At 41.7% G+C, this 144,179-nt stretch overlaps 1 protein-coding gene across 1 annotated transcript; it reads right to left on the bottom strand.

Annotated features, from left to right (window-relative positions):
• Nucleotides 1-42,141: 42,141 nt before the first annotated feature.
• Nucleotides 42,142-103,604, bottom strand: LOC117370735 (protocadherin-11 X-linked-like). Its single transcript, XM_033966264.2, has 2 exons — nucleotides 103,403-103,604; nucleotides 42,142-42,781 (listed from the first exon to the last, which is right to left on the bottom strand). The coding sequence occupies exons 1-2, from the start codon at nucleotides 103,572-103,574 to the stop codon at nucleotides 42,324-42,326; spliced, it is 630 nt and encodes a 209-aa protein (XP_033822155.1). The 5' UTR covers nucleotides 103,575-103,604; the 3' UTR covers nucleotides 42,142-42,323.
• Between the last annotated feature and the right edge of the window lie 40,575 nt (nucleotides 103,605-144,179).

Genomic DNA, 144,179 nt, shown 5'->3' with positions numbered 1-144,179 from the left:
TCCCAAGTGTGTGAGAGTAAAAAAGGCCCCCTCATCCCGGTTTAAAGTCCTGTGGGTGTTGTTCTGTAGGTAATCCAGCAATGATGTTTGTTGTCCTCTGTAGCAATGATGTTTGCTCCGATCCGGCCCAAAATGTGGTTCTCTCTTTTATAAGGGTCAGAAATGGCTAATTTGGCCATAGATCAGAATAAGGGGGCTTTTTTACTCTCACACACCTGGGATACCGTCCTACATCTTGCAACAATCATACGTCTTTTATCAATCAGTTTTTTGTCATGTTTTATTGTATTTGTATGTTTTTATCAAATTTGTATCTTGTTCAGTGTCCTTGGGTGTTTTGAAAGGCGCTTATAAATAAAATGCATTATTATTATTATTATTATACTGTCCTGAAGAAGTCGGATTGCAGATAGTGCTGTCGTTCTGCCTCCACTGGTAAGAAGACAGTGCCAAACCCTGTTTAAATCAGATGAATGTTCGCATCACAGCAACATCGCGTGACTTTTCTGAGGCACTAGTGTGTAGTCCAGACTGTCAGGGATGAAAACAAATTAAACCTTGGTCTGGAAAAAGAATCTTTTAAAATAAGTTAACGAACAACCTCATGAACCTCACTGGACTATTAAAAACCTCTGAACCTTGGAATTGTGCATAAGTGGGCAAGTTAAATTAAAGGTGTATCATGGAACTTTCCTCTCGGGAGATCTGACACTTATCTCTATGCGAATTGTATTGCTTTGCTTGGAATGCTCCGCTGTAGGGCATTAAACTTTTCTTTGCTGCCCACATTGAAAAACACACATTCTTACTGAGCAAGGCCGCCTCTCCACAGATCTCACCTGTAATTTGGACCAGTTGCGTGTCCTGTTTGTATTGATGGAGATACAGCAGATATAGCTTGCTGTGGAATATTCGAGGCAAACCAAAAACATCTCCATAGAGACGAGGAAAACCTTCTATCATAAAAGTTGCTTAGTGGACCTTTAATTCAGCCTTGATTTCATAGAACGCAAAGCTAATATGCAGTATAAGAGCTGGGGTCGAACCGCCAACCTGTGGGCCAGCGGATCTGATCGCTTTACCAACGATGTTTACGTCAAGACCGAGATTCAAACCAACAAACTTCTGATCAAAGGACGAGCGCTTTAAAAACTTGAAGAGGAAATTTGAGGTGTAAAAGTTATATTTCTAACCATTATCTTTGCTTCTTGAACTACATTTGGATACTTTGGAATTATGTATATGTGGGTTAAATTAAAGGGGAATCTGACACTTTTCCGGCATACAATTCATGGGTTTTTATGGCTTAAAAATACCTGGGAAAACAAGCATCCTCAATGTGTCCAGACTCGCCTCTCCACAGATCTGTCCTGTAGCTTGGACTGGTTGCGTCTCATGCTTTTCTCGATGGAGATAGATGTTTAGCTTAGGCAAACAACACAATAAGACAATCTATCTCTCTCTTTTCAACAACCCCTTTTGGACTCCAGGTCACTTACCTATTCACACACACACACTTACACATGCACACACAAACACACACACGCACACCCACAAGGATACAATAACAATATTCATCTGTGTGAGATGGAAACCTGTGGGTCAGTGGACTCGAACCACCAACCTTTGGATCAGAGGACAGGAAAAGGAAGTCAATTGATATATTTACAAGTTATAAATTAAGGGTTCAATATTACACAACATGGATTCTTCTTCTTTGGCAGTATTATAATGCTGTTACCTCCTCAAAAACATGCCTAGCGTTGTGTTTGGAGTTGTGTAACAGTATCGTATTAATCTGTCTACATCTCCAAAGCTCAAAATGCTTTGTTCCACCTTGTGATGTCGTGAAAATTTACAAATGAACAGCTCTTTTTACCTTTTGTTCAGTAACGATTGGCAATTCCAAGGCTGAAATCATCCAAATAATTCTAGTGAAGGTGTATGTGAAGTGTTTTTAGTTTGAGAGGCAAACTCAGCCTAAATATGCAGGGTTTGTGTGTTAAACATGTGTGAATGAACCAAAACACAGCTTCAGGTCTGTTTGTGATGAGGAAACAACCATAAAACATAGATCAGAAAATGGAGTAATATGGGACCTTTAATACTGTTACGGTCTACATTTGTGACAATCTCCATATTTTTCCGAGTTATTTTTGCCTGCACTTCGCCTCCATTTACCCCCTGTAATCTTGTGTTTAATCTGCTCTCACTAACGCGCTTTATTCCCTTTTCAAATAAATCTTATGCACAATCACCGCTCTCCAAACATGCTAATGAGACATATTAATATTTCACAGAGAGCAGATGGAAGTGTGTCTCTAGCCTTTGTTTAAAATGCCTTTCTTTGCCAAACACTGGAATAATCTTGGGCTGTCTAAAGCGTCCCGCGAGGATTTTCACAATAAAACATTTGAGTTTACGTCTCAAGAGGGGGGCGATTAGAGGCGCGCCCTTAATTTGGAGAGAAAGAAAGACGGGATATTCACCGGAGAGCAGGAAGTGAGAGAAACACAGCCCAAAATGTGTTTGTTTGTGGTGCTTATGAAAGAGATCACACGAGCAATTAAGCGTTTATATGAGGACATCAAGAGGAGATGGTTTAAAGGAGATGTGTGAGGAACAGGCTGTTTGTTTTAAGTGTCTTCTGTATTCAATTTCATTCAGAATTTATAAGTTAAATATGTGTGGAAAAATCCTGTTTAACTATTTATCAAATGAATATATTAAGGTAAGGTTAAGGTACAAGATTTTGATCCTGTAGAGAAATTTGTCCTTTGCATTTGACCCATCCTTCGGTGTCTCTGGGTTAAACCATAGACTTTACAGGAAGTGATCATATTCTTCCAGCTCCATCAACACTGGCTCCAGTTCACAGTTGTCTCTTTGTAACTGCTGAGGTGAGTCGCGTCATTTTGGTTTTAAAATGTTCATATTAACCCGCTCTACATGATCCTATTTCACTATTGCGTCCGTAAATCCAGATATGAACATTAACAACAGACAAATCGGACGGCTTGCTTCCCCGCTAGCGTTAGCAACAGGTTTGATTGACAGGATTCCTAAGCGCCCGCTCCCTGCTAAACCAGCGGTGTGGGCAGGAAGGAGCGTTACCTTCAACAGCCTCGCTCTGGATTGGCTCTTTGGTTTCTATGATACTCGCGGTTAGAAATTCAAATATGGAACTCAGCTCTAAATTCGCCCATGTGACCGCTAGCCTCGACGAGCTTCATTTTGATTGGAGCCGTCACGTCACACTCACTTATTCACTTCTGTATACAGTCTCTGGGTCAAACCTGTCAGGAGCAGTGGGACCCATCTCCAGATCTTGAGCTCGTCTTGGTCAGGATTACCTTAACTGGAATATTTTACCTTTTGTGCAAGTTTTGGGTTGATGGGGCGGAAAAAAACCCAAACCCAACATGTTAATTCCACATAGAAGGCCTAGGGAATCAAACTTGGAACATTTTTGTTGTGAGGTGAATATAGGTGATATACTCATTTGACAGATTTTATATTTTCTTTTACTGTTAATCTTACTTGAGTATATTTGGCTACTCTACCCATCTCTGCCATGAATTTAACAGTATTCACCAGTGGGAGCTTCGACCACAAACATATGGATTTCGATACTGAGGAATGAACTCGATACTCAATACCGATTCTGATCTATTTCTTTAGACAATAGAATGTGATTTTCAACATTAAATGGTAGTACTTTGTTTTCTATTCCCATGTGGCCTTGTATCTGTATAATCCCTCAGTCGTCCAGTAGGTTCCATAGTGATCCATGGGCGTATACTAGTCTATGTGTCTTATACTTCATTCTAAAGTTCATTTCTGTCCTGTAAATGTGAGTTTTTAGCATCAATACCTGCACAAATGAGTCTAGTTTCCATACTCCTAGCAACCCCACTACGACTCCACCGGCTCTGGAGTCTGTGGACCCACCAGATTATCCGGCTTTATCTGCCGTCGACATTTTCACGAGATTTGCATATTTATTTTATATTTTTTATTTGTATTTTTTCTTTCTGATCAGCGGGGACAGATAGCCGGAGATAGTGGAGAGGATTTGACCGTAGTGCCGTGAGTGTTTTGTCAGATAGGCAAACAAACACACGGAGGTTCGGGAGGAGGATTACAGGATTACACTGAGGAGTGCAGTGGCGGGGGAGCGAGGGCCCAGTGGTGGACAGGGTTTGTAGAACTGCGCGAAGACACGGGGAAGAACAGGAGTCGTGGGAGGAGGATAATGGGTCAGATAAATAAAGGGATGAAAAAATGGTGTTGGATAATGTAATGCACTGTAAAAACATGGGGATCGTGTTAGCCTTGGTGTTATCGTGTAAAAACAACTAGGCTTGGTTGAAAGTGTTTTTTTTTTTCCCCATATATGAATGAATTTAAAGGTCCTGCCCATGTTTTTCCATAGTTTCAGGAAAAAAAAGAAAAAAAAAAGTCTTCCTACAGTACAGATATTGTATAGAAGCATTTCATTATCTGACAATTCGGAAGTGTACTGTTAGCACGCAAGATGTTAGCGGGAACAATACAAATATTGCCATAAGTGAAAAGTATTAAATCAAAATATAGCAATCTTACTTTTCTTTTTATTTCAAAAGTGAATAAAAATCTTCCTGTAGCCTTCCATTTCAAGGGTTGAATATTTGAACACAACTAGACAAATCCAGATGAAACAGTCCAGTGATAGTCTCTGGTTTGGTGTGTGAATCTGCTCCTCCTCTGACCTCCTCCTGTGACCTCCTCCTGTGACCTCCTCCTGTGACCTCCTCCTGTGACCTCCTCCTGTGACCTCCTCCTGTGACCTCCTCCTCTGACCTCCTCCTCTGACCTCCTCCTCTGACCTCCTTCTCTGACCTTCTCTGACCAGAGGCAAAGGTACTGCAGAAACTACATGCAAGTACAATACAAATGCACAAGGAAGCAGCAGTAGGAACAACGTCAGAGCTCTCTCAGAAGTCACTGCTGTACTAATACTACTACTGTCACTAGTGTCCAAATAAAGGGGTTTACAGTAGTTTGTGTGGGTCCTCTGCATTTGACCCATCTTTCAGTGTCTCTGGAGCCTGTCAGGGGCAGTGGGACCCATCTCCAGATCTTGAGCTCGTCTTGGTCAGGACGTCCTTAGCTGGAGGTTTTGGAGTTGATAGGGGAAACCCACCGAGACACAGACAGAACATGCAAACTCCACACAGAAAGGACCAGGCGATCTGGGGATTGAACCTAGAACTTTCTTGCTGTGCGGCAAAAGTTCTAGTCACTCAGTTATTTTATCTGAGATAAATCCACTGTATCTAGTTGCTTTACCTCAGGTATAATACTTTTTTGAAGTGTCCTGGAGTCTGGGCATAAAGCTGTTATATTTGTGGTTTAGACTTAGACTTTAATTTAATTCTGGTTCAATTCTGGTTTTGTGCAGCTTTAGGGCTGGTTTGGACTTAGTCTAGTCCTGGTCCAGGTCTGTTTTTTAGAGACAGTTATAGATGAAGCATAAGGCTGTTGTAGGCGTGCCAAAGTCCGATTCCTTTTGGTTCTTAGTATAAATGCAGTGATGTGAAGGATTTTCCCCAAAATTTCAGGATTACAAACTTTACAAAATATTTAAGAGAACGGTCAAATTTATGGAATGCAATATCAAAATCTTACACAAAGTTCCTATAAAAGTTTACACAATCTCATTCTGTCTTTACATGTTCTCATTCTGTCTTTCTCAGATCTATATTTTGACATTTTCTAAACAGCATGTGTATATATTCCTGTAACATTGTCCACAGTAGGCTCATGCGTTCTAAACTCAGACGTTTGGCTCACACACAATGTGCTTGTCTCACAGATGTTGCTGTAGTTTGCTGCAATCAAACTTTTCCGGATTTCTCCCCAGCCTCCACACATTTGGCATTCCGACCGGGAATCTGGCACACGCTTAAGATACTGCGGGAGATTATACGGCTTTAGAATCACAGAAAAACATGAAAACAACAACTGCTCGAACTGTGAAATTAAAACAACGACTCAACAAATAAACAGAAGATATTTGTGAGTTTTAACAAGAGCTGTGAGTTTGGTAAAGGTTCAAAAATACTTAAAGACATATTGTTTTTGTGTCTGCTCTGTAGTTACAATCCCTGACACGTGTGGGCAACAGTGGGCAACAGGGGGCGACAGTGGGTAGATCAGAGCAATGACGTCTTGAATACAGGAGAATAAAGGGGCTATCAAACCACCAATCTTATTTAACCCTTATTTTATTTTATTTTCTATTATTGCATAAATGAATAAATGAATACCATTATTTAAAGGTGCTGTAAGTGTTTTTTTTTCTTTTTCAGTTATTGCAGATAAATTCAGTACAGATGTATTTTAAAAGCTCTTAGGGTTGAAGTGAGACCACTGTTTGTTTCTCCATCTAATTACAAAGCATCTTATTGTAAACAAAACTGGAAGTGCATGGTTAGCATGCTAGTTGTTGTTAGCTTTACCGCTCTGCTCTCTCAAAGTTCTTCTACAGTCATTGCAGTGAATAATTAGGATGTTTAGAATGTATAAGGTAAGTGAGGAATGAACACTGCAAACTAGTTCTGTTTTTCACGTTTTAAGACGTTTTAAGAATAAAAGTCAAGTACAGCAACTTTAAAGAAACTCAGTGTAAGATTGAAATCAAATATAGCTTTTACTGATAACAATTGTAAAGCTTATTTATTCTTACTTACAAAAAATTAATAAAAATTGTTATAATTTGGTAAAGCAGAACGAGTCTCTCATTTGTGTTGCCAGTTTCAGCGGTGAAATCCAGTTGATTTAAACCTAAAATGCCTCTGTCTGATCTGAATGGTCACTGCCTAAACCCCAGCCCCTGCAGCTGATCATGAATCAGTGCTAGTGCAGCCTCTGCAGCTCAGTGAGTGAATTCTGGAGGTTCTGAGCTTTCACATGAGGCCTGTCCATATACTGAGAATGAGAAAAAACTTGTATGTGTCTCTATTTGCACCAGCTCCATTGATTCTGGCTCTAATTCACTTTACACTGAAAATTTGTAACCACTTTCCCTGTAACTGCTGGAGTGAGCTTCATCATATTGGCTTTAAAATGTTGGTATTAACCCGCTCTACATGATCGTAGTGTTTTTATATGACTATTGTGTCCATAACTCAAGATATAAACATTAATGACAGACAAATAAGGGGCCACTCCTGCTAGTGTTAGCAACAGGTTTGATAGACAGCGTTGCTGACCATCTACTCCCTACAGATGCAGGAGGAAAGGGACCGCCTCGCTCCAGATTCGCTCTTCGGTTACTATCATACTCATGGTCGGATTTCCAAAGATGAAACTGGGCACCAAATATCCCCTGATAACTGCTCTAGCCTGGAGGAGCTTCATTTGACTGGAGCTGGACACTATGGATGGCGTCACATTCCTTTAGTCCACTTCTTCATACAGTCTATGGATGTGGTTGCAGCTTTTAAAAACAGTAAAAGTGCAGAGTACGGGTTCGTTTAAATAAATAATTCAAATGCTTTTCTCTTACTCAGTCTGACTTTACGTAAACATCTATAGAATCGACGCCGTACTCCTGGTGCTTGTACGTGGAGCTGTTTATGAGGCCCGGGCCTCAGTCCTCACTGCAGTCCTCTTGTATGACTCCAATATTGTGTTCCAAATTTCCCCGCGCTGCTTCTGACACATTTATTTATATTTATTATTTGGGCTGGGTGTTTTCAGGCGCCCTCCCTCTGCGCCTTATCCAATAATCCACCAGAACAGAGGGAGGGAGAGGGGAAGGAGGAGAGGGAGAGGAAGTGAAGGAGGAAGAGAGAGGGGATGGGGTCTAAATGAGTTTCTGCTCTCAGAAAATGTGAAACAATATGAACTGAACATAGAGAGAGAGAGAGGGGAAGGGAGAGAGGGAGGGAGAGGGATAGAGAGAGAGAACAGGGGATGAGGGAGGGAAAGAGGAGAGAGAGAAAGGAGGAGAAGAAGAGAGGGAGTGGGGGTGAGGAAGGGAAAGAGGAGGGAGAAAGAGAGCGGTGGGTGAGGAAGGGAAAGAGGGAGATGTAAAGAGAGAGAGGAAACAGAGGAAGAAAGAGAGGAGGACAAGAGAGGAGAGTGCAGGGGTGAAGTAGGGAAAGGAGAGAGAGAGAGAGAGGAAAAGAAGAGAGAGAGTGGAGGTGAGGGAGAGCAAGAGGAGAGAGAACGAGAGTGGTGGTTGAGGAAGGGAAAGAGGGAGATGTGAAGAGAGAGGAAACAGGGGAAGAAAGAGAGAGGAGGAGAAGAGAGGAAGTGGGGGTGAGGGAGGAAAAGAACGGAGAAAGAGGAGAAAGCAGGGGTAAGGGAGGGAAAGAGGAGAGAGAGGAAAAGAAGAAAGTGAGTGGGGGTGAGGCAGGGAAAGAGGAAAGAGGAAGTGGGGGTGAGGGAGAGAGAGGAGGAGATGAAGATAGTGGGGGCAAGAGAGGGAAAGAGGAGGAGAGAGAGGAGACAAAAGAGAAGAGGCAGTGAGGGTGAGGAGAAGAGGAAGTGGGGGAGAGGGAGAGAAAGAGAGAGGATACAGTAGGGGTAAGGGAAGGAAAGAGGAGGAGAGAGAGGAGATAAAAAGAGAGGGAGTGGGAGTGAGACAGGGAGGAACAGAGCGAAATATGAAGAGAGAGAGGAAGAAAGAGAGAGGAGGGGTAGAGTGGAGAGAGAGGAGAAGAAGATAGAGAAGGGGGAGGGAGGGAAAAAGTAGAGAGTAAGGAGAAGCAGAGGTGGAGTGTGCGTGAGGAAGGGAAAGAGGGAGATGTGAAGAGAGGAAACAGAGGAAGAAAGGGAGAGGAGGAGAAGAGAGGAAGTGGGGGTGAGGGAGAGAGAGGAGATGAAGATAGTGGGGGCAAGAGAGGGAAAGAGGAGGAGACAAAAGAGAGAGGCAATGAGGGTGAGGAGAAGAGAAAGTGGGGTAGAGGGAGAGAGGAGAGAGAGAAAGAGAGAGGAGGCAGCAGGGGTAAGAGAAAGAAAGAGTAGGAGAGAGAGGAGATGAAAAAGAGGGAATGAGGGTGAGGAGAAGAAAGGGAGTAGGTTGAGGGAAATGTGAAGAGAGAGGGAGGGAGGGAGGGAGGGAGGGAGAAGAGAGTGAAATTGAGGGACAGGAGAATGAGTGATAAGAGCAATTGAGATAGAGGAAAGAAAAAATGAAGAGAGATGAGAAAGATGAAAGGAGAGAGAAGGCAGAGAGAGAGAGGGAGAAGGAAGGTGAGAGAGGAAAAGAGAAAAGTGCTAAAATTATGACAGAGGAGAGAGGGCAGAGAAAAATATTGACCAAAATGAGAAATAGAGAGAGAGAGAGAGAAAGGGAGGAAGAGAAGAGAGGCGTGAAAGAAGTGAGGGTCGAGGGAAATAAAGAGAGGATTGCAGTAGATGAGCTGAAGGATAGACGCTCACCTGGCTCTTGATCTGTGAATGCAAATGAAGTACTTTGCCCTTTCCCCCCAAAGGGACAAGAGGCTCAGCCCTGAAGGAAACTCCCACACACATCAAACTTTACAAGACTTTTGACTAAATGTACAGGAGGTTTAGAAATCAATTTTTATCCTCGACTGTACACAGAAGAGGACAAAGTGAGGGTGACGTCAGCCATAGTGTTCAGCTCCAGTCAAATGAAGTGAGGCTAGCCCAGTTATAGGGGTGAATTTGGAGCCGTTATAACTGTCATATTTTGATTTACAGACACAAAAGCGAAATAAAAACACCAGGATCATGCAGGGCGGGTCAATATGAACATTTTAAGGCCAAACTGACGAGCTTGACAGCAGCAGTTACAGAGAGAGGAGCGACGTTTTTTTCAATAGAAAGTGAATTGGAGCCAGAATCAATGGAGCTGAATTATGCCCATGAACAGGTCCTATTTGGAAAGTGGCGGCTAGAACAGTCAGCTCACTGGCAAGAACAAGACCCAGGCAATAAACAGCTACGCCCTACCAGTAATCAGATACCCAGCAGGAATCATAAACTGGCCAAAGGCGGAGATACAGACGTTTAGACCCGAAAGCTCCTGACCATGCATGGAGGGTTCCATCCCAAATCCAGCACCTTGAGACTGTAAGCAAGCCGTAAGGAAGAAGGCCGAGGACTAGTGAGTGTGAGAGCCACAGTCAAGGATGAAGCATTCATGATCCATAAGTACATCAAGGGCAAGGCCCCAACAGATGATGTGCTCAGTGAATGTCTCAGACAGTGGAGCGCAGAGGAAGAGGTGCTGGAGGAATCATAATGGAAGGACAAGCCCCTGCACGGGATGTACCACCGGAACATAACTGAAGTGGCTGATGTCAAGGAATCCTACCAATGGCTTGAGTAAGCTGGACTGAAGGACAGCACAGAGGCACTCATCCTGGCTGCACAGGATGAGTCCAGCACATAACTGCAGTGTGTAAGATGCTGCAGGGAAAGCAAAGATGGAGCGACATAACCAAGTGGCGGGAATAGTGTACAGAAACATCTATGCATGTGAGTATGGACTGGAGACCCCAAGATCAAGGAGGGAAACACCCCCAAAGGTAGAGGAGAATGATCAAGCCAAGATCCTGTGGAACTTCCAGATACAGACTGACAGAATGGTGATGGCGAACCAACCGGACATTGTGGTGATGGATGAACAACAGAGCAAAGCCGTTGTGGTGGACATCACAGTACCAAGTGATGGGAACATCAGGAAAAAGGAACATGAGAAACTACAGAAGTACCAGGGGCCCAAAGAAGAGCTGGAGAAGGCCTGGAAGGTGAAGACATAAGTGGTGCCCGTGGTCATCGGAGCACTAGGAACAGCAGAGATACTGCACAGAACCCTCAAGCTCCCAGGCCCGACCGCATATATACACACACGTACACACACGTCTATGGAGCCTCCCCGTCTGTTTTCCCTCCCTCCTTCATTCTCCCTCTCGTTTCCAATCTCTTGTCTCTCACTGTGCCCCTTTCCCCTCACTTGTCCCTCTCTCTTATCTTTTATTTTTTCCTCCTTTTTCACTCTCCTTCTCTCTCATTCTCTCTGTCCCTCTCAATCGTCACTGTTCTGCCCCTCTTCTCTCTCTCACTCACTCCTCTATTCCCCTACACTGTCTCTCTCTCCTTTCTCCATCATTCCTGTTTCGTTCTCTTCCTCCTCTTTTCTCTCTAATGAACTCTAGCTTGTCCTTATTTGCATAAATCTAATCACTCTGTGTTATTGATTAGCCCACACTCTATATCTGCTCTGAGAGTTTGAACCAGCGCTGCCAGAGTCCTGATTTTTTTTTTTTTTTTTCTGTTGTGTGAATAAATTTGTCTAATGTCACCAGCAAATACAGCTTTATTCAAGAGACTTCGAGGAGTTTTGTAAATTTTTTGGCTCTAAAAGTAGAAGTGACAGCCATCATTATTAGAGCTGCAATCAGGCTAAACGGGGATAAACAGACGTGTGTGAATGTCCACGCCTCAAACACTACCATTTCACAGACAAATATAGCCAGACACTTGGAGAGAGGTGGGTTAAGTGTCTTGCACAAGGACACAATGACATTCATCTGTGGGAGCTGGAATCGCACCGCCAACCTGTGGGTCAGTGGATCTAACCGCTCAACCAATGATGTTTATATCGAGAGCGGGATTCGAACTGCAAACCTTCAGATCAGTGGACACTTTACCAACTGAGCTCTTGTTGCCTACGTAAGCAATATTAATGTACTGTAATTGTCGTTTTTTGACAAATAAAAAGCTACATTTCAAGTAACACACCCCCCGCCTCTCAATAATGGTTCACTCCATTGTCCACACCAAAGATCTCGTTTGGTATGATTCAGATTGTTTCGTACATAGCAACGTTATAAATATTAGACATGAAATAATCCAAATGCATGAAATTACAGTCCCCCCTACGCAAATAACAAAGTTTATCACAAAATGTTACTTTAAAGCAGCAAACCGTTGGCCCACTAAATCCAATTCAAGCCAGAATTCTTCCAATAGCATGTGTTTAACCCCAGACTAAACCAGGCCTAAGTAAACACTGCTGGTCCGCCCTCCACATCTTGAGACCCTTCTTGTCTTCAGGCGTGTGTGAGACTGTTCCTTTGAAAACGCGCCCTCATGAAGTGTAGAAAGAGCGCTCCCTCAGGCTCACACATCCCTTCACTTCTACAATATTGTACCGTTTTTACCCATTTTTCTGCTCCATTAGTGTTTCTCACTCACCACACTATGACTGCAGAGTTCACACCTGAGTTCAGCATCGGTCTGATACCCAGAGAAAGGCCCCGGGACAGATTCAAACAGAACTCGTATAGCATCATTTGTGATATTTCTGCAGAGGACAGACTAACAATGATTCGTAAATGAACAGTAGACTGGGTTATACAGTTACAGTACATCTACAAGAGTGAGAGTACTACTGCCATGGGAGCATTATGCAAAACAGATTTTTTTTTTGCTTTCTACCATGGTATAACATTGTTTCCTCATCAAAAACATCCCCGAAGAGGTTTTAGATGTCATCCATGCATGTTTGAGCAATCTAGCGATCTCTCTCAGGCCCTGTTCAAGTTCTCCTTATAGTATGTGTGCATAAAATAAATTAACTTAAATATTTAGCTGAAATGCATTTATATATTTACACACATTTATTTAAAGAGAGGGTATTTTACTTCTATGGGCTGTTAACCGCTAGCATAAAACATATTTAGATCACCATGTTACACTTTATTGTTTTGAAAATGCTATTTGCCAAAAAACAATGTATTAACATGTTTTATAAGTAAGTCGCCCTTTCTTTCCTCTCTGCGCTAAGTGACTCCCCCTTCACAACACAATCAGCATGCATCTCACTAATGAAACTACTGCATATCGCATCAGGTGCATCAAGTTGTAGTGCACTGTTTTGTATCATGCTTTTGTATATTTATGGAACATGGGTGACGTAGGCTTGTGGGCGGGGCTTTTGTACAAGAATCATACAATTAACTGTATGGAGGGCTCAAATAAGATCACTAAATTACTCAAACATGGATGAAACATGGATGACACCTAAAACAACAACATGCATACATAGATAACTTTATTGCCAGCATTTCCATAAAATCATTGATGTTACTCCCCAATGCAAAAAAGTTACAAAGTGCACCTTTAAAGTCAATTCAGATATGCTAATGAACTCAACAGTACCTGCCCATTTATTTTATTTTTTTCCCTCTACATGACGTGACAAAGTGTAACCATGGCAACGATAAAGAACAAGACCCTCACTTCACCCATTTACATCAAACGACTACGTGTCTGCCCCGCCCACACCTCCGTCAGTCCTAGTCCTGGTTTAAGGAGGACTTGAGCAGGATTTGGTCTGGTTTCAGAGCATTGCATCAGTGAGAACCGAGTCCAGACCTGCCTCTTTCATCTCCAACGCCACAGCTGTAGTAACGAAGATACGCCATGGACATTTAGACGAGAAAAGACCTCATAAGGGTAGTAGTAGTGGCAGTGGTGATAGTAGTAGTAGTAATGGTGGTGGTGGTAGTAGTAGTAGTAACTCATCTCCTGTGCATACACGCCATGGAAATTTACGCAAGAGAAGACATCACAATAGTAGTAGTAATAGTAGTAGTAAGATGAGCAGTGGTAGCAGTACTAGTGGTGGTAGTGGTAGTAGTCGTAGCATCGTCTCCAATACCCGAAAGAAATTTACACAAGAAAAGACATCACAATAGTAGTAATAGTGGTAGGAGTTGTAGTAGTAGTAGGAGGAGTAGGAGGAGTAGGTGAAGGAGAAGTAGCGTTAGCAGTAGTACTGACCATGGTAGTAGTAGTAATAGAAGTAGTAGTAACTCAACCCCAATATCACTACTAATACTAATGATGCTTCACAAGATATTCCATGGACATTTGTCACAGTAGTAGTAGTAGTAGTAGTGGTAGTAGTAGCAGTTGCTGTTGTTGTGGCTGTTGTAGTAGTAGTATTAACACATCTCTCATACTACAGCTTCAGAAGATAGAGAAGAAAAGACAATAGTAGCATTAGGTTGTAGTAGTAATTGTAGTGTCAGTAGTAGTGGTAGTAGTAACTCACCATGTCCAAAACCACAGCTTTTCTAATGAATGTGTGCCCTGAATATTTAGAGAAGAAAGAATAAAATCACAATAGTAGTAGTAGTAGTGATTGTAGTAGTAGTAGCAGTAATAGTAGTAACTTAATCTAATTATTAAGATATTTGTTGACGGTTGACGTAATCTGCTCATATCACAGACCTTCAGTATATAAGTCTACATAAATCTCAAGGGCCAGTGGTGTCTGGAGCTGCATTCACAAACACACAGGTGAAGAGAAGTGTAATATGTAATGATAAAGTGATAAATATAAGTTCATTTCAGTTAAAGGTCCTGTGTTCTTCTAAATAAATTATTTTGAGTTTGTATCCAAGCCACATTGTTGTACTTTTTTCCCTTTTAAAATGCCTTGACAAGTCTTTGGTTTTGTCATACTCAAAATAATTAAGTTTTTCTTCATGCAGTCTGTAATGAAACAGAGCAAAGGATCATGGTCTATGTAGTTCCCTCTGTTTTTACCTAATATTAGACCATAGACTGTATATATAAATGGACATAGCTAACCTGCTAGTCGTCACATTCAACTGGAAACCCACTCTGCACGCTCCTAGTATTTTTATTTTGCTATTGCGTGCGTGTTGTGTCGTATGGCTGACTTCACACTCGTTTAGTCCACTTGTTTATACGTGTATGTGCTGCATTATTACAAGGAATTTAAACAAATTGACTTGTATTCTGATATGTTGTAATGGCCCATGATATCATTGAGACTTTTGACGATACATTACACGATATTTCTGTTATTGTTACATCTGTCGTCTGTGTCCTCCACTGGTCCCTCACCCTTACCCTCCTCTTTACCTCCTATCAACTTGCCTCCTCTCCCTCCTTTCCTCTCTCCTTGCCTCCTCTGTCCTTGCCGCCTCTTTGCTCATCTCCCCCGCCCTTGCTTCCTCTGTGCTTGCCTCCTCATCTCCTCTCTCCTCTGTCCTTGCCTCCTCTCTCTTCATGTCCTCTGTCCTTGCCTACTCTCTTACCTTTTCTCTCCTTCCCTCCTTGCTTTCTTGTTTCCTTGCTCTCCTCATCTCCTCTGTCCTTGCCTCCTATCTCCTCGTCTCCTCTTTCCTTGCCTCCTCTCTCCATCTCCTATCATCTCCTCTGTCCTTGCCTCCTCTCTTAGGTAATAAGGAGTGGCCTCCTCCTCTTCCGTGCCTCCTCTCCCCATCTTCTCATCTCCTCTCTCCTCTGTCCTTGCCTCCTCTCTTTTTACCTCATCTCTCCTTGTCTCCTTTGTCCTCGTCTCCTCTCTCATTACCTCCTCTCTCCTTACCTTCTCTCTCCTCGTCTCCTCTTTTCTTGCCTCCTCTTCCATCCCTCCTCATCTCCTCCATCATTACCTTTTCTCTCATTACTTCCTCTGCCCTCGCCTCCTCTGCCCTCGCCTCCTGTGCCCTCGCCTCCTGTGCCCTCGCCTCCTCTCCTCCTCACAAGTGTACAGTATAGCAGCAGGCCTGACAGTGGTAATGATGGTAGCAGCAGGAAGTCCCGCCTCCTCTTCACCCACTCCCACTGAGCGCGCTCCATCCATACATCATCCTACACACACACACACACACAAGTACACACTGTGATGACTTTATACTGCCCTCCGTGGCATTTATATAACAACAGTATATATAACAACAGTATAACAAGTACTACAGAATATATCAGAGTAAAACTAAACCATCTGAACTTCATTTTAGAATTGTGTAATGACTTTTATTATGGTAAGTGTCTTGCTCAAGGACAAACAAAAATCAGGCCATCAACTTTGAGCTATAAGATTAATACAGTGTCTTGTCCACACGCAAAAGAGTGACATTTATAGAACAACATCAGTGGTGGGTAGTACTCAGTTACATGTACTTGAGTAACTTTGGAAATAAATTGTACATTTCAGAGTACTTACTAAGTAATCCTTTATTATTAGTCTGTCTCCAAAGCTCAAAATATTCTGTTCCACCTTGTGATGTCATGGACTGATAGTTTTCAACTTACATAACAGCTCCTTTTACACTTAGGCCAATAAAGATGGCAATTCCAGAAGTGAAATTATCCAAATGATTCTAGTGAAGGTGTATGGAGTTTAAAAACACAGTGGAGCACTTCCTGTATCACCACGTGACATCACAAGGTGGAACAGAGTGTTTTCTGTTTGAGAGAAGAACTAAATATGCAGGGTCTGTGTGAGAAACATGTGTGAATGAAACAAAAAAAACAACTCCCGGTATGTTTGTGATGAGGAAACAACATTATAATATACATCAGAAAAAAGTTTAATATGGGCTCTTAAAATATTTTGATTCAAGTAAAAGATCTTAGACTCGAGTAATACATATTGCAAAGTGTAACAGTACTCGAGTAAAAGTTGTGGTTTCTCTTCTCACTGTGAGTAAGTCTAAAGTGACTTGAGCTTAATATGAAATGATTTGAACAACACACACACACACATACAGACATCACAACACACACACACACACACACACACATACATCACAAAACACACACGCACACATACATCACACTGTTTAACCGATATTTCATGCCTCTGGTTTTATTTTCTCCTCTAAAGTGATAGCGCTGCTGTGTGACATGTAAACAAACAGAGCCATGTGATGAGGTCAATGGGCCGTGGCTCGTTCTGTTGTGTATGTCAGAGTGTGGGCCATAGAACCTTACACAATCACGCTTGAGCACGGCACGGTTCGAAAGCCTTAGCGTGGTTTAGATGTAGTTTAGTCCTGGTTTAGATCTAGTATACTCCTAGGCTGGTCTAGTTCTGGTATAACCCTTAGTCTGGGTTTAGTCCTGGTTTGGATGTGGTCTAGACCTGGTCCCATCATAATCTGACACATGCTTTTGGTTTAGTTCAGAACTAATTTAACCGAGGCTTAAACTAGGGCTAAACAAGGAGTAAACCAGGTCTAAACCAGGACTAAACCAGAATCAAACCAGGACTAACCTAAGAGTAAACCACAACTTAACCAGAACTAAACCAACACTAAACCAGAACTAAATCAAGTCTAAACCAGTGACTAAACAAGACTAATCCATAATAAAACCAGGACTAAACCAAGATTAAACCAGGACTGAAACTAGGATTAAACGAGAACTAAACCAGGACTAAACCAGGTCTAAACCAGGACTAAACCAGGTCTAAACCAGGACTAAACTAGGACTAAACCAGGACTAAACCAGGTCTACACCAGGACTAAACCAGGACTGAACTAGGTCTAAACCAGGTCTAAACTCCATATTCATCGTGTCTCATTCTAATTCCATATCATGTCACTAGCTCCTCCTCGTGTTTTTAATTCCCTCTCGGATGCCTTCAGGGACTTCGGTAAATCTGGCTTCCATCCAACATGACACGAATTAGACAAGCAAAGGTCAAAGTCAGCGCGACCTTTAGGCTCACGTTATAAACACGCAATAACCCACGACCCCTGAAGGCACCGTCGTCTCCATTTTCATTGGTTCAAAGATAAAAACATTAAGACTGTTATCAAGATGGATGTTCATGTGATGTGAAATGATAATCTAATCCAGACAAATGGAAAGAGCCCAGTGACAAATGTATTTCAAATAGAATTATCTTGCCTGTTTTTGTCTCATTTTTCACTGCACAGCGCCCCCTGCAGTTTGAGTAAAAGCACAGATTACTTCTTCAATCGTTGTTTTTTTTTGTTTGTTTGTTTCAGGCCATGTTTAAACCGGGACTAAACTGGACCTTGAAGTAGACTGAAGTTCTACAGTATATGGCTAAATCCTCATTTAGTCCTGAATGAACCAAGTTGAAAAACATGTATAAAACCAGGTCTAAAACAGGACTAAACCAGGATTAAACCAGGTCTAAACCAGGACTACACCAGGAATAAACCAGGACTAAATAAGGATTTAAACAGCAATAAACCAGGCTTAAACCAGGACTAAACCAGGACGAAACAAGGACTAAAACAGCAATAAACCAGGACTAAACCAGGACTAAACCAGGACTAAACCAGGACTAAACCAGGACTAAACCAGGACTAAACCAGGACTAAACCAGGATTAAACCAGGGCCAGGACTAAACCAGGTTTAAACCAGGACTAAACCAGGACTAAACCAGGATTAAACCAGGGCCAGGACTAAACCAGGATTAAACCAGCACTAAACCATGACTAAACCAGGATTAAACCAGGTCTAAACCAGGACTACACCAGGAATAAACCAGGACTAAAACAGCAATAAACCAGGATTAAACCAGGACTAAACCAGGACTAAACCAGGACTAAACCAGGACTAAACCAGGATTAAACTAGGACTAAACCAGGATTAAACCAGGATTAAACCAGGGCCAGGACTAAACCAGGACTAAAACAGCACTAAACCAGGATTAAAGCAGGACTAAACCAGAACTAACAAAGGACTAAACCAGGACTAACCCAGGACTAACCCAGGACTAAACCAGGACTAAACCAGGACTAAACCAGGACTAAAACAGCAATAAACCAAGACTAAACCAGAATGAAAGCAGGTCTAAACCAGGACTAAAACAGGTATAGAGCTCTTGAGCAGGACTAAACCAACACAGATGACAAAAGTCTCTATGTACACAACCCGACCTTAATGAGTAAGTGTATTAATGATTCGTTTTGATAATTTCACACTCAAAGTTGTTGTACATGTGTAAAAAGGCTCCTTTGTGTCTCCATCTTGTTTTGATGTGCACAGAACATATCTCCAGGACACTGTTAATGGCACACGCTTCATTATAGTGGAACATGTGATCCTACAGGAGACGTTGTTGTTGTTTTCATGTCAGATTGCATCATGGGATTTTTTCTCATTAAAATCTTCCCTCCGCTTTGTTCATTCGTTCATTAGGTCTTTACTTTTTTCTGGGAGCAAATCTCTTCTTTTGTTCTTGTAATCTTCAAGTGTTGCAGCATAATCCTAGTCTGGCCCAAATGAAGAGGCTGTTAAATATATGATGGGCTGGGGGATTGTTCACTGTGTGTAATCTCTGACTCAAGAACCAGACCTGGAGCAGGACTAAACCAAGTCTAAAACAGGACTAAAACAGGACCTGGTTTAGTCCTGGTTTAGTCCAGGTCTAAACCAGGAATAAACCAGGTATAAACCCTTGTTCACTGTGTGTAATCTCTGACTCAAAAAACAGACCTGAAGCAGGACTAAACCAGGTCTAAATCAGGACCGGTTTAGTCCAGGTCTAAACCAGGACGAAACTAGGTATAAACCCAGTCTAGACCAGGACTAAGGCAAGTCTAAACCAGGTCTAAACCAGGATTAAGCCAGGTCTAGGCCAGGACTAAACCAAGTTTAAACCAGGTCTAAACCAAGTCTAAACCAGGTCTAAACCAGGTCTAAACCAGGTCTAAACCAGGTCTAAACCAGGTCTAAACCAGGTCTAAACCAAGTCTAAATCAGGTCTAAACCAAGTCTAAATCAGGTCGAAACAGGACTAAATTGGGACTAAACCAGTACTAAACCAGGACCTGGTTGAGTTATGGTTTAGTCCTAGTCTAAACCAGGACTAAATTGGGACTAAACCAGTACTAAACCAGGACCTGGTTGAGTTATGGTTTAGTCCTAGTCTAAACCAGGACTAAACCAAGTCTAAACCAGGGCTAAACCAGGTCTAAAAGGTCTAAACCAAGTCTAAACCAGGTCTAAACCAGGACTAAACCAGGTCTAAACCAGGACTAAACCAGGTCTAAATCAGGACTAAAAACCAGGACTAAACCAGGACTAAACCTGGACTAAACCTGGACTAAACCTGGACTAAACCCGTACTAAACCCGTACTAAACCAGGAGCTGGTTGAGTTATGGTTTAGTCCTTGTCGTAACGGTGGGGTGTAGCGGACCAAGGGATGCAGACTCGGGGCAGATTTACAGTATTTGTAACAATTGAACAAAGTACGAACAGCGGGTGATCCGGAGGTGAGCAGGTGAGCAGGAACACAGGAAACACAGGGACGGAGGACATGAAGGGACCACAGGACGACAGGAAGACAGGCAGACCAGACGGGCGTAGGGCAGAGCGGGCAGGAGACATCCAGGGCCGGAGCACGACAGGAACACAGAAACGCAGCACAGACAGGGTGAGTACAAACAGACGATCTCGCCCCGAGTGTCTTCCCCCATCTCCTCTTATCCACGGCAGGTGTGGTGATTAGCCAGATGGAGAGCAGGTGCGCGCGGGAGGAGCCGAGAGCTCCACCCAGCTCCAGGTACAAGCAGGTGAGGGAGGGGGAAGAGCACACAGGGAGGAAAACCAGGAGCGGACAGTGCGGATCATGACAAGTCCTGGTCTAAACCAGGACTAAACCAAGTCTAAATCAGGACCAAACCAGGTCTAAACTAGGACTAAACCAGGTTTAGAGCAGGTCTAAACCACGACTAAACCAAGACTAAGCCAGGTGTAAACCAGGACTAAACCACATCTAAACTATTGTTCACTGTGTGTAATCTCTGACTCAAGAACCAGACCTAAACCAGACCTAAACCAGGACTAAACCAGGACTAAACCAGGACTAAACCAGGACTAAACCAGGTCTAAGAGATGATGTAAAGCACTTCATATAAAAAATAAAAATAAAACTCTGTGTCAATGCAAAATAAATGAGCAGAAATGCAATCTAATCTGGATACAATAATATCCTACATTTGTCGTTTATGACTCTGTCCATTTCCTCTCCTCTTCTCTCTCCCTCCACCTTCCTCTTTTGCATCTTGATTGTTCCTGTAAGGCGACACTTTTAGAGGAAACTGATGATAAAATAAGAGAGAGGAGGCAGGGAGGAGGAGAGAGGGAGCAGAGATGAGTTGAGAGGAGGAGAGAGGGGTGGAACAGAGAGAGGGCGCAGAGAGGAGGAGAGAGAAACGGAGGAGGAGTGAAGGATCAGAGGGTGGAGAGAGTGAGGGAAAAGAGGAGAAAAAGGAAGGAGAGAAAGAGGGATCAGAGAGGAAAAGAAGCAGAGTAGGAGTGAACTATCAGAGAAATGGAAAGAGGAGGAGAGAGAGGAAGAAGAGAGAGAGATCAGAGAGGATGGGAAAGAGCAGAGTAGAAGTGAAGGATCAGAGGCTGAAGAGAGCGAGGGGAAAGATGAGAAAGAGCAAGGAGAGAAAGAGGGATCAGAGAGGAGGGGAGGGAGGAAGGAGAGAGAGGGATCAGAGAGGAAGAGAGAGAAACAGAGTAGGACTGAAGGATTAGAGAGCTGGAGAGAGGAGTGGTAGGAAGAAGAGAGAAACATCAGAAAGGAGGAGAAAGAAGCAGAGTAGGAGCGAAGAATTAGAGAGATGGAGAGAGTGAGGAGAGAGAGGAGGAGAGAAAAATAGAGTCGGCATGAATGGGGAGATGAGAAGAAAGAAGAAGGAGAGAAAGAGGGATCAGAGAGGGGGCAAAGAGAGGAATGGGAGCTAGGGATCAGAGAGATAAACAGAATAGGAGTGAAGGATCAGAAAGATGGAGAGAGGGAAGGGAGAGAGGAGGAGAGAGAGGATGGAGAGATGAAGGAGAGAAACAGGGATCAGAGAGGAGGAAAGAAAAACAGAAAAAACAGAGTAGGAGTGAAGGGTCAGAGAGATGGGGAGAGGAGAAGAAAGAGGAAGAAGAGAGAGAGAGCGGGGATCAGACAGGTGGAGAAAGAAGCAGAGTAGGAGTGAAGGATCAGAGATGGAGAGAGTAGGGGGAGAGAAGAAGAAGAGAGAGAGACATCAGAGAGGAGGAGAAAGAAGTAGAGTAGGAGAGAAGGATCGGAGATGGAGAGAGTGAGGAGAGAGAAAGAGGGCTCGGAGAGGAGGAATGAAATACAGAGTCAGAGTGAAGGATCAGATAAACGAAGAGAGTGAGGGGAGAGGAGGAAAAAGAGGTAGGAGAGAATGAGGGATCAGAGAGGAGGAGAGGAAGGAGAGAGAGATCAGAGAGGAGGAGAGAGGAACAGAGTAGGAGCGAATTATCAGAGATATGGCGAGAGGAGAAGAGAGAGGAGAGGGATTAGAAGGAGAGTAGGAGAGAGGAATCAGAGAAATGGAAAGAGAGAGAGATGGCAGAGTGGGAGAGGGGAGGAAATAGGGAGGAGGAGAGAGGGATCAGGTGTCCCACTATATTCTTATAATGAGTATGATTAGGTATTCTTCAATAGAATACAATGTAAAGCAGCACTTTGTGACAAAAATGTACATGAGCTAAACCAGGACTAAACCAGGTCTAAGATAGACCTAAACCAGGACTAATCCAGCTCTAAACCAGGTCTAAACAGATCTAAGATAGATCTAAACCAGGTCTAAACCAGGACTATGATAGACTTAACCAGCATTGAACCAGGACTACACCAGATCTAAACCAGTGCTAAAACAGTACTAAACCAGAAATAAACAGAACATGATACAAAACAATATACTATAACTTCACAAACCTGATGTGATGTGCAGTAGTTTCATTACCGGGATGCACGCTGATTGTGTTGTGATAGCGCTCTGAAGGGAGAGTGACTTAGCGTGGAGGGCAAAGGCAGGGGAGTCTCAGAAGGTCCTAAACAAAAGGTAACATGGTGATCAAAATGTATTACGTGTTAGCGGTTAACGCCCTAAAAAACATATGTCTTCTTCGTACCTTGAGCCCTATTTTGGCCCAGTCCACACTGTCAGATTGTGTTAGGTAAATACCCGAAGCAAAGTCAATTATGTAAAAACAGTACATTCAAAATCACTCCGAAATGAGACAAACCAAATCTCCAGGGCGTAATATTTCTATTTGATAAGCCCAGCCCATTCGCACTTGAGTGCGCTGATACTGCTCCAGGGGAATACTTCGCCCGCTGCACTATTGTCTTCACAAAATCAAATAAATTAAATCATTTTTCCGGCTCTTCCATTTTCGGGAGCGGCAGCGACGGCGGGCTGGAGGCGCTTATTGAAATGTGATTGGTCGGAGCGCAGCTTGGAGACGCCAGATGATCACGCGCAAAGTCTATTTCTCCCAAATGCAATTCAATAAAGACCAAGAAAAGGTAGTGTAAAAGACGGATCTGGTTTGGTCCTGGTTCAGATCTGGTTTGGCGCTGGTTTGGACTTGGACTGCTTTTTGATTTGAAGTCTCATTTTTGTTCTGGATCATATCTGGTTTGGTTGAGGGCTCATTTTGATCCTGGTTTAGCCCTATTTCGGCCCTAGTTCAGACCTGGTGCAGACCTGGTTTAGTCCTGGTTTGGCCTTGGCTGAGTGTTGGATAAGTCATACGTTAGAGTTGATGTAGTCCTGGTTCAGATCTGGTTTTGTGCTGGTTTGGACTTGGACTCCTTTTTGGTTTGAGGTATCATTTTTGTTTTGGTTCAGAACTGGTTTGGTCCTGGTTCAGATCTGGTTTTGTTCTGGTTTAGACTTGGACTGCTTTTTCGTTTGAGGTTTCATTTTTGTTCTGGTTCAGATTTGGTTTGGTTGATGCCTTATTTTGATCCTGGTTTAGACCTGGTTCAGACCTGGTTCAGCCTTGATTGAGTGTGGGATAAGTGGTAAATAAGACCTGGTGTAGTCCTGGTTCAGGTTTGGTTTGGTTTGGTCCTACTTTGGACTTGGATTCCTTTTTGGTTTGAGGCCTCATTTTTGTACCTCGTTAAGACCTGGTTCAGACCTGGTTTAGACATCGGTAGAGTGCTGGTTTTACCTCTATTTATGTTAGTTTGGATCTGTTTCAGTTTGAGGTATTTGTTGTAGGTATATATTTTAGTTGAGGATTCCTGTTAGTGTTGGCTTGGATCTGTAGTTTGCTTCTGTTAAAATGCTGGTTTATTTCTGGATCTGACCTGGTTTGTAGTCGGTTTGAACCTGATTAGGTTTTGAGAATTTGAAGTTCTCAAACCTAAAGCTCTCAAAGCTCTCTCTGCAGGGAACCTCATCATTTTGGTCTTAAAATGTTTGTATTAACCCGCTTGACATGATCCTGGTGGGTTTATTATGTTATTATATCTATTGTATCAAGGTATGATTATTAATAACAGACCAATCAGGCGCCTTATTTCCCTGAGGTCGCTCCCACTAGCATTAGCAACAGGTTTGATTGACAGAGTTGCTAAGCATCAGTTCCCGGCTAAACCAGCGGTGCGGGGGGAAGGGGTATTACCTTCAACTGCCTCCCTCCGGTGGCTATGATACTCACGGTCAGAACTCTGCTCCACAAATTCGCCCCTGTAACTGCTCTAGCCTCGATGAGCTTCATTTAACTGGAGCCGAACGCTATGGGTGACGTCACACTCCACTTCTTAATGCTGTCTATTGTTCAGACTTGTTTGGCCTGGTTTAATTATAATTGTATTAGATCCACTTAGTCATAATTGAACCTGGGTTTAGATCTTGGTTAGTCCTTACTTTAAAGCCAAAACACGTAACTTTTTAGCCAAAAAAAGTAAAATGAAAGCATGTTTTGTTTTTGTTTTTTTCCAATTTCCTTTGGTGTTTATCGGACTAAATGTCAACTGAACCAGGGCCGGCCCAGCCTATAAGGAGACTAAACAGCCACCAGAGGGCCCCCAAGAGCCCATACATTTATATTGAAAAGAATGATTGGAAAGTTTTTTTTATGAAAATTAAATGACACTTCAGTGTTTATACTAGTCTAAATATCTCTCTTGAACAATTAGATGTGTTTTATTTCCAGTAGCTAAATATGTGCTGCTACATTTTTTGAGTCCTGCAGTGGACAGCTACTTGTTTACACCGGTGTGAAGGACCCCTCCCCTCCAGGTGCACCCAGAGTGCATCTGGAGGGGAGGGGTCCTTCACACCGGTCCCTCAAGTCTTCTCTGAAAAAGGGATTTTTCAGAGAAGACTCGAAATATGTCTCACTTTACACCATGGGACCTGCAGATAAAACTTTGAAGCTGGAAGTGTATAATTCTGCAGACATGACACACCTCAGAGGGACACGAGGACAGATAGGACACACCTCAGAGCAGCAGAGGACACAAGGACAGCAGGTGAGTCTGTTTATTACACTGGCTGTTTTTGGTTGTGGCTTGTCCTTTTGTGATAATTTATATAGATACACATCTGGCTTTAATATTTACCCCTTCCTCTTTGCAGACTGCGCTCAATGCTAAGTGCTAGCATGCTAACTGGTAACATGCTAACTGCTAATGAGCCACTGTTAGGATAACAATGAGAGTTGTGTTACTTTTACCAGGGCCGCATTTTGGCCAAAATAGACATGCTATACCTCTTTTAAAAGCTCTGAACCCGCTCTATTCAGGCACAAGCACAAGCAAATAATCACCAGCGCCACTTAGCAAAGTTAGCATGCTACTATCTTAAACACAAGCTCTGTGCTGATATCCTCTGTGAACTATAAAAAGTCCTAAAGAGTCCTAAATATTTGTATATTTCATGTGACAGTCACATGTGATTACAACTGCACAGAGAATGTGCATGAGGCAGAACAGCTACAGTGGTATCGGCTCTTGGTATCTGCAGCCCACTGCCGAGTACGAGTTCTATCACCCGATACTCGTATTGGTATCTGTGCATCCTACTCGTTAATATGCATATTTAGATGAAATCACAGCATTCAAAGCCTGACAATAAACATACAAATAATGTGATCCTAAAATCCTCTTATTTAATGTTCAGTCCAAATGATCTGATGATTATAAATCTGATGTTATGTCCAGGCTGTTTCTCTTATGCAACTCTTAATTTGGATCACTACTTTATACTACTTGCATGGTATGATTTTGAAGCAAATGTGCCCTTGCCTAAGTACATTGTGTGGCAACTGTTAAATGTAAACCCACTTTAGTCAACTAGAGCACATTAAAATGCACCAGAAACCAAGAAAAACATGGCAGACCCCCCTTTCTCACATGTTTCTATACTGTTATACTTGTGGTTATTGCTGCTGTGAGCCTTTAGTATTCACAGTCTTTTTTATCAGTGGTTGTGATGAAGTGGCGAGGGACCCTGAGGGCAAATTCATCTCAGGCCCCCCTAAAGGCTGGGGCCGGCCCTGCTTATACCCGTACCTATTACATCACGCTCATCTACCCTAATTTGCATATTCCCCTTTCTACACATCACCCTGCTTTTGCAGAACCCTCTATCCTTCTCCCCCCCTCCCTCCTTTCTTTCTGTATCTCTTCTTTTCCTTCCCTCTCTCTCCGTCTTCATCACCCTCTCCTCCCTGTCAGTGCCTAAGTGTAAACCGTTCAGTCGTGGAGCGGCAGATAGAGCCATAATAATCGGGCATTAATTCAGTGCGTACGCCCTGAAAAAAAAAGAAAAAAAAAAAACATAAATATTTATCCCCACCGCCATTGGAAAGAGCCGGGGCCTGTCAGTGCGTGTGACAGCTGCTCTCCTGAGGCATCGTGGGTAATATTCACACGTGGAGGGGGCTTAGGGTTGCAGGGGGTCTCCGAGGTGGGGGGAGGGGTGGGGTGATGTGTTACGGGGAATGACGGTAAGCAGAAGGGGCCAAAAGCCTGAGGGTGTTGTGGTGGTTGTAGTGTTTACGTAATAGGGTTGTCAAAAGTATTGAAAATCAGATACTAATCAATACTAAAACTAATATCAAAACCCATTCACACAGACACATTCATACACCAGTGTACACAGACAGGGAGAGAGAAAGGGAGGGAGAGTCAGAGAGAGGGTGAGAGGCAGAGAGAGGGAGACATTTAGCGATAGTGTAGAGAGAGAAATAGGGAGATAGAGAGAGAAACAGGAAGACAGAGAGAGAGACAGGGATAGAGACATAGAGATACACAGAGAGATGGAGAGAGACACAGAGGCACACAGATAGATAGAGGGAGTCAGAGAGAGAGAGTGAGAGAGACAGACATAGATATATTTATATATAGAAATAGACAGACAGGAAGGCCGAGAGAGAAACAGGGAGACAGAGAGAAAGGGTGAGTCTGAGAGAGAATGAGAGCAAGACAGAGATGGAGAGAGGGAGACAGAGAGAGTGTAAGAGACATATAGAGATAGAGAGAGAGACAAAGGGAGTCAGAGAGAAACAGGGAGACAGAGAGAGATAGACATATAAAGATAAAAAGAGAGGGAGAGAGAGTGAGTCAGTGAGAGAGGGAGACAGAGAGTCAAAGAGAGACACAGGAAGACAGAGAGAACGAGTCAGACAGAAATAGAGAGAGACATAGAGAGAAAGAGAGTCAGACAGAGATAGAAACATATAGAGAGAAACAGAGAGTCAGAGACATGAATGTTTTCATTGTGCCCAAGAACACAACAACAGTATTTATCTGTGGGAGCTGAAATTGCACCGCCAACCTGTGGGTCAGTGGATCTGCCCGCTCAACCAATGATGTCATGTTGAGAGTGGGATTCGAACCGCCAACCTTCAGATTAGCGCGCAAACACCCTACTAACTAAGCTACTATCGCCCTAGCTACTGTCGTCATAGCTACTGTCGCCCTAACACTAATAGGTAATATTGTCTTGTAAAAATCAGGTACAGTTCCTTTAGTAATGTCTTTATTCGTAGACATTAATAATATCTAGAAATATGTTTTGTGGGGGTGATGTGAAACGGGAGTGACAGGAAGCAGAAGGGGCCAAAAGCCTGAGGGTGCTGCACTGGTACTGTGTATATACAGGTAATGTGGTATTATAGAGAGGAGATGTATTAAATATTGTGTATGTGATGTGCTGTAGTATAACGACACTCTCCATCACTGCACTTGTTAGTACTTTAGTCAGGGAAATTCACATTGTAAAAATTCTGTGTATATATGGAAGACTGGCCTACAAAAGTGAATGATCTAAATGTCAAAGCGCAGACACCAGGGGGAGCCAGGACTGGGTCTCTGCAAGTGCACTAAGGAGTGAAGCAGTATCATTTAAGTAGTGAAACCATCTGTTGGTGGTGAATGGGCTTTAAAAACACAGAGGAGCTCTCTCTCTCTCTCTCTCTCTCTCTCTCTCTCTCTCTCGCTCACTGTGTTTCTCTCTCAGCCTCTCTTTCCTTGTATCTCTCTATCTCTGTCTCTCAGTTTTTCTCTCTTTGTCTCACTCTGGCTATTTCTGTCTCAGTTTCTCTGTCCCTGTCCCTCGATCTCTCTCACTATCTCTTTCTCCCTGTCTCTCTCTCTCTCTCTCTCTTGCTCTCTCTCTCTCTCTCTCTTCTTAACTATGGTTTTAGATGTAATTTCATGTAGCTAGATTGATCATACAATAAATGCCTTGGAAAGTCTATCTCTCTCTGTCTCTCTCTGCCTGTTTCTCTTTCTCTGTTTCTTTCTCCGCCTTTCTATTTCTGTCTGTCTCTCTATCTCCTTCTTTATCTCTATGTGTCTCTCCTTCTGTCTCACTGTGTCTCTATTTCTGTCTCTCCAACTCTATCTCTCTCCTTCTGTATCTCTCTCTCTCTGTTTGTTTGTCTCCCTGTCTGTCTGTCTCTCTCCTTCTGTCTCTCTGTTTCACTGTGTCTCCATCTCTGTCTTCCTGTTTCTCTCTCTGACTGTCTCCCCCTCTCTCTTTCTCTCTGGCTCCCTGTTTCTCTCTCTGATTGTCTCCTCTTCTCACTGTATCTCTCTGTCTCTCTGTCTCCATGTCTATCTCTCTCTGTCTCACTCTCTCTCTCTCTCTCTCTCTGGCTCTCTCACTGTCTCACTCTCAGTTTTCTCTGTTTCTCTCTTACTCTCTCTCTGTCTCTCTATCTCTATATGTCTCTCACTCTCTCTGACTCCCTCTGTCTCACTGTCTCTGTGCATCCCTGTCTCTCTCTCCCTCTTATTCCATCTTTCTCTTTGTTTCTCTATCTCTATGTCTCTCTCTCACTCTCTCTGTCTCACTGTCTCTGTACATCCCCGTCTCTCTCGCCCTCTCATTCTATTGTTCTCTCTGTTTCTCTATCTCTGTCTCTCTGATTATCTCTGTCATCCCTGTCTCTTTCTCCCTCTCACTCTGTCTTTCTTTCTCTCTTTCAGGCACACACACTCACTAACACACAAGGCACACACACACGCACCCCCGCACACACACACACACACACACACACACACACACACACACACACACACACACACACACACAAGCTAAACCAAGAAGATGAAAAGTCCTTTATACAGTCTGAGGGTGTGTTCTGGTGCCAAACCCTGTTTTTCTCTCATCTCTAAATGACTCTAACAAAAGCCTTCGTCTGTCCCCTGCCCTCCCGCTCGCCCTCTGACCTTTGCCCCCCCCCCGGTGCCCTCCCTCCACCCTGAGTTTGACCTGTAAGGTGCACAGAGTGGCGTGGGTCACAATAAGGCTGTGTTCTGCTGCTCGGGGTTAATTGGAGTCAAAGAGCAGGGCCAAACTTATAGTAGTGTCCAGGACTATTTACTGAGCAAGCAAAACACCAGCCACGAAGACAGAGAGATGGAGGGGGGATGGAGGGGGGACGGGAGGGAGGGGGGGAAGAGAAGAGAGAGAAGATGGAGGGAGAGGGAAGGGGAAGTCAGGGAGAGAGAGTTGTGGAAGATCTGAGAGAAGGAGGAAAGGAGAAAGGGTAGGGGAGGAGAGTAGAGAGAGAGGGGAATGGAGAGAAAGAAAGAAAAATAAGAGCGAGAGAGTAGTGGAAGAGAGGGAAAAGGGGGGGAAGAGGGGGAAATGAGGGAGAGAGAGTAGTGGAAGAGAGGGGAGCAAGAGGGGAGAGGAAGAAAAAAATAGAGAGAGATTACTGAAAGTCTTGGTTAGTCTTTTAGTCAGTCTCTTGATCAGTTTCTTGGTTAGTCTTTTGGTTAGTGTTTTAGTGGGTGTTTTGATTAGTCTCTTGGTTAGTCTCTTCATCAGTCTCTTGGTTAGTCTCTTCATCAGTCTCTTGGTAAGTCTTTTGGTTAGTCTCTCGGTCAGTCTTTTGGTTAGTCTCTTGGTTAGTCTCTTCATCAGTCTCTTGGTTAGTCTCTTCATCAGTCTCTTGGTTAGTCTTTTGGTTAGTCTCTAGGTCAGTTTCTTGATTAGTCTTTTGGTTAGTGTTTTAGTGGGTGTTTTGATTAGTCTCTTGGTTAGTCTTTTGGTTAGTCTCTTGGTCAGTTTCTTGATTAGTCTTTTGGTTAGTGTTTTAGTAGGTGTTTTGGTTAGTTTTTTGGTAAGTCTTTGGGTCAGTGTTTTGGTCGGTCTTTTGGTTAGTTTCTTGGTTAGTCTCTTCATCAGTCTCTTGGTTAGTTTCTTCATCATTCTCTTTTGTTACTCTCTTCATCAGTCTCTTGGTTAGTTTCTTGGTTAGTCTCTTCATCAGTCTCTTGGTTAGTCTCTTCATCAGTCTCTTGGTTAGTCTCTTCATCAGTCTCTTGGTTAGTCTCTGCATCAGTCTCTTGGTTAGTCTCTTCATCAGTCTCTTGGTTAGTTTCTTCATCATTCTCTTTTGTTACTCTCTTCATCAGTCTCTTGGTTAGTTTCTTGGTTAGTCTCTTCATCAGTCTCTTGGTTAGTCTCTTCATCAGTCTCTTGGTTAGTCTCTTCATCAGTCTCTTAGTTAGTCTCTTCATCAGTCTATTGGTTAGTCTCTTCATCAGTCTCTTGGTTAGTCTCTTCATCAGTCTCTTGGTTAGTCTCTTCATCAGTCTCTTCGTTAGTCTCTTCATCAGTCTCTTGGTTAGTCTTTTGGTTAGTCTCTTGGTCAGTTTCTTGGTTAGTCTTTTCTTGAGTCTTTAGGTCAGTGTTTTGGTTGGTCTTTTGGTTAGTGTTTTAGTGGGTGTTTTTGTTAGTCTCATGGTTAGTCTCTTGGTCAGTTTCTTGGTTAGTCTTTTCTTAAGTCTTTAGGTCAGTGTTTTGGTTGGTCTTTTGGTTAGTGTTTTAGTGGGTGTTTTTGTTTGTCTCATGTTTAGTCTGTTGGTCAGTTTCTTGGTTAGTCTTTTGGTAAGTCTTTTGGTTAGTCTTTTGGTCGGTCTTTTGGTTAGTTTTTTGGTAAGTCTTTGGGTCAGTGTTTTGGTCGGTCTTTTGGTTAGTCTTTTGGTTAGTGTTTCCCTCGTCTCACATCCATCACCTCTGCTGCAAACAGTGTGATCACAGCGGCTGATTCTGCGCAGGCCTGGCTCAGCGAATCTGTCAGAAAGACGCCTGTCACGGAGCGCCTGTCGACAGGAGCGGCACCCGACCACACCAGAGGACAGGGAGAGAGGGAGAAGGGGGGAGGGGAGGTGGACAGAGAGGGGGGGGGGGGGGGAGGAAGAGAAAGAACGAGATGGGGAAAATAGGAAGGATAAAGTAGTAGAAGACAGGAGGGAGGGAGAGGGACAAAGAGAGATAGGGATAGAGACCGAAAGAGTGAAGGGGAGGGAGGAGAGATGGATGAAAAGTTGAGAAGGAAGAGAGGGAAGGAGAGAAAGAGGGAGAGAGACAGGAAGGGAGAAAGAGAGAAGAAGATGAGGAAAAGAGGAAGGAAAGAGGGGGTGAGAGAAAATAGGATACAGTAGTGGGCGAGAGGATTGAGGTAGAAAGAGAAAGAGAGATGGGTGAAAGAGGGGAAGGGATGACAAGGGGGAGTAAGAGAGAGGATGATGAGAGAAAGAGAGGGAGGGTTGGAGAAAGATAAAAGAGGGTGAGAAAACAGGATACACTAATGGAAGTGTGGAGGGAGGGATAAGGAGAAAGAGAGAGAGGGGGGAGTGAAAGAGGGGGAGATGAAAGAGAGTGGGCTAGAGAGAGAGAAGGTGAGAGGGAGGGAGGGAGACACGGAGGTGGAGCAAGAAAACAGAATAAAGTAGTGGAAGAGGAAAGGGAAAGAATAGAGAAGGAGGCAAAGAGGGGGAAAGAATGGAGAGGGAGGGAAAGAAGGAGAGAGAGAGAGGGAGAGGGATGGAGTAATCCATCAGCTGGGCGAGCGACGCGGGCGAAATTTCAGACAACGCAAGATGGATGGAATGCCAAGTAACCAGAGTATATGAGAGAGGAGAGGAAATACATCAACTGCACTCAGAGATCAGGAGTCTAACCCACAACCTCCTGGTGAGGGGGAGGAGTCAGGATAACCACTCTGCCATAGTAACACAGGGAGAACATGCACATTCCACTCACTCACTGAAATGTTCCACTGTATGGCATTATACAGATCTATCTTGCAAACATTAAATTGTAGGGGTGTTTACTGCTCAAAAATAACTTTGAAAAACATTTTTATTCTGAGCAGTGTTGCTTGGCTTTATGGGTTCAACTACTTGTCTCCACCAAGATAGATATGTTTATACTGTAGCATTCCAGGCAAAGCAATAACATCCCCATGAGCCGGTAGTACACTCCTCCAGGAAATATGTTACAAGTGCACCTTTAACCAGAGGTGGGTTGTATTCTTGTACATTTACTCAAGTATAGTAAATTACGCAAATTACATCAAGTTGCATTCAGACAGTTACTCTTACCGTTTGTGCTCTTACAGTTTCTTGGCCCACTACTTTGTACTTATACTTGAGTAATAATACTTAGAAGTAACATTCTTGCTTTAGTAAAATGTTTGGCTCCTCTACACACCTCTGCCTCTAATGCACTGGATTTATAAAGCGACTTTCAAGTTACCTGAAGAGCTTCACAGTGCATTATTCACTCACTCCACACTCGATGATGGTAAGATTCTAATGTAACCACAGCTGTCCTGGGGCAGACTGACAGAAGCGAAACTGCCAACCTGCCCCATCAGGCCCCTGCAACCACCACCAACACTCACACATTCACACTAGGCAATGAGGGTGAAGTGTCTGGTCTAAGGACACAATGTTTTTTCCACTGATGCCTCAGGGTGGCACCTTGTATTCCCAGGGGTGTCCTATCCAAGTACTAACCAGGCCCGGACTTGCTTAGCTTCTGAGATCTGATGAGATCAGACTTTATAAGCCGATATGGTCAAAGCCTTATACCCCTTTTATGTATGAAGGCATTGGAGTGTGTCCTCACCTCTTACATTGTAAACTGCAGTGGTATTTTGGAGAATCTGTAGTGACATTTACAAACTCAGTGAGCCCTAAGTTTGTTTAGTGAGTCCAGACGTGGTTTCACCGCACCGAGGCTCCTGCTGCAAGGTGAGACTGAAGCATGCAGGGCAGAAGGCAGGAGGCAGGAGGCAAGAGGCAGAAGGCAGGAGACAGGTTTATAGAAGCTGTTTGCATAAGGAATATCCATATGGGAAATCCACAAATGGTGTACCAGATCATTTATGTAAGTGAAATATTGGGGAGTGAAGAGCCACACTCCACTGCACACAGCCACAGCAAAAACACATCTACATAATGTTAAAGGTAAGTTATGTAGCCAGCACTTTTACTGGTGTAAAAAAGTACTAAAATGCAGGTGCTGGGGTTTGGGTAGCAACAATTCAGATGTGAGAGAGTCCTTTTGATTTCAGCATTGAAACTGGCAACCCATTCTGCTTTCTGATTAGAGGCCCCCACAGTCTCTGTATTTAAGACCAGGCTTAAAACCTTCCTCTTCGGTATAGCGTATGACCAGGTTACTTAGTGAGGGAGTTAGGGTTATTAAAACCCGGGATAAGATAAGCTGCAGTAGGAGTAACTAGCTGGGGGAAGTATGGCAACCTGAGCACTATCCTCTACTTTGCCCTATTTTCTCATCAGCAATGCTATTCACATGTTGTCCCCTGTCCCACTCCCCCTGTGGAGTGTATCTCTTTCAGATGCCCCGATGATAGTTGGACCTCCTCCTTGCCTGGCTCTCCTCCTCCTCGCCCGGCTCTCCTCCTCCTCGTCTGGTCTTCCTCCCCCTCGCCTGGCCGATTTCTTATGTTGTCTGATTTTTCCTGTTGTGTCTGATTTTCCTGTTGTGTCTGATTTTTCCTGTTGTGTCTGATTCTTCCTGTTGTTTTGTTTTTTGTGTCTTGGCGGCACGGTGACTGAGTGCCTTCACTCATGTCTCACAGCAAGAAGGTTGGTTCGATCCCCGGGTCACCAGGCCTTTCTGTGTGGAGTTTTTCATGTTTCTCCCCGTGTCTGGATGGGTTTCCTCCGGGTACTCCGGTTTCCCCCATCAACCAAAACATGAACGCCCTTCGAGACAACTGTTGTTGTGATTCTGGGCGTTACAAAAATAAATGAATTGAATTGAATTGAAATTGAATAGATAATCGTCTAGAACCAAACCATGCATGTTTGAGTAATCTAGCGATCTCTCCTGGGCTCTATTCAAACCCTCCACTGCAATTGTTCATAAATATACAAAAGCAATATACAAAACAATACACCACAACTTGACAAGCTGACAAAGCATGTGATGTGCAGCAGTTTCATTAGTGGGATACACGCTGATGGCGCTCTGAAGGGGGAGTGATTTAGTGTGAGGAGCAAGGGGAGGGGGTACTCAGCAAATATTTACCTTTTCGAAACAATAAAAGGTAACACAGTCTAAACAGTTAACAGTTAACACCCCATAGAAGTGCATTGCTCCTCTTTAACTGCCTCATTTGCATTCTGGTTGACCAAAAAAACGTTTTAAATTTTGCTCCATTCCCTAAATCCCTACTCTCACTCAAGTCCGTCCTTCCCTCCTCCTCTCCATATTTTCCTCGCACATATTTAGACCAGAGCAGTTATAATTAGGGACTTCCTAGGGTACGGTGGCTGTGAGTGGACACAAACCTTACAGGTGCTCCGTTTAATAAGCGCTGGACTAAACGCAGACATGCTAACGGTCGGAGCCCCACTGAGATGCTAACGAGGTGGAAGCTAGCTAACGAAGCCCTCCGCTGAACTCCAGACACAGCAGGAGTAGTGGAGGGTTTGAACAAGATGGAGGTTGATGTGGATCTAGAACCACTGGAGATGTGGACTATTATTATATTTCAGTGTGTGTTTGAACAGTGTTTTGGATTGTAGTTGATAAAAGCTCTTATTGTGGAAAAATATGATCAGATCAGATTTACTCCCCCAGTTTTGAGTTGATTTTCTTTTTTTCTAGTTCTGTAAAGAGTCAGCATCGACCAAAGAACTATCTCCTCTCTGGGGATCCCTAGTGAACAGGTCCCAAGCGTTTGTTTGCACTGCTTTTGGATCTATTACTAATATATATAGATATATATCTATATATATAGATATATATCTATAGGGTATTGCTATTGGTATTGAAGCCAATTCCCTCCTGCCCGGAAAGTGTTTTTCTCAGAGAGTGTAAACACAGACTGCTTGTGTTCGACTGACCAGGCACTTACAGCTTTCACAAGGTCGCATTTTGTAGCAATTTTGATCTTTTTTTACATCATAAACTTTTTCTCAGCTCAAAATCCATAGGGATGTCTTAAAAACTGCTTATTAATCTTTAGCTTCGATCCATTCTAGCTGCTCATCAGTTTACGCAAGCACGTAACCGGTGCAATCAACCTATAACCTGACGCCACCACAGCACGCCCCTTTTAAGCTGCATTGCGCACCACCCATGCGCGCCACATTAGCCAGGTACAACCATTTGTCACAGTAAAAGGAGCCATAAAGAAGCTATTTGGAGATGAAAGATGGGGTGTTACACTGACTGGGAAAAAAAAAGTCACCACCTGGATTTAACTAAGCAAATAGGTTTGGGTTGCTGCAGTTGGTCAGGTCTAGGTTCAGCAACAGTCTGTGCTCAAAGAATGAGTTCAGCTGACACCTGAATATACTGAATGACCAGATTTTTACATCAATGGATTTTTTCTTCCCTGATGACATGGGCATATGCCAAGATGACAATACCAGGATTCATCGGGCTCAAATTGTGAAAGAGTGATTCAGGAGCATGAGACATCATTTTCACACATGGATTGTCCACCACAGAGTCCAGACCTTAACCACATTGAGAATCCTTGGGTTGTACTGGAGAAGACTTTGTGCAGCGTCAGACTCAACCATCATCAATGCAACATCTTGGTGAAAAATTAATGCAACACAGGATCGAAACAATGACACAGCGAATGTGTGCCGGAATCAAAGCTAAAGACAGTCCAATGAAATATTAGCGTCTGACCTTTTTTTGTGGTGGCGACTTTTTTTTTTTTTTTTGCCAGACAGTGTGTTTTGTTTTGAAAGAAAGCTGCAGCTGGTTCATCATATTGATAGATTCATTCCCATTATGTCTGTTTTCAAGCACGTTTTTTACTAAAATAAATCTGCATTTATTGACATATTTTTACAGTGTATTTATTGATTGCGGGTGCGGGTCAAAGCGGGTTGTGTAAATAGATTCTGCTGTGCGGGGTGGGCCATACATAATCAGAAATGTGGGACCCGTGGGATGGAAAAAGGCCCGACCCACCCATCTCTACTGCACGCCACTGGACTACCATAGACTATATTGACCTAATTTGGCCCCGCCCACTTTTGCTCCTAAACTGCTCTTTCTTTGCAGTGGCACTTCCAGTTAAGTGGAAATCCCATTAATTTCAATGAATTTGGAAATAGCTTTTCCCACTAAAATCTGATATAAAGTAGTGTTCATGTGTGTAAAATGTTCAATGTTCATGTGACCAACAAGTCAACACTGCACTGATCCTCTGGAGGCTTTAAAACGGCTCTGTAGTCCATAAAGAACTTTTCACTGCCAAAATCAGCAGCTACATGCAAAATAATACAACCCGGCGCCCATGGCAACTTCCAGAATAAGGTAAAAAAGAAGTGGACTGAATGAGTGTAACAGTACCCATCACATTTAGGTCCAGCCAAATGAAGCTCTTCAAGGGGCAAATTTGATGCATTCTTGGATATTTGTGCAAGTTTGGACAATCTTTTTCTCCTCCATGCTTCTTTTTTACATTTAGGAAGATAAAATACCAAATAAGGGGTGTTTTTAAAAGCCTGAGTGCAACTATATATATAAAAAATGACTCTTGTAATTACTGAATATGCAGTTTATTTTGTATCAATCATAAATCAACTTTACAGCGATTGCAAAAGGGTACAGTGTTTGTACACAAAGAAGCACAACTCAATAAATAGTTTCCATCATTTTCTACATTTAAACCAGCTCCTGTTTATGCCGTGGACTGAGAACACAGCTCTACAGTGACACCTGCAGTTTGACAATGGTATGATTGACTCATTTTTGATTGACAGCTGTTTGGATCAATCAGAACTCAGCACTACCCCTCAAGTTTCAAGCCAAACTCTAAAGGGAATACGCGCGGTATGATTTGATTGACAGCTGTTTCGACCAATCAAAACACAGAATGACATTTCAGTCCATCTTCTAAACAGGAGGTGGTTTGAGTGAGTAAAAGGTCTAATTGAAACAAGTGAAAAAATTAAAACAAAAAGTGTACCACAACTTAGAGAAAGAATCCTCATTTTGGCTACTTGTATGTGGATATTATCTGCACCTGCTCCATGGTATTTTTTAAAAATCACACATTTTAAAAGTGGTAAAACCCTGGATCGATTCTGTATTTGAGACAAATGTGTCTTTCTCAAGTATGTATATATTATATAAACAGCTCTTAAGATCAAAATAAGTCTGCTGTGTACTGTCTGTATCTAATTATAGAGCGTTTTATCGTCAGAAAATCAGTAAGTGCATGTTAGCATGCCAGTTTCTGTCTGGAAGTTTTGGAAAGGTGCTTATAAACTCATCATGGTGAATAACTATGATGCTCAGAATGCATAGGCCTAAGGCAGGGCTGTCCAAACTAGGGCCCAGGGGCCAAATGCGGTTCTCAGACCAATTTTTTTTGGCCCTCATGCCTCCTCCTAAACTGGCCCAATTGATCAGGAAGGTTTTTTTTACTACAAATTGAAGAAATTCTACCTCTATAATCTGAATAACATCACAATGCATCGTGACACAGACCAGAGTCTTATTAAAGGTACAATGTCTCTGTCAAACCTGTGTTAATTTGAATCATTATATCGACACTGGTTTGTGGCCCTCCGCTTCAAATATGTTTCAGTATGTGGACCTTGTTGAAAAAAGTTTGGTCACCTCTGGCCTAATTAAGTGAAGAATAACTTTGGACCACTGTGAACCATTTAAAATGAACTAGTTCTGTTTTTCACATTTTTAAGTGAGTAAAAATCAGGTACAGCTCCTTTAAATGTACATATTAAAATATAAATACCATACAATTTAGTTTAAAAGGTAGGTTTCATGTGCTTACTTTGTACCCCGATGTTTTCTATTGACCATATGCAAAAATATATTGCCTAGCTCTATTTTGGTTCTTCCAACAAAACCAATAGAAGCAATACTATTTATTCTTAACACAAATCTCCATATACAAGTAGCCACATCCTGCAATTCCTTGAAAATTCACTCGATCTTGAGCACAACACTTGAGGAACTCCAAACGAGGATTCCAATCAAGGAGAAATAAAAGGTTTAAAATGGCGCTCTAACTGTGTGATATAGGACGTGTACATATATAAAGTCTACTACTGACACAAGGAGAACCGCTCTGTCTGCTCTACTTTGGCTCAACTCTGGGGGACGCTGGCTCTGCTGCCGGGATGGACCAGATGAAATTTTACACTCAAAAATCTGGATTGAATTGTTGTTTCATAAAGTGTCTAGTGGGGGGAGATAATGATGCGGAAATGAAGAATATACAAATTTGAATGTATTTTCAAAATGTCGGGTAACACAAAATGGTGAATAATCTCTACCAAATGGAGTTGGTAGAGATATTTCTTAACTGTTTCCATATCAATTAACATTTTTAAATGGGGGAAAGTCCTCAAAATGCCGTCTATAACTACGAATCTGAAACCTATAGAGTTGCTAAGTGATGATGTTCCTCCAACAAGAGACAGTTACCCTTCAAAAGTTGTGTATGTTTAACCACAAGTTTTATCAAATATGTAAATAATGCAGTAATATTCTGGCATAGTATTACCAGTGTATATATATCTCACTAACTGCAGGCAACCTCTAAAGCTAGTATAGCCTATCCTAGTTTTTTACCTCACCCTTCCCTCATACACTTTCTGTCACAGTTATAACCATAGATCCATAAATCCTGATTAGAACCTTGTTAGCTTTAAACGACTGTAGTGTCTTTTTAATGTGAGATGTATTGTTGTTAAAAAAAAAAAAAAAGAAGAAGAGGAAATTACCTGTTCATGTTGATTATCTTCAAGCGGCTGATGGACCCGTAAGTGACATCATACTTAACAACTCCATCAATATAATATGAATGTGTCCAAAACACCCTCTTTCATCCAATCTGGTCAAACTACCGGCTATGACACTGGCACAATAACAATATAAAAGTAGGCAAGGTCAGTGAAGTGTCTTGCTCAAGGACACAACTGAAAGTTCATTCATGGTACTGACTACCATTTGGTCAATGTGTGAATTTCTAAACTGAGTGACTGAGTCACTAAGATGTTTATACATTGCAACATGCACAGTAAGCTAGCACGCAGCAAGCCAGCTAGCATATTGACACCTTTCAAGTGATGTCCCTGGGGGTACGATGCTAATTGTAGGCACTGGTCTGTCTGAAGCTCTATTACTCAAGTTAGACTTTAATCTTTATTTTAACACAATCTGACCATAAGGAACTGACTTAGCTGGAACTACAACAGATGAGCCCTTTGGATTGTTAAACAAGTCCCTCTCAAATAGAATTGTCATAATCACATAGTCACAAGCTAGCTAGCATTAGCCAACAGTGTTTTAATTAGTTACTCTCACTCTTCGTTGAAAGTCAAATACCTAAACAGGACCGTGAATGCTTGTGTTGATCACAGGCTCCAGAAAATGTGTTGTTTAAATCAATTTTGTACTTTTTTTCATGATTTTTCAGACCATCTGCAATGTACCATTAGCAGCATTATCTTGGTACAGCTATTGACATGTTACAAAACTTTAGTTACTTACAGTTTTACTGTTTTACTGTTTAACTTTGAGTTAGGTCTCAGTATGAATGGTCTCAGAATGGTAAATGCGTTAAGGTGCTATATTCATTTGTATATAAAAATTATAATCTTAATCTGGTCCATCATCTTGGATTGTGGTAGATTAATTTTCCATCCCAGCATCAGAAACCAGCTTCCTTTATGTGTCTCTACTCACAACAAATCGACTGCCAAAAACTCTGATGCATCGAAACCCTAGATTTGACCGAAACAGTTCAACAATAAATAGTCTATAGGTAAAAGTTTGGGCAACGTCGGTGAGGCGCCATTTTTCCTGCAAGTTTGGACGGCATTTCAAACAAAAATTAACAAAAACAAAAAACACCAATAAAAAAACAACAACTTAAAATCCTCCTTCGATTGAACTGTACATGCGAAAAAATGGAGTCCGCCGAATCTCTCCAAAATGTTGCCGTCTTGAGTTGATAATAAGTTATATACAGCTTTGTACATTGCAAAAAAAAAAACAAAACAAAAAAAAAGCCAGAAAAACAACAAAAAATCTAGTCCATTTCCCAAAAATGAAAAAAAGAAAAGAAAAAAAAAATCCAGAGAATAGATATGACTACGTTAACTATTTTTTTTATTTTTTTTTTACAATATCTCCTTCAAATATTGGAGAAATAGTCCGTTTGGAAAAGTTTCAAAGTGACATTTTTTTACCTAAAGCAAAGCACATAAAATCTAAATAGTGCCACGGTAGTTTACATTCTTCCAGCAGGGGGAGTAGAGAGCAGTTATAGTCCGCTGCGTCAGTTTGTGGTGAATCTTCTTTTTTTTTTCTTTTTTTTTTTTCACATTTGATTGGTTTTCTAAAAGGATTGGAGAAGCATGGATCTATAAAATGTGGGCAGGATAATATAGGCACAGAGGGGCGGCAGTGAGGGAGGGGGAGACCGGAGACTGCAGAGTTAACTGGTTTAGTCCATCTCAAGTCTGGTTATAATCCTGGTTTAGTCATAAGGCCTGGGTTAATCCTGATTGAGTCCTGGTCTAGTCCTGCTTTCTATATAATCTTGGGATTTGCGTAGCTAGGTTAGGCTATATTCTTGTCTGAGCTTAGTCTATCCCAGTTTAAGATGTTTTTGTTCTGATTTAGTTGTGGATTTATTTACCGGTAGTCCAGATACGGTTTAGACCTGGTTTTGACTTAGTAGAGCCTTGGGGTTGTTGTTGTTGTTCTCATTTAGTAAACCTGATGTGTAATTAAGATTGTTGAAGTGCTATGAAACATAAGCGAGGGATTAGTAATTAAAACATATATTGAATAAATATTAATTAGCAGCTTGGCCTGATCCAAAGCAGGCCTTAGTCATCTGTCAAAAATTGAAAACAAGCTTAAAAAACGTTGCTAACTTATATAAAAATGCTTGAAAATGTCTCATGAACTAGTACGATATTCAGTGGATGAGTTTCTGTTTCTTGGACCAGTTGTTGGCTTTAGACTTGGTTTAGTTGTGTGTTAGTCCCAGTTTGGTCCAGATTTAGTCCTTAGTTAGGGCTTATTTTGAACCACGCCACAACGGGTATTATTTTTGTTTGTTTTTAAAATTTTGTGTGCGCATTGTGAGAAGTTAAACATTTTAATTGTTACTGCTTGCTTAATGTCCAACTGTTAGGACTGTTAAGTACAGCTATGACCAAACAGGGATGCAACACTGACGTGAAATTTTGGAGAGGCTAATCAAATTGTTCCATTTAAAATGCCTTGACAAACCTGCGTTGCGAAAGATTGCTGTCAAATTTCAAAGCACTAACATATAAAAGTGCTTTATAACAGTTATTTCTCATGTTTGCACTAAAATGGAGCAAAGGATCATGGTCTATGTAGTTCCCTCTCTTTTTATTACAACAAAACAGTGCCTTTTACGGTCCTATTCCTGATGTTTTGTTTTTTGTAAAAAAAAAAAATTCCATGTATTTGAGCAAAAATATGTCTTGCACAGTACAGATAAATTGTGTAAGCAGCTAAGATAAGTCCACTGTATACTGTCAAATTATATACTTTTTACAGTCCAAAAAGCATGCTAGATGTTGTTAGAATTACGGCAAAACTACGCTGTGGCCTCTGAAATTTGTAAAAAGCTCTTATAAACTCATCATGGTGAATAATTAGAATGTTCAGAATGCCTAAGATAAGTGAGGAATAACTTTGGATCACTGCAAACTGTTTAAAATGTTTTTAAGACAGTAAGCTGAGATATTTTGGCTGCAGATTCCAAGATTCAGTTCTGTTTTAGCCCAGTCAAAAGTGCTTCAAAACTCTGAGTATGGACTTAAAGTGACACCCAAATGTCCTTGTACACCTCCAGTTCACCCCGCAGTCCCCTGGTCTCTCTGTAGGGGGCGCACTAACACATGTACACTACACTTAGGGCTGATTTTGGCCTTTCTTTCACTACAGATAGATCTCCCTTTTGGCTGCTGTTTGTCCCGCTGCGGTGGAACTTGAGTGGTACTCCTGGCCCGATGGCACGTTGTCCAGTCCACACTCCTTGGCGTTGACCTCTGACCCCGCGCTGGTCGTGTAGGCACTGTTGTAGGGCGTCATAAACCTCATGTTGGCCATCTTCGTTCCCCTCTCGATGGTTGCCGCGGCGCTCCTCTCCTCTTTGGCGGGCTTGGGGCTCCCGTTGGCGACCAGCGTTCCTGCCGACTCAGCGTCCGAGTGGTAAGGCACGAACGTGGAGAGCTTGGGAGCCGTCTTGGGGTTGGGTAAGGTGTGGGAGTGCACCGGGGGTTTGCGGCCGGGCGAGGAGGGCTGACCGGGCATCCAGCACGAGTCCGAGTGGCCGAATTCAGTGCACTCGCGGGTGCAGTTACCGGTCATGGCCACGTCGGGGAGGGGGCGCAAGTCTGGAAAAGAGAAAAGAGAGAAGAGAGGTGAGTGACAGGTTAAAGTGGAGGTAGAAAATGGGATGAGATGGTTGTGCAGCTCGTCCTGCCTTCTTGATAAATAAAATAAAATTATTTACGCATCATGGCACAAAAATATACTATTAAATACATTATCAGCTTTTGTATTTGAACTTTCATTATCAGTGAAGTCTTGACGTCTTGTAATAGTTTAGTTTTAGCACATTTAGTGCTTCACATGAAAGTAAAAAAAAAAAAAAAAAAAAAAAAATCAGATAACATGATACAGAGGAAAGGAAAAAATAAGACACCAAGACATCCTGTCTCACTAGTATTAAATACCAGGGAGAAGAGGTGGGGGTTTTAGTCTAATCTTAAACTGCGTTAAAGACAGAGGATCTGACAGGCAGAGGGTGCTGTTCCATAGTCTGGGTGCTGCCACAGAAAAGTCTCTGTCCTGTTTTCACTCTTCCATCCCTCCATCTCTCCCTCTTTCCTTCTTTCTTTCTTCATCTCTGTCCCTCTCTCCTCTTTCTCTCCATGCACTGATGAAATATTCACAGATAACTTGGTGGTGTACCATAGATATGTTCGAAGTCACACTGCAACATCTCCATGAGGACAAACAAGCAAGACCATCCCCCCGAAAAGTTACATAATGCACCTTTAATTAAGATTTTAAAAAAAATAAGACCAAGAATTTGACTAAACAAAAACTCTGGTAAATGGTCACATTTTTATATGGCGCTTTTCCACCTTCAAGACAAGACACTCAAAGTACTTTACATCAAGGAGCCACTCACCCATTCACACACATTTACAGACATTGGGAACGAGGTGGGTTAAGTGTCTTGCCCAAGGACACAACAGCTGGAATCTCAGTGACAATCTGTGGATCAGTGATGTTTACGCCAAGAGAGGGATTCGAACCGCCAACCCTCAGATAACTGGACAAACACTCTAACAATTGTCCTACTGTCGCCCTAATCATTGTTTTTTGTCACTTCTGCTTACTGCTATCACTTTTCCTGCCTACTCAATACTTCTCCCTTTCTAAATCCCACCCATCCCATCTTCAAATCTCCTTTAGGCACGTGGCGTATTGCATTGTTTGAAATTGGTAGAGTCTAGAATCCAGAGGAGGACTTAATGTCACGCCTTGACCTTTCTCATGCTAAAACGATGCTTTTAAATGCACGCTCTGCTGCGACGTGCCGCCAATATGGCCGCCAAAGAGAGCAAAGTTATACACGTGATTAGCCACACTTCAAATACACTGCAAGAGATAGGTATTTTACATATGGTGGAAAACTATTGAAGAATTGCATTGTGGGAGTCATACATAATGCATTGGCTGGAGTTTGAAAAGAAAGGGATGATGCAAAGAGGAGTCTAACCTGCAACTTTTTTACTCAGGGGAGGAGACAGGATAACCACTCTGCCGCTGCGGTATTTTGAGTTTGACAGGCGGTATGTCCATTCGCTCTTGCCGTAGTCCCTTCGTTAGGGCAGGGCAGATTAGACCAGTTCTGTGTCAATCTTTATTCGGTTTTTAACATCTCATTACAGCGGCACGAATTCAATTAGGACGCAATTAATTAAAATACACAGGGCCAAGGAAACGAGGACGGAGGAGACACGGGAGGGAGCGAGGAGGGAGGGGACGTAGGGTACAGGGAAGGAGGGAGGAGACATGAGAGGGAGCGAGGAGAGAGGGGACGTAGGGTACGGGGAAGGAGGGAGGAGACATGAGAGGGAGCGAGGAGAGAGGGGACATAAGGTACAAGGAAAGAGGAAGGAGACATTGGGAATAAGGAAGGACAGGAGACAGACAAGAGAGCAAGGAAGAAGGAGATATAGGGAACAAGGAAGGAGGGAGGAGACAAGGAAGCGAGGGGGTAGGTCACGTGGGGGCCAAGGAAGGAGGGAGGAGATATGCAAGGGAGCAAGGAAGGAGACATGGGATACAAGGAAGGAGAGAGGAGACATGGGGAGCAATAAAGGAGGAGACAGAACAGGGAACTCTCCTCTCTCCTTGCTCCATTTTATATCTCTCCATTTCCCCCCTCTTCTCTCCCTTTATCCCTCCTATTTTGCTCTCTTAATGATCTCTCGCTCTCCCACCTCCCTCTCTTTTATTCTCATCTCCCCCTCTGCCTCTCCATCTCTACCTAGCTCCTCGCTCTCCTCACACTCCTCCTTTTTCTCTCTCATCCTCGCTCTCCCAACTTCCTTCTCCTCCTTTCTTCATTTCCTCTAGTCTCTACTCTTTCCCTTCCTTTACTTTCCCTCCTCCCTCTCTCTCCTCTTCCCTCATCCCTCCTCCCGAACTCCTCCCACTCCTTCTCCCCTCCACCTCCGCTCTCTTTTTCTTCTCCTCCTCGCCCTCTCTGTACCCCTCATCCATTTCTCCACCGAGCAAATATTCATAGAGCATTTCAGTGATTGTGGTGGATTCTCCTTCGCTCCTTCCATTCTTTGTCTCTCATCCTCCCTTCCTTCTCGCCTCCCCTTTCCTCTCATCCTCCTCATTTAGTCATCCCTCCTCTTCTCCCTCTTCCTCTCTTTCTCTCTCCCTCACTCATCCCTCTCTCCTCTAGTCAAATATTCATGGGGTATTTCAGTGATTGTGCTGGACCCTCCTCCTCTCCTCCCCCTTCCTGATCCCTCTCCGTCCTCTCCTCCTCCTCTCCCTTCCTCACTCTCCCTCTCCCTCTCTCCCTCCATCATCCCTCTCTCCTCTGGTCAAATATTCATAGAGCATTTCAGTGATTGTGGTGGATTCTCCTTCGCTCCTTCCATTCTTTGTCTCTCATCCTCCCTTCCTTCTCGCCTCCCCTTTCCTCTCATCCTCCTCATTTAGTCATCCCTCCTCTTCTCCCTCTTCCTCTCTTTCTCTCTCCCTCACTCATCCCTCTCTCCTCTAGTCAAATATTCATGGGGTATTTCAGTGATTGTGCTGGACCCTCCTCCTCTCCTCCCCCTTCCTGATCCCTCTCCGTCCTCTCCTCCTCCTCTCCCTTCCTCACTCTCCCTCTCCCTCTCTCCCTCCATCATCCCTCTCTCCTCTGGTCAAATATTCATGGGGTGTTTCAGTGATTGTGGTGGACTTGGCCCGGGGCGATCCTCACATTGACTTTTTCTCGTGGTCGAACCAAAACAAAACGTTACAAATGCGCTCTTTGGATGTGCGGAGAGAGAGAGGAGAGGAAGACAGGAGGAGAGGAGGAGTAGAAGGAATAAAAGATATAAAATAAAATAAAAAGTTAATTATGGATGAGGTTTGAAGGGGAGAAGAAGAATTTTGATTGGACGAAAAGGAGGAAGTGTGGAAGCCAAGTCAATGGAGAAATGGTGTAAATAATGCAAAAACAGGATTATACAAGGACGCTAGGACTAAACCAGGACTAAACCAGGACTAAGGAAGGACTAAACCAAGACTAAACTAGGACTAAACCAGAACTTAACTAGAACTAAACCAGGACTAAACTAGGACTAAACCAGGACTAAACTGTGACTAAACCAGGACTAAACTAGGACTAAATCAGGACTAAACCAGGACTAAGGGAGAACTAAACCAGGACTAAACCAGGAATTAACCAGTACTAAGCCAGAACTAAACTAGAACTAAACCAGGACTAAACTAGTACTAAACCAGGACTAAACTGGGACTAAACCAGAACTAAACTAGAACTAAGCAAGGACTAAACCAGGACTAAACCAGGATTAAACCAGGACTAAATCAGGACTAAATCAGGACTAAACCAGGACTAAACCAGAACTAAACCAGGACTAAGGCAGGGTTGAACCAGAACTAAACCAGAACCAGGACTAAGGCAGGTTTGAACCAGGACCAAGGCAGGACTAAACCAGAACTAAACCAGCACTAAACCTGGTCTAATCCAGTCCTACAGCTTGCGTTCTAATTGCACTTAAACATGGCATTTCTTTATCTAAACTGGCATATCTTCATTGAAAATTGTCTTTGCATCAAAACCACTGTATCTCAAAGAGTTGTCAGGAAGTAGCCCACCCCCTCCCAATGCCGTAAACAGAAATAACATCAGACATTAGACCGAGGCGAGGAGAAGAAAGGGTCCGACAACAGGAGCAAATTAATGTCACTCACTCAGATATTTATAGTCCAGAACCAAAGAACGTTACTGAAAGCACTTTAGAAAAAACAGTTTACTGACTCAAACCCAGGCCCAACCGTGAAAAAAATCAGGTCTAGACCATATAGAGGGCTGTTTGGACCGGTTCACTTTGGAGCAGATCGATGGTCCTAAAGTGTCTCCACTGTCTTAAGTGAACTGTTCCGGCCCGTTTCAACTCTGAGGGGTATTATAGGCTCAGAAGTAAAGGAACGAAGAAAGAAGAAGGAAACGAGATGATTCAAGACGGTGAGAAGACGACCCCTGAACTCACAACTCAGCTGGCAGCACAGGTTCAGATGCAATTGTAGTAACTTTTTAAAACAAGAGCACGAGGTACACGCAGGTTTAAATCAGTCCTACATCAGGATTGAAACCAGCTCTAAACCAAGTCTGAACTAGGTCTAAAGTAGGTTTCATTAGCCCCATTAATAATCCTGTCAGAGAGTCCTCACAGAGATGTCTAAACCCGCATGCTCACACACACACGCACAGACACACACACGCACACGTACACGCATGCACACATACGCACACACACGCACACACACGCAAGCACACACACACACGAGCCTCAGGAGGAGCGCAAAAGTGAAACGGAAAAATTCTATTAAGTGACAAAAGTGAATACATTTACTCCAGCGAGAGAGGGAGAGAGAGAGAGAGAGAAAGAGAGAGAGAAGGCTGCGCAGAGGAGAGGGAGGTGGGGGAGAGAGGGCCCGGGGCGAGAGACTTTCCCACGATGCATGAGGAGCGTGTGTGTGTGTGCGTGTGTGTGTGTGTGTGTGGTTATTAAATGAGGAGAGTGAGGGATGCTATTGGAGCAGATGGTAAAATGAATTTCTAAGGAGAGTACTCAAAAACTCCACTCAGAGAGATCAGGAGTCTAACCCACAACCTCCTCACTGAGATAAGGATAACCACTCTGCCACACTAACACAGTAACACAATACTATTACTACTACTCCTAATATTACCAACCCAAATGAGGATCGATTCCCGCTCGGGCCATGTTCTGTCGTGTGTGGTGTGTGAGTGGTTGTGGTTGGCAGCCTCAGTTCTGTCAGTTTTCCCCACGAGTCTGGCATTACTATAATAATAATAATAATAATGATGATAATTACAAATACTACAAATACTAGTACTTCTCCTCATGCTCCTGACTGACATGTGCAGTAATCCCTCCTGTCATGTAAAAGCGTTTCTTGCTGGGTTGGTTCTGTTGTGAGATGACAGACTTCTGTAAACAAACTTGTCATACAAGATTCCCACGAGACTCTCTCCTCTCTCTCCCTCCCTCTCTCCCCTCTCACGCTGTCCCTCTTGCCCCCTCTCTCCTCTCTACCCTCTTCCTCTCTCTCTTCTCCCTCTCTCTCCTTCGCTCTCCTCTCCCTCTCTCCTCTCTACCCTCTCACTCACTCTCTCTCCTCTCACTCTCTCCTCTGTACCCTCTCACTCACTCTCTCTCCTCTCCCGTCTCAACCCTCTATCCTCTCTGCCCTCTCCCTTTCTCTCTTCTCCCTCTCTCTCCCTCTCCCTCTCTTCTCCCTCCTCTTTCTCTCTTTCTTCTCCCTCTCTCCTCTCTACCTGCTCCCTCTCTCCTCTCTACTGTCTCTTCTCTCTACCCTCTCCCTCCCTCTTCTCCCTCTTCCTCTCACTCCTCCTCCTCTCTACCCTCTCTCTTCTGCCACTTTCTCTTCTCCCTCCCTTATCTCTCTCCTCTCCTTCTCTCCTCTCTACCCTTTCCATCTCTCTCTTCTCCCTCCTTCCTCTCGCTCCTCTCCTTGTTTCTCCTCTCCCTCTCTCCCCTCTCACCCTCTCTTCTCTTTCTCCTCTCCCTCTTCCTCTGCTCACCCTCTTTCTTCTCCACTTTTCCTCATCTTTCTCTTCTTTTTCCTCTATCACCCCCTCTTATCTCTCCTCATTCTCGTTTCCCTTCTCCCTCTGTTCTTTTTGTTCTCTGTATCCCTCTCTTTCTCTTCCCCCCTCCCCACTCTCTCCCTTCTCTCCCCTTGTTCTCCCCTCTCTCAGCCCCCACCTTTTCTCCCTCTCTCCCCACATTTTTCTCTTTTTTCTCATCCCCTCTCTCTCCTCTAACTTCCCTATTTCTCCTTTTCTCACCCCCTCTCTGTCTCCCCTATCTTATCCCCCTCTCCTTCCCTCACCTGTCTCCCCTCTGTTCTTTCTTTCATCTCCTGCTCACTTCATTATCAGTCTTCCTCCTCTCCATCCCTCGCTCCATCCCTCCCTCTCTCTTCATCCTCAGATTCATCACACAAAACTGACAAAATCCCCCAGATCCTGGTCCAAGTCCTGGCCCTGGGCTAAACCCGGTCTACACAACGCTCCCATGTAAACATACACAAAGGTGCACACAAAGAGGGGTCAAAGGTCACCAGGAGCCCGGAGCAACAGAGCGCCCTGACAGGAGGAGCTCGGGAGGGCAGTGGGAGTAATGACAGGAGGAGCAGCACAAGGCAGTGCAGTGACAGGAAGAGAAGTGAGGGGAGCAGGGGAGGGCATCTGGAGCACTTACAGCAGGGGCCTCAAACTTGTGGCCCAGGGGCGAATTGTGTCCCGCGAGAGGATATTTTATGGTCCGCAGGACAATATGAAAGTTTAATGTGGCATTACCATGTTGCGTCACGCTGTGTACTTCTGTTGCAAAAGATTCAACAAATAACGATGTGTATCTATAAAATTCCACAAGAATTGGCATATTTCCTCAAGTATGTTGAAAACAGCGATGACGTTTGAGAAGATTTTAGCAAAGCTTTTTTGGTGGAATACCTGATAAGCCCAGCCTCACCCAAACTCTGCCCCTGTAGCCCTCAGATAATTTGAGCTAAAGACCCCTGACTTAGAGGAAAGAGCAGGGGAGGGCATCTGGAGTAGTGAGAAGAGCAATGAGAGGAGGAGGGACTAAACCAGGGACTAAACCAGGAACTAAACCACGGACTAAACCGGGGACTAAACCAGGAACTAAACCAGGAACTAAACCACGGACTAAACCAGGGACTAAATCAGGGACTAAACCAGGGACTAAACCAGGGAATAAACCAGGGACTAAACCGGGGACTAAACCAGGAAATAAACCAGGGACAAAACCACGGACTAAACCGGGAACTAAACCGGGGACTAAACCAGGGACTAAACCAGGGAATAAACCAGGGACTAAACCAGGAACTGAACCAGGGACTAAACTAGGGACTAAACCAGGAACTAAACCGGGGACTAAACCAGGAAATAAACCAGGGACAAAACCACGGACTAAACCGGGAACTAAACCGGGGACTAAACCAGGGACTAAACCAGGGAATAAACCAGGGACTAAACCAGGAACTGAACCAGGGACTAAACTAGGGACTAAACCAGGAACTAAACCAGGGACTAAACCAGGAACTAAACCAAGGACTAAACCGGGGACTAAACCAGGGACTAAACCAGGGACTAAACCAGGAACTAAACCAGGAACTAAACCACGGACTAAACCACGGACTAAACCAGGGACTAAACCGGGGACTAAACCGGGGACTAAACCAGGAAATAAACAAGAAACTAAACCACGGACAAAACCACGGACTAAACCGGGAACTAAACCGGGGACTAAACCAGGGACTAAACCAGGGAATAAACCAGGGACTAAACCAGGAACTGAACCAGGGACTAAACTAGGGACTAAACCAGGAACTAAACCAGGGACTAAACCAGGAAATAAACCAGGGACAAAACCACGGACTAAACCGGGAACTAAACCGGGGACTAAACCAGGGACTAAACCAGGGAATAAACCAGGGACTAAACCAGGAACTGAACCAGGGACTAAACTAGGGACTAAACCAGGAACTAAACCAGGGACTAAACCAGGAACTAAACCAAGGACTAAACCGGGGACTAAACCAGGGACTAAACCAGGGACTAAACCAGGAACTAAACCAGGAACTAAACCACGGACTAAACCACGGACTAAACCAGGGACTAAACCGGGGACTAAACCGGGGACTAAACCAGGAAATAAACAAGAAACTAAACCACGGACAAAACCACGGACTAAACCGGGAACTAAACTGGGGACTAAACCAGGGACTAAACCAGGGAATAAACCAGGAACTAAACCGGGGACTAAACCAGGAACTAAACCAGGAACTAAACCAGGGACTAAACCAGGAACTGTAAAAGGGACTAAACTAGGGACTAAACCAAGGACTAAACCAGGAACTGAACCGGGGACTAAACCAGGGACTAAACCAGGAACTAAACCGGGAACTAAACCGGGGACTAAACCAGGAACTAAACCAGGGACTAAACCAAGGACTAAACCAGGAACTGAACCAGGAACTAAACCGGGGACTAAACCAGGAACTAAACCAGGGACTAAACCAGGGACTAAACCAAGGGCTAAACCAGGAACTGAACCAGGGACTAAACCAGGGACTAAACCAGGGACTAAACCAGGGACTAAACCAGGGACTAAACCATGGACTAAACCAGGGACTAAACCAGGGACTAAACCAGGGACTAAACCAGAGACTAAACCAGGAACTGAACCAGGAAGTAAACCAAGAACTAAACCAGGAACTAAACCAGGAACTAAATCAAGTTTAAACCAAGACTGAACCAGTGAGAAATCAAGACTAAACCAGGAACTAAACCAAGGACTAAACCAGGAACTGAACCAGGAACTAAACCGGGGACTAAACCAGGAACTAAACCAGGGACTAAACCAGGGACTAAACCAAGGGCTAAACCAGGAACTGAACCAGGGACTAAACCAGGGACTAAACCAGGGACTAAACCAGGGACTAAACCAGGGACTAAACCATGGACTAAACCAGGGACTAAACCAGGGACTAAACCAAGGACTAAACCAGGAACTGAACCAGGGACTAAACCAGGGACTAAACCAAGCACTAAATCACGGACTAAACCAGGGACTAAACCAGAGACTAAACCAGGAACTGAACCAGGAAGTAAACCAAGAACTAAACCAGGAACTAAACCAGGAACTAAATCAAGTTTAAACCAAGACTGAACCAGTGAGAAATCAAGACTAAACCAGGAACTAAACCAAGGACTAAACCAGGGACTAAACCAGGAATAAACCAAGGACTAAACCAGGGACTAAACCAGGAACGAAACCAGGAACGAAACCAGGAACGAAACCACGGACTAAACCACAGACTAAACCACGGACTAAACCAGGAGCTAAACCAAGGACTAAACCAGGGATTAAACCAGGGACTAAACCAGGGACTAAACTAGGGACTAAACCAGGAACTAAACCAAGGATTAAACCAGGGACTAATCCAGGGACTAAACCAGGGACTAAACCAGGGACTAAACCAGAGACTAAACCAGGAACTAAACCAGGGACTAAACCAGGAACTAAACCAGGGACTAAACCAGGAACTGAACCACGGACTAAACCATGGACTAAACCAGGGACTAAACCACGGACTAAACCAGGGACTAAACCAGGAACTAAACCAAGTACTAAACCAGGGACTAAACCAGGAACTAAACCACGGACTAAACCAGGACTAAACCAGAAATAAACCAAAGACTAAATCAGGACTAAACCTGGACTAAACCGGAAAAAAACCAAAGACTAAACCGAAGACTAAACCAGGACTAAAACAGCACTAAACCAGAAATAAACCTAGACTAAACCCGTACTAAACCTGGACTCTAGCAGGGCCTTAGATCACAGACATTACACAGTTTCTCAGTGTCTGCATGAGCTCTTTCTTTACAGATGGCTCCAGTAACTCATTAAGTCACATAAATGAAAGTGTCTGTAATTGTGCGGTGCGACTGATGAGTCTGCCTTTTCCATGGTTTTCTGAAGGTCATTGAACGCCTCCTTTCACACGCTGCCTTCACGGTAAATGTGTAAATGTGCATGTCCAAAGAGTGTGGAGGTGACTCTAATGGCTACGATTCATTTTAAGTCAGCCAATTACAGAGCAGAGCCAGAGGAGGACTAAAAGAGGACTAAAGTAGGACTTTAGTTTAGTCCTACTTTAGTCCTGTAAACCAGGGCTAAACCAGGACTAAAACAGAACTAAAACAATAGCAAAACGGGTCTAAACCAGGACTGAAAAAAAGATTTACCTAGGGCTAAACCAGGAAAAAAACAGGACTAAAACAAGACTAAATCAGGGCCAAACCAGGTACAAACTAGAACTAAACCAGGACTAAAACAGGACCAAATAGGATTTAAAAAGGACTTAATCAAGTCCAATCCAGGAATAAACCAGAACTGAACCAGGGCTGAACCAGGGCTAAACAAGGAGTAAACCATGAGTAAAACAGGAATAAACATGACTAAATCCGGATTAAACCAGGTCTAAACCAGGACTAAATAAGTAACAAATGGTACAGAGGCGGGGCAGTGGATATAGTAAATATATGGAAGACGCAGAGAAGAGGGGCAGAGGATGCAGAGGAGAGGTTCAAATGGACCAGAGGGTTGAAATTCTCCTTGTTTTCCGTATTTCCTTGCTAACCCTGAACTGTAGTATAGCTGTCTCCTGTTAGCCACGTTAGCGCCTGATCTGTGTCGACGCGTGGCTTGTACCTGCAGTTGGCGTGTCACTTCCTGTTTGGCACTGCACAGCTGGCCGTGTCACTTCCTTTTTGGCCTTATGTGGGCGCTAATAGAGCCCTCAGTATCTCTCACACACATATGCTGGGTTCCCAGGTCTAGTGGGGACATCACAGCAGACTTAGTTGTAAAAGTGAATGTGTTCATTACTTCATTTTCACAGAAGCAAAATCTCCATTAAAATGTATATAGGCTTAGATTATTAGTGTTTGTTTGTGAATAACTCAAAATATTTGCTCTGACTTTTGAGATATATTAAAATTATGTTAATTCTAATATTAAAGTCCAATTAATATAACTCTGTCTTTAAAATTCTAATTTTTAGTTTTATTATTTCATATTTCATTACAAATATTTATTTATTTATTTTTTATTTATTTATAAATATATGCACTTTAGTGATAGGTTGACCAGGTCCCCACTTCTCCCTGTAAATACTCACACACACACATTCTGGTTTCCCTTCATCATGGGGACCCTACATTGACTTACATTTATTCCTGGAGACTGATCCTAACCTTAACCATGGTCCCCACACGTCTATGCAAATGCCAACACAAACCTACAGCACAGGGGCAGATGTAGGCTCACACACACACACACACACACACACACTTCAGTCTGAGCGTTACCACACATCCCTGTAAACACACACACCTCTTCGGTTTGAGCGGTCCTCACACGTCCCTGTAAACGTGCACACACATACCTCTTCGGTCTGAGCAGTCCCCACACGTCCCTGTAAACACACACACACACCTCGAGCACTGGGCAGATGTTGGGCTCCTCAGATATGGAAATGGAAGTGTCCTGTTGTCGTCCTCGTGCATTTAAATAAGAGACTTCATTAAACACAGTGTAATGGACCGTCATGTTTAGTGTTCTTATGTGACGTCTGACGGTCTGCTCTAGACGGGACAGGGATTTATCCTGGTTTAGTTTATTTTCTATTCCCCCTTTAACAGGAATAATGGAGGGTCCTATCATTTTAACCTCATAGGTTCATTGTTGAACTTAAGGCCACACACTGCAGGTTAAATATAGAGACATCAACATGAACCTCCTCCTGTAGTTCACTCACATAAATGTAAGAAAAAAAAAATATTACAAGTCTTTCATCATGTGATGTTTTCATATAAAATTAAGGCATTTTATGTGTAAAAATGCCCAAAATTGACAATTTTTGGGACACAGGTTTCAACTTTATGCTTATTTTTGTTGTCATATAGATACTAAAATGAGGGGATTTTTCATATCTTATTCAGGATCTGAATAAGCTAAAAATTTTAACCTGAATAAGTCAGACTTTCATCAAAGTACCAGAAGTAAAGTTGTAAAGTTCAGCGTGTGTAGTGGTGATCCTTATGTCTCTATGGAGGGAAAATGCATTTGGAGAAAATGGCCTTTGAAGTTACAGTGTCCCATTTAACTCTATGCTAAAATTAAGTATTTGTCATCATTTCATTTCATTTATCAAGTTATTGCATTGCCTGGAATGTTCCACAGTAAGGCATTAAACTGAGTGTTCTTGTTGTTTTACCAAACTACTGGTAGCAGGCTCGATCTGACCCGTAACTTATTTGTTTGTCATGTTTTTATCTGTGTCAGTATGGAGAGCAGGATTACTGTTTGCACCATTCTGTGTTTTCTGTTGTGTTAGACATGTTTTCACTTTAGCCTAATTAGCACATACTTTGTTGCTAAGATGTAACAACAGAATAAGAAAGTACTACTAATACTACTATTACTTCTACTACTATTTCTACCACTTTACAAAGACTGCTAGTTTTGACCCACTTCTCCCCGTTCTTTCCGATTTGAAGATGTTGATTTTAAAATTGAACATAACCCAAATGTGACTCACACAAGCACGCCGCGCTGTGATTGGTGGAGTTCCCCTCTCTCACTGCCGACGCTCAGATGAATTTTACATCAGATGCCACGTATTCTTCTTAAAGCTGTGGCCCATGCATTTTACATCAGCTCCTCATTGGCTCTCATTAGCTTCATACAACAAACTACTATACATGACAATGTGTAGCATGACAAAGAAAGTTCTGCTTCAGTTCTGGGATAGTCCTGAAAATGGAAAATTAGGAATTGAGAAATTAGGCAGGTTCCAATCCAGCCCTAAACCAGGACTAAATCAGGATAATGGAAACACTAGACGAGACTAAACCAGGTCTAAACCAAGACTAAATCAGAATAATGGAAACACTAGACAAGACTAAACCAGAACTAAACCAGGACTAAACCAGGACTAAACCAGGACTAAAACAGAATAATGGAAACACTAGACAAGACTAAACCAGAACTAAACCAGAACTCAACCAGGACTAAACCAGGACTAAACTGTGACTAAACCAGGACTAAATCAGAATAATGGAAACACTAGACAAGACTAAACCAGGTCTAAGTCATGACTAAACCAGGACTAAACCAGGACTAAACCAGAACTAAACCAGGACTAAACCAGGACTAAACCGGGACTAAACCAGGACAGGTCTTGTCTAGTGTTTTCATTATTCTGTTTTAGTCCTGGTTTAGTCTTGACTTAGACCTGGTTTAGTCTTGTCTAGTGTTTCCATTATTCTGATTTAGTCCTGGTTTAGTCCTGGTTTAGTCCTGGTTTAGTTCTGGTTTAGTCTTGTCTAGTGTTTCCATTATTCTGTTTTAGTCCTGGTTTAGTCCTGGTTTAGTCCTGGTTTAGTTCTGGTTTAGTCCTGGTTTAGTCCTGGTTTAGTCCTGGTTTAGTCATGACTTAGACCTGGTTTAGTCTTGTCTAGTGTTTCCATTATTCTGATTTAGTCCTGGTTTAGTCCCAGTTTAGTCCTGGTTTAGTCCCAGTTTAGTCCTGGTTTAGTCTTGGTTTAGACCTGACTTAGTCTTGTCTAGTGTTTTCATTATTCTAAGTCAGGTCTAAACCAAGACTAAACCAGGACTAAACTGGGACTAAACCAGGACTAAATCAGAATAATGGAACCACTAGACAAGACTAAACCAGGTCTAAACCAAGACTAAACTGGGTCTAAACCAGGAATTATCCAGGAATGAGACCTTGAATTGTGTATTATAGTTCCTAAACCGCGACTAAAGAAAAAAAAAAAAAACAACAGGATTAAACCAGGTCTGAACCAGGTCTTAAACTCTATCCAAATTTGAAATATGAATATGGTTGAATATGGCTGAATGTGGTGGAGGTGGGTGGATGTAGCCTCCTCCACTGCTCAGCCTCTGTCTTTCTCTTTGCTGCATTTTTGCTCTTATCACTTTTTATTTTATTTATTTATTTTTTGTTTCTTTGTGAAAATCTAAATAAATCTGAGCTGTGGCCTGGATTGAGACGAGTTCCAAGGAACATTCTGCCAAAGTCTGAACACATTCAATTCAACCATGAGGAGGCGAAACAGGAAGAATGCTTAAATGTTCCAAAACAGAAATCTGGATCAGACCTGGTTCAGTTCTGGTTTAGTCCTGGTTCAGTTCTGGTGTAGACCAAGTTTAGGTTAGATGTAGATTGTGAATTGGTTTGGCAAATGTCATTTTTTTATAATGTTGTGTTATGGGTTTGGACTAAGTGCACGAGAGGTTAGAGTTAGTACGTTTGTCCACCAATCCAAAGGTTGGTGGTTCAAATCCTGCTCTCGACAAAAATGTGACAATGTTACAATTTAATTAAAACATAGGTAACATAGTCATATTTCATTTTCACTAAAACATTACCTAGATTTGTCTTCTTTTTTTTTTTTTGTAATTCTGGTTAAGCAGATGTGACATATACTGTAGGTCTTGTACGTAGAGGAAATTCCACCTCTGTTACCGAGCAGCCATAATGTTTACAAGAGTCTAAATTGCGCAATAGTTATGATTAGACAAATAAAATGAACAATACCATTATTTTTTATTGGTTTCCCTGTAAAATTCCACCATATGGCATTAAAGACTGTACTTTTTGGTGGCGGATTTGCAACCTGCCATATCGTATTGTTTTTTTGTTTTTCTTTTTTTAAATCCTGGTTCTTAGTCCTGGTTTAGTCCTGGTTCAGTCCTGGTTTGTTCCTGCTTTAGTTCTGGTTCAGTCCAGCTTTAGTTATGTTATAGTCCTGGTTCAGTCCCTGTTTAGTCCTGGTTCAGTCCTGGTTCAGTCCTGGTTTAGTCCTGGTTCAGCCCTGGTTTAGTCTAGCTTTAGTCCTGGTTCAGTCCTGGTTCAGTCCTGCTTTAGTCCTGGTTTAGCCCTGGTTCTGTCCTGCTTTAGTCCTGGTTCAGTCCTGGTTCAGTCCTGCTTTAGTCCTGGTTCAGTCCTGGTTCAGTCCTGCTTTAGTCCTGGTTTAGCCCTGGTTCTGTCCTGCTTTAGTCCTGGTTCAGTCCTGGTTCAGTTCTGGTTCAGTCCTGCTTTAGTCCTGGTTTAGCCCTGGTTATGTCCTGCTTTAGTCCTGGTTCAGTCCTGGTTCAGTCCTGCTTTAGTCCTGGTTTAGCCCTGGTTCTGTCCTGCTTTAGTCCTGGTTTAGCCCTGGTTCAGTCCTGGTTCAGTTTTGGTTCAGTCCTGGTTCAGTCCTGGTTCAGTTTTGGTTCAGTCCTGCTTTAGTCCTGGTTCAGTTCTGGTTCTGTCCTGCTTTAGTCGTGGTTCAGTTCTGGTTCAGTCCTGCTTTAGTCCTGGTTTAGCCCTGGTTCAGTCCTGGTTCAGTTTTGGTTCAGTCCTGCTTTAGTCCTGGTTTAGCCCTGGTTCAGTCCTGGTTCAGTTCTGGTTCTGTCCTGCTTTAGTCCTGGTTCAGTTTTGGTTCAGTCCTGCTTTAGTCCTGGTTCAGTTCTGGTTCAGTCTTACTTCATACTGTTCTCATGTTGGTGTTTTAATGTATGATGCAAAAAAGTCTATGTGTTCTGCTGAACACAACTCACCCTCCCAGGGAAACAGAGAAGAGAGAAATGTTTAAATTATGAATCACAGAATGGAGAATATTCAACTTTCATATGAGAATTATGTTTCCAAACCAGAGGAGACTTGGGGAAGTGGGACAAGAAGAGAGGGGCGGCCATATTGGATTGTATTTTTTAAATATTTAGTTACATATTTGCTAAATAAGTAAAGTTTTAAAAGATAAGAAGAGTTCATTTTAATATCAGGGGTGTAACCCACAACCTCTGGAGACATGATAACCACCAGAGGAACACAGGGAGAACATGCACACTCCACTCTGGTTTGGCATTTAAGTCTGGATTTAGTCCTGTGTAGACCTTGTTCAGTCCTGGTTTAATCCTGGTTCAATCCTGCCTTAGACTTGCTTCAGACGTTGTTTAGACCTGCTTTAGATGTGGTTTAGACCTGGTTTAGACCTGCTTTAGACCTGCTTTAGACCTGCTTTAGACCTGCTTTAGATGTGGTTTAGACCTGGTTCAGACCTGCTTTAGACCTGCTTTAGATGTGGTTTAGACCTGGTTCAGACCTGCTTTAGACCTGCTTTAGATGTGGTTTAGACCTGGTTCAGACCTGCTTTAGACCTGCTTTAGACCTGGTTCAGACCTGCTTTAGACCTGCTTTAGATCTGCTTTAGATGTGGTTTAGACCTGGTTCAGACCTGCTTTAGACCTGCTTTAGACCTGGTTCAGACCTGCTTTAGACCTGCTTTAGACCTGGTTCAGACCTGCTTTAGACCTGCTTTAGATGTGGTTTAGACCTGGTTTAGACCTGGTTTAGACCTGCTTTAGACCTGCTTTAGACCTGGTTCAGACCTCCTTTAGACCTCCTTTAGACCTGCTTTAGACCTGCTTTAGACCTGGTTCAGACCTGGTTCAGTCCTTGTTTAGTCTTTGTTCAGACTCGCTTTAGTCTTCACACTCTTTGATTCTGCCGTTGTCCATAAAACACCTCAGAGCAACTGGACCATCTGAGACCATTCTGTGTAGAGTTTGTCTCTTCACCCTCCCTGTGAAACATCAATGTCTACTCTTACACCTCAGTCTCTGTTCTCATCCTAGTTTCGAACTGGTTTATTCCGGGTTTAGGTCCAAAGGTAAGATGTTGTACAGTTTCTCTACAGCCTCTTGCAGTAGAAGACATTAGACGCTGGTGGTCCTTATGTGAACAGTCATATGGCCCTGTAGTCACTGAGGTGTGTCCACTGACCTGAGGAGCAGTCGGGAAGAATAAACGCTTTACATCAAACTGCTCCAACAAGCGATGACTAGTGAGGTGAGAGAGCACATCTGTGAAGGGGGGGTGGGGGTATCTATGGAGTCTGTAAGATGAAAGATCTGAGGAGGGTATGTACAGTACGGACTATAGGCTATACATGTGTTAACGGTGTGGCATTGAGTTTCATTTGAGTCACATCTCTCCACAGATCTGAACCGTAACTTCATGTCAACTGTTTGTCTTTATCATTAGCAATTCTACGGTATGGCATTAAAAGGGACCATAGTGCATTATATAGTCACATCTCTCCACAGATCTGGCCTGTAACTTGCTATCACCTGCTTGTCTCTATGATCAGCAGTTCCTGGAATGTTCCACAGTATGTCATTAAATTAGTCACTTATGTTTTTGTTTGTTTGTTTATTTCCCTGTTATAGTTTCCATATCCTTGCACTTACTCACATTTTATAACAACAGCATTTATTTTCACTTGTTTTTGTGTAGTAATTATTATTATTATTTGCAGAGGTGGGAGGAGGAGCCAAAAATTGTACTCAAGTAAGACTAATGTTACTTCAAAATAATCATACTGGAGTAGTAGTACAAAGTAGTGACTCAAGTAAGAGTAGAACAATATTGAGGAAAAGTACAAGTCAAGTAAGAGTAACTTTGGAATGTAATATCTGATTTATAAATACTTTAAATATTGAACAAAATTGGGTATTTTGAGAGTACTGTTACTTAAAAAAAATAAAAATAAAAATAAATAAATAAATACTAAGGTAGGAGTAAAAGCACGGTATGAGAAAAGTACTCTAAAAAGTAAAAAAAAAAAAAGTTTTAAAAAAATTTACTAAAATAAACATAACTGAGTAAATGTAACTCACCACTATCTGTTTTTATTGATTTATTTAAAAACATTTTCTACATTGATAAATTAATCCAGTAAAAATACAGTATTCTGTCTGTAAAAATAAATTCATCAGACAAAAAAAAAAAAAAACTGTGTTCAAACTGCAGTGATTTGACATCAAGACTAATGTATATCTCTCGGGGACCTCAAGTCTTTCCGGTTCACTTGTGCTGCCTGCCCCTGAGCTCCGGCCTGGGAAACCCCCTCCACCTCTCACCCCTGCACCCCCACCCCTCCCTTCCTCTCTCCCCCACGGGAAGCCTTGTCACAGCGCCGGGGTCAAAGGTCACCGTTGGGGGAAGTAAGGGGGGACAGGAAGTGGACCGTGGAGGACTGAGGAGCGTAAGATGAACTGGAGCAGAAGAAAAAGTTGCCCCAGGTTCGAAAACACAAATGCCAATGTCTTCGTGAGATAAACATTGATTATAGAAGCAAAAGAGAAAATCTGGACAAATATTCTTCAATTCTGGTCAGATTACTGGTGGACTCTGGCTTATATTTGTCTGAAGGGAGGAGGTAACTACACTGAAACACACACACTGTTTTACAGTTTCTGTTTGTTGGCTACGTCTACTGAACTAAGTGAGAACTGTGCCTGAGTCATATTTTGCATAATGCACCCTAATGTGTGCTCTCAGTCCTATTAGCATACTGGCTAGCACTATTATTTTCCTTGTTTTGATTCAGGTCTGAGGATGGACCTATGCAGTTAGCCAGTATGCTAATAGGTGACATTCAACTGTCTAATATACTGTATAAAGAGTGTTTCTATTATCATCGTTGTATCGGAATCAGTATTGAGTATCAAATCTATTCAGTATCGAAATTGAGTTTGAAATTTTACAGTCATGACAACACTTTAGAGAAGAACAGTCGATTTTTGGGATATGATTAAAATTCCACAATGACCTTTAAACATCTTTTTGAACTTTTAAAAATGGTTGGGATGGATGTAAAGTGTTTCAGTAAAATGAAGCTGACCAAACTCTGTGTCTGGGTTATTGATATATGTGTGAGGAGAGGAATACAATGTAATGAACTGTCAATTAAAGCAACACCGTGTAACGTTTTGGAGGTGGTGTGTCACCTGCTTGATTCCATAGAAAATGAAAACTTAGATACAAACATTACATAGATAGGTTTTATGCTTTACTGTAGAATATAACACCCAGGACAATACCTCCATCCATTCTCCAGGCCAAATAAGAGTCAGGTTTGTGGAGATGCAAGCCTGTACTGTAAGTGCTATTGAATTGTTGCCATTTACCTGAAAATTAAAGTGAATAAACACCCAAACTCTGCTCACAACTATATTTTAAATAGAGCTGCTAAATTGGGCTGTACCTGAAGGACTAAAAAGGAGAGTGAAGGGGAAGAAGGGTGTCTGGAGGACTAAAAATGAGAGTGAGGGGGGAGTGAAGCGACGTGATTGGTCTAACAGGTATCCATACTTCAAACTCTGCCCCTCCAGCCAGGTGTTTGTAATTACAAACACATCTCTGAGATCAGGGCAGTCCTGCGTGATGTCACATAGTACTTGAAACTGCAAAGGCCACTGAAGGCAGCACACACACACAGCTTTTGGTTGTTTTTGAACACAAAGGTATCTATTTTGCACTAAAATGGCCAAAAAGGACTGGGAAAGGTAGACAGTACTATTATAACACCACATACACAGTGTAGTAGCATAAAACAAGTTGATTTAGTGTTTGTTTCAACTTTAAATAGCTAAAAAGCCTTTGAACAATCACACTGGTCGACTGGAATGGTCCAGTTTAGTCCAGGTTCAAAATAAAACATGTAGAGTCTGGTACCAGTGCTGTGCTTGTCCCTGGTCGCACTGACGCTGATGTGATGTGAAGGCTGTACCCAATGACTTCTCTGTGAGTTTGAGCTGCAGGCTTCATAAACTACTGTACCCATAATGCACTGGTACTGTCTGCAAAGTACACTACATAGAGGTCATGTGCTCGGGTCTGAATCATACTAACACACAGGTCATCATAAACTGAACACTAGGGTTGTCAAAAGTATCGGAAATCAGATACAAATTGATACTGAAAGTAGTATGATAGTAGGAACTAGATACTTATTTGAGCAGGTATCGATACTACAAAGCCACATACACAGGATGGAAATGAACCTTTTGTGAATAGATTTATAATGATCTTGAGCTGTATCAGAACAAGTATAAGACAAATAGGCTAGTATACATCCATGGACCACTATGGAACCTACATGGACCACTGAGGGATTACACAGATATAAGGCCACATGGGAATATAAAAGAAAGTACTACCATTTAATGTTGAAAATCACATTCTATTCAGCATTGAGCAAATCAGCATTGAGTATTGAGTCCTTGTTCCTTAGTATCAAAATCCAGTTGAAACTTTAGTATTGTGACAACACTAGCTAACACACAGGTCATCGTAAACTACTGTACCCATAATGCACTGGTCCGTGTGAGTTGAAAGCACATTAAACAGAGGTCATGTGTGTGAATCATGCTAACATACACACAGGGCTGTGTGGCCTGAGGCGGGCTGCTGCTGAATCACTATGAGCTGATGACACTTAGAGAGGAAAATAAATACATGTATTTTAATGTATATATACTATTGTGTTATTAATAAAACAGATTAAAATTGATTGGTCAAGGTTCACACAATGTCTTAATTAAAGAAAATATATAAATGAATGGTCTGTTTTGATTATAGAATGCAAAATGATACTTCAAAAACATAGATTTTTAAAAAATTACTAACGATTATGAATTGAGTCTTCAGTTCCCCAGCTACTCCTACAATCGCTACTACTACTACTACTACTACTACTACTACTACTACTACTACTACTACTACTACTGCTACTACTACTATGTATGTGCTCAAGTGAGATTTGAACTATATACCCACCAGTTCAAGGGTGCATATCTAACTCAACATCACAGCTACCATGTTTTTTATTAATGTTAAACTGTTAAAGTGCAACATTTTGAGGACTTTTCACCATTTAAATGATAGGATATTTTGTTAAAATGGTAAATTGTTAATCGCTATGGAAATGGACCTAATTTCTCAACTCTTCCTCATCCTACACACGTCTGTTTGAGCATTCCCGAGACCGTGTTTCTCCATTTCCGAATGTTAATCCACTCATCCCGACACCCCCGTCGCAGTCCCACTAAACCCGCTGTTGTTTTATCCCTATCTGTGTACCTCAACCTCCAGCTGATCCTTGTGAGCCTGCTCCCCCTCCTCTCCTGCTCTGCTCTTCCTCTCCTCCGCATCCCTCTCTCTCTCTCATATTCTCATTCACCACGGCAACGCTGACCGACGCCGTGACTCTTATCTCCAACCATACCCCTCGAATTGTAAACACTAGCTTCTTCGCGGAATATCAATGCGTCCGTTAGCACTAGCCATGCTAACGCTAAGGGGTTAATTGAGGGGAGGGGAACTTTAAACCGCTCCCTCGTCGTTGCAGCGCCTCATCAGGTATGCGCCGCCACATGTCCCTGCTGCTACGCGAAGGAAAGAAAAAAAAAAACAAGAGCTCCAGAGAGAGGCAGAGACGGGGGTGGGCACAGAGCAGTGCCCGATGAAGGTGCCTCCTGGCTGGGGAGCGTGGGCAGTAGACACTCCCTGATCTCTCCGTGACCTCCAGGGACTCAGACGACAAGTGACAAAATGTATAGAGATTATAAAGAGGGAGGGATGGTTGGTTTTAGACCTGGTTTAGACCTGGTTTAGACCTGGTTTAGACCTGGTTTGGACCTGGTTTAGACCTGGTTTAGACCTGGTTTAGACCTGGTTTGGACCTGGTTTAGACCTGGTTTAGAACTGGTTTAGACTTAATTTATGCATTTCAGACTGTTCACGTGTGTCAAACTCAAGGCCCATGGGTCAAATGTGGCCCAGCATGTCATTTCATGTGGCCCACAACCAGGTAAATTAAAAGGTATGGCTGTCTTAAAATGTCAGTTTATCAGGAGATAGCAAGTTATACAGCCATATTTTTTGCATCGTCGTCCCAGGGCAGCTGTGGCTACATCACTGGGACTATTCTTGTGGGGCTTGTGGACTCGTGCCATCTGACCCCGAAAGACCTGACGAGACCAACGACAAATCCTGTCCTATTTTATCTGTCCATGGGTCACCTCTCCTGACACTTTAATACTCCAGTCTCCCTCTCTCCTCTCCCCTGTTCACCTCACTTTATTTCTCTTTCTCTATCTCTCTTTTTTCTAACTGCACTCCCTCACCCCCATTCTCTTTTCTCTTTCCCTCCTTTCTCTTCTTACTGCCTCCCTCTCTCTCTTCCTCTCCTCTTACTTTCTTTCCCTCACTCTCCTTTCACTTTTTGGCTATTCATCTCCTTTCTTTCTTTATCTTTCTTTATTTCTTTCTCTCTTTCTTTAACTCCACTCTCTCTCCACTTTCCCTTTTCTCTCTCCCTCCTCTCTTCTCATATTTTTTCCCTACCTCCCTCTCTCTTCCTCTCCTCTTCTGTCCCTCACTCTCCCCTCTTTTTCTCCCTCCTTCTGTCCCTCTCTCCAATCCCTATCCTCTTTCACTTTTGTCTCTCCCACTTTCCAATTTTTTGTTCCTCTCCCATTTCCTCTTTCCCTCTATCTTTCCTCACACTCTCTCTCTCTTTGCCTCTCTTTCTCTCTCTCTATTTCTCCCTCTTTTCCAGTCCCTACTCTTTACATATTAGCCATGTCTCCCTCTCTTTCTCCTCTTCCCCTTCTCCATCCCCTTCTCTCTTCTTTTCCTTTGTTTCTCCCTCTTTCCAACCCCTATCCTTTTTCTCTTTTCTCTCTTTCTTCTCCATCTTCTCCTGTCCTCCTCTCTGCCTCCTCTTCCTCTCCTTCTCCTCCTCCTCTTCCTCTCCCCCTTCTCTTCTCCTTCTCATTCTCTTCCTTCTTCTCTCCTCCTCTTCTCCTCCTCATCCTCCCCTCCTCCTCCTCTACTCCTTCTCCCCATCCTTTTCCTCCTCTTCCTTCTCTTCTCCTTCTCATCATCTTCCTTCTCCTCTCCTTCTCTTCTCATCATCTTCCTCCTCTCCTTCTTCTCACCATTCTCCTCTTCCTCTCCTCCTTCTCTTCTCCTTCTCATTCTCTTCCTTCCCTCCTCCGCCTCTACTCCTTTTCCTTGTCCTCCTCTTCCTCTCCTCCTCCTCCTCCTCCTCCTCCTCTTCCTCTCCTCCTCTCCTCCTCCTTCTCTTCTCCTTCTCATTCTCTTCCTTCTTCTCTCCTCCTCTTCTCCTCCTTTTCCTCCCCTCCTCCTCCTCTACTCCTTCTCCCCGTCCTCTTCCTCCTCTTCCTCTCCTCCTTGTCTTCTCCTTCTTATCGTCTTCCTTCTCCTCTCCTTCTCTTCTCCTCATCTTCCTCCTCTCCTCCTTCTCCCCATTTTCCTCCTTTCCTCCTTCTGCTGTCCTCCTCCTCTCTGCCTCCTCTTCCTCCCCTCCTCCTCCTCTACTCCTTCTCCCCCATCCTCTTCCTCTCCTCCTCCTCTTCTCCTTTTCCCCATCCTCTTCCTCCTCTTCCTCTCTTCCTTCTCTTCTCCTTCTCATCGTCTTCCTTCTCCTCTCCTTCTCTTCTCCTCATCTTCCTCCTCTCCTCCTTCTCCCCATTTTCCTCCTTCTGCTGTCCTCCTCCTCTCTGCCTCCTCTTCCTCTCCTCCTCCTCCTCTCCTCCTCTCCTCCTCTTCCTCTCTCCTGCACTGGTCCATAGTAAACAGTGCTCTTCATTAAACCGTCTCGCTTCGCTGACCGCTCTATAATCCCGCACGCGCTCAGTCCAACCGTCTGACCGCACCACGTATGGGCACCTGGAGGGACAAAAGGCATCGGGCAGCCAAAGGAGGGGGAGGGCGGGGGAGGGTCACGAGTGGCATGGGGAACTCGTGATGAGGTGAGAGAGAGAGGGAGGGAGGGAGGGAGGGGAGGTGACAGGTTCATCTGAGTTCAAAGTGGAAATATTTGAGTTTTTTTCAAAAATTAATCTACCAGTCAGTCTGCAACCTGCTTGTCTCCATGGAGATTTTATTTATTTATTTATTTTTTACCTCAGATGTTCTATAGTACCAGGCCAAGACACACCAGATCTGTGAGGAGGCGAGGGTCACCTCCTCAACACTCAGAATGCATGTTTTTCAGGGTCATTTTGAACAATAAAAATACTGTAGCTGAATAAATGCAACATATATTAAAGGTCTTATATTACACAAAATGGACTGTTGTGAACTTTAAGCCATGTTATAATGTTGTTACCTCACCAAAAACATATCTGGAGTTGTGATTTGTTTCATTCACAAATGTTTGAGTAACACTGTATTAGTCTGTCTACATCTCCAAAGCTCAAAATGCTCTGTTCCACCTTGTGATGTCATGAAGAGGTAGTTTTCAAGTTAACAGCTACTTTTACCGTTTAGTTCAGTAAAGATCGGCAAGTACAGGGCTGAAATCATCCAAATGTTTCTAGTGAAGGTGTATGGAGTTTAAAAACACAGTGGAGCACTTCCTGCATTACCACATGACATCACAAGGTGGAACAGAGCATTTTCAGTTTGAGAGAAGAGCTCAGCCTAAATGCACATTGTGTGTGTGTTAAACATGTGTAAATGAAACAAAACACAACTCCAGGTCTGTTTGTGATGAGGAAACAACATTATAACATCGATCAGAATATATGGTAACATGGGTCCTTTAAAAGCTTTACTGTGGTAAATTAATAACATCTCCATGGAAACAGGAGACCTCCCCCAAGAAAAGTTATTTGAAGTGGGGTTGAGTTCGGCATGTTCTGGCTAGCTAAAATGTGCAAATCCGTCTGAAAATGATCAGGGCTCAGGTCTGGAGAAGGGACAGGGAGCTCGGGACTCCAGACTGGGCCTGTTAATTGGAATAATCAAAAGCAGTTGACTTTTTCAAATCCTCATAGTTGTATTTTGATCATTTTTACAATCACTGGGACTATGCAGACTAAAACACGTGCCAAAAGAGATTTTTGTAACAAAGCAGAGGAACTACTCAATCAGAATGTCCAAAAAAGACAAAAAAAAAACTTTTGGCCTTTTTTATTCTTTAATTACAAAAACCTTGGACATGACGATCAAGCCGCGTGTTCAAGACGATTATCCGTTTCTCATTTGTGTTGCCGGTCTCAATGCTGAAATCCAGTTGGTTTAAACCTGAAATGCGTCTCTCTGATATGAGGTTCTGAGGCCCGTCCATATATTGAGAATGAGGAGGTCAAAGGTCATATATATTACCCAAAATGGACTCTTGTGAACTTTAAGCCATGTTATAATGTTTTACCTTATCAAAAACAGACCTGGAGTTGTGTTTTATTTCATTCACACATGTTTGAGTAACCGTTTGTTATTAGTTTGTCTATATCTCCAAACCTCAAAATGCTCTGTTCCACCTTGTGATGTCATGAAGTGGTAGTTTTCATGTTAACAGCTCCTTTTACCTTTTGGTTCAGTAGAGATTGTTAATTCCAGGGCTGAAATGATCCAAATGATTCTAGTGAAGATGTTTGGAGGTTCAGTTCAATGATTGTAGTACTTTTTTTAAAACAGTAAGAGCGCAGACTACAAACAGCTCCTTTAATCCAGCTCCTTCAGTTACCATAGTTCAGCCTTGATCTGGTTTAAAAAGTGTTGTACAGTGTTTACTATATAAATAAAATAAAAAAGCAGACTAGACGACTACCAAATCCAAAATAGTCCCAGTCCTGACTAAGATCTTGGCTCAGATCTGAAAAAAGGGCCACGCAAAGGGCAATGTCTGTGTATTCATACAAACACATAATAAAAGATAGTCGACCCGCTGGTAAATATAGAGTCATATTTATTTTACTAAAAGCTCTGGATACAAAGAGTACATTCACATACAGTCGGCCATCTTGGATCCTGTCAGACTGACACAGGCCACATCATAACACTACATCTGTACATGTTCTCTCATTATTATGGTCGTGGATGCTTTATGGAAGAGCAGCTTCGGCAGAACGCTCAAATCTATAGGATTAAAGTGCGTACGACAGGTCAGTTGTCATGGTTACAGTAAAGATCAGACTCGTAATCATGACTAGTTTTCTTATTTTGACAATTTTGGTTTGTAATTTGACTTCCTGGTTGGACACAGGGAGCAGATGTGACATATGTACAGAGGTGGGTACATTTGCTTGAGTAACTTTTAAAACAAATTGTATTTTTCGGAGTAGGGTACTTTTCTAGCAGCATACTTTTTCTCCTACTTAAGTAATATTTTCATTGAAGTAACAGTACTCTTCTACTATTCTACAAGTTACAAAGGCTTTATGTTGGCGATATGGAATGATTATGAAATGTGTTTTTTGCACCGCTCCTTCAGATATGATTTAGTTTGGCTCATTTTTGTTTCTGTTACTCTTTCAGTTAGTTGTACTTGAGTAGTACCTTTCCCAAATACTTTTTTACTTTTATTTTCTTGGACCACTGCTTTGTACTTATACTTGAGTAATATTATTTTTGTAATGTTACTCGCACTTGTGTACAATTTTTGGCTACTCCACTCGCCTCTGTGTAATTATGTAACTGTTACCTAGCAACCATAATTAAAACAAGGGCCAAAACTCATTTAGTTTACACACTAGTCATTGTTAATGATTAATAAAAATACATGGCAACACATTTATTTTGTTAAATGAAGGTTTAAACCAGCCATGCCCAAACTGTGGCCCGGGGGCTAAATGCGGCCCTCAGACCAATTTTTCTTGGCCCTCAAGCTTCCAGGTGAATTGGCTCATATTACCTTCAACACTACTTTTTACTGTATATTTCTGAAAATCTACTTTAACAAGCCCATATCAAATATTTAATGTGTCCCATTGAGGATGTGCATGAATAAGGTTCTAGTGGTTCAGTTTAACTTGTAATAATAACACAGATTTGAAGTATTCACTGTATTGGTGATCAGTCTATGGCCCTCAATCGGCCCTCAGCTTTGTCTGTGTTTTTATATGTGGCCCTTAATGAGAAAAGTTTGGACACCTCTGGTCTAAACTGTCAGAAAAATTGCTTCCTTTTGTGTGAATTATCAGCATTTTGGGTGGAGTTTTCAGTGTTTCAGTGTTGTAGGGAGATTCTCACAACTCAGTGCTACTTCCTGTATTTCGAAAATCAGATACGGAATGATACAAAAACTAGTATTGAAATTAGATAATAGATACTTTCCTGAATAGCTTTATAATGATCTTGAGCTGTATCAGAACAAGTATAAGACACACAGACTTCTATACACCCATGGACCACTATGGAAACTACTGGACGACTGAGGGATTACACAGATATAAGGCCACATGGGAATATAAAAGAAAGTACTACCATTTAATGTTGAAAATCACATTCTATTGTCTAAAGAAAGACTGTTTTTATTATCATTGTGGTATTGAGTATCCTACTCCTTAGTATTGAAATGGAGTTTGAAATTTTAGTATCGTGACTGCAGTAGCACAGGTACTATCCCACCAAACCAACTCATACTTACAAAACCATGAAAACCTGTCATACGCACTTTAAGGATAGGACAAATTAGGCCTATGTGTAATTATGGGTAAAAATGCCATATTGTACTGGAGTCTATTGTATACAGTAAATGGAATACAGCTTATCCCTCATTAGCATATTTTAATTAGTCTTTATAAGCTGCAAAGTCACTATTTTAAAGTTGTAGTCTTTTCAAAATGTGTTTTCAAATGTAATCACCCAAAATTGTTTGACAAAAACACATGTATTAGTTCCACAAATATGTTTTTTGACTGAAAAAAAAAAAAAAAAATCATTTAAATATAAAATTTGGGAAAAAAAAAAAAAAAAAAAAGTTTCATTGGGGTCCATAAAAAATGCTAAAAATAATTGAGAGAGCGAAAAAATATATTCTTTTTTTATTTTATTTGAAAAAAAAATTTAAATGAAAAATTTGAAAAAAAATAAATAAATTGAGCAAAAAAGACTTAATCCGGTGTTTGTTAAAAAAAAAAATTCAGTTTCAAAGTGTGGAGATTCATATTTGTGTCCGTCTTGTTCTGTTTTTCCACTTGTGAGGCAAAAATATGGAGCAAGAGATTGTCCTTCTTCAAAAAAAAAAAGAAATGAAAAATTCAAAAATTTAAAAAGTCTTTAGCCCGGGTCCGGCGTCCTCCTCCGCACCTACAAAAGGATACAAGGTCTTACACTTGAGCACAGACCAAGCCTCAGCACATGCAAAAAGCTCGGGGAAATCAGGAAATCATAGTCCAAAACAAGATGGGAAAAATAAGGTCTTCTTAAAAATGACAAAAAAAATATATTTAAAAAATGAAATTGCAGCTCAAAAAGGGATAAAATAGAAAAAAAAATCATTAATATTCACACAAAATAGTCACACATTTTATTGTTTCCAGTTTGAATATTAAAATTCTTAAAAATATATAAAGATTTAAAACACAAAATAAAAAGGACACTCATCTGTGGAAACAATACATGTGATTTATAAAAAAAAACAAGAACCTTCACATTTTATCCCCAAAATGAAGTTCTTATACAAATATATAAACTGCTGAAATGTGAAATGTGAGATATCAAATACACAAACTGAACTAAAATAACTTTAATCCTCATTTTAGCCCAAACCAACAGTGAAACAGACTCAATCCAGGTTCAAACCAGGTCTAGACCAAAGTTAAACAAAACACTGGACTGGATGCAGAAGTCACCTGATACTTTGGAGCTGATGTCATCAACATTCCCTGGGGGTGTGACTCTAACTGGAGGTATGCTTTTGTCTGAGGCTCTGTTAGACTTAATCTGAGCTTTATTTGAACACAATGTGACCAGAAAAAAATGATTTAGTTGGAACTACAACAGATGAAATCATGAGTGCGGTGAAACAAGGCCCTCACCACTAAATAAAATTAGCCAACACTTTTTTTTTTTTTTAACTCTTATCTGTTTGTTGAAAATCAAACTCCTATTTTCTTGACTCTTCAGACAATCTTAAAACTTTCTTGACAGTGTTTGCTTATGTGTGCATTGTGTCACCATGGTAACTGCTGAACATTCCACCATAGAGATACATGAAGAACACTACTATTTATTGTTGTACTATGGTTTAATATCAATGAGAGAAATTAAGACTGAGAAGTACAGGGTGGCCCAAAAGTCACCGACAGTGGAAAAAAAATCATAACTCTTTTGTTTCTAAATGTTTTTCTTTCATTTTTTCAGAGCATTTATAACTACCCTTCCGACAATAATATGAACAGTTATAGCTGCTAAAATTTGGTGAGTATAACTTAATGATAGGAGCTATTGAAGATTTAAAAGTGTCAGTGTTAGGAGGCTAGTAACACTCGCTTGGAAGATGTACTGGATCAGATACTGATTCCAGATCCTACAATACTAATCCGATTCCACAATTAAACTGGGAATAGAAACACAACTTCCAACTTTTGCCAACTTCAGCAAAGTGAACATGGACATGTATTGACTTCAGCGTTCAGGAGATACTCAAAGCCCAAGTATTGGTATCAAACCTAACAAAGCTGGACCAGGGCATCCCTAGAGTTAAAGATCACAGATGATGCACGGTTGTGGCTTTAATTCCCTTTTAAAATATGCTTTTGGTCACTTTGAGATATGGACGTTTTTCATATTTTATAACTTAAAATAACATCTGCTTTTGGAAATATACTTTATAAACTTCACCTCTGTTTAGGCATTGGAGCTCCCTCTGCTGTCTGCACCAGGAATGAACTTTTAGAAAATAAACATCCCCCGTGAATGCTACACTAATAGAGCCATGTGTTCATTGAGAAGTCCAGTGATGGTTTATGAGCAGGAAACATTTGGAGTTTTACCTGTGAGGCAACAATTCAGGCAAAATGTGAGCTGAGCATTTTTGATGCTTCAAGAAGACGACTTTGGATTAATGACACAAACGCAAATTAAACAAAATACAACTCATGGCATGGTTTTGACGGGGGGGGGGGGGGGGGCAAAATGGTTACAAAGCTCAAAAAAGTTTAAGTTTAAGTTTAAAGTTTGAGTGTTTTATTGTTTTAAAAATGCTATATTCATGGAAAACAACCTAAATCACTCCCCCTTCAGAGCACTACCAAAACAATCAGCGTGCTACTGAAACTACTGCACATCGCATCAGGTTTGTGAAGTTGTAGTGTATTATTTTGTATCATGCTTTTGTATATTTATGAAAAATGGCCGTGTGGGAGCATGGGTGATGTAGGCTTGTGGGCGGAGTTTTGTACAAGTTCATACTGCTAGCCACAAGGAGAGTTCAAATAGTGCCTGGGAGAGATCACTAGATTACTCAAACATGCATGGATGACATTTAAATCCACTTCCAGCAAGTCTTTGATGAGGGAACAATGTTATAAATTAGGAGAAAGGTCCAAAACATTGACTTAGCACAAAACCCCGTCTTTAAAGTTGCAGTAGTAGTAGTGGTTATATAACAGTATAAGTAATAGCAGTCTGATAGTAGTAGTAGTTGGTGCAGTACAAGTACAGAAGTGTTTTCATTCATGTAAATACTACAGTTGGGTGTGTGTTTGGATAAGTCGACAACAGCCTGCTTACAGAGGGTTGAGATGGCTCTTGTACTTAAAAGACCTGTCAGATCAAATGTACGTTTATTTTCCCCTTGTGGAGTTGGTTTAGCACAGAACACAGTGCGAAGAAGAGAGAGAGAAGAGAGGGGGAAGAATGCGGAGGGATGAAGGAGGAGACGGAGGTGTGGAAGTATCTGAAACAAGCCAGCAGGAGGGCTGAGCACACTGCAAAATATGTGAGAGAGGAACTGTCTGCTCCAGCTGTGAATGAGACAGAGGAGAGGGGGAGGAGGAGAGAGGGAGAGGAGGAAAGAGGGAGAGGAGAGGGAGAGGAGAGGGAGAGGGGAGGAGCGAGGGAGAGGAGGAAAGAGGGAGACAAGGGGAAGAGAGGGACAGGAGAGAGGAGAAAAGGAGAGGAGCATAGAAGGAGGCAGAGAGGCAAGGAAGAGGAGGAGAGACGGCGAGACGGGGAGAGAGAGGAGGAGGAGGGAGGGAGAGGAGGAGGGACAGAGAGGAGAGGGAGGGAGTGAGAGAGGAAAGGAGATAGAGGAATTGTCTGCTCCAGTTGTGAGGGAGAGAATGGGGGGAGTCAGAGAGAGAAACAGAGGAGGGAGGGAGAGAGATAGAGAGAGGAGGGAAAACAGAGGGAGAGAGAGGAATTATCTGCTCCAGCTGTGATGGAGAGAGGAGGGACAGAAAGCACATGGAGGGGGGAGAAGAGAAGAGAGAGAGGAACTATCTACTCCAGCTGAGAGGGCAGAGGGAAGGGAGGAAGAGAGAGAGAGAGAGAGAGAGAAGAGGGGGGTGAGAGGGAGGGAGGGGAGTGAGTGAGCAAGAGATAAAGGGTAAAGAGAGAAAGAGAGAGGAGAGAGAGGAACTGTCTGTTCCAACTGTTTCGTCCTCCTCTCTCCCTCTGTCCCCGTCTCTCTCTCTCCTCTCCTCTGTCTTTCTTTCGTCCTCCTCTCTCCCTCTGTCCCCGTCTCTCTCTCTCTCCTCTCCTCTGTCTTTCTTTCGTCCTCCTCTCTCCCTCTGTCCCCGTCTCTCTCTCTCCTCTCCTCTGTCTTTCTTTCGTCCTCCTCTCTCCCTCTGTCCCCGTCTCCCTCTCTCCTCTCCTCTGTCTTTCTTTCGTCCTCCTCTCTCCCTCTGTCCCCGTCTCTCTCTCTCCTCTCCTCTGTCTTTCTTTCGTCCTCCTCTCTCCCTCTGTCCCCGTCTCTCTCCTCTCCTCTGTCTTTCTTTCGTCCTCCTCTCTCCCTCTGTCCCTCTTGTCTCTCTCCCTCTCTCCTCTTCTCTGTCTTTCTTTCGTCCTCCTCTCTCCCTATGTCCCCGTCTCTCTCTCTCCTCTCCTCTGTCTTTCTTTCGTCCTCCTCTCTCCCTCTGTCCCCGTCTCTCATCTCTTGAGCGACACATGTCCTGATTGAACAGCTCTTGTAATCAGCTGAGGGGGGATCAGGAGATGAATATGAGAGGGACTGTTGACATATGAAAATTAGCATTAGCATTAGCAAGATTTTTATGTCAAAAACACTTTTTTTACACTGACAAATTATGTCTGCACTTTAAAGATGGGGTATTTTACTTCTGTGGGGTATTAATTTAGATCACCATGTTACCTTTTATTGTTTTGAAAATGTTACATTCGCCGAAAACAACACATTAGCAAGTGATCCCTGGACGACACAATCAACGCGCATGAAACTACTGCGCATCACATCAGGTTTGTGAAGTTGTAGTATGTTGTTTTGTATCATGATTTTGTATATTTATGGAGAATTGTCGTGCGGGAGCATGGATGTCGTAGGCTTGTGGGCGGAGCCTTGCACAGAATCTTACAGCTAACCGTAAAGAGGTTTAAAATTTAAAAAATGGAGCCCGGGAGAGATCGCTAAATTACTCAAACATGCGTGGATGACATCTAAAATCTTTTCAGCCATGTTTTTGATGAGAGAACATTATGGTAGAAAGAAAAGAAAAGCATAATACCTCCTCTTTAAACTCTAAAATTTAAATTAAAATCGCAACAATGAAGTACAATCAGTTTCATTTCAGTCAATCAAAATAAAACTGATAGTAAAGAGCAGAGCAAGTGAAGAATGCCATTTGAAAAACATCAGAGACTCGCAGTTTACTCTTTGTGTAGCAATATTTCTAAAAGCCAAATGTATTTTACCGCTATCACAATATACTTCCATCCATTCTTAAAATCCACTTTACATTATTGTCATTGCTAATATCTTTAGACGATGCTACGAAAAAGAAAAACACTTTTTTGGCAGTTTTTCAAAATGGAGATTTATGCTACTGAACTCTTCAAGTGCACTACCAGTATCTTTTAAGTAGCCTTTGCAGCAGGACTGAAGTAGTTGTAGTGGTAGGGTATGTGGTTATAGTACTATAGCATTGGTATTATTATATGAAGTAATACTGAAGGATATGTTGAAGTAATAGTACATGAGTAGGGCACAGAGCGCAGCCAGTTTCATATGTGAGTGTTCTTTGGCTCTAATCTGTGTTTGTCTAAAGGTCAGACTGTAGCTCTCCCTGATGAGACGCTCTTAAAGGTTCTGTTTTATATTACACCACAATGCTTTTTAATATACGCCTATTTCACTGTGCCTCTCTGTCCAAATGTATTCGGGGTTGCGTTTTGTTTCATCATACCACGACCTGCTCCACAATGTTCCCCAATATGGCATTATATTTATTTACGTACACAGAGGCCAAGCAAGTTACAGGTCAGATCTGGTTAGAGGACTTTTTGAGAAATAAAAACACCTGCAATTGAACAAAAAATGCAATATAGATCAGTTTTATGAGAACTCGAAAGTCAAAATACTAAATTATTTCATTTGAATGTATTTACCTATGTGCAACATCAAGTCTGAAAATGAAAATAATGCCGTTTAAAGGTCCTGTATTAAACAAAATGTACTCTGTTGAGCGTTTAGCCGTGTTGCAATGGCATCAAAAAAAGACCTGGAGTTGTGTTTTGTTTCATTCACACATGTTTGAGTAACTCTTTATTATTAGTTTACCTATATCCCCAAAGCTCAAAACGCTCTGTTCCACCTTGTGATGTCATTTAGTGGTAGTTTTCAAGTTAACAGCTGCTTTTTAGCTTTAATTCTGTAGAGATTAGCAATTCCAGGGCTGAAATTATCCAATGTTTTTTATTATTGATCAGAAAATGGCGTAATACAGCTCATTTAAAGCGGAGGTATTTTACTTCTATGGGGTATTAACTGTAACATGTAACATATTTAGATCACCACGTTACCTTTTATTGTTACATGTTTCATAAGTTTTAATTTTGTTTTTAATGCTCTTTGCACTAAGACACTCCCCCTTCAGAGCGCTATTTCAACACAATCAGCGTGCATCCCGGTAATGAAACTACTGCATCACATCAGGTTTGTGAAGTTGTAGTGTATAGTTTTGTATCATGCTTTTGTTTATTTATGGAGAATTGTCATGTGGGCGCCTGGGTTACCTTTTGTGCTGAGTATTGAACAGAATCTCACAATTAAACGTAAGGAGGGTTCAAATAGGGCCCGAGAGAGATCGCTAAATTACTCAAACATGCATGGATGACATCTAAACCACATGTGTCAAACTCTAGGCCCGTGGGCCAAATGCGGCCTGCCACGTCATTTTATGTGGCCCGTGATAAGGTAAATTAAAACGTGTGACTGTCTTAAAATCTCAGTTGATCCGGAGATATGCAGTTACAGTCATTTTTTTTTTTATATCTAAACGTATATGCAACGTTTGTAGTCAAGTAATAAGTTGAAAAAGCAGTTACATTTATTTTACATTACATTCCGTTACATTAATACGTTTTTACAGTTACATCTGGCCCATTTTGCTGATATTTGCTGTGTGAAATTGAGTTTGACACCCCTGATCTAAACTCTCTTCAGGTCTGTTTTTGATGAAGGAACAACATTATAACATGGTAAAACACTCCAAAAGTTGAATACCCTCTCTTTACGAATACGTTTACCATTTGGGCTTGCTAGCTCTCTCCGCCTCTTTCTGGCTTCACTGACCCTCACCAAGCCCTGTGATCAGTGAAGGAGAGGAATGCTTTATATGTCAGGTGTGTGTGTGTGATGAGGGGGTCTTTTATTGTGGCGGGGTCGTGCTCCACAGGCTGCGGTTCACTTCACTTCCTGTTTGATTTTGGGATGAACAAATGAGCAGACGCAGAACCAGATGAATGAGGAACCAGTGCAGCGTTTAGACAAGGGCCGGAGCTGATAATAGAGCTAATATAACGGCACTATGATGCTAATGCTAATGCTAATCAGGAGAAAAGAATAGGGCTTTGCTAATGCTAATTGTCAGTGGAATGTGGAGGAAAGAATAATTTTAAAACTGAAATGGTCTGTAAAAATATATATATATTGAAATAAAAATAATAGATAGATTGACTGAACCAAGACTAAACTTGGTCCAAACCAGGTCTAAACCAGGACTAAAATAACAATCAGAGGTGACTAAACCAGGACTAGACTAGAACCCAAACCAAGTCAACAAACTGGGACTGATATAAGGACTAAACCAGGGAAAGACCAAGACCAAACCCTGATTACAGATAACAGAACCAAACCAAGTCTACATTAGTACAAAACTGGGACAAAAATTGGGACTAAACCAGAGAAAGACCAGGACTAAACCAGGACTAGAAGAGAACCATACCTACCATGGGACCAAAGCTGAGTCTAAACAGGGCAAAACTAAACCAGGACTAGAAAAGAAACAACCAAATCTACATAAAGATTTAACTGATTGAACTGGTACTAAACTAGAACTAGTCCTATCTTAGAACTTGGACCAAATTTGGGTCTAAACTTGGTTGAGACCAGTACTTAAGCGAGATCAAAATATAATCAAATTAAGTCTACATCAGGACTAAACTAAAACAGAACTAAACCAAGTGTGCAAATTAGAAATAAAACAAAAGGACTAATTTGAGACTGGACCTGGGACTAAAGCAGGACCAAACCAGGACTAAACAACAACTAAACAAGGACTAAGCAACAACTAAACCAGGACTAAACCAGGACTAAACCAGGTCCAAACCAGGACTAAACCAAGATCAAACCAGGACCAAATCAGGACTAAACCAGGTCCAAAGAGGACTAAACCAGGACTAAAAAACAACTAAACCAGGACTAAACAAGGCCTAAACCAGGACTAAACCAGGACCAAACCAGGGTCAAACCAGGACCAAAACAGCACTAAACCTGGACAAAACCAGGACTAAACCAAGACCAAACCAGGACCAAACCATGACCAAACCAGGGCTAAACCAGGACTAACAACAACTAAACCAGGACTAAACAAGAACTAAACCAGGACTAAACCAGGACCAAACTAGAACTAAACTAGGACTTTTGCAGTAACAGAAAAGCTAACAGCAACTAGCATGCTAATGTGCACTTCCTGATTCTCTGACAATAAAACGCTTAATTAGATTTAGACAGTGCACATTGGACTCATTTTGACCTCAAGAACTGCTTATATAATATATCTGTACTGGAGCAAGACACATTTTAGTCAAATACATGGAAAGAAATTGGATATGGGGCCATTGAATCTGAACAAAATAATAAAAGATGGACCATAAAAAAGAACTTTCATTTTCATAAACAAACGTCGGCAACATCATATAGTGATTGTGTATCATTCTAATGACTCAAATTAGTGTCATCCCCAAACCAGTGGTCCATAAATACCATTATATCTGACCTAATTATAAACCTACTCAGCTGTCCTATCTTATCCCGCCCTCATTATCTCACATCAGCCAATCACAGCACGCCGCTCTGTGATGTCACCGCCCCTGGGCCAATCATGGCACTCGCCCCCTGACCCCTGTGCGCTGGACATCCCGTGGGCACATTCTCGTACTGGACCCGGGCTTTGGTAATGAGTGATTTGAAGTATTAGATTTGACGTTTTGGCCTAGTTGTTAGGAATATATGAAAGAGAAGGGGATTAGTGGGAATTATACTGGCTAAATAGCTCCTGGACATTTGAGGAGTAAAACTATGCCTGATACAAAGATGGAGATGTGAGTTAGAAGAGAACGTTGATGGAAAAATATGAAGGAATTGTAAGTTTATTGTTCAAACCCTTAAAATTCTATGTACAACAAAACTGACTTTTATTTCAATCTGAGCCAGAATTAGCATCTAAACCAGGATTAGGACCTAGCTGGACCTTTCTTGAAGCTTATAGTCTTCATCCTATCTTTCAGTAAATGATGGACAGGTCAGTACTTATCACAGGTAGTTTTTCTTGGTACTTTATTATTTTTCTGTACTATGTAGTAGAAATTTTAGTCAAGATACACTACAAGAGGTGTTCAAAGCCACACTAGCCTTTGTCAAATCCTTTAGTCCAGGGTTGTCCAAACTACGGCGTAGGGGCCAAATGCGGCCCTCAGATTAATTTTTTTGGCCCTCATGCCTCCTCCTAAACTGGCCCAATTAATCGGGAAGTTGTTTTTTTTTACTACAAACTGAAGACATGAAGACAAACCTGTGTTAAATCCATCATTTGACTCCCTGTATTGACACTGGTCTGTGGCCCTCAGCTTCAAATATGTTTCAGCATGTGGCCCTCAGTGAAAAATGTTTGGACACCCCTGCTTTAGTCTCATGGGAAGGCTATGGGTAACTTTGTGTTTCCATTTACACGTCTGCTATTTTATTTCACATGTCTGTTGTTTGATCATTTTTACCTGTACTCAGATGCTAACGTGGAGGTGTTGTCTCTCTGGGCTGGGAGTGTCAAATGACCAGCCAGATTGACCTGAATGTAGTTTGTACTTGGGGAAAAGCTTGGACCTCAGACTGTATTTAAGTGTGTTTACCCCATTGCTTTGGTCCCACTGCAGCAGAAACTCTGTCTGTCAGTAGTGGGACCGTTTGTTTACCGGTGCAAACGTAATAAACCAACATAGACAGTCTTCTTGTATGTTCTGGTTCTGGTTTTACAGATAATTTCCACGACAACTATGATAAGATTTTAGCTGCAGAGACATGTGCTATCTGGGAATTGAACCTGCAACCTACTAAAGTGAGAGTATGATGAGAGTTTTGCTGTCTACTAGTTCACTCAGAAGACATTTTTCAAAACTATGTCAAAACTGAATGATGCATGGTCAGTTTGCATAAGACTACTACTAGTACTACTACTACTACTACTACTACTACTACTACTACTACTACTACTACTACTACTACTACTACTAAATTGTAAATAGTCACATTTTTGTATTGTGCTTTTCCACCTTCAAGGCACTCAAACCACTTCACATTAAAGAACCACACATTCACACTCCAACGTACACAGTGGGTTAGGTGTCTTGCTCAAGGACACAACAATTCATCTGTGGGAGCTGTGGGTCAGGTGTGTGGGTCAGGTGTCGCGGAGGAAACTATATGGTTTAAAGCTCTGGGTTATACTCATCTTGCCCATTTTTTCATGCATATACTATACAATGTCATCACTACCGTTAGTCCTTTAGTCCTTGATGTCCCCCACTGAATCACTGTCCCACTCTCTGTCTAAATATAGGCACGTGTGTATGTCCATGAGGTTTACACCATCCCCGCTCTGTTTAAATATAGGCACGTGTATAGATGTATATGACGTTTACACTACCCCGCTCTGTTTAAATATAGACACGAGTGTAGGAGGGTTACACTGTCCTCTGTTTGTTTTCATATAGGCACGTGTGTGTGTATGAGCCGAGCACCGTCCCCGCGCTGTTTAGATATGGACATGTGTGTATGAGGTTTACACTGTCCTCTGTCTGTTTTAATATAGGTGTGTGTGTGTCTGTGTGCGTGTGTGTGTGCATGAGCCTCACACTGTCCCCGCTCTGTTTAAATATAACCGTGTGTGTGTGTGCATGAGTCCCGGGGCTGTCCTTGTCTCTGTGACCTTTGAACTGTGACCCCCTCTGCCGCTGCTGTGGGGTACTCTACTCCGCTGGAATAGTTATGTACTGCCTTTGGAGGATTATGTTTTAAATGAGCAAATGAAGAAAAAATTAGAAGAATGTAGACCTGAATATTTTTTTTTTAAACTGTTAAATAAATATTCAGCCATTCAAAATTTCCTGGACAGTCGTAGACATTCAAAATTGCAGCTCTGACCTTTGACCTCAGTGTTTCAGATCAGGGTTGAGCTGATGCATTTAAGGAGGATCTGACAGCAACCGTTGGACTGAGATTTGGTCATGGAATGGTAAATGAGTTCTTGTATTGGTCCTATTTTGATGTATTTATCTGTGTATTTTTCAAATAGAATAATACAAATATAATAATAATAATAATAATAATAATAATAATAATAATAATAATAATAATAATAATAATAATAATAATAATAATAATAATAAACTCTCAGATGTCTATTTAACTTCTGTCAGTCTGTCCCAGGGCAGCTGTGGCTACTAGTGACGGGGCTTTTGGCTGGTTTACAGAATCTGAATCTTTTGGATCCATTCATTTCAAAGAGCCGTTCAAAGTAGTGGCTCTTTTACTATTTATTTATATGACAGAGACCAATATAAGACATTATTTTATCTACTAAATAATGACAGAGAGAAGTGACTGAGGTTCAGATGTGGTTCAACTGTTACGATGTTTTTGTGCACAAATCTCTCACTCTTGTTTCTATTCTCTGCTTCTGTTCTGATTCTTGTGTTGATTCATCATTAATCAAAATCAAAATGCATAAAAATTTGAACGAAAAAGATTTGTTTTTTTTAAAAAATGAGATCCGGTTCCAACCAACTAATCAACCAACGTTAAGGAATTGCTCAGTGTAGCGTTTTGAGAGGCTTCGAGGAGCCTCTGAACTAAACCACAACGTTACCAAATTATGAATTACATTATATAAAACATAATATTAGTGATTCATTTGAGGAAATATAGAAAAATAAGATAAAAAACGGTTTAAAGCTAAACTAATTCCCACAGGCAGCACAGATGAGTGTAACTGGATCTGAGACAGGGACATATGTTTTGACTGTCCCCGCTGTGTCCTACAGACGGACACATGGACACACAGCAGGGGGCGGGGCGTACACTTTATGCTAATGAAATATTAGATCAGTATTCAGTTTTATGTAATCGATGGAATGTTATACAGAGTTATATCAGGATTAAACAAGAAAATAAAATAAAAAATCTAACCAAGGATAAACCACAATTTGCAGGACTAAAACTTAGATAAAACAAAACTATATCACAGTCCAACCCAGGCTGAACCAGGACTAACCCGGGACTAAACCAGGACTGAATCAGGCCTAAACCAGGTCATATAACTATACATTTGTCTTTGCCAGTCCTTGCCGTAGCTCACATGTTGAATAGGGTCAGTGTGGGTCAGAACAGCCCTGTGCAGCAGATGGAGACTCAGGCTTAAACAGCGCCCCCTGCTGTGGACAGAAGGACACACACGCCACACGCTGTAGGCTATGTGTCCTGCTCGTCCTACTGGAATAAAGGAGCTACCTTTGTCTGCTCTAGACCTGGTTTAGACCTAGTTTGGACCTGGAACTTTTTTAACACCTGGGTTGGAGCTGCTTTACAGTCTAGAGAGCTGGGTTAGACCTGGTTTAGGGCTGGTTTAGACCTGGTTTAGCGCTGGTTTAGACCTGGTTTAGGGCTGGTTTAGACCTGGTTTAGACCTGGTTAAGTATTGTTTAGTTTCTTCAAGATCTGCTTTAGTTTAGATCTGGATTGGACTAGTTTAAATCTGGATTAGGCCTGGTGAAATTGTGTTTCATTTAAATCTGGTTCAGAACTGGTATGGTTGTTTTAGACCTGACAGGCACTAGCCAAAGACAAATTCAGGTCTAACAGTGGCTCAGAATGTAGAGCAAGCACCATAACCCCAAGGCGAGTTTGTTTTGCACAACTGGTACACAAAGTAATTCAAAGTGCTTCACAGAATCAGAAAGACATTGCCATCTCAATACAACAAATCAAAACATAAACAATCATCATAAAAAAGTACATATGTGCTCAGTAAAAACCTTTCAGTCAAATGCACAGCTAAACAGAACCGTTTGAGCCTGGATTTAAACATTGTCAAAGTAGAGGCCTGTCTCACATCTTCAGGAAGACTGTTCCAGGTTTTAGCTGCATAAAACTGAAACTGAAACACTGATTCCCCATGTTTAGTCCTGAATCTGGGCACCAGCAGGAGGCTGGTACTAAAGTAGGACTTGAGAATGACTAAACCAGCATTGTAGGACTAAATCAGGACTACAGAAGAACTAAACCAGGACTTCAGAAGGACTAGGTATCAATTAGTATCTGATTTTTGATGCTTTTGACAGCCCAGGCTGACATCCCTCAGTATAAAAAATAATTCTGGACTTACCTGCCAACCATTCCAGTACTAGATCAGGTCTATATCTGGGACTAAACCAGGACTTGGACTAAACCAGTTCTAAACCGCCATTGTTTCTACTGTTTCTGATTCTCCTCCCGTCTCTCCTCTTTATTCCATCTACCTCCCCCAGTCCCTGGGGTCTGGATCCGGGGTTTTGGGGGGGATTTTCTGGATCTCGGCCGTGAAACAGGGCCTTGGTGTGGTCCTCACTGAGCGTGCCCAGAATGAAGCAGACCATTGTTAAAATTCAGCTGCGGACTACAATTCCCAGAGGACTACACTTCCTGTTTGGGTCTGAAAACAACACACCTGAATGACGAGTCAGGCTTCACAGATGAGGTTAACCTTTGTAGAGCTAAAGAACAAATGGAGATTCGGAAAAATATGAATAACAAAATACAAAAAAAATAATATTTGAACTGCAAGGAGAATAAAACAGTTGAAAAACAAAATTAAACATGGACTACAATTAGACTTAACTAGGACAACTTCAGAAACAGAGAAGAAAAGGCCCATATTACACTGTTACACTACTCCATCATTATAATGTTGTTTCCTCATCACAAACAGACCTGGAGTTGTGTTTTGTTTCATTCACACATGTTAAACACACAAACTCTGCATATTTAGGCTTAGAGTTCTCTGTTAAAATTAAACTAGGACCAAAACTTGGACTAAATAGACTAATCCAGGACTAAATCATAGCCAGACTAAGATTAAATTGATGTCAGAACAAACCAGGACTACAAGACTAAACCAGAACCAAACCAGGACCAAACCAGTAATAAAGAAGGACCAAACCAGGACCGAAGCAGGACTGAAGCAGGACCGAAGCAGGACCAAATGAGGACCAAACCAGATCTAAACCAGGACAGAACCAAGACTGAACCAGGACTGAACCAGGACCGAACCAGGACTAAACAACCAAGGAAAAAACCTCTCATCATATTTTGCTTTAGACCAGGTTTAGATCTGGATGAGACCCAATTTATACATGGTTTAGGTCTGGTTTAGCAAGAGAGATAAGTTTAATGCCATACTATGGAACAGCAATAACATATCCATGGAGATAAACCAGGACTAAACCAAAACTTAACCAGGACTAAACCACAACCAAATCAGGACTAAACCAGAACCAAACCAGAACTAAACCAGGGTTAAACCAAGATTAAACCAGAGTAAAGCAGAAGCAGAACCAGGACCAAACCAGAACCAAACAAGGGTCAAACCAGAAGCAAACCAGGACTAAACCAGAACTAAACCAGAACTACACCAGGACAAAACCAAGACAAAACAGTGTAAAACAATCCAAACCAAGTCCACAAACACATCATACCAATGTCCATTCTAATCCTCTATCATGTCACATAAATACATTGTGATTATCCTCCCGTTAGAAGCATTCTTCATCCAAGCATCTTCATCATTTACAAAAACGCAATTAACGACAGAAGGACGGCGCTTTGAAGAGGCTTTTTATTCAAAAAGCACACTGAAATGAATCCTTGGATAAAAAATAAATGCATTCTGAGCTGGAGACATTATCAGAACAATGTTTAGCCCATTTTCCACAAATACTAGCGTGTCTGGGCTCTTGACTGTAAACCGCCATTAAAACTCCATGTGTTTCATACACTAATCCCCATAAGAACATTAGACATATTATATCCATGTTTCAGATTCATACAGGGGATATATACAGGGACAGGGCTGGAGAACAACATGAACACAACTTGAACTTGCAGGGAGTTTGAGAAGAGGTGTGATTTAGACCTGGTTTAGACCTGGTTTAGACCTGGTTTAAGAAGTTTAGTCCTTGATTAGGCTAAGGTAGATCTTAAAGAGAAGGTATTATGCAACATCAACTTTTTCTAGCTTTTTACCATGTTATAACGTTGTTTCCTCATCAAACACATGAAGATGTTTTAGATCCATGCATGTTTGAGTAATCTAGAAATCTCTCCCAGGCCCTATTCAAACCCTCCTTATGGTTACCTGTAAGACTGTGTTCAAAGCCCCGCCCACAAGTCTACTCATGCTCCCACATGACAAATTTCCATGAATATACAAAAACATGACACAAAACAATACACTACAACGTCACAAACCTGGTCCGATGTGCAGTAGTTTCATTAGCGGAATGCACACTGATTGTGTTGTGGTAGTGCTCTGAAGGTGGAGGGATTTATCACAGAGAGCAGAAGGATGGGAGGCTCAAAAAACTTTAAAATGAAAGGGAAACTTATAAAACATGTTAATACGTTATTTTTAGTGACTATAGCATTTTCACAACAATAAAAAATAACATGGTGATCTAAATATGTTGTGTTAGCAGTTAATACCCCATAGAAGTAAAATACCCCCTAAACAAGGACTTGATCAGGACTACACCAGGACCAAACAAGGAAGAGTATCAACGCAGACTTGAATTAGAACTAGACTGAACCTGGTTAGATTGGATTTAGGCAAGTCAAGATCTAGTTTAGTCCATTGTTTATCGGTATAGAGTTATTTGATCCTGGTTTAGTTCTAGTTTGGGCCTAGTTAGTTTATGACCAAACTAAAATTATTACTCCTTGGTTTAATGTAAACTGGACTTGGTTAACACGAGATATAATTGCAACAAAATTTGGTTTAATCCTCTTTAGATCTGGTTTAACGTTTGTTTGATCCTGGTTTAGATCTGGTCTGGAGCCCATTATGACTTGATTTAGCACTGGCTTTGTTCGGGCTATGTTTTGGTTTAGAAATGTTTGACTCCACAATTGTCCTGGCTTAGTCCTACATTTAGCCTGATTAAGTAATATCTTCTGTCCAAACATACGTCCCAGCTCAGGTACTCTTTCTTTGGTACTCTTGAGGTGTAAAAACAATGCAGATGACTGCTCCTGTCTGCACCTGTCTGCTCCTCCCAGAGTCAGAGGAGCCGACAGGAGCAGTTTTGATCCAATGCCCAGTGTTAGCGCTGCAGATAATGAGAACCATGTGGAGACAAGGATCAGAGAGGATCAGGTCTAATCCCATCACAAAGACCCAATCTGGGCCAGGACTGGACCAGGACTACATTAGGACTATAGACCAGCCCAGTCCAGCAACACATAACTATCTAATTACCATAACCAGTCCTAACCCTACTAGCACCAAATCTAACCAGTTCATATTGATGTTGTGTCATTGGGCAAGACACTACATCCTCAAAAATGTGGCTCCTACTCCTACAAATAGACTATGTCACAAAACTATTACTAGTACTACTTTACTACGACTGTTACTACATATACTGCTGTAGCTTAATACAACTGCTACTCCCAAAACTGCTGCTATTACTTTTACCAGATATGAATACATCTACTACTACTTCTGCTACTATAAACACTACTAGTACAGCTACTACTATGCTACTACTACTTTTCTTGCAGATACCACTCTTTGTACTACGACTACTACTGATATTACTAATACAGCAGCTACTCCCATTACTGCTATCCTACTGTTACTGGAACAAACTACAAATATGTGTTCTATTACTACTAAAACACTACTGCAACTACAGCTACTACTATAGTACAACTTCTTATGAAGATACTACCATTTGTACTACCTCTGCTACAGCTACTACTAGTCCTATTACTAATACAGTAACTACTAGTAATATACGCCTACTACACTATTACTACTACTTTATATTATCAGTCATTATGGATACTACTACTACTTCTGCATCTACCTGTACTATTACTACAGCTACTCCTACTACAGCTACACTAGTACTTCAATTACACCTGATACTACCATTACTATTACTTCTGATATAATTTCTCGTAGTACTTTGTGGTACTAGTAGGTGCAGCTGAGGTCAGATTTGGCCCCTCCCACTTGTCTCTTTTCTCCGCCTCCGTCTGGCCCGGCAGGAAGTGTGCACACAGGGGGACTGGACTGGACTGGGCTAATCTGGATGTGAGACGGCTAATCCAGTCCCTAATCCGGTTATACACCAGGATTAGACCCCAGATAGTCTGTACTTAATCAGGTTAGACCACAACAGCACAACAATATACAAAACAAAGAGGGAGAGACGTATAGCTCAGTACAAGGTGGACGCTAAGCTAATTTAGAGGTATATCATTAGCTAATATGTGGATTTGTCGCCATGGATTTGGCCAAAATGTGTCTTGCCCCAGTACAGATATATTGTATAAGCAGGAATGATCAGGAAGTGTGTATCATCATGCTAGTTGTTATTAGTGTAGGTCTCTAAAAGTTGTAATAAACATATATATAAACTCATCATGGTGAATAATTAGGATATTCAGAATGTATAAGGTAACTACTTCTGCTTTTTCACATTTTTAAGTCAAAATCTTGTACAGCGCCTTAATAAATGTGGATTTTCACATTTTTGATCTGGCATAAACACATTTTTTTTCCACAAACGTTTTATTGTTTTATATCAGATTAAATTAGCTTCAATAATTTTAATTTTGATCAGAGACTACAACGTTGCTGATATGACAAACAAGCCACTCAGAGAGATAAGGAGTCTAACCCACGACCTCCTTACTCCTTAGGAGACGGGCTAACCACTCTGCCACAGTACACAGGGGACATGGACTCGGGATTGGGATTACGTGGAACACAGGGATTATCTGTTGTGAACAGGTTAATCCCGCTGTTCAGAAGACAAAGCGCATTAATTATAACGTGATTAGTCCAGCGAGAGGCTGCGGGCTGGACTCAAGTCTGCGCCGAGACATGGAGGAGAGGAGGAGAGAGAGAGGAAAGACAGATAGAGAGAAAGGGAGGAAGGAAGAGAGAGAGATAGAGATAGTGAGGGGGTAGATACAACGGGGGAGGAAAAGAGAGAAGGGAAGAGGAGAAATTTGAGGGAGAGAGAGGGAGAGGAGAGATAAGGAAGGAGAGACAGAGTGAGAGAAGCAGATAGAGAGAGAGAGAGAAAGAATGACAGAGAAGAGTGAGGGATGGAGAAACTCGAGATATAGATATGTTGCATAGTTCTGTATATGCTCTTACTTATTACTCACACTACATTGATGCATAAGAAGTGAGTGTAAAGTGTCTTGCTCGGTGGCACAAAGGAAGTCTGCACTGGTTTGAGCTGGAATCACACCACCAACCTACTACCAGTTGTTTAAAAATACATAATATATAAATAACCACAGTTTTAAAATCCTTTGAAAACAGATTTTTGGATTTTTAGAATGAATTATAATTAGAAGAAATACATTGGATTTGTATACCCATGTTTTAAAGTGCATTATTCTTTCATTCCACACTCAGTAGTAGTAAAGTAGTAAGCTTCTATTGTAGCCACAGCCGCCCTGGGACAGACTAACAGAAGTGAGGACTCTCTGACCACCACAAACACTCACACAATACACATACTTGATAATGTGGGTCAAGTGTCTTGCCTTAGGACACAACAACAGGTTCCACTAAAGCCGCTGCTGTTCCACTGTGGCACCTGGTACTCCCTGCAGTCTCCCATCCAAGTCCCAACCCGGCCCAGTCCTGCTTAGCTTCTGAGATCTGACCTCAGCATTATACACTGGCAGGACCTGTAGTTGAATCAAACGTATTTCATGTAATTAGTTTGAGGTATTTCAAAGTTTTTATGTAAAATGTAGAGTTTTCAGTGAAGATTTCATATTAAAATACAGTCCAGTTCTTGTCTGGATAGAAGCTAATCACTGATACCACAACAAACATGTTTTAGCACATTTATTCTTATTTCATATTCTCATCAGTTTCCCCTCTCTCTTTATGATTTTATTTATGAAATAATTATCTCAAAAAAATAATTTCCATGTACTTGAAATCTGTCTCATTAGAACCCAAACGTCTCATGTTCTGCAGACAGCCGGGCCTGAGAGGACACACATGGTGCACACATCAGAGGGAGGTTTCCATGACGACCGGCCTCTCCATCATCTTCATCCTCCTCCTCTTCCTCCTTTGACACATCACACGCTCACATAACAGCCAACTATAGTCCACCATTAGCATGTTAGCTGTTAACCTGACTCGTATAGTGAGAGAAATATACGAAAATGAAAATAGCTGGGATTTGGAATTTTTGATACATGTGGATCATTATTTTACATTTGTTCATTGTAAACCACAAAATGAATCTAAAATTGTGCAACTGAAAGTATTTTAACAAACCCCTGTATATGAAAATATATTATCTATTTAAATGGTTCAACATCGCCTGAGATATGCAAAGTACATTAAAGAGGGGTTTAGAGACGGACTAGATATTTGGACTATTTAGAGTATTTGCTAATGGCCTCAAATCTCCAGCACAGGTCGATATTTTGTTTTGGTCGTTCTGCTGCCTAAAAAAATGCAGAAAGACAAAAGCTTTATGTCAAAACTTATGTTAACACTTAATACAAAGAGACAGCTGCACAAAATGTGACTACACAGCTCTTTGGTTTGGAGTACATTTTTATTACATAATTATGGGCAAATAATCAAATCTGCCCCAAAATATCAACCCCAAATATCGGCAGAGCTTATCGGCTATCGGTTGCTCTGGATTCTAAACAATCGGCCATGAAAAAAAAAAAAAAAAAAACATATCCGTCGATCTTTAGAGGGGGTAATATGCAAAATCAACTTTTTTTGAAATTTCTACCATGTTATAACTTTGTTCCCTTAACAAAAAACATGCCTGAAGAGATTTTATATGTCATCCATGCATGTTTGAGAAATCTAGCGATCTCTCCTAGGCCCCATTCGAACCCTCCTTGCGGTTAGCAGTAAGATTTTGCAAACGTCACCCATGCTCCCATATGACAATTCTCTCTAAATATACAAAAACTTGAAATGATACAAAACAATATACTACAACTTCACAAACCTGATGCAATGTGCACTAGTTTCATTAGCAGGAAAGTAGTGATTTGACGTACATTAGCAGTGTATTATCAGTGAGTTCTTTTAGTGAGAGGGCAGTGTGAGTCACCCGGTCCTTGGTCCTCACACTAACGCGAAAAGCCTTGGCGCTAAAGGTAATAGTCCTGACACTAACGCTAATAGTCTTGATGCTAAAGCTAACAGAGGTGATGCTAAAGCTTATAGTCCTGACGCTAAAGCTAACTGTGTATAATTGTAGCTCATTCATCACGCCCACAGCAGCACAGAGGTACAATAGACTTAGAAAAAGGAACTGAGACCAGAAAATGACCTAAACCAGGGCTCAAAGAACATGAGCTAAGATTGATATAAAACTAAATAAACAAGTAAAGAAATATGAGAACAAACAAAAAAACATCTTATTGAAAAAGTGAAAATTAGCTTCTATTTATGGTATTAAAATGTAAATAAATAAAAATGAACAGAAAGAGAAAAAGACAAAAAGAAAAATAAATAAAAGTAAATGTAATAATAATAATAATAATAATAATAATAATAATAATAATAATAATAATAATAATAATAATAATAAATAAATAAATTAATTAATTAATTAAAAATAAATTTGATAGTAATTTGTTGTCTCTTCTTTTATCAGCTTTCCTTCACAGTTTTTGAAAACGACCTCGTAGTTGTTGTGACTCGCTCTTCACATAAACATGATGACATAATGACTGTATGTAATTACAGAGCCTCAGACCTGTTCTCCAGCCACTCCCTGGAGTCCTGCTCTGGTGTTAGCCTCAGTCCCTGTAGTCCTGGCTTGGCTCTTGGCTTTATAGTCCCATAGTCCTTTGAGTCCTCGTCCAGTCTTACCCGTGGTCCCAGTAGTCCACTCTTGCATCATTGTCCAAGTCTGGTCCCTCGTCCACCTCTCTGTCTGATCTCTGGGGTTAAAAGAGGTCTCAGTGGCCTTGATCAAGTCCTGGTTTGGTTTCTTGGATCTTGGTCTGCTCAGATCTCTGGGATATTACATCACTTTAGACCAAATATAAAATGATTTATCTATGTGCTTGTTTGAGCTATTCGTGGTTTAGTTTTTGTTTAGTTCTGAACTAAATCAGTCTTAGTCTTGGTCAAGTCTTTGTTCTGCTTCTAGGCTAGTCCTCATTTCTGTGTCTCTTGATATCCCTGTTTAAGTTTAGTCCTGGTTAGTCCTGGTTAGTCCTGGTTAGTCCTGGTTAGTCCTGTCTAGTCCTGGTCTTGCCCTGGTCTAGTCCTGGTGTTCTTGTGGTCTAACCCTAGTTTAGTCATAGTTTATTCCTGGTTTAGTCCTAGTTTACTCCAAGTCTAAACCTGGTTTTGTCCTGGTCTAGTTCTGTCTACTTGTGGTCTTGTCCTGGTTTAGACCAGGTTTAGTCCAGGTTTAGTCCTGGTCTAATCCTGGTTTTGTCCTGGTATAGTCCTGGTTTAGTCCTGGTTTTGTTCTGGTTTAGTCCTGGTCTAGTCCTGGTTTAGTCCTGGTCTAGTTCTGGATTCGTCCTGGTGTAGTTCTGTTTTTTGTACTGGTCTAGTCCTTGGCTACGTATGGTCTTGGTTAGTCCTGGTTTAATCCTAGTTAAATCCTAGTTTAGTCCCAGTTTAGTCCCACTTTAGTCCCAGTTTAGTCCTAGGTTAGTCCCAGGTTAGTCCCAGTTTAGTCTCAGTTTACTCCTAGTTTAGTCCCAGTTTAGTCCCTGTATAGTGCTGTTTTTTTCTTAGTCCCTTGTTGCATAATCTCCTCTGTGTATGCGTGTTATGTCCTGCAGAGGCCACTGGGACGACATCATTTCTGTCATCATGGTAACAGAGTCAGCAGGACAGTGCCATGGCAACGGGAGGTCAGCATCAGCACCTCAGCATCCCACATAACACCATAACACCAGGACAGCTCTGTGTCCTCGGGGGATTGTGTCCAGGTCTGGCTCTAGTCCTGGTCTAGTTCAGGACCAGACTTATAGTGGTAGTAGTAGTGATAGTAGTAACAGTAGTAATAATGTAAGTATTTTAGGAGAGTACAAACACAGTACTTCTTTGATTACTTCTGACAGAGATGAGTATTTATGCTTCATATTTAGATTTATGTATGAATTAATATGTTTATTTTTACCCTCACTAGCCCCGCCCTCTGTGTTTACATGTCTGAGCCTGCCTGATTTCCCACGATGCCCTGCTCTCTCACACACTGTGAGTGACGACCTGTAGGTGCGTATGATTGGTCGGCCTCTCTGGGATCCCGCCCCCTGCTGTCCGCCCATCTGTCCATCACTCGGAGAGGTCACATGACACAGCGAGACCCTGCCTGATCTGCCACGCTGTGAACTTTGAACTCTGCCCCTTAGGGATGAGGGCTTAGGAGGGAAAGAAGTTTAGACCTGGAACTAAACCAGGACTAAAGAATCACCGTATTAAACCAGGACCACCATGGATGCTCTTTTGGCCCTTATAGGTCAAACCAGGTCTGAACCAGGTCTGAACCAGGTCTGAACCAGGTCTGAACCAGGTCTGAACCAGGTCTGAACCAGGTTTGAACCAGGTCCGAACCAGGTCCGAACCAGGATTGAACCAGGACTGAACCAGGACTGAACCAGGACTGAACCAGGACTGAACCAGGACTGAACCAGGATTAACCGAAGACTCCAAATTAGACTGAAAAGGACAATTAAAAGAACAGAATGTACTGTAGCTTTTCTGTTGTATAGTTCCCTGCCTGCTTGTCTCCATGGAAACAGCATTTGACTTGCTGGAATGTTCCACGGTGTAACTTTAAATGTGTTTACTTCCACTGGACAAGCAGATAGCATTACTAAGTTACAGGTCTTATGTGTGGAGTCAGAATCCATGTTTTTAAGGGCATTTTTGAGTAAATGCAAGATATGAAACATTAATGCCATACTGTGGAACATTCCAGACCTAAAAATGTCTAAGGATGGACTAACAAGGGAGGGGAGGAAGAGGAAGAAAGGGAGGGAGTAAAGAAGATGTGTGGAAGGATAGGAAGAGGAAAGGGGAAGCGAGGAAGGAGGGAGGAGAGACGGAGGAAAGGAAGATGCAGTGTACAGCTGGAGGCAGAGTAAGATTGGAGCTTGTGTAAATAATTAGCATGTGTATCTGAACTCTATTTGCTCTCCTCACCTCTCTCTCTCTCCATTTCTCCCTCTACCACTCAATCTCACTCTATCTACCACTACTCTTTCTGACTCTATCCTCTCTCTCGTCTCTCTTTCTCTCTCTTTTCCCTCGCACTTCTTAACCAGCCTCTTCTCTGCCACTACTCTTTTTCTTTCCCTCCTCTTTCGTCTCCTCACGTCTTCCCTCTTTTAACCTCTCTTCTCTCTGTCTCTCTCACCATCCCTCCCCTCCTCATTCTTACGCTCAACTTCATCTGCTTCTCCTCCCTTTCTTTACACTCTTTCTTCTTTCTCTGTTCTTTACATTATCTCCCCCTCTTTTCTCTGTCACTCCCCTTCTCTCTCTTTCTCTTTACGTCCCTCTTCCTCTCCTCAACCCATCTTTCCCTTCTTTGTCTCTCCTCTCTATCTCCACACCCCCGTCTCTCCTCTCTCTACCTACCTCTTCTTTACACCCTCCATCCTTCCCCTCTCACTCCTTTCTCCTTCGCTCCTCTCTCCCTCTTCCCTACCTCCATCGTCGCTCCCCTCTCTCTCCCTCTCTCTTCTTTTCTCTCCTCCCCTCTACCTCTTTCTCTTCATCCTCCCTCGCTCTGCTCTCATAAATATTCACTCTACATCGCTCCCTCACCTCCGCGCCTGGTATAAACTGTCAAAATGTCCGCCGCCTCTTATTCCTCTTCTTTCACTTCTTCCTCTTCTTCCTCTCTTTCCTCTCCTTTTGACTTGGAGTAAAAAGTCTTCTTAAAAATGAAAGAGGACACACAGACTCGAGCTCGGACTTTGACAATCCCGTTATCTCAGCTCAGATAGGGGCTCACGGAACAAGTGGCTATTTTAATTAGGTTTGAATTATCTTCGCGATGAGGAGATGGACAAAAATAAACCTCTGGGGATGAATTGTCCAGACTGGTGCTACGTGGGAGAGCGCTAAGCTAACAGTGAGGGGATTAAATCACTTTGGTTTTGTTAGCTAGTCTCCGGACTTTGCCAGAATAAGACTAAATCTGGACTAAGGGTGTGTTCATACTTGTCACTGTTGGGTCCTGGTTTCATCCGAGTTTAATTTGTGTGGTCGACCTGTTCTAGTCCTGGTTTAGTCCTGATCGTAGACTGTATATGGACATAACTAACCTGCTAGCCGCCGCGTTCCATGGGAAAGTGCTCAATGGTGTGCTTCAGGCTCCACTGGCTCCAATTCACTTTCTATTGAAAAAACGTAGGCTCTCTCTCTGTAACTGCTGCAGTGAGCCTCTCCATTTTCCTCTTAAAATGTTTGTATTAACCCTATTTTGCCCGTAACTCAAGATATGAGCATTAATAACAGACAAATCAGGCATCTTCTTTCCTCGAGGTCACTCCGTTTTTAGCATTAGCAAAAGGTTTGATTGACAGAGTCGCTAAGCACCTGTTTCCTGCTAAACGAGAAGGGGCATTACCTTCAACAATCTCTTTGGTTGTTATGATACTCGTGGTTTTAAATAGCTCCAAATTCGCCGCTATAACCGCTAGCCTCGATGAGCTTCATTTGACCGGAGCTGAACACTATGGGTGACGTCACACTCACTTAGTCCACTTCTTTATACAGTCTCTGGTCCTGATTTTTAGTTCCAAAATTAGTCCCAATGTGGATGTGGTCTGTGTACATTATATAGCCACACTGAACCAGGACTCTCAAGGTAAAATTATAAAATATGAAAAATACAAACACAAAAACAGGACTGACAAAAAAATGTATTAATTAATTATCAAAAGACTAAGCCAAGACTAAATCTGGTGTAACGTAAGGTAAACCAGGTCTAAACCAGGTCTGAATCAAGTCTAAACTAGGTCTAAACCAGGTCTAACTCAGGTCTAAAGCAGATCTAAACCAGTTCTGAATCAGGTCTAACCCCGGTCTAAACAAGAACTAAACCAAGCCTAAACAAGGACCAAACCAGGTCTCAAGAACTAAAGCAGGTCTAAACCAGGTCTGAACCATCTTTAAACAAAATCGAAACCAGGTCTAAACCTGGTCTAAACCTGGTCTAAACCGGGTCTAAACCAGGTCTAACCCAGGTCTAAACCAGGTCTAACCCAGGTCTAAACCAGGTCTAAACCAGGTCTAAACCAGGTCTAAACCAGGTCTAAACCAGGTCTAAACCTAAACCAGGTATAGAGACAATTCATAAGGTCTAAACAAGGTCTAAATACATTATTGTTCCTCTTTGTCCCTCCTTCTCTCTCTCTCTTTCAGCTATCTCTGCAGCCCCCCCTTCTCTTTTTCTCCATCTTCTCACTCTTCTCTCTTAACGTAATCATACCCTTCCTCTCTCTCTGTCTTTCCATCCTTGTCTCTCTCATCTTTCATAACATAGACTTCCTCCTCTTTTCTTTCTCTCTGACATATTTTACATGTTTTTGTGGACCTCCGACTGAGCTCAGTGTGAGCTCCTTCACTCTATGTCTCATTATGAACGCATCACAGAGTCAGACTCTAATAACACTACACTTCTATACTGTAAAAAGTACACTCAACAAGACAGGACTAGACCAGGACCAGACCAGGACTTAAACTGGACTAAACCATGACCTGAGACTAAACCAGGTCTGAAACTGGACTCATTATGAATGCATCACTACTCAGACTAAAGTACTAACAACAAGACAGGGACTAAACCAGGACTAAACCAGGTCTAAAGAAGGACTAAACCAGGTCTAAACAAGAACTAAACCAGGTCTAAAGAAGGACTAAACCAGGTCTAAACAAGGACTAAAACAGGTCTAAATAAGGTCTAAACAAGGTCTAAACAAGAACCAAGCCAGGTCCAATCAAGGACTAAACCAGGTCTAAACAAGAACTAAGCCTGTTCTAAACAATAACTAAACCATGTCCAAAGAAGGACTACACCGAATTTAAACAAGGAGTAAACCAGGTCAAAACATGGACCAAAACAAGTCTAAATAAGGACTAAATCAAATCTAAACAAGAACCAGGCCAGGTCTAAATAAGGACTAAAGCCTAAACAAGGACTAAACCAGGTCCAAACAAGGACTAAACCAGGTCTAAACAGGAACTAATCCAGATTTAAACAAGAACTACACCAGGTCTAAAGAAGAACTAAGCCAATGCACTAATTAACACATCACAGAGACAGCTCTAATAAAACTGAATTACTATATAGTAAAATTGCATTCACAACAAAACCGAGACTAGACCAGGACTGAACCACTATCTTGGACTAAACCAGGTCCAAACCTTTCTTCACATCAGTTTATTTCACTTTTATTAACAATAACTCAACATTATGGTGAACATATCTGCAATATTTTAGCTGCCATATAACTCCAAAATGTTCAGAATTCTCCTTTGATCCATTGAGCCTGGATGGATGGATAGATAGATGGATGGATGGATGGATGGATGGAGGAGGAGCGTGGTGCTGTATAAAATGCCAGTACAGGCTGATGTTCCAGAGCTGTTTTGCAGAATCATGGGAGCTTTCATCTGGCCTAATGAGCTCCAATCAGCTCTCCTCTGCGGGTGTCCTACTTTAGGCCTCCATGGATTATCTGCTCTTACGAACTACAGTGTGAGCCAGACCGCAAGCAGCGTTATGGGGCCCAGGGACCTCAGGAGGGGACGGGGGGTCTTGTTTGGCTAAAATATTGAGAAATGTACTATATTTAGGGTGGGTTTTTCTCTCAAACACAAGTAAACACTCTGTCCCACCTGGCTGTTCCACCTTGTGATGTCATGTGGCAATACAGGAAGTGCTCTGCATGTTTAAACTCCATACAGTCCATTTGTATAATATAAATAAAATAAATAACTAAAAAAATATATAAATAAAATAAAATATAATAATAATAATAATAATAATAATAATAATAATAATAATAATAATAATAATAATAATAATAATAATAATATTATTATTATTATTATTATTATTATTATTATTATTATTATTATTATTAATATAACTTTCATTTTCTCTGGCAGCATTACAGGTGTGGAATTGTTACAAGTTATAACTGCAACAGAAAAAGAATAATAAATATGTAAAAAAAAAAAAAAAAACACAAGGTACCATTGTAATTTGTCTAAACTTAGTTATTCATAAATCCCATGGCGAGCTACTTGGAAGGAGGCGAAGAGCTACAGTTTGGAGACCCCAGCTCTAAACCTTGAACAAAATGGCATCTATTCCACCAGACATTTTTCCATCACAATTTGCTAATCTCCAAATTTTCCACCCAAATAATAGCAAATGTGCCCAAACACTCTTTCCCTCCATGTGCCTCTAAAATAGTGGAGCAGTGGATTAACAGCAGATTACGGCAGACCGATAGAAAACCCTGATAATCCCGACCGGACATGAGAGGTGAGTGCTCCACATCGGATTAAAACATGACACCATTTATGAAATATAAAACGGGACAGAAATGAACAAAATATGAAACAGGACAGAAAAATGACCAAGCAGGAGGAGCTAGAGAGAGAGTGTGTGTGTTTTTGAAAATATGCATATGCAAAGTGATAATCCACCACTCTCTACATCTGCATAAAGTTCAAACATTTGCATAATTGTAGCCTCTGTCTCATCACTCCAAACATGTTGGGTATTTTGTTTTTTTCAGTTGGCTCTTCTATATTTTGGTTATAGCTGAGAATGTATTATTTATTTGATTAATTTACACATTACAGGCAATAGGGCTAAAGTGTCTTGATCAAGGATATTACAATAATCTTAGTGAGACGTGCTGCCTTCTGGAGCCCAGGGTGGTTCATCTGGTCTTCCGATAATTTATTTTAGTAGATTCTTTTTTCAGACGAAGGTTTATTTATTTATTTTGTATGGTGGACAAAGTGAGTATGACGTCACCCATAGCGTTCAGCTTCAGTCAAATGAAGTTGATCGAGGCTAGAAGTTATAGGGGCCAAATTAGAGCCAAGTACCACATTTGGAATTCCAACCGTGAGTATCATAGCAACCAAAGAGCCAATCCAAAGTGAGGCTGTTGAAGGTAATGCTCCTTCCCGCCTGCTCCGCCGGTTTAGCAGTGAGCAGGCGCTTAGCAACGCTGTCAATCAAACCTGTTGCTAACACTACCGGGAGCGACCTCGAGGGAAAGAAGGCTGTTATTATATTATGTTCATATCTTGATTTACAGACATAATAGCGAAATAAAACACCAGGATCATGTGGAGCGGGTTAATACGAACATTTTAAGATCAAAATGACGAGTCTGACAGCAGCAGTTACAGAGAGAGGGGTGATTTTTCAATGTAAAGTGAATTGAAGCCAGACTTGATGGAGCCCTAAGAATGCTTATGATCACTTCCTATTTGGAACACGGCAGCTAGCGCATTAGCTATGTCCATTTATTTATGCAGTCTATGGACACTGTGCTGAAGAAGTTGGACCGCAGATGGCGCTGTCGTCCTGCCTCCACCAGTAGGAAGACGGCGCCAAAACCTGCTTAAATCAGCTGACCAGACACATCACAGCAGCATCTCGTGACCACTGTGAGGAAGAGCGATAATGAGCAGTTCAAAACTAGGACTAAATCTGTGCTTTTTATTGCCATTTTTATTTTATTTCTTACACAAGATGATCTCCCTGTTATAACTGGCCACGAGATGTGAACCAGCAACCATCTTGTCGTAGGGTACTGAGCTAATACTTGCTACTAAGTCAAAATCAGCTCTAAATCAGAATGAATCCAGGGCTATCTTTTTATTTATTCCATTTATAACATCAGATGCCCTCCCTGTCATTGCAAAGGGATGCGAACCAGCAAATCTTTTTCAGTATGGGGGCTAAACTATTTACTAAACAACAATGTAAACCGGAGCTCAACTAGAGATATCTGTTCATTTATTGTGCATCTTTATTCATTCCTTACACCAGATGCCCTCCCTATCATAACCAGCTGCATCCACGTTAATAGACTCATCAATGGGGTTAAGTGTCTTGCCCAATGACACAACAACAACATGCAATTTGAAGGAGAAGTCATCCAGGAAATCGATGGTGAAAGCGCGAATAAATTTATACTAAACCAGAGATACATATTCAATTATTTGTCATCATATTTTTACACCAGATGCCCTTCCTGTCATAACCATCCATTTTGTGACTGGAGTAGGTTATTATTAAGTGTCTTGCTCAAGGATACGACAATTGTATGCAAAATCAAATGGTTTCAAATGCTAAATTAGAGTGTGTAATCAATCTAATCAATAGTTACAACAATTTAAAAACACTTCCTTAGCCTAGCCACACATTCTAATAAATCATTGTGCCATTGATAGCGTTTCACATTAGCGTGCTAGCCCTCACATGCTAACCCCAATTAATCTCCAGCTCCTATTGTATCCGCGTGCATCTTTTATCTGCGCGTTAACCTGCTCCTTCCTGTCCGCCTCATGTTTAATAATGAGCTATTGCCGCGGATACGGGCTAACGCTAATGCCGCTAACTCCACCGTAGCCCAAGTGTTCCTGAAGGCTGGAGGACCTTACTTAATTAGAGCGTTAATTGGTGAAGCGCTAGAGTTAATTTGGTTGCATATTGATTGCGTTGGCACTTTGTTTAACCCCGGTATACAAACGCACGGTGCCGGGGATTGTGGGTAATCTGATCTAAAAAAGAGGGAGTGTGTAGCGGCGCTGCTGACAAAGCGGTTAGCACGGAGGAGGATTCACAATAGTGTACAGTACAATCAATAGTGACAAAAAAAAATATATATATTTATAAGGCAAAGCGGAGTGATGTGAATTTAAATATTTGCGGAGGATGACTTTGGAATAAATAGAGAGAATTGTAACACTGTAAGAAGAAAAAAAATGTAAAAAAGTGTTTATATAGCCAAATTGTATCATAAGGTAGAGATATTGTGACTCGCTAACTCATACATATTTCATATTGATATAAACATTCCCAGGGGTGTGACGCTAACTGTAGGCATGCTGTGTCTGAGACTTTGTTAGACTTTAATATGAGCTGATTTTAAAACAATCTGACCAGAAAGAACTGACTTAGCTGGAAATACAACAGGTGAGATGATTTGTGCTGTTAAACAAGTCCTTCTCAAATAACATTACTGTCCCAAGCAACCATGAACGCTCCTGAAAATGTGTTGTTTAAAACCATTTTGTATTTTTTCTTGAGTTTTCAGATGATCTGAAAACATTTTTTGGCTGTGATAGCTAATGTGTTCATTGTGTTGGTACCACTTCTGAACATCCCACCATACACATATATGCAGAACATCCAGTCTCAATAAAAGTCATTAAAAAATGAAAATAAAATAAAGGAAGTTCACAAAATCATCAGTATCCACAGCAATAACAAAAAAATCTAAAAATATGAAACATGATCTATTGTAATAACTCATAGTGCTTTTCTCTACAGTAGGCCATGTATTTGGGTAAAATAAGTGCACGGCAATTGCTAGTTTAAAATTAAATAAAACTATTTAAACCAAACAAACATTAATATTCAACAAATGTTTTTAAGAATGCAGATTTTACAAAACCATTTGTTTCAGTTGCTTCCAATGGCAGGTTAATCTAGCGACATAAAAAAGCATAACTATACTATTTTATCTGCATATAGATTTACATATTTATTTATCAGTAAATAAAATAAATAAGGAAGTTTTATATTTTAAGGTTAGATGTTCTAATGTTCCAATTCTTTCAGACGAGCCTCCATCCTGTTTGTTCTTTGACGAGCCCCCATTAATGCCCACACTCTTGCTGTACCTAAAATAGCCATGACGGGGGATTGGCGAAGTATTTGTTCCAGTACTGGTATTGGTGACATGAGATATTGGTATTATTTTGGATATTTGGCAAGTTTTTTCCTAGTTTGCATCACATTTGCCTAATGAGTAAAAATGCAAATAGAAGAGCAATTACCGTAAATTTCGGACTACAGAGCGCACCTTGATATAAGCCGCACCAGCTAAATTTGAAGAGAAAATCAATTTTGTACATATATAAGCCGCACCTGAATAAAAGCCGCAGGTTTTCATATTGTAACATGAGACATTTACACAGAAAGACGGTGCACCGACACGCTTTTTTTTAAACTGTGCCTGAAAATTGGCACCAACACGACAACAACACGGGATGAACACATCTGCAGGTTTAGAAAATAAAGCTGCACCAACACGGAAAATCTGCTTTTATTTCCTCTGAAAACTTTTGTCGTCTTTTTACATTGACCAAGTTGGATTCATTGATGTCGAGCTTACGTGCAGTGGCTCTATTTCAGGGGTCGGCAACTCGCGGCTCCGGAGCCGTATGCGCCTCTTTCCGCCTCATACTGCGGCTCTGCGTGGCTTGGGAACTAACACAGACACAGCTCACAGTCCTGCGTAAAGAGCCCTGATTTTGAGACGCTGTGCGCACAGGGGTCAGGAGCAACTTTGGCCCGTCCCTAATGACACACTAATAAGCTCGTCCGTAGATGTATCATGAAAATCCTGCTGGAAATCGCCACAGAAATCTATTTGATGTAGTAGCAAGTATATTATCTGCTCTTGTCTCCGCGGTGACGTATCACGTATAACACATCAGACACGACGCACAAAAGTAGAGCCACAAGCGAGTGAAAATGAGCCAAAACAAAAGTCTTTGGAGATCTTTTTAACAAAGGGGAAAAGGACAACTGAGGAGCCAGAAGAGGAGACTACGACCTCCAAGAAAAAGAAAGATAAATTTAACAGACAATGCCTACTTAAAATCTGGGTTTGTCGCTACAGGTGACTCACGCGCACAGTCCGCTCTGCGTAACATACGGGAAAAGCAAATAAGGCAATGAAACCTTCAAAACTGCTTTGGCACATGGAGAATAAGCACCTGGGATAAAACGATACGCTACGAGTTTTTTTGTTGTTGTTTTTTTAAAGAAACTGCGGAGTAGAGTAGACATAATCACATAATCAGCGCGATGCATGATGCAGCGGTTTGGTGAGTTGTATTTTTTTAATGCACTTAAGTTGTTTTTGCCATATTTATCTGCCACGTGTAGAAGGCTTGTCCGTGAAAGTAAAACCTACATTATTCCGTTACATTATTGTTATTATACAGTGTTATCTTCATTTTAGATGTCAAAAAGTATTTGCGGCTCCCAGTGTTTTATTTTATGTGGAAAGTGGGTCCAAATGGCTCTTTGCGTGTTAAAGGCCGACCCCTGCTCTGTTTCCTTTCTGTTTCTTTATCTTAAAAACTGCATCATATCCATTTCATGATGCGCAAAATGATCGTTCAAAATCAAAACTAGTGAATTCTTCAGAGCAGAATCTTTCCCCACGTCTGTCTCACTTTTACGTTTACAGCTAGAGAGCGCCCCCCAGGGTCCGTTATCCAGTAAAATTCCATATATAAGCCGCACTGCTGTAAAAGCCGCAGGGTTCAAAGCGTGGAAAAAAAGTAGCGGCTTATAATCCGAAATTTACGGTAGGCTAAAAACATGGCTGTATGTTTACACAATCACCATAATCCACAATTTATACTACATCCAGATAAATAGGCTCAACGTTGGTGAGACTTGCTGTCGATTTGAAATTATTTATATCATTTGCAGCAAATATCAGTTATCGCCCCAGCAGCAAGGCAAATATTGAATATCGTATCGGCTGGAAAAAAAAAAAAAAAAAAATCCATGGGCCCCTCCCTGTCCGTGCTGTGAGATGGGGGTGAGTAGTTGTGGTAGTTCGTGGTTGAAACTCCACCTGCTCTTACCGTTCTCCGGGTGCTCCATCTCCCCGATGCTGCCGTCAGGGGTGGTCCTCTCGTAGTGGTCCTCGGGCAGAGCCAGGGGCCCGAGCCGGGGGCCGGACGAGGACTTGGAGCTGGGGGTCTCGGATTCCTCCAGGCCGCTGTCGTAATAGCTGTGCTGGGAGGAGTCCTGCATGTCCTGCGCCTGGTTGGCCGTAGAGAAGGTCACTCGGCGGTGTGGCAGCTGTGATTGGAGGAGAGAGAAGGTAGGGGCGGGGTTAGATATACCTGGGATTCAGATGACATTACTTTTTGGTGTGTTATTAGGATCAGGGGAGGGTTAAAGCTAAGACTGTCAATATTGCATAACATAAACAATGACTGTGAATCAATTTTTAAAAACCGTACATCCAACAGGGGGCCACAACCAAAATCTTGTTTAGGGTCACCAAATGTCTGGATGTGGCCCTGTTGTGATGGTGTAAATGTGACAATATGATGTTACTTGGATTGGGGGAATGACTGACAGTTGGCAAGAACAGCAAAACAAAACAAAAAAACAAAAAACAAAAAGTCCTTGCAGCCATCGTGCTTAGTCATGCAAGGTCAAACATGCTTTTAAATAAATACAACACATGTGACAACCACTCCGCTACCAGCCCAGACACAAACACACTAATGCTTTGTTGTATCAATTGGCAAGACACTTATCACACTATATCATTTATTTCCATGACTGGACTATAGCCCTGTTTATTACTACACGGCTAAAGTCCCTGTCCATCTGATCTCTCAGTGGACTTCCCCCTCTCCAAACTCTGAACTCCGGCTGTATTTCAAAAGTCCACATTTTAGCATATGAAAGGGCCTTATTAAAACTCATCTTCAGGTGCAAGTGACGAGTTCAAAGACCGCACCAAAACTTGGATGTAGATGTAGACTTAGACCTGGACTGGAACCTAGACGTAGACTTAGGCTTGGATATGGATTTAGACCTGGACCTGGACTTAAAGTTGAACCTAGACTTGGACCTACACTTAGATATAGACTTGGACCTAGACCTGGATTTGAATCTGGGCTTAAACGTACAGTTAGATCTGGATTTAGACCTAGACTCAGACCTGGATTTACACTTTGACATAGACCTACATTTAAGACTTAGATCTGGACTTAGATTCAGACTTAACCTCACACTTAGACCTAGACTTAGACCTAGACTTATACCTGGATTTAGACCTGGACATAGACTTGGACCTGGACTTGGACCTAGACTTAGGAATACACTTGGACCTAGAACTAGATCTGGATTTGAATCTGGGCTTAAACGTACAGTTAGACCTGGATTTAGACCTAGACTCGGACCTGGACTTACACTTTGACATAGACCTACACTTAGATCTCGACTTAAGATTCAGACTTAACCTCACAGTTAGACCTAGACTTACACCTAGACCTAGACTTAGACCTGGATTTAGACCTGGACTTAGACCTGGACTTAGACCTGGAGTTAGACCTAGACTTGGACCGAGATGTAGACCTGGACTGGGACCTAAACTTAAACCTGAACTATAACCAGAAGAGTTTAAACCTAGCTTAAATCCTACTTCCCCATGATAACACCTTTGTTGTGTCCCTGAGCAAGACACTTCTCCCACTTTCCAATAATGCGTGGCTATCCTTCCCTGTCCTTAAGTCTGATCTCTCCGTGGACTTCCCCCTCTCCAAACTCTGAACTCCGGCTGCATTTCAAAAGTCCACATTTTAGCATATGAAAGGGCCTTATTAAAACTCATCTTCAGGTGCAAGTGACGAGTTCAAAGACCGCACCAAAACTCCGGATTCCTCTCTATCTCTCCCTCTTTTTCCTCTGTGTGTAGTCGGAGGATGGACTGACACGATTCATTCCGAGTTTGATCAAAGATATATTCTGCGTTTCATCCGCCCACTGCAAACCCATATCTCTCCATTTGGATTTGGCTTTTTTGACTTAATAAGATTCGGAGTGTTCGGAGACGTTGCGTGTGATGTCTCTCTCTTTGGAAAGTTGGGAATAGAGATCTTGAATGAGGAAGCGAAGAGAAGATAGGGAGCAGATTAGCCAGGCAATTAAAATTTAAAGAGATAGGAAGTTAAAGGAATAAAAAAGATAGTGTAAGATGAACTGGAGTTGTAATTTCGCTACTTGAACTTGGAGAAGCAGCCAGTAAGACTAAACCAGAACTAAACCAGGTCTTAGATCTATGATAGGACTGAAGTTGAACTAAACCAGATCTTTTTTCAATATCTGTAATGGGACTAAAGTTGGACCAAACCAGGTCTAAACCAGTACTCAAGTCAGACTAACTCAAGCTAGACTAAATCAAGTCTAACCAGATCTATTGATACTTTGCAGTGACGCCACGCTGGGGTTGCGCTGCTTGTATGCCTATGGTGGAATGTTCAGCAGTTACCATGGTGACTCTGTGCACACATTAGCAACAACTACCAAAAATGTTTTAAGATTGTCTGAAAACTCAAAAAACAAAACAAAAAAACAAACAAAAAAAAAACAGATTATCAGGAGCCTATGACCAATACAACTGTTCATGGTCATGTTCCAGCAAAAAGGTGAGAGTGACTAAGTGAAAAACGGTTGGCTAATGCTAACTAGCTTGTCACTGTAATGTTATTTGAGAGGGACTTATTTAACAGCACAAATCGGCTCACCCGTCGTAATTCTAACTAAATCAGTTCCATGGACAGATTGTGTTAAAACAAAGCTCAGATTAAAGTCTAATTTGAGTAAGAGAGTTTCAGACAAAGCAGTGCCTCCAGTTAGCATCACACATCAGAGAGGGGAATGTTGAAATCAGCTGCAAAGTATCAATAACAGGATTAAAGTTTGACTAAATCAGGTCCAACTCTGCTCTACCGCAGGACTAAAGTTAGACTAAAATGAGACTATTACTATTATAATTATTAAATACTAGATTTGTACATAATTTAATGTTTTGTCCAATTACATTCACTTTACATCATAAATCAGATGTTACTCTTTAAGTTACTCTTATTTGAGTAGTACTTTTCCCAAATACTTTTTTACTCTTGCTTGAGTCATTTGTTGGGCCACTCCTTTGCACTTCTACTTGAGTAATATTATTTTAGTAAAGTAAAGTTACTCCTACTTGAGTACAGCTTTTGTCTACTCATCTCGGCTTCATCTATTCAAAGCTCATGTATCCAGGAATGATTTCAGAACTAAACTGAATTGTGCTGTAATTGTGTTTTGATTCGAGTTGGACAGATTCCTCCCACTCAGTTTCCAAATGAACATCGACACATCGACACGTGAGGAAAAACTAAAGATGGCACGACACGGAACACAGCAGTATGACAACAAGGAGCAAAATATGAAAACACACACAAGATCTGCAGCAACACGCTATTTATGGAGCTATAGATGCTCGTTATGAAGCTAATGCTATGATATTTAATATGTTAGAATAGGTGTATATATAGAATGCATTAGATATGTAAAGTGTCTTGCCCAACAAAACAACAGCAGTGTTATGACGGGGAATCGAACCAACAACCTTTAGATCAGTGGGTAAATGCTAATATGATTGTGTTATTATAGTTGTAGTATAGTATAGTAACTTCCTTGAACAAAAGTCAGACAGAATTTTAAAGATGCAATATGTAACTTTTTTAATGGGGGGAGGGGGGTGGGGGTGCTTTTCTCTATGACTTTGCAGGAAACATTTCACAGTATGGCATTATACTTATCTGGTGTATGTTCATTCAATTGTTGCTTTCATTGCGCAAAAACGCCTTGAACAACATAGATCTGACTTGTACCAGGGAGATAAATACGTTTAATGCCATACTGTGAAAAATTCTAGGCAACATTACATAAGCAGGTGACTCACCCTCCACCAGAAAAGTTACACATCTGCATCTTTAATACATTTTTAGATGCCATACAGTATTTATGCTCATATAACCCTATATTGTCTTATTTTATATCATAGACTCTAGATATAAATGGAGATAGCTAACTTGTTAACTGCCGCGTTCCAAACAGGAAGTGGTCATGAGCGCAAATTAACCCGCTCAACAAGATGCTGTTATTTATTTTGCTGTTTTGTCCTTAAATATGTCGTTGGACCTCCTTTAGCTTTGATTACAGCACACATTCGCTGTTGCATTGTTTCGATTTCGCTTCTGCAATGTCACAAGATTTATTTACATCCAGTGTTGCATTAATTTTTCACCAAGATGTTGCATTGATGATGGTCGAGTCTGACGCTGCACAAAGTCTTCTCCAGCACATCCCAAAGATTCTCAATGGGGTTAAGGTCTGGACTCTGTGGTGGACAATCCATGTGTGAAAATGATGTCTCATGCTCCTGAACCACTCTTTCACAATTTGAGCCCAATGAATCCTGGCATTGTCATCTTGGAATACGCCCGTGCCATCAGGGAAGAAGAAATCCATTGATGGAATAACCTGGTCATTCAGTATATTCAGGCGTCAGCTGAACTCATTCTTTGAGCACAGACTGTTGCTGAACCTAGACCTGACCAACTGCAGCAACCCAAACATATTTGCTTAGTTAAATCCAGGTGACGACTTTTTTTTTTTTTTTTTGTCCGGGCAGAAAATATCAGTATAGTTAAAATGCAGATATAGTTTGTATTTGAGTGAGTTTTTAGGTCTAGTTACTGAAAGAAATGATCAGGTTCAACATTTGTAAATTTATCCTTGAGATATTTAATGGCAAAGTACAATTTAATCAATAGGAAAAAAACGGTTCTTGGTCCCCATCTCGGAGTATCTCGGGCATCGTTACATTCTTGAATCTGAAAACAACCAATTGGCTCTTTGGTTGCTATGATACTCACGGTCAGAATTCCTCATATGGAATTCCTCGGCTCCAAATTGGCCGCTATAACTGCTAGCCTCGATGAGCTTCATTTGACTGAAGCTGAACGCTATGGGTGACGTATGCTGTTTTCATGAGTGTGTATAGTGAGGTGCGGTGTGTGTGTGCGTGTGTGTGTGTGTGGGTGTGTGTGTGTATAGTGAGGTGCGGTGTGTGTGTGCGTGTGTGTGTGTGTATACAAAGACTGTCCTCCTCAGCAGAAGTGAAACTGGAGCACATCTGAGGGGACTCCAGCTGGGCAGTACTGTACTCAGATTAGCAAAATACTACAACTGACTAATGATACTGCAATACAAGGAAGGTACAACAGAAAATACGTACAGCTAAAGATAAAAAAACTAAAGAAAAACGTTGAAATAGAACCAATATTTGCCATACGGACATACTGTAATTAAGAAGACATATCATCTCTGTATTCATTCTTAAAGATACTCTTGTCTCCATGATGTTTTTGCTTTGCCTATAAAATTCCACAGTATGACATTAAAGTTCTACGGAGACGATCGAATGTGATGCACTCAGGCCAATTAGGTCAGATCTGCGAAGAGGCAAGCCCGCCGGTATATAGAGTAGATAGAGTAGACTAAGTGCTTTGTAAGTGTTTTTTTTTTCTTTTTTTTTTTAAGCTATAAAACATGTGTAACTGAATAAACACTGTATAATGCCACAATATGGAACATTCCAGATAAAAGCTTATAATTTAACTATGTCTAAAAATGGATCTGAGCAACTTCACAATTACAGCAAATTCAACTAGGCTAAAAACACCCACTGACCGAAAGCTTAATGGTTCACTCCCCACCTTTTCCATTTCATTCTGTTGTTGTGCCCTCGAGCAAGACATTTCCCAGCCGTCATCGTTTGTACACAGTTGAATACCAGAAATAAATTACTTTTTTTTTTTTTTTTTTCATTTTGAGAAAAAGCCTAAGATCTCCAGCGTCACACTTGTTCATTTTGCCACTTTCGATTCGCCGACGCACTGAACATCTTAATGAAAGAGTGAGAGAATGAAAGAAAAAAGATGGGAGGGAGAAAGAAGGGATGAAGGGAGGGATAGAGGAGGAGTAGGGGTGATTGCGGAGAAAAGGAGAAGAGGGGCGAAAGACAGAGAGAGAGGGGAGGAGGAGACGAGGAATAAGGGAGAGATAGAGGCGGGGTTGAAAGATGAGGAGAGAGAGAGAGGGGAGAAAATCATGGAAGAGAGGAAGAAGAAAGCAAGAAGGATGTGGAGAGAGAGAAAAGTGAAAAGGAGCGAAAGGGGAAGCGAGAGATAGGAGCGGGAAAGGGTTGAAAAATGAGGGGAGAGAGTGAGAGGGTGGGAGAGAGGAAGAAGGGGGAGATAAAAGAGGGAAAGAGCTGAAGGAAGGAAGAAAGATATGGAGAGAGAGGAGGGAAAATGCAAGAGAGGGGAAGGGAGGAAGAAGAGAGATAAAGGAGGCAAAGGGCTGAAAGAAGAGAGGGAGAAAGAGGGAGAGAGGGGGAGAGAGGAGATAAAGAGAAGAGGAGCAGAGAGAGAGAGGTTTGGTGGCATGTGCTGTGGTGTGGAGCTGATTAAAAGGCAGCCAAAAGGAAAGAGCCTGTTTGTATGTGAGACACGGACGAAAGAACGGAAAGAGAGAATACAGTGAGAGAGGAGAGAGAGGGAAAGAGAAGAGAGGGAGAAGTGGGAGCAGAGAGGGGGAGGATAAGAGGAGAGTGGGAGAGGGAAAGAGATGAGTGAGGCAGATGGAGGGTGAAAGAGAGAGAAGGGAGACATACATACGTAGAGAAAGAAGAGGAGGAGGGAAGGGAGAGAGAAGAGGAGAGGGAGATATGGAGAGATTGGGGAGAGGGAGGAAAAAGGAAGTGGAGACAGAGAAAGAGAAGAGAGAAAGGGTGACAAAGACTGTTTGAGGGAGCAGGGGAGGGAGAAGGGAGAGAAAGAGAGAGAGAGAGACAGAGGAGAGAGAGAGAGAATAGGAGAAAGAATGAAAAAGAGAGAAAGAGGAGGAGAAAAAAGTGGTGCCAATTACTGAGAAACAGATAAGAGCTTCGAATATGGAAATGTATTCAAGAGAGAGGGGTTACAGGCTTACATAAGAATAACCAATTCTTCTGCTACTACTACTGCTACTACTACTTTTAGTATTACTACTACTACTACTACAACTACCACTACTTATTATTATTACTGCTACTATGACTATTATTATTATTAATACTATTACTGCTACTACTACTCTTACTATTACTGCTGCTACTGCCACCACTAGCACTACTAATACTATTACCATCACAACTACAACTAATTTTAACATTACTGCTACTACTTTACTACAACTACCACTAGAGCCACTTTATTACTGCTACTATGACTATTATTATTAATACTATTACTATTACTACCATCACTACTACTAATACTACCACTACTACTACTACTACTACTACTACTACTACTACTACTACTACTACTACTACTACTACCATCACAACTACAGCTAATTTTATCATTAATACTACTACTAATTTACTACAACTACCACTACAGCTGTTTTTATTATTATTACTGCTACTATGACTATCATTATTATTAATACTATTACTACTACTAGTATCACTACTACCACTACTACCACTAGCACTGCTACTTCTACTTCTACTACTAGCACTACCACTACTGCTACTTCTACTACTACCTTCACTACCACAACTATAACTACCACTACCACTATTGCTACTATTTCTACAACTACCACTATTACTAGTCCTACTAGTCCTACTACTACCACCACCACCACCACTACTACTATTATCATAACTACCACCACCACTACTACTACCACACAAATACCACTCCTCCACAGCCCGTTCACAGCTCATATATATTAGCGAGCGCTCCTCTGTTTTGTCAGCTCTGTTCTTATCTCGTCTCCTCTCCAGATTCTGCCCGCGTCACACTCCTGACTTTTATCTCCTTGTCTCCTTCGCCCTTCGCTTCCTACCTCCTTCTCTGTAACCTTGCCTCCTTTAGGACACTTCCTTATATTTTTGACACTCTTATCGCGCTCACAAAGCTATACTTCAGACAGGCTAACCACTCTGCCACAGTATCACAGGGAGGACATGCACACTGCACTCAGAGAGATCAGGAGTCTAACCCACAACCTCCTTACTTTCAAATAGTGGGCCATTATTCAGCATTTTTACCAGAATTGAGACCAGAACTGAACCAGGTCTGAACTAGGACTGAAAGTGGACTGAACCAGGACTGAACCAGGACAAAACAGAACTAAACCATGACTAAACCTGGACTAAGTCATGACTAAACATGGACCGAACCAGGACTAAACCAGAACGAAACCAAGACTAAACCAATATTAAACCAGGTCTAAACCACTAAACCAGGACTAAATCAGGACTACTCGAGGACTGAGCCAACATTAAACCCAGACAAAACCTGGACTGAACCAGAACTAAACCAGTACTCAACGAGGACTAAACCAGGACTAAACCAGGACTACACCCAGACTAAACTAGGACTAAATCAGGACTAATCGAGGACTGAGCATTAAATCCAGACAAAACCTGGACTGAAACAAGACTAAACCACGATTAAAGGACTGAACTAGGACTAAATCAGTACTCAACAAGGACTAAACCAAGACTAAACCCAGACTAAACCAGGATTAAGCCAGTATTTAACAAGGACAAAACCAGCACTTAACCAGTATTCAACCAGAACTACAGAACTACACCAGGACTAAACCAAGACTGAATCAGGGCTAAACCAGGACTGAACCAGGTCTAAACCAAGACTGAACCAGGACTAAACCAGGACTGAACCAGGACAAAACAGAACTAAACCATGACTAAACCTGGACTAAATCATGACTAAACATGGACCGAACCAGGACTAAACCAGAACAAAACCAAGACTAAACCAATATTAAACCAGGTCTAAACAAAGCCCAAACAGGGATTAAACCAAGACTAAACCTGGACTAAACAGAGAATAAACCAAGACTAAACCTGGGACTAAACCAATGACTAAACCAGGGACTAAACCAGAACTGAGCCAAGACTAAACCAGGACTAAACCCTCATTTGAAATTCTATACTATTATTTACAGCCCGTCCACATTACCCGTGTATAACTCCACTCTCACAATGGCACATATTGTACAGCCCATTCACTGAGCATCCATGTTTTTGTACACAGAGAGGAGAGCGAACCAGGGCCATCGCCTTGGAGCACACTCAATTAGCATCCCAGAGCACCCCGAACGCATCATGAATATTACCCACGCCAACGCTGCTTTATACCGGACCCTGAATGCAACATGCGACGTTCATTTCAAAACAAGCTCCCAATGAAGTGAATACATTGTGTGCAGATTAAAATTGTAAATGAAATGCTAAGTAGATGTTAAATTTCGGGATGGATTCAAAGGCACCTGATTTAAATTGTCTTAAAACATGAAAATAAAACTGAGCTAGTTCATTTTAAATAGTTTGCAGTGGTCCAAAGTTACCGTATGCATTCTGAGCGTTGTGCGTTTTACAACTTTCAGAGACCAGAGCGGAGTTTGAAGTCACGCTAATGCTAACAACAACTAGCATGCTAACTATTCTATGCTAATGCTGATTCTTGGCAGTGTTGACCCAAGCTTTCAGGGAGTCAAAGCAAACTTCCCTGGCACTCTGGCGCAATAGATTGATCATATCTCACGGAACTGTAGTTACATTCAGTAACTGTGTTTGTATTATCACACAAGAAGCCACAAGAACATTGTACGAGCATCTTTAAAGAGGAGGTATTATGCAAACTCAATTTTTTTTTTTTTTTTTTAGCTTTTTATCATGTTCCCACATCAAAATCATGCCTGAATAGGTTTTAGATGTCATCCATGTATGTTTGAGTAATCTAGCAATCTCTCCTGGGCCCTATTCAAACTCTTACAATTAGCTGTAAGAATCGGTACAAGGCTCCACCCACAAGCCTACATCACCCATGCTCCCACACGACAAGTCTCCATAAATATGATGTGCTGATTGTGTTGTGATGGTGCTCTGAAGGGCGAGTGACTTAGCGTGGAGAGCAAAGGGAGAGGGGAGACTCAGAGCATCAAAAACTAAAGTGAAACTTATAAAACATGTTAATATGTTGTTTTTGGCGAATATAACAATTTCAAAACAATAAAAGGTAACACGGTGATCTAAATATGTTGTGTGTTAGTAGTTGATACCCCATAGAAGTAAATTATCTCCTCTTTAAGGATAATTTAGTCTTAGTTAGTACTCAATTAAGGAGCTAGAATTAGTAAACATCATCACTTGATTAAGGAGGCAATCAAGATTCGTGACTTTAAGCCGGGACGAGGGGGCCTTTATACTCTCACACACCTGGGATACTGTCCTGAAGAAGTCAGACTGCAGATGGCGCTGTCGTCCTGCCTCCACCAGAAGGAAGATGGCACCAAAATCTATTTAAATCAGCTATCAGTCTATTAGAAGTGTAGTTATTATAAAGTGTTGCCATAAAATGCTTTTGAAAATACATCTGTTCAGTTTGGAAGGATATCCAGGGCACATGATGAAAAATGTATTTGTGTCCATTGCGTGAACAGTAAAAGTGCCTTTGAGCAAGAACAGCACTCAGACTAATGTGACAGAAAGAGGCTGTGGGTACGATGCCTGCAGCTCTGACAGTGTAGCAGCACGTGCATATTAGCTCCACATTAAGAGCGGTATAGTTCTGGTTTCATTCTGGTTTAGTCTAAATTTAGTCCTGTTTTAGTCCTTGTTCAGTCCTGGATTAATCCTGGTTTAGTCTTAGTTTAGTCCTGGTTTAGACCTGGTTTAGTCTTGGGTTAGACCTGGTTTAGATCTGGTTTAGTCCTGCGTTAGACCTGGTTTAGTCTTGGTTTAGACCTGGTTTAATCCTAGTTTTGCATGGCTCTCTCTGGTCTGACTCTAGGCTCACGTTCATTTGTTTGAGGTGAAGAGATTTGCATAAAAAAACAAATCCTCCACAGTCCAACGCTTCAGTGGGTTATCCACAAGACCAGGACTAAACCAGGACTGAACCAGGACTACAACTGAAACAGGACTAAAACAGAACTGAACTAGGACTAAACCAGAACTGAACCAGAACTACAACTGCACCAGGACTACAAATGCACCAAGACTAAACCAGAACTGAACCAGGACTAAACCAGAATTGAACTAGGACTAAACCAGAACTGAACTAGGACAAAACCAGGACTGAACTAGGACTAAACCAGGACTGAACTAGGACTAAACCAGGACTGAACTAGGACTAAACCAGAACTGAACTAGGACTAAACCAGAACTGAACCAGGACTAAATCAGAACGCATCCACCTCATGACATCATAAAGTGGAACCAATAATTTTAAGTGAAAGTGAGACAAACTAAATATGCAACTCCAATATTAAAACATCTAAAACATGGATAACATCTCAAAAAGTGAATATAGCAGAAAGCAGGTCTTTAAAATAGAAGCAAACGAAATATACGGCAAGAGTCATACAGTACAAAGATGTCAGACTCTTTGTCCCACGCTGATGGAGGAGTTCTTTGGGTCTGCCAGAGGACATCGGGACAGAGGACAGGGGACAGCACAAAATGTCCCCCACACTCCATTATGAGAGAGAGGCTGTTTATGCACATGTACTGTACTCAGTATGTCCTCTGGTATTAGCTCAGACTGCAGAGTGGGCTAAAGCAGGGCCAAGCCAGGTCAAAACTATGGATTTAACCTGGAACTAAAACAGGACTAATCTGGACCAAACCAGGATTATTGTGCAACATTTATAACCTAAAACTACCTAAAAAAATCAAATTCCACAAGTACATGCTACTACCACTACATACTACCTTCAATTACTACTACTACTACTACTACTACTACTACTACTACTACTACTACTACTACTACTACTACCATCAATTACTATTACTACTACTACAACTACTACTACCATCAATTACTACTGCTACTACTTGTTTTACTACAACTACCAATACTACTACTACTACTACTACTACTACTACTACTACTACTAGTACTAGTATTACTACAACAACTACTACTATTACTACTATCAATTACTACTATTACAACAACAACAACAACAACAACAACAACAACTACTACTACTACTACTACTACTACAAATACTAATACTGCAAATATTAATACTAGTACTACTACTTCTACCACCACTACTACTATCAACTTATTCTTAGGGTTGCTATTTGTTTTGAATTGCTAATTGCTATGGCAACAGGGCAATTTTTTTCATCATTCTGAAACCCATAGATACTAAAACTACAAATATTACTGTTGCCATGCAAGATACTACTACTACTACTATTACTACTGCCACTACAAAGTCTACTACTACTACTACTACTACTACTACTACTACTACTACTACTACTACTACTACTACTACAGACTACTACTAAAATACAATAGCTATCATTACCGATATACTTACCACTGTTACAACTACAACTACTACTTCCTGTACTTATTACCAATACTACCAAAAGTCCTACACTACTCCATAGTATAGATACCTCTTTTTAGTAAACTGGATTAGTCTAAATATACCCAGTGGCTGCTTCCTGTTCCTTTAGCAAGCCCATGTGTTCTAACTCAATCCTTATAAACATTTGTACAACACATTTTAACTTTCTTTATTCTCTCTGTCTGTCATCTCCGCTCTTTCATTCAAATCAGATCCATCCCATCTGCCTTTGAAGTCTGAAGTCTGAGTTAAAAGTTCCAGTCTGGCTCCAATTATCCGGAAGAGCGTTCCATAAGTCCAGATAAAGCTAAAATAAGATTAGGATCACATGGCACTTAGAGGAGGTAAAACTACTATGTATGTTTGTGATATGGAGAAATTGGAAACATGAAAAACAAAACAAAAAAAAAAGTTAAGAAATTTGTAAAAGTTTATTTGAACCAAAGATGTATTTATTTTTTATTTGTATTTATTTATTTTTATGAGATGCTATAAAGTATGGATAACACTTTAAAACAAAAGTACAAATATTTAATTCTAAGCTTGAATCATTCTTAAAGAGTGGCCATTATGTAAAATCTTTATTTTTTAGTTTTCTCCCATGTTATAATGTAGTTCCCTCATCAAAAATATGCCTGAAGAGGTTTTAAATGTCATCCATGCATGTTTGAGTAATTTAGAGATCTCTCCCAGGGCCTATAACAACCCTCCTTACAGTTAGGAGTAAGATTCTGTCCAAGGCTCCGCCCACAAGCCGACGTCACCCATGCTCCCGCATGACAATTCCCCATAAATATACAAAAGCGTGATACAAAACTGTACACTACAACTTCACAACCGTGATGCGATGTGCAGTATTTTCTTTATGATAGTGCTCTGAAGGGGGAGTGGATTAGCATGGGGGGCAAAGGGAGGGGGGACTCAGAGCATCAAAAATGAAAAATGAAAGATGTTAATATGTTGTTTTGGGCAAATATAGCATTAACATATAGCATATACCCAGGGCTGGCCCAGCCTATTATCAGGCTATGCAGCTGCTTAGGGCCCCGAGGCCACCAGAGGGCCCCCAAGAGCCCATACATTTATATTGAAAAGAATGATTGGAAAGTTTTTTATGAAAACTAAATGGCACTCAGATGTACTAATCTACATATCCATCTTAAACGTTTAGATATGTTTTATTTCCAGTAGTTAAATATGTGTTTCTACATTTTTTGAGTCGGTGGTGTGGACAGCTACGTGTTTACACGTGAAGGACCCCTCCCCTCCAGGTGCACTCTGGGTGCACTGAGGCAGCAGAGGGACATTTGAATGTGTGTTTTACAAACTACAAGACTTTAGTTAGTGAAGTTCAGTTTATCTAAAGTATGGGGCAATGTATGAAGAGCCCAGAGGAAGATCGTTTGGGGAAAGAGAGACCTTTCAGAGAAGATTCAAAATAAGCCACCATTTAACACCTGTGGACCTGCAGATATAACTGAAGTTGGATATGTATATATCTGCAGAGAGGACACCTCAGAGGGACAGAGGGAAGAGAGGACACACCTCAGAGGGACAGAGGACAGAGAGGACACACCTCAGAGGGACAGAGGACAGAGAGGACACACCTCAGAGACAGAGGACAGCAGGTGAGTCTGTTTATTACATCGGCTGTTTGTGGTTGTGGCTCGTTCTTTGGTGGTAATTTATTTAGATAAACACCTAGATTAATATTTACCACGTCCTCTTTGCAGACTGCACTCCGCGCTGACTGCTAACATGCTAACTGCTAACGCGCTAAATGCTAACGCCACTGTTAGCATAACAGTGAGTGTTGTGTTACTTTTACCACTTCCACACCAGTGTATTCATATTTTAAAAGCTCTGAACCCGCTCTAAATCAGTTTGTCAATTACATTACAAGCACAAGCAAATAATCACCAGCGCCACTTCGCAACGTTAGCATGCTACTATCTTAAACACAAGCTCTGTGCTGATATCCTCTGTGAACTATAAAAACCTTTAGAGTCCTAAATATTTGTATATTTCATGTGACAGTCACATGTGATTACAACTGTGCTTAATGTGTAGAACAATGTGCACCTTTATGGTCACCTCTGCTTAGCTCAGAGCTCACTGCTCTGTGGAGAGATGAGCTGTGAGTCAAACAAGAGGCAGAACAGCTCGTTAACGAGTACGAGTACTGGCACCGATACTGGTACCGATACTGGTATCGTATCTGTGCATCCTAGTCATTAATATGCACATTTACATGAAACCTCTGCATCCAAAGCTTGACAATAAACATAAAAATGATGTGATCCTAAAATCCTCTTATTTAATGTTCAGTCCAAATGATCTGATGATTATAAATCTGATGTTATGTCCAGACTGTTTCTCTTAACTGTTAACTTAACTTAGCTGTTCTCTTAACATGTATCACTACTTTATACTACTTGAGTGATATGATTTTGAAGTAAGTGTACTCTTGCTTAAGTACTTCTTGTTACTCTATCCAATTCTGCATTTTATGACATAAAGAATTGATAAATGTAAGTCCACTTTGGTCAATTAGAACACATTAAAATGCACCAGAAACCAAAAAAAAAAAAAGTCCAGAATTTTTAAATTTCCTCTGGCAGACCCCCCTTCCTCACATGTTTTTATACTGTCATACTTGTGGTTTTTGCCATTGAGTCTCCAGTATTTGTAGTCTTTTTATAAATGGTCATGTTGTCAAATATGAATATGTGGCACTGAAGTGGCGAGGGCCCCGAGGGCAAATTCCGCTTAAGGCCCCCTAAAGGCTAGAGCCGGCCCTGCATATAGCATCAAAACAATAAAACATGGTGATCTAAATGTTATGTGTCAGCAGTTAATACCCCATGGAAGTAAAATACCACCTTTGTTCATATTTTTTAAGGCTAATTAAGATGTAGTTATTATAAAGTGGCACCAAAATATGAGTCTCAAGCTAATGCTAATGAAGAACGGTTAAGCAAAACCAGGTATATGCTAGCAGTATTACTTTTTATGTTTTAAACTAGGACTGAAACAGGTCTAAACATGAAAGACTAAACTGCGATTAAACCAAGACTCATGGTGCATTTACACTTGTTCTGGTTTGGGCTTAATGTTGTTCGGATGTAGTTTTGGTTTGGTCCTGGTTTAGTCCTGGTTAAGTCCTAGTCTAGTCCAGGTTAAGTCCTGTGTTTAGTCCAAATTATGATGTGATGTATGCAATTGCGAATACACCAATAATCTAAAACAGGACTACACTAGGATTAACATCATCTTTTGTACCAGTTTATCCCAGTTTTTGTTGAGTTAAATTTGTCAGTTTAGCCTGGGTTCAGGCTTAGTACATCCCTGGTAATGTTGAAATCCATTTTACATAAAATTGCATCTGTTATATGGCTGCAAATGAGCAAAGACATATGTATTTTGATGTATTTTTATGTAAATATGAGCTTGCATTGTCAGTGTTCATACACACTCCCACACACTCGGTTTTATCTCATGCTTCATATCTCTGCAGACTTCAGAGGGTCTATGTGGTCTAAAGCAGTCCTGATGTAGTCCGGGTCAGATCCAGGTCAGGTCCAAGTGCTGTTTGATGGACTCACACGCGTCCTTCAGTCCAACAGTCCAGAGTCTATAACCTTCAGCTGACACTGGGACATGAGCGGAATACTACTGGGAAAAACCTGCTTTAGAACAGGTTTAGAGCTGTGGTTTAGACCTGGTTTAGACTGAGTTTATAACTAGTTTAGACCAGGTTTAGACAGGGTTTAAACAGGGTTTAAACAGGGTTTGGACCGGGATCAAGACCAGGTTTAAACCCGGTTTAAGACTGGGTTTAATTCTGATTTTAACTGGACTTTATCCTGATTTAGTCTTGATGTATTCCTGGTTTAGACCTGATTTAGTGCAGGTTTGGACCTGGTTTAGTCCAGGTTTAGATCTATTTTAGTACAGGTTTAGAACTGGTTTAATCCTAGACCTGGTTTGAACTGGTTTTATCCTGGTAAACCTAGTTTAGTTGTGGTTTAGATTTCTTTTAGACCTGGTATTGCAATTCATTTTAGAGCTGGTTCAATACTGGTTTCTACCAGGTTTAGTCCTGGTTTAGACCTGATTTGGAACTGGTTTAGTCCTTGTTTCTACCAGGTTTAGTCATGGTTTAAACCTAGTTTAGATTCTTTTTAGTCCTGATTGTTGGAATTGTGCAGTTGTGTCATTGGGCAAGACACTTCATGAACTAGTCTTTGTGAATGTTTAAATGTGCTTGTGGCTTTGGCTCTGATTGGTTGCCATGTTTCATCCCTCAGCCCCAGGGCAGCTGTGACACCACTGTATTTGATTATTTTGTACACAGAACATATATACAAACACATACAGACTTGTCTGTCTCTACACGTATGCCCTCCTCTTCATACATGATCTGTAGTACTTGTGCGCTCTGGGGTAAGCCGTGGAGGTCATAAATCACTGCTCCAGCATTAGGCTCTGCTCAGCACATGTTCTACCCAGGTATGGAGCCTCTAGCCTGGGGAGAGCGCCTGCCTCTACCCCCCTCCTCCACACACCACCGGGCAGAGTATCCAACCGTCCACAACCCCCCACCACCCACCCCCACTCAAGGACGGGTAAAAATAGGAGAGGGTCACACCTATAGGACAGACTAAAGAAGAAAGAAAAAAGGGATTATACTATAGAATATACTAGTGTTGTCACAATACTAACATTTCAAAGTCGATTTCAATACAAAGGAATAGACTCGATACTCAATATTGATTCCGATACTGCACTGGTAATTAAAAAAAACAAAACAGTCTTAGGCAATAGAATATGATTTTTAACATTCTTTTCTATTCCCATGTGGCCTTATATCTGTATAATCCCACAGTGGTCTGGGTAGGTTCTGTAGTGGTCCATGGGTGTATAGAAGTCTATGTGTCTTATGTGGCTCAAGATCATTCTAAAGGTATTCAGGAATGGTTCATTCTTTTGTGCCAACCACCATTGATACTATCACAGTTGCAGTTACAGTTATGCATTCCTACAAGCAAACTGTGTGACAACAACAGGGAATGAGGGTAAATAGGATTACACTGATAACTTCAGGACTGTGGACAAATAACTGAGGTACTGAGCTGAGACACTGAAATATGATGAGATTCTGATATCAAATCATTTCCATTGAAGAGGAGGTATAATGCAAAGTTGACTTGGAGCTTTGTACCCGGTGATAACGCTGTCCCCTCATCAAAAACATGCCTGAACAAGTTTCAAATGTTATCCGTGCATGTTTGAGTAATCTAGCGATCTCTCCTGGGCCCTATTTGAACCTTCCCTGCGGTTAGCTGTAAGATTCTGCCGAAATCTCCGCCCACACGTCACTCACGCTCCCACACAACAATCCTCCATAAATACACAAAAGCATGATACAAAACTTTCACTACAACTTCACAAACCTGATGTAATGTGCAGTTGTTTCATTAGCAGGATGCACGCTGATTGTGTTGTGCGTTCTGAAAGGGGAGTGACTTAGCATGGGGAGATAAATCACTGTTTTTGGTGAATATAGCATTTTCAAAACAATAAAAGCTAACATAGTGATCTAAATTTGTTATGTGTTAGCGGTTAACACCCCATAGAAGTAAAAACATCCCCTCTTTAAACTGAAGCCTTTACAATGAGCCATCTTTGTGTTGTTTAGCTGTATTCAAAGTTCCCTGCTCTATATTCCTGTCTCATCGCTCACGTTTCATCACTTGGATAGTAAACAGAGTGCATGTAAGCCTGATGCAAATACCAGTAACTTCTCCTGAGAATCCTCATGTCCTTCCTATCTTTGTCCTTTGTGCTACTAATGCTATTTCTACAACTACTCTTACTACTACTTCTACTTTTACCTCTACTACTACTTCTACTATTTCTACTTCTTTTACTTCTGCTACTACCACGACTTTTATTCTTAGGCCTACATCCTATAGCTAATACTCCTGATGCAGATTTTCCTCTAGACCTACAACTACTGTGCTGCTAGTACTACATCTACTACTAATACTATTACTGCTGCTAATATCACTACTATTTTTACTCGTATTACTACTACTAGAATTTGTACTCCTAGGCCTACAAATAATGCTATAGCTAATACTGCTGATTATTTCAGCTTTTATATTTTTTTACTTCTTTAGGTCTACTAGTACTACTACTATTACAACTACTGCCACTACTTATACTATTACTACTACTTACATACTTTTTCCATAGCACTACAAATAATCCTAGAACTATTAACTCCAATGTGTCTCTTTTTTTTTAACTTCTACTAAACCTACTGCTACTACTACAACAACGACGGAGACTATACGAAGAAAGTAGTAGTAGTAGTAGAATACTTTACCTTATTCCTGACATGGCTTTTCTTTTTAACTTTTACTAAACCTACTACTAGAACAACTTTTACTACTACTACAACCCCTACTGCTGCTATTGTTGCTACTATTACTCCACAAGTTTTTGTCCACTCTTTGTCTCTGTCCAGTCCCAGGTCTGATGTCACTGTTTATTCCCACAGTCCTCAAACGCACCACGAGCACTTCAGGGTCCTTCCTTCCCTCCATTGTCTTATCAGAGAGAACGGCAGGTATTTTTAACGCTCACGTGTCCTCCGCAGATCCCCCTGGGTCCGGACCGGTGCTTTAGACCTGCTGTGGACTATTGTTTAGTCTTCCCCGAGTCCGGAGCCTGGACTAAGTCTTGGGTCAGTCCATGGACTGGTCATGCTGACAATGTTGTTTAGAGATGAGCTCAGTTGTGGAGATCTGGTGGTGTAGAGGTTAGTGTCTTTGCCCAGCAACAAGAAAGTCTCAGGTTCTATTCCCAGATAAATTTGTAAATTAGTATAAACTAGTAATCCTCTAGTTAGGTACTCCTGACCAGAATCTTGGCTCAGATCTGGAGATAATGCTTTACTAGAATAATCCACAGTATGGTAGTAAAATGTTTTTATCACCATAGAGACAAGCAGGCCACCAGATCAAGTTAGAGGTCAGATCTGTGGAGACGGGAGCCCTCTCACAGTAAGAATGATACTACTACCACTACTACTACTACTACTACTACTACTACTATTATTACTCACTTCTACTCTCTAACTGTACTTTCACACTTGATCTCTTACACAATACTACTACGACTACTAATAATATTACTACCAAGACTACCGAGACTACTACTACTACTATTATCACTAATAATGCTGCTACTACTACTACTAATGATACTGTTACTACTACGACTATTATTACTACTATGACTATTACTAGTACCACTACTACTACAACTACTAACCTACTAGTACCACTACTACAGCTACTTATATTACTAATACTACTACTACTACTACTACTATACTCTTAGTCCTGATGTAGACCTCATTCGGTCCTTTTCTAGTCCTCATTTAGCATTGTCTAGTATTGTTTTAGTACTAGTATGAGTATAAAATAAGTATACTTTAACTTTTTCAATTTAGTTCAACTATGTCCAAACCAAGGATCAAACTGGTTTTAGGCCTGGACTCAACTCGTGGAACTAAACCCGGTCTCATTCAGGTCTCCCGTACACAATATCGTCGTCTTTTTCTCATAAATCTCACGTTTGCTCCCTTTGGTCTCTTCAAAGCGGCAGCCATCTTTGATCCAGCCGACTGAAGTCCTGCCATAGTCTCGGTCTCTCTGGGGCCTGTACCTGCTCTGTGTGTAGACCAGCTTTGGACCAGGCTTTGGACCAGATCTGGTTTGAATCCGGACGAGATCTGGTTTTGATAGGCCTCAGCTGTAAACTAGGTCTTTTTATAGGCCCGGGTCAAACACATTATAAAGAGGGCTCTGCAGTTTGATGGAGTCAAGATGAGTTAGACGTGAGGGGAACAGGGAACAGAGCCGGACTGGGACTCTAGGCCGAGAATTTAGGAGAAAACTTTGGGAATTTGCAAGTAGACGTATTAGTGTAGTGATAGTAGTAGTGGTGGTGGTGGCAACAGTAATAGTAGTAGTTGTAGTATTAATAGTAAAAGTAGTAGTAGTAGTAATAGTAGTAGTACTAGTAGTTATGAAAGTAGTAGTGTTGCTGTTGTTGCTGTTGTTATGGACCTAGTAGAATAGGCCTGGTGAGTAAAAGAAATAGTGGAATCAATATTAATAGTTAATTTGTGGGCCGAAGAATAAAAATGTAGTAGCAATAGTAGTAATAATAGTAGTAGACAATAAGAACAGCAGCATCCATAGTAAATGCTAACAAGATTATTTGTAGGTCTAGGAATCAAAGTGTTGATAGTAGTAGTAGTAACTTTGGTGTATTGTTAATTAACATATACTTTCTAATTGTTGTTATTCAAATAGTACTACTTTCATTTATAGAATAGCCTAATAATTGCCATATCAGAAGAGTGAAATAAAAGTTTGGTCCTTCTTTAGTCTGGTTTAGTCCTGGTTTAATTATGAGTTAACCCTATTTCAGCTTAATCTGTGTTTGACCTGGTTTAGTCCTTGATCAAACTAGCTTTAGCCCTTTTTAGCCTGTTTCAGCCCTGGTTCTAACCCCTTCTCTGATCCATTCCAACATCTATCCTGCGTGTGAATCCGGACATGTCTTCACAGCTGATGGAACTTGGCGGTGCTAGCGTTAGCCGCATTAGCATTAGCTGTGTTTGTCCCCTATCCTCTCCCTCCAGGCTTGGTGTCGCTTTTGGCTGTGGTCGGCCCGGTCTTGGCATGGTCCGCTCCAGACTGGATGCTAATGAAGCCTGGCGCTAGTCCCAGTCTGATTTTCCTTTATGAGGCTGCCCCGTGGCTAACGCTAACGGCCAAATGGACAGACGCATGCTAACGGGCCCCGCGGCTAATGCTAACCGGATTGTAATGCTGTTAGCCAAATGGACAGATGCGCGGCTAACAGGCGCTCTGCTAATAGGCTGAGACAAGCAAGCTGGGGTTTGACACAGGAAATAGTTAGGAATTGAGTGGTAAATATGATCAGAAGTAGTCAAGTTGGAGCCAGTTGGACCAAACTAAGACTAAATAAGATCTAAACCAGGACTTGCAGACTAAAACAGGATTTGACCGGGATTTAACAGGATGTTTAAACCTAAATTAAATCTTGTCTAACACAAAATATGTATATGGTTGTAATAAATAAAGTAGCATATAGCATTTGATGAAAACTATTACTGTCACTACTATTACTACTACTACTAGGCAAGGCAAGTTTATTTGTATAGCATAATTCCTACATTAAGTAATTCAAAGTGCTTTACAGAATAAGAAAACTTAATACTACTACTACTACTACTACTACTACTACTACTACTACTACTACTACTACTACTACTACTACTACTACTACTACTACTACTACTACCGAAACCACTAGATCAGGGGTGTCTAAACCTTTCTCATTAAGGGCCACATATAAAAACACAGACAAAGCTGAGGGCCATAGACTGATCACCATTACAGTGAATACTTTGAATCTGTGTTATTATTACAATTTAAACTGAACCACTAGAACTTTATTCATGTACATCCTCAATGAGACACATTAAATATTTGAGATGGGCAGTAAGTACGTTTTCAGAAATGTACAGTAAAAAAAGTACTATTTAAGGTAATATGGGCCGATTCATCTGGAAGCTTGAGGGCCAAGAAAAATTGGTCTGAGGGCTTCATTTGGCCCCCGGGCCACAGTTTGGGCATGCCTGTACTAGATTGTTTTTCTACTTTTGTGGAACGATCATAATGCCAAAACTACTACTACAGTCGATGCAATGCTACTACTTACTACTATTAGGTCTTCTACTACTACTAGCAGTAAGAGCATTTCAGTATCATAGTTATTAGGTGGTAGATTGGTCACCCTGTAACCAAAAAGTTAGAAGTTGGAGTCTGCTCACTGGTTCAACTTTCTTACCGAGGAGACAGGATAACCACTCTGCCATAATGCTCTCAAATAGATTTAAACAAAAAGACAAAAATTAAAGAAAATGATAAAAAAAAAAAAACTAAATGAGTGTTTTTAGCACCATTCTTCCTCCTAGTTTCCTTTCCTAGCTCCTCACTTGCTCCCTTCGCTCACACTTGTTTTGATCTGTTGGGGAAGTTGTTTGTTGCTTGTTAATTTAACGCCGGCTAGAGCCAAACATAATTACAGACCAGAACACAGCAGCGTCAGAAGAAATGAGTGTATTTTTACTTCAAACTGACCCAGAAAATACAACTACTAGTCTACTATTCTGGCTTTACTGTACCATTAAAAATAACAAAATGTATACTGTATATTCTCTGCAGTATTTCAGATACTTAGAGTTACCTACTCCAGTGTGCAGCATAAAGTTCTCGTACTGGTAGCAGTAAGTATTTTGACTAGGACTACTACTACTACTACTACAAAAAACACTGCTACAACTAGTACTCTTAATGACAATTAGCCATCTTTTTTGCTTCTACTGCTACTATTCCTCCACTACTACCTGTATTACTCCTACTAAGCTGCTACACGGACATTATTACATACAACAACTGACAATATTGAACAGTATTACCACTGCAAAGCTAAAACTACTGCTACAAATACTCCCCCTACTACTAAAGCTATTAATTAACTACTACAACTACCAAAATGATTGCTGCAATACATTACTACATTCTACTTGTAGGCCTACTACTACTACTCCTACTCCTACTGCTACATCACCATTACTACTATTATGTACTTTGACATACTTCTACATACCAATATTATCCCTGCAATGCTAAAACTACCCCTTACTACTAAAACTACTGCCAATATGTACGTCGGCCTACTTCTACGTACCAGTTTTACCCCTGCGATGCTATGACTACTACTTACTACTACTACAACTATTTTACTATATTTACTACTGCAACTACTAAAACTGCTACACTTTTAGCACTACACCATGAAGCACAAGTTATATATAAAACGCTGTAAGTTGTAAGATTTTGTGCAATACTCAGCCCAGAAACTGCTACTTACTACAACTACTTTACTGCACTTACTAGTACAACTACTACACTTCCCATTATTAAACTTTTGCCACTGTACCATGAAGCGCAAGCTGTCTATAAAATGCTAAACGCACTGTTTTATATTCAAGAAGATCATATTTGTTCATTTCCAAATAAACTCTATAAATCTGATTTTGAAAGCAGCCCTCTCAAATCTAGTGCATAATAAGATAAACGATTCTCCACTTCCTCTGTTTATGATCGCGTGTATGACAAAACAGACTGTAAACATGTCACGTTCACTGTCTGTAGGAAAAATAACGCGCGCCCCGGGACACGTGCTGCAGTACACGCTCACACAATCACTCCGAGCCAATTAAACGCCTGTATTTTCAGTTGAGTTGTGAGATGATGGTATTGCAAAGTTGGCAGGTTTATTTCTGTTCATTTTAGATCCCTTATTTCTGTCAGAGGTTGATGTAGTAGTAGTAGTATGGGGATTTTTTAAAGCCAGATGCCCTTTCTGTCATAACCAGTAACTTTACTTCGACTGGGTAGGTGCACAGAAATATAACGGCAGTAAATGGCTGAGTGAGAGTAGAACCCGTTACTCCGAGGTTTGTAGATGAATACTCATGTCACGTCACCACTACCACCCTATTCTATTTTAGCATTTATTTTTCTTTATTTCATTTAATCTTTTTACTTTTTATTTTATTGTCAGCTCCAGATGTGCTTTGAGATTAAAAGGAATAATACAACTCTGAAAAATTCATTTTGATCAATTTTTTTCATCAAGTCCTGGTTTAACCTGATTTAGACCTGGGTTGGTCCTGGTTTAGTCTTGGGTCAATCCTGGTTTTGACCCACAGTAGTTTTGTTCCATTTTAGTTCTTACTTTAGTCCACATTCAGATTGCTTTAGACCTGATTTAGACCAGGTCGAGACCAAGTTTAGACCTGGTTTAGACCAGGTCGAGACCAAGTTTAGACCTGATTTAGACCAGGTCGAGACCAAGTTTAGACCTGGTTTAGACCAGGTCGAGACCAAGTTTAGACCTGGTTTAGACCAGGTCGAGACCAAGTTTAGACCTGGTTTAGACCAGGTCGAGACCAAGTTTAGACCTGATTTAGACCAGGTCGAGACCAAGTTTAGACCTGATTTAGACCAGGTCGAGACCAAGTTTAGACCTGAATTAGACCAGGTCGAGACCAAGTTTAGACCTGATTTAGACCAGGTCGAGACCAAGTTTAGACCTGATTTAGACCAGGTCGAGACCAAGTTTAGACCTGATTTAGACCAGGTCGAGACCAAGTTTAGACCTGATTTAGACCAGGTCGAGACCAAGTTTAGACCTGATTTAGACCAGGTCGAGACCAAGTTTAGACCTGATTTAGACCAGGTCGAGACCAAGTTTAGACCTGATTTAGACCAGGTCGAGACCAAGTTTAGACCTGATTTAGACCAGGTCGAGACCAAGTTTAGACCTGATTTAGACCAGGTCGAGACCAAGTTTAGACCTGATTTAGACCAGGTCGAGACCAAGTTTAGACCTGATTTAGACCAGGTCGAGACCAAGTTTAGACCTGATTTAGACCAGGTCGAGACCAAGTTTAGACCTGATTTAGACCAGGTCGAGACCAAGTTTAGACCTGATTTAGACCAGGTCGAGACCAAGTTTAGACCTGAGTTAGACCAGGTCGAGACCAAGTTTAGACCTGAGTTAGACCAGGTCGAGACCAAGTTTAGACCTGATTTAGTCTGAGTTTACTCCTGATTCTATATTTGCCTCTTTATAATGCCTGTAGTTCTACTCCTTGGATGCATTTTCTAACCACCTCCATTTTGTTGAGCGATGCATTAGTGAGACAGGAGCATTTCACTGACCGCGGGACATCCCACCGCCCTGGCGCTGTGTTCGCTGACCACACGACATTATGTTATTTCCTCTGTGTGGTTTGTCCATTGTTTGGGCCCTATCTCTGGGGGATTCGCTGTAAATGCTTCAGCACATGCTGAAATCCCCTCACTCACTTCCTGTTTAGGATCGCCGTGGAAACGCAGAGGTGACTTCCTGTGTGTCTGAGGACACTTCCTGTTTGATGTAAACTCAAAGGATACAAAGAGTTTTCAGGAAGTGAGTCCTCTTACTGTGAATGTAAGTCACAGATGAAGGAAAACCTGATTTTAATTATTTTTTTTTGTTAAAAAGTTAAAAAGAGGGTATTATGCAATTATCTTTTTTCCTACCATGTTCTATCAAAAACATGCCTGAAGAGGTTTTAGAGGTCATCCATGCATGTTTGAGTAATTTAGCGATCTCTCCTGTGCCCTGTTCAAATCTTCCTTGCGGTTAGCTGTAAGATTCTGTGCAATATACAATAAATATACAAAACATGAAACAAAACTGTACACAACAGCTTCACAAACCTGATGTGATGTGCAGTAGTTTCATTTATAGCATTATAACATGGCTTAAAGCTCAAATGAGTTAATTTTGTGTAATATAGGACCTTTAACCAGAGCCTCACCCGAGGAGGAGCTTGAGAAATGTTTTGGCATCTTACTACAGCTACTTTCTCAATCCAAGCTGAGAAAGTTTGTGGAGCCAATCCCAAACAAATAATGATAAGGTTCAACATTTGGATGGAATCTCCCCATAGAGTTATTTGATATCATCAACATTCCCAGTTGAAGTTGGATTCACTCCTCTGAAGCTCAGTTATTCAAATTTATATCTTAAATTTCCTTTCTTTTTGTACTGTTCCCACTCAAGTAACATTATAGCCAGAAGCTAGCTAGCATTAGCCACTCTCACCTTTTCTGTTGAAGATCAAACACCCAAACAGACACTCATATTGATCACAGGTTTTTGAAAATGTGTTGTTTCAATCCATTGTGTAGTTTTTTTAATGCTAAAAACGTATCAGTCTGTATTTGCTAATGTGTGCATTGTGTCACTGTGGTAACTGTATAAACATACATGCAGTACCCCCCCCAGCATGATGCCCCTGCCCTCCATTGGAAATTGTGACATCATCAAATTAGAGGATGTGAGCGCAACTTATTACATAAAATAAATAATTAAATAAAATGTACAGCCGCCCCGGTCTCTTATCTGGTCCCAGAGTTGATCAGTATTCCCGCAGTATAGTGCATTGTTTAGCTTCACACAATGAGACAGTGATTAACGACAGCTTCATCCGCCTCTCCATTACTTTGCCATTAATCCATCAGGCCAGAGCACCCGAAGGAGCACCCAGAGAAGCACCCGAAGGACACGACTAGACCAGAGCGCACCATCAAGCCAGAGCACCCGAAGGAGCACCCAGAGAAGCACCCGAAGGACACGACCGGACCAGAGCGCACCATCAGGCTACAGCACCCAAAGGAGCACCCAGAGAAGCACCCAAAGGACACAATCAGACCAGTGCACCCAAAAGGACTCAGACCAGAGTACCCAAAAGGACACCATCAGGCCAGAGCACTCAAAGGTGCACCCAGACAAGCACCCAAAGGACATGACCAGACCAGAGCACCTGAAGGACCCCACCTCACCAGACCACCCAAAAGGACACCATCAGGCCAGACCACCCAAAAGGACACCATCAGGCCAGACCACCCAAAGGAGCACCCAGAGAAGCACGCAAAGGACACAACCAGACCAGAACCATCAGGCCAGAGCACCCAAAGGAGCACCCGCAGGAGCACCTGGAGGACACCACCACACCAGGGCACCCAAAGTCCGCCACCAGACAAGAGTACCCAAAAGGAGCACCCAGAGGAGCACCTGAAGGACACCATCAGTCCAGAGCGCTCACAGCAACACCCAGAGGACACCTATATCTAATCACTACTACTAACCCTGCAATGACTACTACTGCTACTATTTGTACTACTGCTTCTTCTACTACTGTTACTACTACTACTACCACTATGTTACAACAACTACTACAATTTCTGCTACTACGACTATACTACTACTACTACAGCTACTCTATCCACTATTCTATCCACTCTAAACCCCTACTGGTCTCTTCATTGTCTTGACATATTTCTCAATTAAAAATATGTCTATAAACTTGTGAAATATTGGAGTGGTTCTCAAAATGGCGGCAGTCTTCAGACTTGTGGTGCTTGACGCCTGAATCCTCATTAAAACGTGTGCATTTATATTAATTAAAGCAGATGATTGCTCCCAGAGCCTCCAGAGTGGAAATGAAAAGAGTGGACGGGTTTAGGAAGACGCCAATTATAAAACACTCAAAGTGACACAATAATACTGGGATTATGTTATTACCAAATATGCTAAATCCTGGTTTAGATCTTGTTAAGTCCTGGTTTGGTCCTAGTTTAGTTCTGGTTCGGCCCTTGTTTTGTTTTGCTTCAGTCTTGGCTTGGTACTTGGTTAAACTATTGGGTATTCCTGATTTCATTCTTCCTATATCTTGTTCAATTCTGGTTTAGTCCTGGTTTTGGTCCTTTTTTGGTCCTGACTTAGTCTTGGTTTAGTCCTGGTTTGGTCTGGTTTTAATCTTTACTTAGTCCTTGGTTTTAAGAGTTTAGACATTACTACAACATTGTTAATATAGGCTACATGCTTCAGTACTGGGTGAGTCCTGGTAGACTTCTGGTCTAGTCCTGGTTTAGTTCTGGTACAGTCTTGGTTTAATCCTGGTTTAGTTTTGGTTAAGTCTTTAGTAAATATTAACTTGGGTTTGTTGTTGTGCTTTATTCCAGAGTTGACTGTTGCTAAGTCCTCATTTAGACCATTTTTAGTCTTTATTTAGTCCTGCTTTACATGTGGTTTAGCATTTTTTTTGTTCTGGTTTAGTCCCTGTTTAGACCTGGTCTCAGACTGGTTGATTCTTGATTTGATACTTTTTTGCTGACCTGGTTTTATCCCGGTTTAGTCATCATTTTATCCTGGTTCAGTCCTGGTTTAGGCCTGGTTTAGTCCTGGTTCAGTCCTCTTTCAGTCCTCTTTATACCTTCTAAATCCTGCCTAGATCCCATTTATTTCCATGTTGTAAGTTTGTGGGAAAACTGCCAAAAAAACCCAAGTGCTCAAATCAATTTTTGTAAGACAGAGTCCGGACTGAGACCAGATCCTGCACGGGGACTGGACCAGGGCCAAAATCGGGACTCAGGAGGGACTGGACCTGAGCCAGGAGACACCCAAAGGACGCCCACAAAGACACTGTCCCCTAGACGTGCTGGAGATCGGCTGTTTCACATTTGACTGTTTTAAATAGTGCATATAAATTTGTGGAAATTAATTTGAGTGTTTGCTGACGCTTCTGTTGGAAAAGAGGGGCAGAGCAAATGAGGCTAAAATAGTAGCTGCTCAAATTAAAGTTGGTTCTCAGATTTAAATTTTTTTTTTTTTTTAATCTTATTTGAACAATTTGACCAGGTCGAAATGAAGAGACAGTAAGTATTTATAATATGCAAAACTGTATTATTATTAATGGCATAAAAAATGTTCAGTTCTATAGGATTTTTAAATGACAATACTTCACACTACTGCTGCTGTTACTACTTTTGCTACTACTACTTCTGCTACCACTACTACTATACTATAACAAATGCTACTGCTAAGTTTGAGTACTATACTACTACTACTACTACTACTTTTATGCTTAGGAAGACAAGAGCGGCGTGTTAAAAGCTATAGCTACTACTTCTACTACTAAAAATGCCTACATCTAGTATAATTATCTTCTACTGCTGCTACTAGTACACTACTACTACTACACTGCTGGTACTAGTACTACTACCACTACTACTTCTACTACTTTGATTAGGTCTTCTAGAAGAGTGGTAAAACCTATAGTTATCATGGTATTTATTTACTACATTTAGTACAATTGTCTATTACTGCTGCTACTACTACTGCTATTACAACTACCGCCACTACTACTACTACTACTACTACTACTACTACTACTACTACTACTACTACTTCTACTACTACTCCCTCTAGATCTCGTGTAACCCAGTCCAGATGTTGCTGTAAAAGTCCTCTAAAATATTAAACTATAAAACTTAATTGGCGCTGTTGAAATCTTGTTTACGTGTTTACTGCGCGATCGGCTCCAGCTTTCTCCATCTCCTCTGTCATTACACGTACCACAGCCATCTGAGACCACACCCCCTGAAACCCTCCAAAAACCCTCAAAACCCAAGTCCCCGGTCCCGAACTGGTTTTGGCCGGGGTCCTAGACTGGGACTGCATTCCACTGGGACTGTGTGCAGGAAAGTAGTGCTTTACGAGCCCCTAATAAAGTTCATTTAGAGAGGGGTGGTGACATTTTGTCATTCTCCGCTCACACATGGGGTTTAAATGATGTTTTAAACACACTGCATTGCTATGGAAAAGAGGTGTGGACTTGAGTCACACTTGAGTGAGACTTGAGTCACTATTTTAGTACTTGACACTTCATTTGTTAAAAACTGCACTATGTTTTGGGACTCGACTTAGACTTGATAATTGGGTGCAGTGCTTCATTTTACAGGGGTACAATGGAACATTTTTAAGAAGGATAATTCATAAAAAAAAATCTAATAAAATACAAAAGTCACTTTTGTTTCTAAATATTTTTATTGTATTTTTTTCAGAGCATTTAGAACTACCCTTCTGACATTAATATGAGCAAATACAGCACCAAGGAACAAACCCTCATTGTACAGTGATACTTTGAGTCACATGGGTCAAATTCAGAAACCGAGCAGTGTTAGCCTCGACATTTTAATACCAGAGATGCCCGAGCGTGTGTTCCAATTACAGGGGAATCACACTCCTCAGCCTTCCCGGTAAGGTCTATTCCAGGGTGCTGGAGAGGAGAATCCGACCGATAGTCGAACCTCGGATTCAGGAGGAGCAGTGTGGTTTTCGTCCTGGTCGTGGAACACTGGACCAGCTCTATACTCTCCATCGGGTCCTCGAGGGCTCATGGGAGTATGCCCAACCAGTCCACATGTGTTTTGTGGATCTGGAGAAGGCATTCGACCGTGTCCCTCGTGGTGTCCTTTGGGGGGTGCTCTGGGAGTATGGGGTCCGGGGCTCTTTGCTAAGGGCTGTCCGGTCCCTGTATGACCGGAGCAGGAGCTGTGTTCGCATTGCCGGCAGTAAGTCAGACCTGTTCCCAGTGCATGTTGGACTCCGCCAGGGCTGCCCTTTGTCACCGGTTCTGTTCATTATATTTATGGACAGAATTTCTAGGCGCAGTCAGGGGCCGGAGGGGGCCTGGTTTGGGAACCACAGGATTTCATCTCTGCTGTTTACAGATGATGTTGTCCTGATGGCTTCTTCGAGCCAGGACCTGCAGCAGGCACTGGGGCGGTTTGCAGCCGAGTGTGAAGCGGCTGGGATGAGAATCAGCTCCTCCAAATCCGAGGCCATGGTTCTCGACCGGAAAAAGGTGGTTTGCTCTCTCCGGGTGGGTGGTGAGTCTCTGCCCCAAGTGGAGGAGTTCAAGTATCTCGGGGTCTTGTTCACGAGTGAGGGAAGGATGGAGCGTGAGATTGACAGGCGGATCGGTGCAGCGTCTGCAGTGATGCGGTCGCTGTATCTGTCTGTTGTGGTAAAGAAGGAGCTGAGCCGGAAGGCGAAGCTCTCGATTTACCGGTCAATCTACGTTCCTACCCTCACCTATGGTCATGAGCTTTGGGTAATGACCGAAAGGACAAGATCGCGGATACAAGCGGCTGAAATGGGCTTCCTCCGCAGAGTGGCCGGGCGCACCCTTAGGGATAGGGTGAGGAGCTCGGTCACACGGGAGGAGCTCGGAGTAGAGCCGCTGCTCCTACACGTTGAGAGGAACCAGCTGAGGTGGCTCGGGCATCTGCTCAGGATGCCTCCTGGACGCCTCCCTAGGGAGGTGTTCTGGGCATGTCCCACCGGGAGGAGGCCCCGGGGAAGACCCAGGACACGCTGGAGGGACTATGTCTCTCGGCTGGCCTGGGAACGCCTTGGGGTCCCACCGGAGGAGCTGGAGGACGTGTCCGGGGTGAGGGAAGTCTGGGAGTCCCTGCTTAGACTGCTGCCCCCGCGACCCGGCCCCGGATAAGCGGAAGAAAATGGATGGATGGATGGATAGATGCCCGAGCGTAAATGCCATTAAAGGAATAATAAGTCGTTTTCAAAGACAGGGGGCAGAATGTGATCTCCACAGACCTGACTAGTCCCGATTTCTTTCTGTGGGGCGATCTTAAAGAAAAGTGTTTGTGAATAAACCTCAGACAATAAACGAATAAACGACAGCTATTCAGGGCGAAACTGAAAATGGTGGACACTTAAAAAACATTATTTTTAAAAAGTAGGTCGTTTTTACTTCCCCTAGTTTAAGTAGTGATAAGTTCAAGTGTAAGTGAACAATTATAACCATTCAGGTTCAGTTTACCTACTGTGTATAACTTAAGAATTATAGGAGCTATTGAAGATTAAAGTGCCCTGTATGAGGAGCAGCTAGGCATGGGACCATATTGAAATTTGGTGTCACGATTATCATGGCCATAATAATTCCGATTAATGGTTATATCACGCTAATTATTGTTTCTGAGAGTTTAAAAATGTTCTTGATGTGAATAATTACAATTTTACTATTATGAATAGATTCCATATTTAAACATCTGTTGAAGTATTGTACTTTGTTATAAGTGAAAACAACAGTGATAACAGTTTTTTTCTGCCCATTCTGGTCACACAATGCCGATTATCTTTGTTGGCGATGATCACGATTATACAAAAGTGCCACGAACAATTATTGCCAACCCTTTTTATCACAATAAATGATATTATTGTTTATCGTCCCATCCCTAGTGAAAGCACAAGACTTGGGACTTGCTTGTGTGACTCGGACTTGGCCCCATCGCTGCTGTTGAAGAATAAAGTATTAGCCTATGTCTTGCTAAATGGACCTTTTTCTTGAATGTTATATAGTCTGAACTTGTGACATTCAAGTGTGAAATAAACAACTGCCTAGCTCCCGGTAACGTAGTATCGTTCATACAGCAACTGGACGCTCAATACTGTCCCCTCAGAGCAGGTCATGTGACTCAAGTGTCTGAGTGAAAAAACATTCTGCTAAACTTCAGTGAAAGTAGAAGTTTTTGTATTTGTACAAACTGACATGACTATGTATGTACTAATGTTAACATGGATTCATATTAATGTATTTTAGCTAACGTTACAAAAACAGGCTGGATTGTCCATCTTTTTGCTTGAGCAGAGAAACTATCCTTCAGCTGCTAACGATAATGGCTAACGTAACTAACATTAGCAACTTTGTGGAGCACAGGCTGAACAAATATTTATTATACATGTTATTAACTGTAAATGTTTGTACTCAGGACTGACTTGGAAATGAGATGCAAGCTCAGTGAATAAATAATCAAATGGATGAATCACGGGTGCATTAAAACAGTGATTCAATCTGCCACTGTCCACTGATGTTTTCCCAACTCTCCCAATGCACTGACCAGTTTAGTGAGCGTTTGCCCTACACTACCTTTCAAGATGGATTGTGGGAAATTCTGAGAGCTCTGTTTTTTCACCTGGACATTGGGACACAGCCTCAGTCTCAGATGTGCAGACAGATCCAGAGTTTTCCCTGTGGATCACTGAACTATTCTTAAATACAGAGATTAGAACATGTTTCACAGACCACGGGACAGTGACATCATGTGAGACAGCTGCACAAACCTGACCCCTGACCTCTGACCCCATGCGCACTCCGCCCTCACTAATGGACTACAAGCATTTCCTCTTGTAGTTTTTATGGACCTGTTCTAAGGGAGGCTATGGTGGAGTCTGTAAACACCATTGGGGCTAGGCTGGGACTACGAAATGAACTAAACCAGGACCAAATCGGGACTAAACCAGGACCAAATCGGGACTAAACCAGGACCAAATCGGGACTAAACCAGGACCAAATCGGGACTAAACCAGGACCAAATCGGGACTAAACCAGAACCAAATCGGAACTAAACCAGGACCAAATCAGGACTAAATTAGGTCTAAATTAGTAAGTAAACAAGATAATGCCAATGTTTACCTCTCTCTCCTCTTACCTTATCTCTCCTCTCTATCTCTTATTTATTCTTTTTCTCCTCTTCTCTCTGCCCTCTTTCTCAGCTCTCCCACTGTCTTTCTCCCGCTGTCTTTCTCCCGCTGTCTTTCTATCTCTCTCACCCTGTCTCTTTCTGACACTCTTTTCCCTCTCTCTCCCATCTCTCTCCTTCCTCTTTCTCTCCCTTTCTGGCCCCACCCTCTCTTTCTCCTCAGTCTCTTGCCCCTCTTTTCTCTCATTCCCACTATCCCCCTTTCCCCCTCTCCTCTCTCTCCTCTCCTCCTCCAAACAATTGGAGAGCTGTCTGTCCGCTTGGACTCCATTGATAACACTTTCTCTCTCTCTCTCTCTGTCTCTGCCTCTCTATATATCGCTCTCTTCTCTCTCTGTCTCTTTTATCTCTCGTTCACGCAGTTGGACAGCTGCCTTTAGATTCTGAGTCCATCGATGCGCCCCCCTCTGCTCTCTATTTTCTCCTCCTCCCTGAAAATCCCTCCCTCACTCACTTCCCCACTCCCCCCCCCCCCCCCTCTCTCTCTCTCTCTCTTCCTTCCTCTTCCTCCTCTCTCTTACAAACAGTTTGGACAGCTTCCTCTCTCTCTCTCTTCTCCCTCTCTCTCTTTCTTACACTTTACCTCCCTCTCTGTTTCTGCAGACTGTTGGACAGCCCTTAGACTTTTAAGTCCATCAATAACACCTTCTCTCCTTCTCTCCCATGCTCCGTCTCTCTTTCTCTCCTCTCTCTGTCTCTCTCAGTCTCCTCTCTCTCTCCCTCTCTCTCTTGCAGACAGTTGGACAGCTGCCTTTACATTCTGAGTCCATCAATAACACTCTTTCTCATCTCTGTGCTCTTTCTCTCTCTGTCTCTCTTTCTCTCTCTCTGCAGACTGTTGGCACTTTCTTTCCTCCTCTCGCTTCTCTCTCTCTTCCTCCCTGCCTCCCTCCCGCTCCTCCCTCTTTCCCTGTCCACCTCTCTCTCTGTCACTCCCTCTCGCTCCCTCTCTTTCTCCATCTCCTCTTCATTCCTCTCTCTCCCTCTCCTCCCTCCTTCCCTCCCTCCCCCTCTCAGACTGATGAGGCTCCTATAGACTCTATCACTTAATCCACTTTCACTCAGACTGGATCCTGCTCTTATAGGTGCAGACTTTAAAAACAGGCAACGAGACACCATCTGAAACTCAAGTAGTAGTAATAGTGCTATAGTAGTATTATTTGGAGTGAGAGCCGTAGGTGAAGTATCATTAAAATACCTTATATAGCTACTAAGAGTGACAGCTATGCAAACACTCCAACACTACGGGAAAGAAATAGTAATAGCAAGCAAATGCGTTGTGGTAGTACGACTAGTGGTAGTAGTAGTAGTGTATATTTGTGCATTACATAAAATGCACTGGCAACACAGGTTCAGTTGTGGTTGTAGTACTTTTTGAAGTTTTTTTTTTAACAGTATTCCCGTACAATGTGGGTCCCTGCTCTGCTCCCTCCGTCGTCCCTCGCCGTACCCCTCGTCTGTGTGTTGCTGTGTGTAAAAATCACTAACGAGACGCACATGTTTCATTAACAAGTGTTTACTCAGGCCCCTCCCAATCCCATATCTCATCCATCATCTTGTATCCTATCCTGTCTCCTCTCTCCTCGTCTCCTCTCTCCTAGTCTTTTTTTTTTTTTGCTAGCTTCATCTCTCCTCTATCCTTGTCTCCTGTCATCTCCTCTTCCCTCATCACTTCTCTCGTCATCTAGTCTCTCTTCCTCTCTCATCACCCCTCTCTTGTCTACTCTCTTCTCGTCTCCTCTCTCTTTGTCTTCTCCTCTCTCCTGTCTCCTCTCTCTTGTCTACTCTCTTCTCGTCTCCTCTCTCTTTGTCTTCTCCTGTCTCCTCTCTCCTCATCTCCTCGTCTCTCCTGCCTCTTCTCTCCCGATCTCTTCTCTCCTCGTCTTCTCATCGCCTCGGCTCTCCTTATCTCCTCCTCTCTCCTGTTTCCTCTCTCCTGTCTCCTCTCTTCCGTCTCTTCTCTCCTGATCTCCTCTCTCCTCGTCTTCTCGTCGCCTCCTCTCTCCTCCTCTCTCCTGTTTCCTCTCTCCTCATCTCCTCTCTTCTAGTCTCCTGTTCTGTGTCCTATCTCCTATGTCCTAGCCTCCTTTATCCCCCCTAGTCTCTTCCACTCGTCTCCTCTCTCCTTACTTCCTGCTTCCTGGTCTCTTCTCCTTGTTTTCTCTTCAAGGTTCTTCATAACTGCACTGAAGTTTTGAACTTCTAAGCTCAGAGCTGGATTGTTCTTTACGCTGGCCAAAAAAAAGTCGCCACCAAAAAAAAAAGGTCACACACGCTAATATTTTGTTGGACGCCTTTAGCTTTGATTACGTCACACATTCGCTGTGGCATTTTTTCCATTTCACTTTTGTAATGTCACAAGATTTATTTCCATCCAGTGTTGCATTCATTTTTCACCAAGATGTTGCATTGATGATGGTCGAGTCTGACGCTGCACAAAGTCTTCTCCAGCACAACCCAAAGATTCTCAATGGGGTTAAGGTCTGGACTCTGTGGTGGACAATCCATGTGTGAAAATGATGTCTCATGCTCCTGAATCACTCTTTCACAATTTGAGCCCGATGAATCCTGGCATTGTCATCTTGGAATATGCCCGTGCCATCAGGGAAGAAAAAATCCATTGATGGAATAACCTGGTCATTCAGTATATTCAGGTGTCAGCTGAACTCATTCTTTGAGCACAGACTGTTGCTGAACCTGCAGGAATTATCCAATAGGAGGCTCGTACCTATTGGCTTAGTTAAATCCAGGTCTGTCTGTCAATCTACATGTAGTTATAGGGCTGTGCCAAAAATTGAAAGATTGATAGATCATGTTCTAAACTTGATCTTGATGATAACTTAAGTGCATTTTAATTGACAGGTCTCCAGCCAATCGTGTGACAGCGAGAGCCTCTTCAGTGGTGCTGAAGAGGAGTCCGCTCTCTTGTTTAGGAGAAAGCTGTGAGTCAGAGCCACAACACGTCTCTGTATGTCTCCTCGCGTGTCTTTTAACTTAGGTTTTTATAAATCTGAATCCATTGCTTCCTTCCCTCCTGACTTTGTGTGCTTTCTGCCCCTGCTCCCCTCGCACTCCCCTCTCTCACAGCTTTTCACCTCTTCTCCTCTCTTCCTCTCCTCTGGTGCTTCTCATCATTGTAATCCAAGTTGCGGAAACTAAACATCTATTTTCTCACCACTTATGAGTAAAACTTAAGACCTAGTTTAGCTCATGGACTGCGCACGTGTTCCTGCAGCTGGTGGTAGTGCGTGCGTGCATGTGTTTCTGCTAATAGTGGTAACCCACGTATGCTTTTAGGCTTAATATATTATACAAACTCATTCCAAACTTTAAATGTCTTTTTTTTCTTATTGGTTACATCAACACGAAATAAAAACTGTAATGATCCGCACGCCCTGCTCTGTACCATGAGAAGATGGATCGAATCGAAAATCAAGATCGATCAATATGGGGGAGGGGAGGGAGGGGAGACTAATCGAGAACAAAGCCAGAACTAAATCAGAACAAAATCAGGAATAACCCAAGACTAAACCACGACTAAACCAGAAACAACCCAAGACATAAACCAGGACTAAACAAGGACTAAACCATATGTACAGCCCCTAGCCCCTCCTCACCCTCATTCCTCTCTACTTCGCGGCTCATTTCTTCTCAAAATTCCCAGAGGTCAAAGTTGAGCTAGTGTCAACATTAGTGCTAATATTAGCTTTAGGTGTGGGCTAATTTTTTTGTTGTTTTTACAGTCATGCTATAGCTAATCCCCACCCATTTTCCTGGAGCCAGAGCTTGTGATTGGTTCAAATGTTCATTCAAATGTTTATGTTTTTACAGGAAAGGCCTTATGGGATAAGAGGATGAACACAATCTCCATCTCACCCACTCATCTGCATCCTCTGCACCCTCTGCTCCTCTAACCCTCTCCTCTGCTCCATCTGACCCTCTCCCTGCATCCTCTGCTCCATCTTTGGTCCAGTTTTAGATCCTGGTTTAGACCTATAGTTTAGTCTTTAGTTTAGTCTTTAGTCTAGTCCCTTATTTATAGTCTCTGCTTTAGTCCTGCTTTAGTTCTATCTGTCCCTGCTCCTATATCCATACTGTACAACCTTATTTGGTCATTAACCCCTAACTATTTCCCTCCCAGTCCATTTATAGTCGCACGGGGCAGTCACATGACTGATCTTTGATTTCCTGTCGGCTCTGGGCTGAAGTTCATTTGTCTGTTGGGGTTTACATTCATGCCGCGTGGCTTTGCTCTCCTCAGCATTGTAGTTTTACAACTTTAATCCTTTTGTTGTCCAGTGGAATCAATCAAGTCTGAATTAGTCCAGGTCAAGACCAGGACCGGGACTAGGCCTGGTTTTTGGGTCAGGTTAAGGTTTAGTCTTGGTTTAGTCCTGGTTTAGTTTTTTTTTTTTTTGTCCTGTTTATGGTCTGTGGGTGATTGCTCTACCACTAAGCCACAGTTGTTTAAAATTGGTTTAGTCCTGGTTCAGTCCTTCATTTCTAAAACAAAAATGACCGTCTACTGGTGCGCTGAAGTGTCGAAACAGCTTAAATGAGGCTTAAAACAATAGCTGAACACTTAATTTATTCATAGGCTAAAGGTTTACTATGCAACTTGTAATATTCCTCAGTATGGCATTAAGTTTATCCATCTCCATGGGAAAAGCAGGTGACAGGTGTGGTTGGTCTGTGGTCTATGGAGGTTTGTCACACTCTATGGTCTTATTTCAGACCCTTCTGGATTTAAATTAAAAAGGACTGGCTGCTCAGGCTAGTATTCCTCATAGCCCCTGTACATGCTCACTGCTCTGTACTTACTTTGTTCTATGATTTTTAAAGCAGACCTATTCTGCAAAATCAGCTTTTCAGAGCTTTTAACAATGTTATGCTTGTTTCCTTCTCATTGACCTTCAGAGGTTGTGTTTGGAGTAATGCATGTTTGAGTAATCTTTAACCTCTTATTTTCAAGATGCCATTTTGCCGATCAACTCCTGTTTTCACTGCCACCAGCGCACACCCACTGTGACGTACTTGGTTCTGTCTCCAGTTGTATTTTCTAAATCCATGATACATGTAGGATTTGGCAGCGTTCTGTAGTCATTTTGGTACAAATGAAAAACTACTGCTCACTAGTGTGATGTGCAGCTGTCCATATGAGGCACCAACAGCATGCAACGCTTTCTTATGATGATGTTTACGGCAACATCAGCTCCCACTGGGCACCGCAGTGTTCAAACGTGGAAATCAACTGACTTGTTTCTTTTTATTTATTTAGTTTTAGATGAATTTTGAGATTTAAAATGTTCAAATTATAACAAAATGATCCATGGGTGTCATATGTTAAAACTAATAATTATAACTATAGTGCACACACAAGCACAATAGACCTGCTTTAACATTATATTCATGAAAAAAAAATCATAATTAATTTTTTTCATGAATAGAATTTGGCAGTATTTTAGTGAAGAATTTTTAGTCAATCAGTGAAGAGTTTTAGTCAATCAATATTGCGATTTCAAATGTCTAAAATATATATAACATAATGATCCAAATCAAATAACTGTTGGAAAGAAATGTTTAATGCTGTAAAAGTGAGCAATTCAGGCAAATCAATAACATCTCCATGGAGACAAACATAGTACGCTTTCCACAAGAAAAATTACATAACACACCTTTAAATTTCCTATGTTGCGCTATTTTTTGAATCTATGTTATCATTTGGACTATTTCAGCCCTGGAATTGCCAATCTCCACTGAACGAAAGGTAAAAGGAGCTGTTATCTTGAAAACCGCTGATTTATGACATCACAAGGTGGAACAGAGCATTTTGAGGGTTGGAGATGTAGACAGACTAATTGTAAAGGGTTACTCAAACGTGTCAATGAAACAAAACACAACTCCAGGTCTGTTTTTGAGACAACAACATTATAACATTACAATCCTATCCATAAGTCCTGCTGTATTATTCCCACGTTTCCCTCAGCATACGCTCTCTCTCTCCTCTTCCTCACTTAGCTCTGTATTATTTTCTTGTCGCAGAAGTTTCCTTGTTAAATCGTAACTTGTGTCCTTACTCGCAGTTTGGTCCAATCATTAAACGTCGCAGCGCTCCCACGGCACGCTGGGAAAAGTGCTGACGGAGGCACATAAGGCGGCACTAAAGCGCAGGGCCCGGCACACACACACACACATCGGTTTACTCCCTGCATATTTATGTCTCTGCTCCAAACGTGATCATGTGGAAGATGAGTTATGCTGGATGGAGAAGGAGATGTTTGAGTTCTGAATGTGTTTGGAGATTTGAATTCAGACGCAATGGAAGTCCTCTACTGTAAAGAAGTGGCCTTAGTGCGTCTTTATGTCCTCTCCAACCCGTTTGAACTGGTCTAAAAGTAAATATATGTAAAAATAAATATATGTAACCTGGCTCACATCTGATGTTCTACACATTCATCCAGAACAGCTTTCAGTGAGATCAGGAAAACACAGAACGTCATGACGAATATTTAAATCTGATTGGTCGAAGCGTCACAACAAGCCAAGAAATAAAACTTGGTCAAATCCAGTTGAGGGAACAGCGCGGGCGGACGTCTTCCATGTGACAAATACACAAAACTCTGACCTTCTGTACACGTTTCACAAACATAATCCATATTTTCACTCAAATAGTCTGGAGTTTGTCTGTCAGCGTCGCCATGTTAGTGAAGAATAAGTCAAGAAGAGGAAGAAGCCAAAGTTGAAATGCCCAAGTGAACCAAAACAAACCTCAGTGCTGCTCTGTGATTGGTCCGCCCGCTGCTGGGTAAATTCGAGCCTTACAGGGGACTGAAGGTTAAAATATATGTGCAGATATAAACTATGGATATCAGCCGTTAGTATTCAGATGAGAATATTTGTTGAAATATATTTTAAGTATATAAGTAAATATATTCTTTATACTTTACTAAAGGAACTATCAGTGTTCCCAGATATAAGGTAAACATGTTCAAATCAAATATAACTTTTACTAACTATTGTAATGTTGATTTATTCTTAAGCACAAAAACATTGATATTTATGTTAATTAATATAAAATAATTTGGTGGTGTTTTGGTTCAAGACGATTATCCAATCAGAAAGCAGAATGAGCCTCACACACATCTCATTTGTGTTGCCAGTTTCAATGCTGAAATCTAGTTGGTTTGAA

The sequence above is a fragment of the Periophthalmus magnuspinnatus genome, chromosome 5, assembly GCF_009829125.3.
Source record: "Periophthalmus magnuspinnatus isolate fPerMag1 chromosome 5, fPerMag1.2.pri, whole genome shotgun sequence".
Lineage (NCBI taxonomy): Eukaryota > Metazoa > Chordata > Actinopteri > Gobiiformes > Gobiidae > Periophthalmus > Periophthalmus magnuspinnatus.
The sequence above is the reverse complement of the archived record's forward strand: the minus strand, read 5'-3'. Positions and strand labels throughout refer to the sequence as shown.

Coding starts and splice junctions, on each gene's coding strand:
- LOC117370735 (XM_033966264.2), bottom strand. CDS start 103,574: ATGCAGGACTCCTCCCAGCACAGCTATTACGACAGCGGCCTGGAGGAA. Junction 42,782..103,402: donor GATGGAGCACCCGGAGAACG/GTAAGAGCAGGT, acceptor TCTCTTTTCCAG/ACTTGCGCCCCCTCCCCGAC.